The following is a 109,077-nucleotide window of genomic DNA, read 5'->3' on the forward strand; positions in this document are numbered from 1 at the left end:
AACAGTTTCCTACTCAGGAACACAACTGGCTTCTCCTCTCCCGCAGTCTCTTGGGCTAGTACCACTCCAATTCCCTTCTCTGAAGCGTCCACTTGCACCAGGAACTGCTGATCGAAGTTGGGGCTTCGTAGGACTGGGCCGGAGCACATCCTCTCTTTTAGGGTGTTGAACGCTTCCTCACAGGCACCAGTCCATGCCACCGGGTTCTTCCCAGTTTTGATTAGTAAGTCTGTCAGTGGTGTTGCAATGTTAGCAAAGTCTGGGATGAATCTGCGGTACCAGCCCACTAGGCCCAGGAAGAATCTCACCTCCTTTTTTGTCCTAGGTCGGGGACTGCGCTGAATTGCTTCCACCTTGCATACCTGGGCAGTTTGCCGTTGCCCAGATGGTATCCCAGGTAGCTGGTCTCTTGCCTAGCCCACTCGCACTTTGCTACATTCAAGGACAGGCCCACTGCTTGGATCTTCTCCAGAGTCTGTCGTAGTTGTTCCAGGTGGTCTGCCCATGTATTGCTGTAGATTACAACATCGTCCAGGTATGCAGCAGACCACCCTTCGCAGCCCTGGAGAACTTGATCCATGAGTTGTTGGAAGGTCGCAGGTGCCCCGTGCAGCCCAAAGGGTAGGACTATAAACTGGAACAGTCCCACTGGCGTCCTGAATGCAGTGTATGGTTTGGAGTTCGGATCAAGGGGCACCTGCCAGTACCCCTTACACAGATCCAAGGTAGTGATGTACCGGGACTGTCCTATCCGCTCCAGCAAGTCATCAATTCTAGGCATCGGGTAGGCATCAAACCTTGACTGGGCATTAACCTGTTAACGTTTACCAGAGCGACCGCGCACTGAAGCGTTTTTCCCCCCACTAGTTTAATGTTTATGAATGAATTTAAAGTGAAAGAATATCGTTAATCTTGACAAACTATATATCATTCTGAAGGTCTAAGCCTCAAGCATAGACGACAGATCGTTGTTTTCCGATGGAAAGCTTATAAGGAATGTATTTGCTACATTTGTGTAAGCAGTACACATCAAAACAGGCAGAATAAAAAAGCCGTACGTACCTTTATCATTGTAATAACGAGTCACAAACGCGTCCACTGCTGAAATCCCAGTTTAGTTAGAGAGGTAAGGGTCCACAGAACAACATCCCAGCGAGCACTTTTAGTCCAGCGAAACAATAACGTTGTAATAAGGATGAATATTCCTTTGTTTACATTTCATTTCTTCAGAGAGTTATTGTTCACGTCCGTTATGGAATAAATTACGCTCAAAAACAGCGTCTTGGTGGTAAAAAAACAACACGGTGCTGTAGCATACAGTTTTACAAACAGAATGAGACCGTCCACGGAAAAAAAAGTCTCAGAAAAGCGGAATATAGATTATTTGAATTTGGCGCTCCCTCCTGCCAGCGTGTGACGCAGGCTATGACGCTGTCATCTGAGCGGGGCGTAACTTAGCGATCTGCTTTTTACATAAAAAATACAGTTTTTTTTTTTCTTCTACATGCTTTATATGTGTGTGTGTATTGTGTGGGGAATGTGGCCGTATCTGCATGATTATAATATGTATGGACGGACATCAGCGTGTTTATTACCGACTCTATGACGGCTATCATTGTGATTCATTGATCAGCTATTATTGATTATATGTTATATTGTTGACATCTGTTTGATTATCATCTGAATGGAAGCACATCAGCGTGTGATTACTGACTCTATGACCATGTCTGCCAATATCACTTCATGTCTGGCAATCAGAATACTTCAGTATACATACTATATACAAAGCATTTTCTTCATTTTTTTTTTCATTTTTTATTACTCAAATAATTATTTTTGTATTTTTTTGTGCTCAAATAAATCTGTCTATTATTTTATAGTTGAAAAACTATGCAGGAACATAGCTTGAACATAGCTAAAATAGCTTGTATAATTCTGCAATCCATTTGGTGGTTATTTTTCCTTAAACGGGGGTGGGGGGACTATAAATAGTTTCAGAAAAAATTGTCACGGCACGGCGAAGGAAGCGCCGCGAAAAGATGAGGTCAGGGTCCAAGTGCAGGTAAGGTGCTTCTTTAATAACAAACAAAAAGGCCAACACGGCACAAAAAACAAAACAACTACCTTTCCCAAACATACATATGAAATCACAAATAACAATTAATCTAACCAGACAGAGTAGTAGGAGTGTGGTGCATAAATAGTCCATGGAAATTGGGAACAGCTGTGGGTGTAATGAGTGGGACAGGTGTGTGTGATGTGACAGGTGTATGTATTTACATGATGAGTCCGGGAGGAAGGGAGATGGTGATCTCTGGTGGCGACGGAGAAGCGCAGGGCCCGGACTCGTGACATGACCCCTCCTTCAAGGAACGGCTTCCAGACGTTCCACAGAACCCCCCAAAAGTCCAGAGGGAGGTGGAACAGGGGGAGGGATGGCGGGCCAGGCCCGTGTAGTGGAAGGGAACCTGGGCTCTGAGGCAGCGCCGGCGGGATGGAGACCCAGGGCAGAACCAGCGGCCACCACAGCGGTGTCTGTGGAGTTGCCACCCTGGAGCGGGCAATGGTGGGCTCCACCGCTTCGGGGGGCACATCAGGGTGGGGAACATCAGCGGACACCGCCGCCATCTCGGGAACTTCGTGAGCGAGCACAGCTGTCTCGGGAGCTTCGTGAGCGAGCACAGCTGTCTCGGGAGGAACGTGAGCGAGCAAAGCTGTCTCGGGAGGAACGTGAGCGAGCACAGCTGTCTCGGGAGGAAAGTGAGCGAGCACAGCTGTCTCGGGAGCTTCGTGAGCGAGCACAGCTGTCTCGGGAGGAAAGTGAGCGAGCACAGCTGTCTCGGGAGCTTCGTGAGCGAGCACCGCTCTCTCGGGGGCTTCGTGGGGGAGCACAGCTGTCTCCGGAGGAACGTGAGCGAGCACAGCTGTCTTGGGAGCTTTGTGAGCGAACACCGCTCTCTAGGGGGCTTCGTGAGCGAACACAGCTGTCTCGGGAGCCTCGTGAGCGAACACCGCTCTCTCGGGAGCCTCATGAGCGAACACCGCTCTCTCGGGGGCTTCGTGGGGGAGCACAGCTGTCACCGGAGGAACGTGAGCGAGCACAGCTGTCTCGGGAGGAACGTAAGCGAGCACAGCTGTCTCGGGAGGAACGTGAGCGAGCACAGCTGTCTCGGGAGGAACGTGAGCGGTCACCATCGCCTCGGGAGCTTCGTGAGCGAGTACAGCTGTCTTGGGAACCTCGTGAGCGAACACCGCTCTCTCGGGAGGAACGTGGGCGGGCACCATCGCCTCGGGAGCTTCGTGAGCGAGCACAGCTGTCTCGGGAGGAACGTGAGCGAGCACAGCTGTCTCGGGAGCCTCGTGAGCGAGCACCGCTCTCTGGAGGGCTTCGTGAGCGAGCACAGCTGTCTCGGGAGGAACGTGAGCGAACACCATCGCCTCAGGAGCTTCGTGAGCGAGCACAGCCGTCTCGGGAGGAACGTGAGCGAGCACAGCTGTCTCGGGAGGAACGTGAGCGAGCACAGCTGTCTCGGGAGGAACGTGAGCGAGCACAGCTGTCTCGGGAAGAACGTGAGCGAACACCGCTCTCTCTGGGGCTTCGTGAGCGAACACCGCTCTCTCGGGAGGAACGTGGGCGGGCACCGCTGTCTCGGGAGCCTCGTGAGCGAACACCGCTCTCTCGAGGGCTTCGTAAGCGAACACCATCACGTTGGGAGGAACGGGAGCGAGCACAGCTGTCTCGGGAGGAACGTGAGCGAGCACAGCTGTCTCGGGAGGAACGTGAGCGAGCACAGCTGTCTCGGGAGGAATGTGAGTGGTCACCATCGCCTCGGGAGCTTTGAGAGCGAGCACAGCTGTCTCGGGAGGAATGTGAGCAGCCAACGCCGCTCGCACCGACATCAGCGAGGGTTCCCGCACGTTGCACATCAGACCAGGATGCTCTGGAAGCGGGCGCGAGGCACTGGGCGCAGCCGCCGCCGTCCCCCGGATCGCCGCCTCGGAAGAACTGTGAACGGGCTCCGCCGCTAACCCCAACCTGAAGGCTGAGCCGCTCACCTGCAGAGCCAGGTTAATGTAGTCCTCCAGCGACTCCCCGGGGTCCCAGTATGGTACCAGGGACTTGAAGGGCTCAGCCAGGCCTCCCCAGAAGAAGACCATGAGGCAGGTCTTCTCCGTCGCCGACTGACGAGCTCCTCTAATGAAGTCCCTGGCATAATCCTCCATGCTCCGGTCTCCCTGGCGGATGTGGAGGCACCTCCCTGCTGGACCCATCTTGCTGGTTAGATTCTGTCACGGCACGGCGAAGGAAGCGCCGCGAAAAGATGAGGCCAGGGTCCAAGTGCAGGTAAGGTGCTTCTTTAATAACAAACAAAAAGGCCAACACGGCACAAAAAACAAAACAACTACCTTTCCCAAACATACACATGAAATCACAAATAACAATTAATCTAACCAGACAGAGTAGTAGGAGTGTGGTGCATAAATAGTCCATGGAAATTGGGAACAGCTGTGGGTGTAATGAGTGGGACAGGTGTGTGTGATGTGACAGGTGTATGTATTTACATGATGAGTCCGGGAGGAAGGGAGATGGTGACCTCTGGTGGCGACAGGGAGAAGCGCAGGGCCCGGACTCGTGACAAAAATATTGCAGGAATCTCATTTTTCATGGTATCTTCTTCAAATTTGAAATATGAACTCATGAGACATGTGGCTTTCGATCCATTACTTTTCTGGATTGCTCCAGGACTTATTTCATGTATTTGTATATGAAATAAAAAAACATTCAGTGTGGAAAAATATTTTTCAAGGCACATCAGTGCCTATAACTTTTTATCTTTTTGAGCATTATCAACTCTGGATGATAGATTGTAAAGCCCAGAGTGTCTTCTTTCTAAAGATACCTAATTTGTTTGTGTAAGCACACTTTGTCACGAACTGTTACCATTTTAATTTAGGTAGGTTATTTTCACCTGCGAGGCCCCAAATGGGGGCGAAGGTTAACAGGTTAAGCTTGCGGAAGTCGACACAGACACGCAAGGACCCATCCTTCTTCGGGACGATGACGACGGGGCTACTCCATTCGCTGTTGGATGGTTCGATTACATCCAACTGCTTCATCATCTCAATTTCCTCCTTCAAGGGCTTCAGTAGTCTCTCTGGTATTCGGTATGGCCGCTGTCGTGACGGGGCTGTCTCTGTAAGGTGGATGCTGTGCTGTACCAGTTCTGTCCGTCCAGGCCTCTGATGGAACAGTAATGGGAAGCGGTCCAGGAGATCTTGCATTTCAGCCCTTAAGGGATCATTCAGATGGCTCAAGTTCACCTTTGCAGGGTGTCTCTGAGGTCTCACCTCTGGAGCAGTCTCATCCTCTTCCTCATCATCCACCTTTCTTAACATCAACGACCTCTCTGGTGTCTTATTGGGTGCTTCTTTCCATTCCTTCAGCAGGTTTATGTGATACGTCTGGTGCGATTTCCTCTTGTCAGGGTGGTGAATCTCATAAGTTACTGGTCCCATCTTCCTTACCACAGTGTATGGCCCTTACCACTTTGCCAGGAGCTTGTTCGTGGAGGTGGGTAACAGTAACAGCACCTTTTGCCCCGGCTGTAGTTGACGGAATCGTGCCTGTTGATCGTACCACTTCTTGTGTGACGCTTGTGCCTGCTGTAGGTTCCCTTTAGCTTCTTCTCTGTAACGCTCGAGCCGGTTTCTCATTTCCAAGATGAACTTAATAATACTCCTCTCCTTTGTCTTATCTGCTGGCGCCACCCAGGCCTTCTTCAGCAGGTCCAGTGGGCCTTGGACCTGCCACCCATACAGGAGCTCGAAGGGGGAGAAGCCGGTTGAGGCTTGAGGTACTTCCCTGTAGGCAAACAAGACGAAGGGCAGCCACTTGTCCCAATCGCGTCCTGTGTCTGTGATGAACTTCCGCAGCATGCTCTTCAGTGTCTGATTGAATCTCTCCACCAGTCCATCAGTTTGCGGGTGGTAGGGACTGGTTCTCACCGCGGTGATACCCAGTTGCTGGTGGAGCTGCTTCATCAGGCGGGAAGTGAAGTTCGTACCTTGGTCGGTTAGAATCTCCTCTGGGATGCCTAGCCTAGAAAACAGCTGGATGAGACCGTGGATGACTTTCGGCGTAGTGATGGTGCGAAGTGGGAAGGCTTCCGGGTACCTTGTCGCGTAGTCACAAATGACTAAGATGTATCGGTGTCCCGCACTGCTCTTCTCAAGTGGTCCCACAATGTCCATGGTGATGCGTCGAAAGGGGGTAGATATGATGGGTAGCAGATGTAGTGGTGCTCTACCCCGCTGCCGCACAGTACTGGTCTTTTGGCATGTGGAACATGTAGTGCAGTATATTTGGACATCAGTGTACATGGTTGGCCAATATAATCGTGAACTAATGCATGTGTATGCTTTGTGTTCGGCCAGATGGCCCGCCCATGGAACTGTATGTGCCAGATGTACCCCTAGGGGGCGACAAGACAGGGGAACAATTAAACGTAACACATCATCCATTTGCAAATACAACACATCATTTTTCAAAACATACTGTTCATTGCCCACATTAGGATCACTTGTACAACCAACTTTTGCAAACAACGGTTTCAAGGTTTCATCTTCCTGTTGCAGTTCACTAATGTTTTCTGGGACCTGCCAGCCATTAACCTCAAGACCCTCCGTAGAAGGTTTAGGGACTGGAGTACCCATGTACTTTATGAGGCGCCGCTGGCGGCGTGTCTTTCTCGGGCCTTTAGTCCCACCCTGCAGCAGACTATTGTCAAAGTCTGGCAAGGGCTGAACACCTGCCTTAGCTTGGGCCCTTGTCACAGCAGGAAAAGATTGTTCAGTGTCATGAGTGGTCACATTAACAACAGTTTCGACATTCGGGTTAACATCATGGTCAACATTCACATCAGTAATCAGCAAATCAGTCAGCACAGGCATGTCCCTTCCCAAAATCATATCAGCAGGCAGATTGTCCACTACTGCTACATTTAGCATGTACACTTGGTCCTGCACACCAACTAACACTTCTGCCCGGGGATACCTCTTTACATCCCCATGTACACATTGTACTGTAGACAAAATATTTTTAACAGTTTTTTTAACTTACAAAACGGGCATTAGGGCCTGGGGGAGGCGGTCACTGCTGCCAGCTGCTGTCACTGCACTGCGATCACTGTATATCACACACCGAATTAAGTGCAGCGATCTAAATCAGCCAATCTAATTGTCATTTAGGCAAAACTTTGCTTCAAGAATTAGCCACACTTCTGATGTGATTATCACCAGCACACACTAAGCATATGTGAGTTAACCCATTCCTCAGACATATCGGCACAATTTTTCATATCAGGCCGATGTCGATATATACATTTAAAGCCATTATCGGCCGATTCCGATATCAGTCCGATAATATTGTGCATCCATAAATTTTATGTTTTGACCCATTTTAATTTAATTTTGCATTATGTATTTTTATTTGTGCAAGTTTGGTGCTCCATACTGAGTAGACATATTTATATAAAAATTGTACAGGAAAAACACAAGCGTGCATTAGACATGCAAACGTGGATGCAGTACATTTAACAGTAAAATGTCTGACATGTCATTAACCCAAATGTTTAACCCTTCAAATTCGATGCTTTCCATCTTATTTAAGCTATGAGTGTGGCATTGTCTTAATACTGAGTGCTATAACACAAAACACATTTACTTCTTTGTATACTTTGTTACTTAACTCTGAGGATCTCTGAGGACAACATACAGAATTACCAAATTTTGCCATAAGTTAAATATATTAAGTTTCTGCAATATATAAATATATTGTGGAAACTTAATTTCCTGTAGAGCTGCTTTGCAAAGATTTGTATTGTAAAACGCGCTATACAAATTAACTTGATTTTGATCTTGAACTTGAACTTAAACTTTGCATTTATATAAAAAAGGGCATGCAAATCATTTTTGTTTCTTTGCAGTTTGCCTTTCATTATCTGTTTTTCATGTATTCATTGCTATGAATGTAATTGTGAGCCCTGCCTTTTTATAGTTTGACTATTTTATTTTATTTTTTAAAAAGACATTTATATTCTAGTTGTCTATAAAAAATATTAATTCAGTTTTAGGACAAGATTCGTTTTCCATCAAGATACCCAACCCTAAAGCTTTATGCCACATTATCTGCTCATTTTTAATTGTTCAATAGTGAGCTTATAAAATAAAAATGTAATTTTCAGTACTTGTGTTTGCTATATTGTTGCACATTTAATAAAAAAAACATGATACTCAGAGAATGTAATTATATTAACTATAATAATAATAGTAAATAAATAAATGCATTTATTTATTTTACTTGATATTAACAATTGCATGACATGCCATGTGCATTTCCCATTTTTTAAAATATAGATTCCTATTATTGCCATAATTTAGTTATATTTAAATATAGTTATATTTTGTGTGTAAATACTAAACATCAGTTTCTGTCATTCCTAATACTCCTTTTCTCTGTTTGTTTTATGTGATATTTTGGGCACAGTGAATTTTGGAAAATGGAGGAGAAAAACAGTCTAATTGGAAAATGTTTGCAGTGTAATCCATTAAGAGTCTTTGTTTCTTTCTTCCTTTTTTAAATTTCTGTGAGCTATTAATTAAATTGCTGTAACTAAAACTAAAACTAAAGTCTTTGTTAATATAAAAATTGTACAGGAAAAACACAAGCGTGCATTAGACATGCAAACGTGGATGCAGTACATTTAACAGTAAAATGTCTGACATGTCATTAACCCAAATGTTTAACCCTTCAAATTCGATGCTTTCCATCTTATTTAAGCTATGAGTGTGGCATTGTCTTAATACTGAGTGCTATAACACAAAACACATTTACTTCTTTGTATACTTTGTTACTTAACTCTGAGGATCTCAGAGGACAACATACAGAATTACCAAATTTTGCCATAAGTTAAATATATTAAGTATATTGTGGAAACTTAATTTCCTGTAGAGCTGCTTTGCAAGGATTTGTATTGTAAAAAGCGCTATACAAATTAACTTGAACTTGATCTTGAACTTGAACTTAAACTTTGTATATATATATAAAAAAAGGGCATGCAAATCATTTTTGTTTCTTTGCAGATTGCCTTTCATTATCTGTTTTTCATGTATTCATTATGCTATGAATGTAATTGTGAGCCCTGCCTTTTTATAGTTTTACTAGTTTATTTTATTTTTTTTAAAAAACATTTATATTCTAGTTTTCTATAAAAAATATTAATTCAGTTTTAGGACAAGATTCGTTTTCCATCAAGATACCCAACCCTAAAGCTTTATGCCACATTATCTGCTCATTTTTAATTGTTCAATAGTCAGCTTGTAAAATAAAAATGTAATTTTCAGTACTTGTGTTTGCTATATTGTTGCACATTTAATAAAAAAACGTGATACTCAGAGAATGTAATTATATTAACTATAATAATAATATAGTAATAATATAATAATAGTAAATAGTAAATAACTGATGTTTAGTATTTACACACAGAATATAACTATATTTAAATATAACTAAATTATGGCAATAATAGGAATCTATATTTAAAAAAATGGGAAATGCACATGGGCATGTCATGCAATTGTTAATATCAAGTAAAATAAATAAATGTATTTATTCATTTATATTTTGTGTGTAAATCATACCAAACATCAGTTTCTGTCATTCCTAATACTCCTTTTCTCTGTTTGTTTTATGTGATATTTTGGGCACAGTGAATTTTGGAAAAAGGAGGAGAAAAACAGTCTAATTGGAAAATGTTTGCAGTGTAATCCATTAAGAGTCTTTGTTTCTTTCTTCCTTTTTTAAATTTCTGTGAGCTATTAATTAAATTGCTGTAACTAAAACTAAAACTAAAGTCTTTGTTCTGTGTTAGTGACCACTGACCTCACAGTGAGTATTTGCATACAATGCTGATTAACAAATTGCAAATTTGCATGTATATATATTTATGGAGTCTGCCTTACGACTGTATTTACTGACTTGCTTCCCACAGAAGAGATGAAGATTGCCTGGGTTGCTCTTTTCCTGTCAGCTCATTGTGAACTGACTATAACTTTGATCAGGAAACACATTTTTATCAATGATGCTAAGACTTGGAGCGATGCTCGAAAGTTTTGCAGAGAGAATCATGCCGACCTGTCCACCATAGACAGCCATGAGGAACTTATAAGGTTCAAAAGCGATTCAAATAATCAGAGCGGTGATGGCACAGATAGCTGGGTTGGACTGAGCAAACTCTCTGCTCGCGACCCATGGGTGTGGAGTGATGGAAGCAAAGAAATTTCTATGCCATGGAAGGCTGATCAACCAAACAACCCAGAGACTGCCTTTTGCTGTAAGAGTTCAGGTGGTGAATTGTATGACTACGTTTGTGATAAGCAGTACCCTTTTTTCTGCTACGAGTGGGTGCCTAAACTTATCCTGGTAATGGAGAAAAAGAGCTGGGAGGAGGCGTTAGAACACTGCAAGTCTCAACACTCTGGCTTGGCCTGTCTGCCAACCAGTTTGCATCTCTTCCAAGCCAATAACGAGATTTCAGACATGCAAACTGACGCCATGTGGACAGGTCTGCGCTTCCTGGCAGGCTCCTGGTTCTGGGTCAATGGGGAGTCTCTGGGAAATTTGGTCCAGCTGCCGGCATGCCCTGCCAGTCCCCTTTACTGTGGATCTCGAAACCTGACAGATAAACGTTGGGAGAGCAGAGACTGTGCGGAGAAACTAAACTTTGTATGTTATTAAAGAACAGGGTAAGAACCAAATCATATACATGTCAGTTGTGTCTGTTAAAACAAATGTTTTATGTTGTTGTTAATACAATAAATACAATTAAAATGTGTGTATATTACTATAAATAAAGTAAACATTAATTTAATCCAGTAGAATCCTGAAGCTGTCATAATAATGTAATATCTTATGTTTTGTTTTCCCCAGAGGAGTTGAGAAGAGCGCCAGATATAAACGAATGAAGAAATTCTAAAATGTAAAAGTAGACCTTTATTTGACTTGAAATCAGTGAATTTGCATAATGTCTATAGTTTATGTAAGAGTAGTGCTGTATTGCTTGGGTTCCCGTTCATGCATTGTATATCTCTATGTTTATAAGTTATTTAAATTAGGAAAAAGGGTCGTATATGTGAACATGCTGCTTGAAAAAATTCCTGATGATGCATCACTTTGCACTTTGAAACACAAACTATATTTTTTGTGAGAGTGTATTGATGTAATAGATTTACAGTAGTTTTAGAAGCTATATTGATATGCTTTTCATCATTTTCAGCAGTTGGAAACAATGGTTTTTATGTTGTCTGTGAGTTCAACATTTGAAACAAAGATAATTTGAAGATCATTAAACTGATTTGGAAAATATACTCAACCATAAATGGAAACATGAAAAATAAATTGTTAAAATAAAATAGTTTTCCACTTTAACACCTTGCATACACCTTATGCACAAGAAATTAAAGTTAATTTATTGGCCAAACTCTCCCAGACAGCATGGCATTTTGATCACTGCTATTAGTATCCTTCTGCAGAGTTTATATAAATACACTGATCAAAGTCATTTTAATGAAATGTTTAAAAAACCTTATGTAAGACAGCTTGTGTTTGTTTTGTCAATTGGTATTAGAGGAACTACAGTATGTGCAATAAGTGAAAATAAAATTTAAATATTATTTATTTTTATTTGTTTTTAGAATTTTTGAGTAAAATGATTAAATGAACAGAGCTTGAATAAACAATACACAATGTCTTAATGTGCAATATAATATATAAAACAGCAATCACTTAATGAATAATTTTCATTTTAGTGATTTATTGAACTGACCGAGATCAACATACTTTACAGTAGGTACTTTGCATTAGTCATTGTTATACTTCTTCTGGGAGAAATGAAAACATGAATTTATCAAATAATGTGAAAACATGAGTGTTTTCATGCTACAGTGAACATTGTATTATATGAGTATTCATGTCAGTGACTTTTTAAGAGTAACACTTCCGTTAGAGTGTCATACAGCAGTGTCACTCATGGAATGATGAGTGAGAAAAGAAGTTTTTTCAAATATTTTTTTTTTTCCTGGTCCCAGGCATTGCACAACTATTTTAAGAAATAAAAGTTTCCAGGGGAAAAAAAGCCTTTTTATAACAAACTGATTTTAGAGAATTTTCAAATGCTGAGTTCTATATTTGAAATATACTAAATTATTTTGTTAGACTTGCGCTTTTGATTGTTTTACTGCCAAATACTTGACTGATAGTGTAATTCATGCTTTATGTAATGTAACCTTGCTGTTAATTGCAAGTTTAATGTTGCTGCAAGAGTTAAAAGTAATGATTTAGTTTAAACTCTTTGTATCAATATTTCTCTAAAGATAAGCTTGAAATGAGAAGCAAGGAAAGTTGTCAGAAAATAATTAAAATTGAAAACAATCTTTCCGCTTCATTATAACTGTAAATACTGTAATAAGGGAAAATTATTATACTGTAAATAAGGGAAAATATCTCAACTATGTCAAACTATGACTCTGGCCTAACAACCACTTACATAATAACACATAATATCACATTACCATGTCACATGAAATCAATTAGTGTAAAATATTTACAATAATGATCATTTTCTGCTCATCAGACTCTAACAAATATCAGTAGTTCTATAAATAAAGAAACAATTAAATACTTCTTCTATGAACATTTTTAGGAACATTTTCTTCACAACTAAAGCAGTGTGTGGCTATTTAAGCTGTCAAAGCTTTAATTTTATGTCAAACAAAAGTACTGAAACAGGTTTTAATATTAGTGTAGAAAAGTGATAGCCTGATTCAGTTTAAATATGTACAGTACACTGGCTGGGAGGACCAGCCGTTCCCATGATGCCATGCGGTACCACTCAGGCATCTATACCTGTGCTGACAAGCAGTTCATAGGCTGGGTCATGACCTCTGCGGCAAAGGACCACACACGCACACAGCAGCCCAAGCATCTGTGCACAGAACAGGAAACAATGGTCAAAACATACAATTACACTGAGGATGATGACAGGTAAGATTATGAGAACATATTTCAAATATTCTGCATTATCTGTTAAAATCAGGAAGGTTATGTATTGTTTATATCATTTATCAACAACAGCAGGATCTCGCTTTTAATGCTGTTTAAAGTGTATAAATACCGCATATATTCTCCCTGGTTTTCGCAGTGCATTGTGGGATTTTTTTTAGGGAGCAAACATTCCAGTGCAATGGAAGCATTTTGTGATTAAGACAGTGAGCTAGGGCGCTGGTTGAGACACACCCTCTATATTCCTATACCTCCTCCTTGAAAATAATTACTGGATGGCAGCGGCTATTTGCACTAAGTGTAAATAGCATATTTTTTTAGTGACAGACGCTATTTACACTAAGTGCAAATAGCAATGGATTCTATTTACACCAAGTGAAAATAGCAGTATTTTTTAACGATATGCTATTTACACTAAGTGCAAATAGCTACTTTTATACTACTTATTGCAAATAGTGGCAATTATCTGCACCTCAGTATTGTAGTACATTATAAAACAGTAGGCAATAATAACGTACTGAGTGTAAATTATAATTTTAATTCAAATTTATTAAATGGATGCCACCTTATTGGGAAAATAAAGCCCTCCCTACACCTACCCTAACCCTACCCGATACTTTATTTTCAACTTTTTGATTATTTCCTTAATTTTTATTGAAAATAAATGCCTTTCTGATGAGATATGAGATTTGAAAAGGGAGAAAAAAATGTTTGGCAAAAGGTGGGATCGAACTCGGGTTGCTCGCGTCAAAAAGCATGTGCCTTACCATCTACGCCAATGAAACTGATGCTGAACTAGCTTCTTTTTTAATATTAACTAACCCAATCACACTTTAGTGGGCGGAGCTAGTGTAAATAGCCTTTGCCAACAAGATGGGCTATTTGCACTTAGTGTAAATAGACACTCCGTTACTGGATTGGTGTAAGGTCTGTTTTGGGTTTTGTTTCTTGTTCATGTTTTCATGTGTTTTATTTTGAAGTTTAGTCATGGTTCCTGTTTGTGTCATGCTTCCCTTGCCCTCATGTTTCATTGCTATTGGTTCCTCTGTTCTATGTGTCTTGTTCTGATTGGTTGTTCTTGTCATGTGACCTGCTTAGTTTTGTATAAGTTTGCTAGTTAGTGCAATTGTGCCTTGTCTGTGTATTATCGTTGTAACCTGCTGTTGGTGAGTTGTTTGTTCATGCCATGTCTGTCTCATGCCACGTCAAGCCTGTTTTCAAGTCAAGTCTGTTTTAAGTTAAGTCTGCATCTGTTTGGATCACGTTTGGATATTTGAAAGCCACTTTGTAAATAAACTGCACATGGGTTCATACTACACTCGCCTTCAGTGGACTCCTTCGTTACAGAATACACGACCACTACAATGAACCCAGCAGTTGCACGTCTCCTCTGCCTGCGTCAGGGCAACCGGGCTATAGAGGAGTATGTTGCCGACTTTTGTGGACTCTGCCGTTTGGTGGATTTCAATGATGTGGCTTTAAAGGGGATTTTTCGTCATGGACTTAAAGAATCTTTATATGATCTGATGCCAAACAACACATGCTCTACCACACTAGAGGACTATATCGACCATGTTCTTTTCCTGTCTGGCTCATCGTACACTGGGGATTGCAGATGAGGAACGCCACTGTCCTACCATCTCTACTAAGTCACAGCCTGATCACGTCATGTCTGCCAAGCCAGTGTCTGCTACCCCAGGGCCTACTCACGTCATGCTGGTTACTCAAGAGATACTCAATAACATGGCTGCTATTCAAGAACTCCATCGTAAGTTAGCTGCCACGCAAGAGTCTCTTGGGAAAATGGCCGCAGTTCTAGAGTCTGCTCACGTCACGCCTGCCCAGCCAGAGTCTGCTCACGTCACGCCTGCCCAGCCAGAGTCTGCTCACGTCACGCCTGCCCAGCCAGAGTCTGCTCACGTCACGCCTGCCCAGCCAGAGTCTGCTCACGTCACGCCTGCCCAGCCAGAGTCTGCTCACGCCACGCCTGCCCAGTTCATGTCAAGCCTGTTTTCAAGTCAAGTCTGCATCTGTTTGGATCACATTTGGATATTTGAAAGCCACTTTGTAAATAAACTGCACATGGATTCATACTACACTCGCCTTCAGTGGACTCCTTCGTTACAATTGGTGAGAAGGGTCATTTGCCATTTCCAAGACGCTAATGATGACAGCGCTGATTGCAGTTTTTAAAATATACATATCTGGTATCAAGAAATCACAAGGAGAGACATGTAAAAAGGAAGTGGGAACTCTGGTTAAAGAAATATATGCAATTTCTGAAAAGACAAGAATACGTATATCTAAAATGCATTATTTATTGTAATATTACATGCTATATGTATCTTTATTACACTGTATCTTTATAATTTTTATTCTTTTTTTTTTTTTTTTTTTTTTTTTTTTTTTTTAAAGAGAGCACAAACATTTTGTTTTCTTGAATTTTATGTCTGGCCTAAGAGCAGGAGAAACAACCAGTGTCAAAGACAGTTGCAATTGTTAATATTCTTGGGATAAATGTATCTTCAAAAGAATATTTAAAACTCATTTGTTGTATTTCCCCTAACCTCATTCACATTATTAAAAATGAAAAGATGTAGACCCTATAATTAGTTCTCTTCCAATTCTTATTGTTGGTGGTTTTTACATCAGGGATGAAAAAAAAATACTAATAATAAATTTTATATTAAGAGATATCATTGTCACGTTTCTCTGGAGCACGGAACGAGGAGACACAGAGACGTAGGAGATTCTTCTAAATACAGTATCTTTAATTATATAATTCACAAGGAAACCTGGAACACTGGGGTGAGACAAACAAGCTGGTTTATTTTTTTGTTAACAACGGTTTAGGTTTTATTTTGTGGAACGGTAGTACAAAAAAAGCAGCTGTACAAATTTAAAACCAACCCCTTGGTAGACTCAAAAAATAAATAAAATAAAGACATTAATATTAATAGATAAACAAATAACAATAAAATAAATTTTACAAAGATTTTAGAAAAGACACAACATTAAAAGCTGAATGCCATGAATTTACAGTTTTCACGTTAGATCCATGTATACGAGAAGTAGAAAGTTCCATCGAGATAATGTCCAACAAAAACACAGTCCAGGTTCGTCTGTCCATTGTGTGAGGAGGATTCCAATTTTTTTGCTGCTGTGAGAGCAGCTAACAGTAAAGATCTTTGTTGGACGGACAAGGTGAAGTCCCAAAAGTCATTCATGAAAAAATGGCGTGGAGTCAAACATATCTCAGTACCCAACAAACAAGCTGGTTTACTGACAATGACTGTAGAACAAGGAGAGCAGAAGGCAGGTGAGTCAATGGCAGTATGAGGTCTCTTGAATGCTTAGTTGGAAGTAAGTCTCTTTGTCTTTGTTGCAGGCATCCTGGTGGAGGTCGGGAACAAAGGAGATCGGGATCGCAGGAACACGGGAAACTCTGGAGGTAAGTAACACACGGTGAGTATACAGGTAAGTAAGGTCTGGAAACAGTTCAAGGTAGTGAACGGTAGACCGGAACGCGAGTGACAGACAGGAGCGTGCTCAAATAGGTGGCTTGATTGAAGACAGCAGGTGCGGGTGATTAGAACTCCAGGTGATGGTGATGGTGATCGTGACTGGGAACAGGTGTGAGCCGAGAAGATTCTAGGACATGGAGTCCAGAGCTGGTGACCGGTGACAGAGACTCCCTGACATTACCTCCCCCTCCCGGAAGGCCGTAACATATCCACCGGGGGAAAAGGGGGTGGGCGCCCTGGAGGCTAGTCCAAGACGGAGACACGGGAGGCCTCTAGGGCGGATCAGGGAGCTCGGGAGTCCATGGTGGGTCAGGAGACTCGGGTGGCCATGGCGGAGCAGGGAGCTCGGGAGGCCATGGCGGATCAGGAGACTCGGGTGGCCATGGTGGAGCAGGGAGCTTGGGCGGCCATGGCGAATCAGGAGACTCGGGAGACCATGGCGGATAATACTACCCCCCCCCCCCCACCACCACCAAAAAAAAATACTTGGGGGAACTAATGGGGCTGAACTCTGGGACTGGAGCCATCTCTGAGCTTAACGGGGGATCAGGAGCCCTCCTTGGGCTAAACTGGGGATCAGGAGCCATCCTTGGGCTTAACAGGGGATCAGGAGCTCTTACTTGACTCTGGTCAGGGGCTGGAGCCTGCACTGGACTCTGGTCAGGGGCTGGAGCCTGCACTGGACTCGGATCAGGGGCTGGAGTTGGCACTGGAGCGAGCTCTGGGGCTGGAGCTCTGGGGCATCCCATCATACTCCACCGGTATTCCTAGGGGCATATGAGTTAGTGCTGGGAAAACTCACATCCAACACCCGCACCATCAGCACTGGAGCTCAGCAAGGCTGCGTTCTCTCCCCACTGCTCTTCTCCCTCTACACGAACGACAGCACATCTAAAGACCCCTCTGTCAAACTCCTGAAGTTTGCAGATGACACTATAGTCATCGGTCTCATTCAGGATGGTTACAGACAAGAGGTTGATCAGCTAGCTGTCTGGTGCAGTCACAACAACCTGGAGCTCAACACGCTCAACTGTAGAGATGATAGTGGACTTCAGGAGAAACCCCCCTGCTCTCCCCCCACTCACCATCATGAACAGCACTGTGACTGCAGTGGAGTCATTCAGGTTCCTGAGTGCCACCATCTCCCAGGACCTGAAGTGAGATACTCACATCGACTCGCATCGCATCATAAAAAAGGCTCAGCAGAGATTGTACTTTCTTCGTCAGCTGAAAAAGTTCAACCTGCCACAGGCGCACATGACACAGATTTACTCTGCTGTTATTGAGTCGGTCCTGTGCTCTTCTATAACTGTATGGTTTGGGTCAGCCAACAAATCAGATATAAGAAGACTGCAGAGGACTGTTAGGTCAGCAGAAAGGATCATTGGTGTCCACCTGCCCAGCCTTCAAGACTTGTACTTCTCCTGTTTTACAAGTTTGTTACAACGGGGAAGTCATGACCATCTTAAGTCAGACTCGTTACCCAAAGGCCATGGGTTCGAGTCTCAGATCCGGCAGGGATTGTAGGTGGGGGGAGTGAATAACCAGCGCTCTCTAGACCCTCAATACCACGACTGAGGTGCCCTTGACCAAGGAACCGAACCCCCAACTGCTCTCCAGTTTCCACAGCAAAAATGGCTGCCCACTGTTATGTGTGTGCCCTTTGAATGGGATAAATACAGAGCACTAATTCCGAGTATGGGTTACCATACTTGGCCACATGTCACGTCACTATTTTCACTTTCACTTTTTTCAATAACAGTAAGGTCATAAGATCTTGTTTATTGAAGATGCACGGTATAATCAAAGTTCTTAACTAACCATATACACAAAGCAAAATACATGTTGTCTCTACCAAATGGTAGACAGTTTTCTACTGATTTAATTGTCTTTTATGGTTCTTTCATCTCTAAACAGAACAATCATAAAGCTATCTCTGCTGTTGAAAAAGGCAATTGATGTATTAGATGTATAGCTATTAGATATATTGTATATATAGATGTAAGATTTATAGATTTATATGTTTTTATGACTCTACAGTATATTCCCGTCAAAGAAAATAATAATAATAAAAATAATAAAAAAAAACGGCGCCACACACTGATATACATTGAGTAATAGCGCCATCTTGTGTTGTATATCTGTGAACGAACTAAGTAGACGAGTGGTGCTCAATACAGATCCAAATGGGCCAAAGGGGTGGACTTCTGCAGACCTAATGTCTGGAGCTTGACCTAGAAACAGGGTTATGGTCAGGGGCGGACTGGCCATCTGGACGTTCTGGAGAAGTCCATCCCTTTTTTTCTCCCTTTTCAAATTTACAATCACATCAGAAAAGCATTTATTTTTTATAAATGAGGAATTATATATAAGGAAATAATCAAAAAGTTGAAAATAAAGTATCGGGTAGGGTTAGGGTAGGTGTAGGGAGGGCTTTATTGTCCCAATGGCATCCATTTAACAATTTTAATTACAATTAAAATTTACACTCACTCAATAAGTTATTGCATACTGTTTTATAATGTATTGCAATGCTGAGGTGCAGATAATTGCCACTATTTGCAATAAGTAGTATAAATAGCAGAAAATCCTGCTATTTTAGTGTAAATAGAATCTATAGCTATTTGCACTCAGTGTAAATAGCATCTATCATTCTGCTCTTTTTATGTAGTTTTCAGGTATTTTAGTTCATACAATAATTTATTTCAATCCCATGCTGAAAAAAAAAATCAGCACATAATTTGTAACGGTTTTACTGATTTATAAGAATTGAGAATTGTATTGGTTTAATGGAAACTGTAATGGTGCCTGTTGGTCTCTACTGGTAATTGGGTCATTTAAAAAAAACAAAAAAACACTAAATCCTAATGTAATATGTCCCAAAACACACTACAGGAAACCATTATTTAATTGTTTTAATAGTTAAAAGTTGATAGTTTGTAATGTTTGTAATGGTATTTGTAGTGGAAGTCATTAGAATTTCTGTGATGGTTACTATTGTTTTTGTCAGCAGGGTCACCATGGGCTTTGTGATGTTATTTGCCATAAATGCGACAGGATTGCTGCAATATTGTGAGATATAGCGACTGTTTGTACTGTGGTTGTGTTGGGCCTATTTGGGAGAAAATCCAGAGCCGTTTTTTACTCCCAGCCCATCCCTGCTTATGGTAAGAGTTGGACCTTCAAGCTCCACCAATAACATCCAGAGAGGGGGAGCTGGATGTCAAGCTCCATCCATTGGCTCTGCAGCGAGCACTTTTTCTAATGAAATGCAATATACAATGTTCGGAAGTGGGAAATTCAAATCAAGTATTCACACCTACTTTGTCTGGAATGCAGCATGATATTTCCTAACATTCACTGTTGTCTGAGCATAGGCTCCGCTGTACATCAGACTGATCTTCTGGTACCATGAAAAGTTATTTCCGACATTTCAGATCTCTGTTATACTGTTTTCCACTTTCATGTCTCGCAAATCCCCACGTTTCTCATACAAAACCACAAGTGGCGGCATCTAGCGTTTCTGTTACCTATATGTTGCTAAGCTGATTTTTTGTATTGTAATGGACTAGTTATATCTTAGCATAAACTTTAATTTAATATCCAGGTAAGATTAGAAAATAATTTAAATTCAAATCAATCTTTCATGTCCACGTATTTCTTTTACATATTTCACGTTTTAAACGTTTTATGTGCTGTTTCCATTATTTTACACTTCCTGTATTTACTGTTAAAATCATGTAAACCACTGCTTAAATGACAAATGACCACTTCATCTGAGTGTATGACTGTGATTGACCCCCACAGCAAATTATGTTTTACCTGTATGGCAGCGAACGTTAATGCTGCCAGTATGACGTACAGCATAATGTCCTTGAGTTTCTTTACAACAAGAACTTCACAGCCCTGTAACAAGAAGTTCAGTTAGACTATCATTTAATAGTTTTGGACTGCAAGTCTGTAGAATGTGTGTGAGGCTGTTACCTCTGGGTAGAGGTCTCCTGGTCGCATTAACGTCCCAGTGCAATTACTGATGGTGGGCTTGCAGCAGCTCACTGGAACGCTGTTATTTTTGGATTCAATAAACCAGTGAGTGTTCATCCAATCAGAGTAATTATGAATGCCACAACAGTGGAGCTAAAAGTGAAAGATTGTAAGAAGAGAAGTTTAGAGAAATGGAAAAATGGTGGAAAAAGAGACAAAGGAACTGACGGTCTTACCTGTCTCTGGACATAGTCGATGGCCCTGCTGGGAGCATCTGTGTTGGTGCCTTTATATTCATTATATACTTTCTGAATAGAGTGATTCACCACAGCCTCGACCTTTTAGAGAAAAAGAAAAGACTTTTCAATGTTTTATCACTTTCAAACTATTTACATGCACATGTACATGTTATTTAATTATTTCCAACCTTGGCTCTGTAAATATAGCCTAGCACCACTACAACCACCTCTGTGGCAAACACCAGTAGCAACACTGCTGAGAACTGCAGAAAAATTAGACAAGAACAATCAGGAAAGATTCTTAATGAAAAATCATCAAAGCTATGTATGTGAAAATCAGGGGTACTAGATTCTACTTTACCGTCACCAGGCCACAGCGGCTTTCTCGAATGGTGGCACAGCATCCAATGAAACCAATGACAAAAAGAAGCGTGCCCACAGCAATTATCACCATGGCTGGGATGAAAGTGTAGATATCCTCAAAAAAATGATCATAATCATCATACGTTATGAAAACATAGGCCCCGATGTAGCACAGTATACCTGCAGCAGCCTGGGAAGGGTGTAACAGAAAAATTGTTATTTGTTGTGAAATTGTAAAAACACTTTACTCCCACTGGACGTATAACATATTTATTAATCATGATCAAATGGAATCTTTTATTAACACCTGTTATGTGTGAGTAAAACATCTCCCTTTTTTGTATTTTTTGTTTCATGATTGTAATGTTATTTAATATATTCCACCATTCCTGGCTGGTGGAATAATCTTCCCACCCCTATCCGGAATGCTGGATCCCTGTCAATCTTCAAGCAACAACTGAAAACTCATCTCTTTCGGCACTACTTGACTTCATCCTAAACTCAAAAAAAAAAAAAAAAAAAACTTAATCTTTGCCTCTATCTTTCTCTCCTTGCCTTGCTAGCTTTTACTTATTTGAACAATGACTGAGACTTGGTGTTACGAGCACTTCCTCTGTCTGATTGCCTCTTCAAGATGAATCGCTTCTTGTATTCCCCAATTGTAAGTCGCTTTGGATGAAAGTGTCTGCCAAATGACTAAATCTAAATGTAAATGTAAATATCACATCAGACATAATTTTAAGCAGTTTTATTTCTCACAAAATTAAAATGTGGAATAAGTTAGAATTTAAAATGAATTATTGACATTCTTTCCAAGTGTATCTTTAGAGTTTTATTAAAATTGTCCAAATTAAAAGCTGTGTATTATGATATTAACATAGTGTTTTAGGCCATGTATTGACAAACATTAACATTTTACTATTCATCACAAGCCACGTTACAATTATTTAGGTGTTATGGCTGTAACAATCATATTGTTCCAGTTTCATTATAGATATAAATGTAATTACCATGTTTGATGACTGCTAATATCTTAATGCTGTTGGAGGCAATAACTTTACAGTTTTCAGAATAAATGAAACAAAAAAACCCAGAACAAAATTTCAGAGCAAAAATCAAAAGTGTTAGGATCCCTAAATCCCATTGAGAAGTGTCTTGATTTTCTTTCTTTCTAATTCTTATTTTTCTTATATTCTTATCTTACAAGGATCTTATATTACATGCAGGCTAAGTCTATGCAAAGCTAAAAACAGCGTTTTCATTAGGCCTATATAATTTGTGTAGGCTATTAGCCTATGTGATTTGACTTTCGCTATTTAACCAAATAGCCTTGCTCAGGCGTAACACATGGGGACAAAACAAAATAGACAAAACCAATGTGCAATGCTGCGCTTGTATTTATTAAGTGATGCATTCAGTCAAAATCATATTAGATTTTTGTCTATTAAAAGCTTATCGATCATAGCCTACGTGTAAACAACTGCTAATTCGCTGTAGCTCGTGCATCCCTGCAGAGCTATAATGCCGCTATCCGCTGCATCCATCCCAGCTATTATATATACTGTAGACAACTTACCCAAAAAATCAAATTTAGGAAGACTAAGACCGTCTTCGAAGAAATAACACCACACTGTCCCATGATCACGCCGATGCTAGGCTATATATTTTAATCCAAGGAGAGGAATTCACGTTAATAGCAGATGCATATCGTGCGATTGTCAGGCTCCGCAAGTCAACAGAGCATCCAACTGGACAGCGTCAGTCACGTGTCCCACTGACCTCAATATCACGAACTGAGCTGTTTGCTTTCTGAACTACAGCTCAGTGAGTATTTTAGACATCGTCGTCTACTGGTCTTAAGGAACTGCACCAGTCTGTGTTCCTTCAAATCTGATCCACTTTGAAAATAATTAGAAATGCATGAAATCATGAACAGTGCTTCTAAAGACCCAGGAAAATATAGAGGCAGACTTTGCAAATCCATCTTAACATTTTCTCACCTCTTATGCAAAATAAATAGTTGTGGTGCAGGTAGATGAAAGTGATGGTCATTAAAACGGCTGATAATTTTTAGTCATATAAATAAAATCTGGTTTCATTGGTATAAACGGAAAGCATAAGAGAAGGACAAAACTTCTTATTATGAATAAATAAATAACCCAGGCTTCTTGCACTCAAACATAACCTCTCTTCGGTTGAAAGGTAAAAGAGAACTTGTTCAAAATGAATTGTTGTTATTTATATAGGTTATATAAAGGAAAGACAAGAATGTAGTGTTGTGTTGACTAAATGGAGAACAAGGCCAGGTCAAAGACAGTTGTTGTCGCTTGTATTGTCTAAGCTAATGAAATGAATTTAGTCTAGGCTATATACAGCACCGGTATTTTGTATTTGATATTTAGGTAGGCTACTCTTTGCACAATATGTTTGAACAAGAATTACCGTATATTCATTTCTTAGGGCAAGACAAAAATATGCTAAAAAACAATGTATGATTTTTTACCTTGAGTTATACAAAGTTTTTGTGTCATTTATTTTAGTTCTTGGAAATTTGCGTTTTCATGGTTTGCCATTGTAACTGTTGCAAAAGGTCCAGATTTGTTTGAAATGAATGACACTTTTAACATTGTAGTTGCATGCAGAGCAACTGACTTCACTAATTTGCTCTTTATTTAATACAAATTATTGGAAAAAAAAAATACAATCCTGGACATCTTCTAAAAATAAATATACAAGTATAACTTGTTGCATTTCTTGTGACATGGAGGTGGTTAATAGGTTTAGTTAAGAAACAAATTACAGCTGATGAAAAAGCAATTACAAATTCCATGTGAATTAAACACTTCGAAGATCTCAGCAGCTGGCAGTCATCAGTTTTTATTGTCTTGGATGTAGCTGTCTAATATCTTCATTAATATTGCAGTCTCCTAGAACAAACCAAAAACAGTTCTCATAAATCAATTGTCCATTATATTCAATCACTGATTATGTTATATTGATTACGTATGTTAGATTACCCTATATGGTTGATAAAAATGCAGAATTGCGCTAATTACATTTTAAGCCAAACAAACAAATGAATTCAAAACACATTTCAAATCACAAATTACAACAGAAGAATATACTCTCTCGTATTATTTTCAGACCAGAATAGAAAAGAACAGAAAATGCAGACTCGGTTCTTACCGGAACTTTAGGGCGGATCTCCGGAGAGTCGAGGTGTGTTTGAAGCGCGATCCTCAGCATCTCCTGGTAGAGGTCCTCGGGCTCGACCTGCTGGGGATTCAGTGCAGCCTCGATGGCTTTCATCGTGGAGTCATCCTCGGTTGGCAACTGTTCGCTGTCCACAACACTTTTCTTCCCCATAAAATGACCTTAAGTGCCAAATCACATTTCTGTTGTAGGTACAAGTCACGTTATATGCAGCACAATAATAAGTCGTGTATGCATCTCACCTGTTGCCCATAAATTTCCTCTCGGTTTTACTTTGATCTTTGCAACTTTGTTTCTTAGTTCAGTCAAGTCAAGGCTCACTGAGGACGCTATTGAAATGTAAAAAGAGAACAGCACAAGGTATGTGAGGAATCCACAGTGACAAAAACTGGCTACACTTAAACTGGACATTTCTAAACGCTGTTGGTGGCTCTCTCTCTCAAGGCGCGTACATCTATTATGACTGGAGGAGTCAGATGTTGGCTTTATATGGCGCGGATGGGAGGGCTGGATGGGTGTCGTGTAGTAATGACTTCCAGCGAGCAGTAACAGTCATGTGCGACGTTGTCGATCACTGCAAATGAGGCGCGTGTTGGGAATATTAGGGAACCTATGAAAAAGTAATTATCACTTGCCAAATTTCCCTGAACTGCAGCACTAAGTTCAGCACCATGGACAACACTCACATCACATGTTGCTATTACGGAGGAAATGCTGTGACATTTGGCTTCCTAAAGGCTTTCACATGCTTTAACAATGTCATACTGAGTAAGAAAAAAACATGTATCCAGCCTTGTAGGTTTTTATTATTTATATTATCATTCTCAGTGTGTTTAACTTACAAAACTATGCCACAGAGAAATCATATTTTAATACAAGAATAATTAATTAGCTAATTAATTAAGTGGTTATGTTGTACATATGTTATTTTTGGTTGCGTTCATGTGATACTTTCAATAAAAATTCAACAATCTGCTTTTTGTAATCAATACAGTTGATCTGTTCTTTACGTTATGATCAGCACAGAAATAAAATGTGTAAAAAATCTTTCACTTGCTGTTTTCCAAGAAACAGTAAGAATATAACAGGAAATTTTAAAAGTGCCTCTTATATGTACTTAGGCTACAATAGTAATAAGAACTTAAGTAAGAACTTTAAAAAAAATAATTGTTTACAGTGCATTGATATGTTTGCTAAATGCAAAAAGGTCAGGTTCAAAAGTCATGTTTATGAGTCAAATCACACAATATGGTAAACTGCCAGCACTTGCCAGATATGATATTATGAAATTGATTGTAATGCCTTCTAAACACCCTAATGCTTTTAATCATATTATGCTTTGTATTCTTAATTTTTCATGCTTTGCATTCATTTTACGGTCATGTTCATTTAGAATCAATGGCATCATGCCTCACTCTCAGAATATTTCTTGCTTAAACATTATACAACTAAATCAACTTTGAGAACAGAAAGATTTGTATCAGCTTGTCCTCATCTTGTTTTTCTCCTCTCTGGAAATCAATGGGTTTCCCTTTGGGGGGTGTTTCCTCCACAGTTTCCAGGTGGGGCAGGAGGGGGTGAGGACGTGGAGTGAACTTATGAAGGGCTGAAGGTGAAAATGCAATCCATTACCACTAGTGACACCTCTTTTCCCTGTGGCCCGATATCCTGAGGCCCTAATGGTGTGACTGCAGTGAACAAGCCTTCGACTCGGCTCTGCAGTCTGAAACAAATGGGCCAGTGACTCACAAGGGACACGGCATGCCATAAAACTCAGATGTGTGGAAGCAGATGATGGCTGATTAATGCTGAGAATTTAAAGGTGCTAACCTTCCCCTGCTTGACAACTTTCTTTATGAAAACCCACATAAGAACTAAGCTGTAGTAAGTAAAGTGCAGTGAGAGTGTAAACCTCAACCTGTCCTGACTCTCACCCCTGTCATTTACACACCTTTTAAAGTGTGAAAACAGATTGCAGAACGATTCATGTTTTGTGATGCTGAATGTGATAAACACAATCTAATTATCACCTTGCATTAGGGTTTGAACTTTTTTTAATAAGATGCCAAGGACAGAATATGTATCTTGTGTTTTGACAGGATAAATTGAAGCAACAGAGGCAGATCAAATCATTTTCAGAGAAATGCTTTTAGACAGCTAAATGGTGAAAATAACTATTGAGAAAAATGTAGAGACTATTAACATGATCAACAAAGAAGAAAGACATCACACAATACACTTGTCACTTCAGAAAGCTGCATCAATTTAATGTAATTGATAACTCAACCTTTTAAAAGAGAAGCTACTTTTATCACATCATTCATCTTGTATTAGTTCAGTACACTGGAATAATAGCTATTAATGTGTGGCATGGTGGCTCAGTGGGTAGCGCTGTTACCTCACAGCAAGAAGGTCCACGGTTGAGTCCTGGATGATCCAGGAGGTCTTTCTGTGTACCTGCATGTTTTTTTGTGTTTTTTGCCATCACAGTACACATATTTTATACATTTAAAATAAATGAATAATGATGTTGAATTAAATAATGGGCTAAGCTTTTGACAATATACTTACCAGCATGATAAATTATTGTTTCTACAGGCAAGTCTTATTTTTTATGTGGTGACCATTTAGAAACTTGTCTTGTGCTATCATTGACTTTAAAAAGTGTGTCTTCTGCTTTATGATTTAATTGTCACTAGGTGGGCCTTTCAACCCATTCAGCCATAGATAACATGAAATATAAGCAAAACAGCTTCTACACTGGATTGCCGTTTGTGAGATTTATGATTTATATAGATAATGACATTCACCAGTGAACAAGGAGGTGTACTTCACACTTTATTTTTTAATAGATTCTTAATAGTGCTGACATTTTCTCACCTTTTATTGTGAGAATGTAAGTTTAAACTTTGGATTTGAATTGTGTTAGAGACAGGGACAAAAATAGAAATTTATTTAATGATTTTGTATAAATGCAAAAATGTATTGCTATGATTTCAGAAGTAATCAGTGTTGATTTATATATATATATTTTGTGTGTGTGTGTGTGTGTGTGTGTGTGTGATGAATCCTTTTACAGTTAATCATGGCTGCATAAATGCTGACCGTGTTTTTTAATGTTTCACATTCTAGTGTTGTCCATGAAAGTACCAAAATGTGAGGGTTAGTAATTGATGTCGCTTTAAATTAGAATCTGCTTATACCATGTAAATCCTATACCACCTATGAAATCATAACATAACTCTTCCATTTAATATGTGATAAAAAAAATTAAGCCTCATTTCAAAAGCAACTGAGACACAACCATTTCTCTTTTTTTTTTTATTCAGAAAAAGTCCCATTTTTAGGTATTTAGATGCATACATAGTAGTGTTGCTACTTACACTCAATGCAGCAAGAGAACTGTTGTAAAGGGCTTTTGTGTAATAATAAAGACAACAGTCATCATGTTTGTTTGAATTTTCGAATGAGGAAAATTAAAACAATAATTAATCAAAGTATTTCCATCTTTATCAGTTTGTGTTCAGCCCGACAATCCTGAGTAAATATTGCCATTATCAAAATATTTCTCTTTATTATCATGAAATTCTGTTCCAATTTCCTGTAGGGATGTTGTACTATGAAGGAAATTATTATGATTGTCAAGCACAAACAATTAGGTGAGAGTGACTCAGTAAATTATTAGTAGGTAATTAGTCTTAGTTAGTAGTGTGAGTAATCTCTGGAACAACAGGTCCTGGCCATTTTTTTTTTTTAACATCTGTCATTGTTTACTGGTGATTGAAAGTTATTGGTTGCTTTATTGTCTTTATAAAGATACTGTCGTCAGTTTCAGTTTCACAACAACATCAACTGATCTAATAAGAACACTACATAGTGTAGGTTTGCTCTAAAGAAACACCTTGATGGATGTTTGACAAATATTTATCACTTTAATTTATTGGCTGGTTCCCATGACAATATGGGTACATCTTAGAGGCCCGCTAATCTTATCAAAATAATATTTGACACTCCATATGTTATGCTAATAGATAACAGCCAAGTAGGAACATGAGGGTTCACACAATAGTCAGTGTATATTGGTTAACTAGCAGTAATTGCTAGTCCCAAAAGAGGATCAACTTTTGAGAAAAACAAGAAAACATAACACACTTTGCTTCAGTTTCTATCCTTCCTGAGTTCTGACAGCACAAAAGAGTTTTAATACCCCCTTCTGAATCAGCTAGACTTCAAAGAAATATGACGACATGCTGCCTGTTCCTGAGGACTGAATCATGACAGAGGTTTGCCTCATGCAAGCAGAACTTTATGTTTCTTTTGTTCTAATATGAAGACTTGGTGAAGCATAGCAGTCTTTCAATTGTTTATGTCCATCTGACTGCAGAATATGCAGCTACAACCCGAATTATGGAAATGTTGGGACGTTTTTTAAATTGGAATAAAATGAAAACAATTTTTTGAGACCTGTAGCAGGCATCAAATTGGAAATAAGCTCATTTATTGGATAAAAGTTTAGAATTTCTCAATTTATACATTTGTTATGTTCTCTATGTTCTATTGTGAATAAAATATTGGCTCATGTGATTTGAAAGTCTTTTAGTTTTCATTTAATTCATATTTAAATAACGTCCCAACAGGTCTGTAATTCCGGTTGTAGATCTATTACTCACACCCAAATGAGTCTTAGTAGGAGTTTCCACCTCACACCATGGAGAATGTACACCTCTATTGCACTGTTTGCATCTTTTGCCACATCATTAAACCCTTTGGCAACACACACCCGCTCTGGGGCATTGTGACTCATATTCAGCCAGACAGAAGACAACTTTGACTGAGTCATTCGCTGATTGTGTCATTCTCTGAATGTCAGTTGATGGGATCTTGCTGGTCAGTTATTAATGGCAAGGAAGCACATTATAGCTTAACCACCATGTTTTGATTTTCTGGCTAATAAACAAACACAGTGACTATATTTATTTACAACCACTGTAAAGAAGTCACACAATAATGCTCAAATTACAAATCGTTTATATCTATATGATTTAAAAAAATTAACAGAATCAAATGTGATGACCCTCATTTTATTTCTTTACATTTTAAATTACCCCCTCACACAAATGAACATTTGGCATGTTAAATTCATGAGATCAAATATGCATTTCACTCTCAGGAAAAATGAGTTTCCTCTGTGTGAATGTAGCCTGCGGATGTGTGATATGTTAAAATGTATTGACAGCAGATGGTAGAAATACAACAACGGAGGCTGATTTGAGAAGTGCATGTTGGTTGTATTGATTGTGTATTGATTATGTAAGTGATGATGTACAACCAGCAGGGCTTTATCGCAAAATAAACATTGAATACTCACCCTGAGTGGGGTTTTTTACGATAATGACCTCCTGACTGTACATTATCCTGCTTATTACATGGCTACATGAAATATTGAAATTATTGCTATCATTAGTTGATTTATAATTTTTCCTGTATATTATGTAAGAAAAGTCCATATAAACAAGTAACTAGACGAACACTGCAGCAATATTACAGTAGCCTAATAATAAAGCTTTCTGAACTGCTCTGATGTCCTTTTCTCTATAATTGAGATATGAGATGGTGCCAGTTGTGTTTGTATACGAAATGAAAGTAGGTCCTATAGTGCCAGATATAAAGCTGCCATTTGGATTGCTGGTGTTGCTATTTGTATTTTGTATCGCTAATTGAGAATATACAGTAGGCTACAATTAACTACCTCAGTCCTGCATAATGTTCTAAATTATTAAACAAAGAACCGTTGATCTAACCTGTAATGTTTCAAAAAGCATTATCATATAATTAGCCAGTCGTGATATCATTCAAGAATGTTTAGCCTTTTCTCTTGTTGAGATGCACAACGTGAAGGCTGTGAGATTGCTATCTGAATGTCAGAGCAACACACAGTACACACACGGTCTGCAGTGCCAGATTATAGCCTAGCAGTGACAGTTACCACAGTGACGGCATAGACACACTGGCTGCCTCCAACTTTTTGTGGAAAAGAGATAAAAGTTGTTAAAATGCCAGCGCTATTTTGACATTTCAGAAGCTTCAGGTGCTTCTAATACAATTCCCTATTTAGTGCAAAAATTACATCCCGCGAGTCATCATGATTATCACCATGAAAACGATGACAGTATAATAGACTAGCATTTGGGTTTTCCTTGAATATTTCAACCTGACATTTTAATAATATTATATGGTTGAAGGTGTACTTTTCTCAGTTGTTTTAAAAGCACATTGTTTACATATTCAAACAGAACCACAGAACACATCTTTCTCACTCTGCGTTTGAATTTTAATTAATGAGTTTGCCCATTTATACTCAAGTCTGGATCCATTCTGAACTAACCCTCCACTTTGTAGCTTATCCCATTAATGTACTTCATCATGATGTGAGCTGGCAATTATACATAAGTACATGCTAGGGTGCTATACTTAGGCTCCCTTACAGGCATCTGCAGAACCTCAGGCTAGAATATATATTCATTCATTTGACTAATTTATCACAATCAAAGGATATGGCAATGTCTTATCACCAATATGTGAGACTATGTTAATGTATTCATTACTCTGCACACTCTTTTCAGATCCTGTCTAGGTTTTGGAATGTTTCATTTTGTATTTTAGAATGTTTTCTTCCTATGCGTTAGTGTTAGTCCACAGAGACACTTAAAAGATAGATTGATAATATTTATCTCTGTCTCATATGTATAGGTATTTTGAGGGGATTTTTACTGCATTTTACTAAAAACATCATCTAAATTATGGACCATTTCTATATAAAATGTAAAAATAAATAAATAAATAAACAAACATATTCTATCCTATTCTTCAATTAATGAAGCAAAAGTACTTAAAATCCACTGAATGCCAACTGGTGGGAAAGAAATATTTAAATAATGAATAATTAGTATAATATTTATAATTTATAATATATATATATATATATTTCGTATAATATAGTGTATATGTTTCGCATCATTCCGTTTAAGTAAAAATAAATAAATAAATAAAAAAATTAAACCAATTTTCTCTGTCTCAAATGACTGAACAACACCAGAGGGTTAAGGCCATTGAAGTCAGTTCTGGAGCCCATTGTGATGTGCGTCATGACTGTCATGGTGAGCTACGATAATAATGTGGTAAAAAAAAAAAAGCTTTACTATAGCTGTAAACAAATAAACAAGGTAAAATTAATTCAATTAAACCGGTGTGATTATTTAATTGTCTTAATTACATTCTGTGACCTAAAGTCAAAATGCACTAGTGTTCATTCATGAGACATATGACATTAAATTAGCACATTTTCTTTTTAAGTAAGACTTAGTATGTACTCTTTGGGTGGCTTCCTTTTCCTTTTCATCTAAACCAAAGGCAAATTTATAGATTGATCACCTGCATGTTAGTTCATCCAGTAATGCAATGTGAGATATCTGAGATAAGATTGGAAGACACAACAGATGTAATTAAAATTTCAAATGTCAACTCAACATTTAAATCATGTCATTATTTAGATACTGTTATCATCAGTTTCTGTGTTTCCATTATGCCTCTCGAAACAAGCTCAGGTCAGCCATGAATAGTCTCTCATTTTTCTCCCCCTCTTGTTGAGCAACACCCATATAAATGTCTTCTGAGGAACACACAATTTGAGAATATGTAACATTTTAATGGACAGGGTTCAATAGCTTGCAGTGTTTCTGAAAAATTTAATATTATAACTTTAAATTAAATTTTCCAGATATGCTTTATGCATGTTAATCCACAACCAAATGGAAATAATATGCTCTCACACAATAATACTCGTTTATAATTACTATTTACAAACAGCTAATCATCCAACAGCACCATACGTCCTTTAGAAATAAACGAAGAGGTAATATAAAGTAGTGCTACAGCTCCACTTGACATTATCACACATATTTTTACAATGCCCTTTCAAAAACCTCTAAGGATTACAGAACGAATTCTGTAAAGAGCACTGCAACAGAAGATTAGGTAATGATTCTGGATTTACATATTTCATTTAAAATGTTGCATTTATCAAAAGAATGTTGTTTTTACTTACATTCGTGTTGTAAGTGCAGCTGCATGCAGATCAGTGATTGACGTTCCGATTCAATAACAGACAGGCCTCTCTTTTTCCTTTAGTTTTCCCTATGTATATGGCCTACTTTATTTTGAGTTAGGTGAATGTCTATGGGTTCAGTTTGCGGGATACTTTGGGGCTCTTTGTGGCCTTGCGTGGGATCTGGGGACTGGAGGAGCTGGGTGCTGTTTTTCGTTGTAGTAGCGGGCTGCTTGAGCCCTTGGGTCTGGTGTAAGTCTGAAGTGTTTCTGGGGCTTTGAGAGGTTTGAGGTTTAAGAGACCACAGAAGTAATTACATTGATGCTGAATCTGAAACTGCTCGAAAACCTTCGGATTAGCCTCACAAGGAAACCCCTGATACCTGCATTAGAAAAAAAAACATCATGAATGCATCATGAATTTACATATTAATATTGCATCAATTACATTTTTTTTATTTTTTATGTTTAAATCAATTAATTAACATTCAATACCATTCAGTTCAGGTTTGGCCTCTTATGAAAAAAGTATATTTATGGTCACCAAGGCAAGATTACCATAAAATCAGCAATACTGTGAAATAATATTAACATTTTAAATATATTTTAAAATGTCATTTATTCCTGTGATGGCAAAGCTGAATTTTCAGCAGTCATTACTCCAGACTTCAGTGTCATGTGATCCTTCAGTAATCATTATAATGAGCTGACTGTGTTTAAGAAACATTTCATATTATTATTACAGTTGAAAATGCGTTGCTTAATATATTTATGGAAACTGTGATACATACATTTTTCAGCATTCTTTAATAAATAGAACATTCAAAAGAACAGCATTTATGTTAAATGTCATTTTTCTTTAAAAAAAATCATACTGACCCCAAACTTTTAAAAAGCAGTGTATTTCCCATGTGTAAGTAGATGCAATAGAATGAATATCACCATCAAAAAGCCTGAATTGTTTTAAAGTACTAACTAGTACCCACCCCTTTGACCTGACTGCTATTCCGATATTTGTCAGTATTGTATCAACTCCTGCAACATCAAAGAAAAACAATAGAATCAGAGTCATCATTTGAATATTTCATTTGGATATATTTATTTTTAATTTACCATCAAGTCTAGAGAACAGCACATTTCCATTGGTCCACTGGTAGATCCAGTGCTGGAGACAAGAACACTTTTGTGCCACTTCTAACTTCTCATTAAATACCAGTGACCCTGTGCGATCCAGTCCACAATACCGCAAATAGACACCCTTAAGCTCTGCCTCCACTGTTGCATAAGGAATACTGCTCGCTGGCAAGTACATGAAGTAAAGCAGATTTACCCTGAAAATATACACAGTCACAGTGACCACACATGTGGAATCAGCTAGGATTCTGCTAGGATATGCTCTTTGACCTTATAATTAAACTACAATAAAATCTTGTGCTTTGCATTGAGCTTAGTAGGAGAAAAAAATCTCACTTACTCCAGTGCTGCACCAAAGCTCTCTATCACTCTTGTCTCTGTAGCGAAGATCTTGAAGTACTCTCTAGCCATGTTCTGAATTCTACAGTCCTATGAAATTGTGAGGGATAAACGATAAAACTTATCTTTGAGAAATGTTAAATTTATCTGGACATTTAAAGAACTTAAAACATCTGTCACCTGTTTTGTGATTTGAATATTCCTTTCAGCCAAGACAGTCTCCTCTCTGCTCTCATATGCAATAGGGCTTCGCACTTTCATAAAGCATGAGCTGCCAGACTCAAACACAGGATCTAATCCGTAGATCACTTTCAACCGTCTGGTTTTGTGCTCACAACCCAGTCCGACCTGAGCTTCTTCTGTTGTGACCCGGCCGTAGAACTTTGTGCCCCAGCAGCCTGCATCAGCAAGACCTTTACTGAAGATGAGAGGAGTCATCTCAATCTCCTCCCCAACTATTGTAAAAGACACAGAGATTTACATGTAGGTACTGAGGGGTAAAAAAAAAGACTGAAAGAACTATATAGCTGCTATTTTTTTTTACCCTCCTGGAGCTCCTCACGCAGGAACATATTGGACAGAACTGTCAACAAATGCAACAGACAACACAAAATGCTGTCATAACAAATTCTCTAGAACAAATTGTTTGAGAATTCTAACATATGGGCAATTCACACAAACGAACATATTAGAAAGACAACATGGAAAACAGGGGGAGTGGGGGGGGGGGGGGGGGGGGATTTACACTCTGCGCTAAGAAGATACTCTGTGGAATCTTTGCCATATTCATTGGTAATGGTGCATCTGTAAACACCACAGTCTCTTTTGGACATCTGTATAATAGCCAAGCACACTTGAGTCTCATCTCCTGCACTGGAAAAGACAACAAAACAAAATACCATCAGCAGGTATGCTCAGCTCATAACAATACACAAAATAGATCTAATATCGCATGCTTGTCATATGAACAACCAGTCGTCATAAACCATCAGTCAGTAATGATACTTTAAAGTTTCATGAATCTTAAAAAGAAAACTTACTTCATTTCGAGACTGCATTTGACACTGAATGCAATGTTATGATGCAGTTCAGTATGTGAGTCATATTGATTGAACTGAAGGATTTAGTGATTTATTCAGCAAGGGATTGGTCAGATCCAAAGTAGTTACGTTATACTATGGGTGCCTCGTTTTCTTTTCTGGTAACACTTTAGAATACTGTTCCATTGTTTATTAATAACTGCACAGGAACAAATGACTAATGCACTATTAACATTGTAGTAACTATTACCTAACAAGAAACTATGATTATTGATTTAGTAAGTAATAGCGCTCAGCTGAAACTGGCAGTTCACTACTAGCTAATCAATATACTATTTTTTCATATATCCTGGAGAACTCCTAAGAACTACTGTATACAGGTTCATAATTAATGTGAATTATGCATAATGAATAATTAATTCTAAAATGAAGATCACGGTAACCCACTAGTAATGACTCAAGTATTGTCAAATCCTTCTAAAGGAACTACTAACTTGGATCAGTTTTCTAAAATGAAAAGCATCATAACTTCCTAATATTGACTGACGTCATTGTAAGCTTTTGAGATATATGGAATGTTTTGTATGGTAATGATTACTAAATCCTTCTGAAGAAACTACTAATTATTTGGATCAGTATTCTAAAGTGAAGATCATGGTAACCCACTAGTAATGATTTAAGAGTTACCAAATCTAGCAAAATGAATTACTAACCAGGACCTTACAAAAACCTCAAAAGTTTACAATCACTTCAGTCATTATTAGGAAGTTATCATGATCTTCACTTTATGATTAATTATACATTATGTATTATTCGTATTAATTATGAACCTATATACAGTAGGTCTTAGTAATTCTTATGGAGGTATAAAAAAAATAGCAGTTATTAGCTAATAGTGAACTACCACATTGGACTAAGCACTATTACTTACTAATTCATAAATCAGAATTTCTTGTTAGATACTAGTAGTTACTAGAGTGCTAATATTGCGTTACTCATATGCTCTTTGTGTTCATTAATGATGGAACAGTATTCTAAAGTGTTACCTCTTTTCTTATTACATCTTAATAAAGAGGAGACGCGAGGATGCACAAATAAAAATACATGCTTTTCCCTTCTGAACAATTAATTTAAAGAGCAGAGTCTTAAGGCCATTTGCTCATGAACTGGACTGCGAATGTTGCACTGTATGTGTTTGATTTAAAACAAAGAGCAAAGCTCGTAATACAGAGCTCGTAAGAGTAATTAGTTGGTGTAAATCAGACTGTATCTCTGTATGTTTTTGATTCACAGAGTCGTGTTTGCGAATCACAACAGACGCGCTGTTGTTGTGTTCTAAGTCGTGTTTTTGTATTATTTCACGGTATAATATATATTGGGCACTGATTACCACTTAGAGGTCAGTAAAACTTAAAGGAGTGTGTACCTTCTCTTTATCTCAGCAATTTCCACTTCATCCTTGTACCATTTTATTGTTGAGTCACTTACTATGTTGAAAAACTGACACCAGAGTTTCAGATGTCCAGAGGCATCAAACACCTCTGGTCGGATTTTACGGATAACCTGTGGGACTGCAGAGAGTTGAAAGGGAGGGAGAGAGAAAAGAAGATCATGGGGGAAACAAAGAGTCATAATGGTGAGATACACAGTGGGAACAGAGGGTACTAGCAACACCAAAGGCTAAAAGTGTCATTCCTAGGGAATGCATAAAATGCAATAGCTTTGCTGGAAAAGCAGCTGTTCTGTCAGTTGTGAACCACTTGTCTATACACTATTAATTAAAAATACTGTAACTGCTGGAATTGTGTGTTCAGTGTCCATTCCTTGCCATCTTTACCTTTAAATAGCTTTTCTTTGTCTTTCTCTGCTGATTTGGGCTGAACATTCTCATTTCCTGCTGGTTTGGGGAGGTCAGCCTGGACAATCCTCCGGGTGAGACGAGGGGAGTGTGTTTCCAATGATGTCTTCGATGGTGAGTTACTGACTGATTGTAATGGAGATGCAGGTTGTGTCTTCAAAGATAATTTGTTCCCCTGATATGAATCTCTGTTTGCTTCTTCAAGACATACGGTGATTCCTGTTTCACTCTTCTCTGTTTTAGTCTTGGGTAATGTAGTCTTTTGATCGGTCTTGGTGGCAAGCTCACTGTGGGCAGCAGTAGAGTTGAAGACCTGATGTGTAGTCTTCGATGGAATTGTTACCTTACAGGTAGTGAGCTCTGTCACTGCAGAACTTACTTCCTCACCACATTTAACATTGTCTTCCGCATTTATTTGTGGTGCAGCATTTATCTTGGCTGTAGTACTTAGATTTGAACTCTCAAGGTCTAATGCAGCCAACTTCAATTGTTTTATGAAGGAGTCCAAATCAGTTTTCAGATTAAGATTTGTTTCTGTAAAATGACTCATTTCAGCTAAGTTAGCTTCATTGGTCTTTATGCTTTTGTCATCAGAGTGATGTTGCATAGTGACATATTTCAATCTAATTAAGTCTGATGCAACAAAGTCAGTGACACAATGACTTGATTCAGGTCCTTGAATCAGTTTTTCTTGAGTTTGTGGCTGTTGATCAGTCTTGTTGACTTCAGAGAGTTGTGAATGCAGGGAAAGATCAAGCTTTTTATCTTGCAGACCGTCAGATTCCAAAACAGCTGTGGTTTTGTTCGAGGTGTCTGTGCATTCAGATATATTACTTACTTGCATTTTCGTGTTGCTATTTGTCATGTTAGAGGTTACTGTATTCATCTCAGCTCTGATGTCAACAGCATCTACAGTGTGTTCTGTTTCTGTATTATTTTGAGATATGCTGTCCACATCTGTTATGTATATTGTAGGAATGGTAAATTCTGTGGGTAAAAGCTTTGAATGTTGAGAGAGGAATGCAGAGGGGCCAGAATGATCATTGCCTTTTTTTGCAGAGTAACTCTGCATCTGGAGATGAGTTGATTTGGTTAGTTCAGATGTGGTTAAATAAGACTGTGCCTGTATGTCCATTTTGGCAACATAGTCTGTAGCTTCAAGAGAAGTGCTCTGACACTCTTGGGCCTTATTATCTTTCATTTGAACATTAGAGATTGATGAGTCATTCATGGTCTGTGGTTGCACCACATCTGAGTTAGTCGTGCGAAATTGTACAAATTCTGTGACGATGACTTGATTTGTGGAATGGTTTGATGAGTTTGCCATTGACTTTTCTTTAGAAACAGATGCAAGTTTTGTTTCACCTTTTAGTTTATCAGGCTCTTTGATGAGTTGGCTTTCAGCTTTGCTATCCTTCTCACACATGTTAGTTAATGTGTCATCTCCTAATGAGGAACTCATAGCTGTAGTGACTTGGCCGTCTTGAAGCATGTGTGAAATATGACCTGAGGGGATTTTCTCACTGTTTTGAGGCTCAGTGACAAGTGTACTGCTCTTTGTTGATGCGACAGATTGATCACCTGTGCTCGGCTTCTTTCCCTGTGATGCAAGTTGGCAGGAACTGAGTGTTTCCGTAACACTCGCAGTGACCTCATGCATCAATGAGGGTTGCTGCTTTAAATCCATGTGCACTTCCTTCTGAAAAGGAGGAACGTCTCCACAAATTGGTGGCTCTGCGGGTTGAGTGTGAGTTTTACCTGCAGACTGAAATCATAGAATTTTCAGAAGCTTTAGGGATAGTTCAACCAAATTTGTTCCAAACCCAAAACACAAAAGAAGATATTTTGAAGAATGCTTCTATTTTTCCATGTAATGAAAGTCATTGGTTCCAAAGCAACATTGGATCCCACTGACTGTCATTGTACAGTGTTCAAAATACAGTATAAACAGCAATATTGTGAAATATTTTTACAGTTTAAAACTGCTTTTAAACTATATATATATATATATAATATTAACTGTTAACAGGTCAGTTAGTGATATATATTAAAGAGATAATTCACCAAAATGATGAAAATTCTGTTCTTATATATATATATATATATATATATAGATGTACTTATAAACACATTTAAAACACATATACTGGTTCAGCTCAGCTGCACTGTACTAATGCCAGATCCTTAACCACTGTAAATCTGCAGGGATATTCTGCCAATTAGCACTTCAGTCATTAATATAAAATCAACAGATTAGCTGAACTTCTGTAATATTATCACTTGATTATCTCTCATTTAGCTAAGATAAGAGAAAAACGAGAGAAAATAAGTGGATTCAACATTACTTTATTTGACAGACCCCACATTAGAGAATGTGAATTCCCTAATTACATGATTATAAGTTAGAATGAGAAACCACCTGTTTCCAGTTGACTATGTCTATCTTTGTTTCTTATTTAGCATCTATTGCCTTGGGAAAGCTGTTGCACTGAGTATTTTAAGGCTTTATGAGATCAGAGGGGAATGTGAGATATTAAAAGGAGAGCAGCTGGTCTGTCCACAGCACTTACAGCTTGCATAGTAAAGTTGTATTTTTGTATCTACTTTTGAACGTCATGAAGCAACAGGTGATTAGGGACAGCAAGCATATTTGATGGATCTCAGGATCTCTATACTTCAATGTGCCCTGGAGCCACAATGTGCGTAATGGGAATATTATCATTATCTGTTTCCCTACTTGTGTGTCATATAAGATGGGTCTTGTCACATCATCAAAGTCATGCTTGCGGCTCTATTTATAGTTTATGATTGTGACTAAGGGGGGGTTACTGCTCTCACTACCACTGGGAACATTACACTCGCATGAGGTCACGGACAGAGCATGAGGAAACACTCACCAAACTCCTAAGAGAGCATGCAAACACATTCCTCTCCCCTGTGTCCACATTGACGTCATTCTCACCACAGGAATGAGGAAAGATCCTCACACATGTACCTACTGGAGTTTTATTCCTGTGGTCATCAAAATCCATGAGCTTGTTTTCTATACCTCTTGGATTACAGTTCTGGATAGTATCTAGAGCTTGAGGTTGGAGGTTTGATGTCCCTTTGTCAAGTGATTTAGTTAGCTTAGTGTTCTCAACCACCTTGTTCATCTGGGTTGTCATGGAAAACTTCAGTGGCAGTTGTTTCTGGGTTGTAACAGGCTTTTGAGCTCTTTTTGATTCTGAAGAACTTTCCTTTGCTTTCTCTGACTGTTTATCATTCTTTTTTGTGTCTGTTATGTCCACTTTGATTTTTGACTCAGTCACTAAAGTGATCTTAGCACATTGAGCTCTCTTTGATTCCTCTGAGATACTTTTGTGCACTTTCTCTGACTGCTTTTCAGTTGTTTTTGTGTTTGTTATATCCACTTTGTTACTTGATTCAGTCACTGAAGCGATCTGAACACCCTGAGCTCTCTTTGATTCTTCCAAGACACTTTTATTGACTTTCTCTGACTGATTTTCATTCATTTTTGTGTCTATTATGTCCATTTTGTTTCTAGATTCAGTCGCTGAGGCATAGTGAGCTCCCTTCGATTCTTCTGAGGCACTTTTGTTTACTTTTACTGGCTGTTTTTCATTTGTTTTTGTGACTGTTATGCCGATTTTGTTTCTTGATTCAGTTGCTGCGGAAATATGAGCACGCTGAGCTCTCTTTGATTCTTCTGAAGGACTTTTGTTTGCTTTCACTGACAATTTTTTATTCTTATTTGTGGTTATGTCCATTTTAATTCTTGATTCAGTCACTGAGGTGATCTGAACACCCTGAGCTCCCTTTAGTTTTTCTGTGACCATTTTGTTTACTCTCTCTGACTTTTCAGTTGATTTTGTGTCTGTTATGTCCATTTTGTTTTTAGATTCTGTTGCTGATGTGGTCTGAGCACCCTGAGCTCTTTTTGATTCTTCTGAGACACTTTTGTTTGTGTGTGCTGAAGTTTTTTCATTTTTTCTTGTGTCTGTTATGTCCATTTTGTTTCTAGATTCAGACACTGAGCCAATCTGAGCACCCTGAGCTCTGTTTGATTCTTTTGAGGCACTTTTGTTCACTTTCACTGATTGTCTTTCACTTATTTGTCTGTCTGTTATGTCCAGTTTGTTTTCATATTCAGTCACGGAGGTGATCTGATCGACCGTGTTCTGTACCTCCATCTTCTCAGTGGAAGCCCCACTCTCACTCATTATCTCTTCCTTTCTTCCAGTCTGTCTGTTTTCCTTAATTCCCTCTGTTGCTTCTGTTGAGATTTTGATCTTATTCTTGACGTAATGCTCATTAGTCTGTTTGCTGGAGGCATTATTCACGGTATCATGGATATATGTTAGCCCCTGATCATCTTTGTCTCTGTTTGTGATCATTTCACAGTTTGAGATCTCATGAACAGATGCTGCTGCTGACTCTTGCACTGGAGGTGTTGGACTGAGAGCATCCATCTCCATGTCTTTCTCCTCTGAAGGGTTGCCAGCCGCTCTGGTCTCCATGAGGGACCTTCGTTTCCTTTGGGCTCTTTCAGGACTGCTCACCCTGACATTCTCAAGGGCTGCTGGGTCATTCTCTTTGCCTGCATTGTGGGGCTCCTCTAGCTCACGACGTCGGTTTTCGTTTCGCAGTTTAAGCTTTGCAAAGTAATTTTGATGAATCTTGTACTCACTCATTGTTCCCACCTCCAACACCCCTGAGCATGACACGATGCCTCGACTGTTCTGTGCCGATGCTTGGTAAATTGCAGCATCCTCCAGAGTACAGCTAAGATAGAAATACACACAGTTAAATGTTCACAACAATATTCAAAACAAGAAAAATGTTTCTCAGAAAACAGCATACTTGTATATTTGGAGTGTGTGTGTCTTGTCATCACTTGAAATTTCATATTTAGGAAGGCCGCAGTATCTGTCCAGCTGTACATCATCTTTGTACCATGTCATCTTAGGGACTGGGTGGCCTGCAAATGTGACGTTTAAAATTAAAGACTGGGGAACAGGAAGTTTGGACAACTTGTTCCACAATGGATTCACTTGCTTTAATGGGATACCTGAGACAACACAGCTGAACTTGACGTTAGCATCTTCAGACACAGCTTTGGATTTTAATGCGGTCTCAAATGTTGGCTGTATCTCCTCAGTTAATTGAGCCATGACACTGCAGAGAGTGCTCCTAAAAATGGAGGTAAATGTTGTAATCAATCTGAGGTTAAATTTGTATTACTAATTTGCCTTATCATCAGAAGAGCACTGACATCACTGTCAGCATTCATGCAAAGTAAGATTTACAATGTTTATATTGGCTAGATCAGACAAAATATTAAAATAAACGGAAGATTCTAAAGATTAAAAGTGTAAATCAAACTCTTTGCTGGATGTATAAATTAGCTGAGTAGGTATAATTGTAGGTAATTCAGATGTTACTGCATCATTAACATCCTTAAGCATTTTCTTTCCTAATAACCTTACAATAAGTTTACAAATTGGGTGTTTCTTCAACTTTGTCCCCTATGTCCCTTTCGTTGCCATTTCTGTGTCCCCTATGTATGTCCCTTTCATTTTTGTTATATGAAGCCATACATTTAATATTTTTTATCAGTCATTCATTTTGAAATGGCTGATAAATTGTATACATATTTTTATAGGTTTTATAGATTTTATTCTAGACAGACATGTCTGCAGTGTTGGGCTAGTTACTCAAAGAATGTAATATGTGACCCTGGACCACAAAACCAGTCATAAGTGTCAATTTTTCGAAATTTAGATTTCTACAACATCTGAAAGCTGAATAAATAAGCTTTCCATTGATGTATGGTTTGTTAGGATCGAACAATATTTGGCTGAGATACAACTATTTGAAAATCTGGAATCTGAGGGTGCAAAAAAGTCAAAATACTGAGAAAATCACCTTTAAATTTGTCCAAATGAAGTTCTTAGCAATGCATATTACTAATCAAAATTAAGTTTTGATATATTTACGGTAGGAAATTCACTAAATATCATCATGGAACATGATCTTTATTTAATATCCTAATGATTTTTGGCATAAAAGAAAAATGGATAATTTTGACCCATACAGTGTATTTTTGGATATTACTACAAATATACCCCAGCGACTTAAGACTGGTTTTGTGGTCCAGGGCCACATATATTACTCATTACTAGTTACTCCTTTCAAAAGTAATATTGTTACTTTACTTATTACTTTCTGGCAACAGTAATTAGTTACACTACTAGTTACGTTACTTTTTCTTCATGCCCCACAGAAGTTGTAACTGTGTACCTTCCACATCAAATTATTCTTGAATGTTACTAAAAATATATTTCTGCCTCATCATTTGACCAAAATCCACATTGGATCGCTGTCAGAAGTTATTACAGACACTCAGTGGTGATTGATGGTGACATTCAAGTAGAAGTGTTGTATTAATCTCATTAATTGTCATGTGTAGCTTGAAGCTGATTGTAATTTCTCCGTTACCCATATACAATTATATTTCATTATGTATTTTATCAAATCACATAAGTTTGTGAGAAACCATTTAATTTTCCAAAAGGATTTTTAATTATAGTAATATAATGTATCACATGCTGATCAGAGGGATATAATGCCAGAGTAAAGTAAATCCACAACTTACACAACAGTGTTCAGAGCATCTTTTTTCCTGACAAAATCAATATAATGCAATATTTCTATCTGCTGAATGTAAGCTGCACTGGGGACATCACATGCATGTGCCAGTCGTGAAAATTATGAAAATAAATCTAGGAATTATTTTTTGATTGTGGGATTTTAAATCAGCGGGGTTGAGGCATCAAAAGTAACTAAGCTGTTTTATGGATGGTAACTGTAATATTATTACTGAAATCTTAGTAGTAATTAGTTACACTACTAGTTACTGCAAAAAGTAATATTATTACAGTAACTAAGTGACTAGTAACTAGTTACTGCCCAACACTGCATGTCTGTATGAAATTAAATTGAAATTAAACATGATATGTAAATAAAAGTTTACAATCAACATTATGTTGACATTACAAACACTGTCAGGTCAAAAAAAAATTAAATATCATCTAGCGTTTTAGGTTTTGAAGTACACATCTGTTTCTGCTACTGTATAACTTTACTACAAGGCAGTAAGTATGTCAACCTGTTAGGTTAGTTAGTCCTGGTTAACAGTTGTCTTTTTACCTGGATGGCTTGAACTGAGAGAATCTATGACCAGCATAACTAAGCAGAGATGAAGCAAGCACAAGAGTCCATCAGCCATGCGCACAAGTTTGCTTTAGTGATGACCGAAATCACACAGAAACTACAGGACTCAGGTCTGTTTGTATTTAAGTACATTAAGTTCTTTATATTTGGGAATTCTTTAATTTCAAAAATGTAACAAAGAAGTAAACAAGTGAATTATCCATAGTAACTTATATAATGCATGTTAGAAATACACCCCTACTATATATACCCCTGCTGCTGTGGTAAGTTGTGTATTGGTAAACACTAAAAGTCATTTATTGAGGCCGGCACTGCAGACTTATTTATAACATTATGACCTTCACACAAGCCTTTCAAGAGTTCGACTGACCATTGGCAGTAAAGTAAGAAAATGACTTCTCTCAGTGAGGAAACAGAATCCCTGAATCACTCTGTATTTTAGGCAAACACATTCTTTTTCTTTTTTTTCCGTTTATTGTTTGCTCAGAATTAAATGTCATGTAAGGTTGAACTCATTCATTGTCTGAGGAAGCTTATGGCTTTTAGTATGCATTATTCATGTACCGTTTATGTAGGCCTGTCTATTTAGATTGTTGTTTAAGCACCATTGCATTATTTATAACATTCACTCACTATAAACATGTATATTTAGAAAGTAGTCATTTAACAAATGCTTTTATCCACATATTATAGTGACAGCCCAGGATTATAGGGTTAAGTGCTTCATACAAGGGCACAACAGTGAGGGCTCATGACTCACTCACAGGGATCAAACTAGCAAACCTCTAGTTACTAACCCTTAAATTTAATATGTATCTATATGCTTTGTAAGTATAGAAGTCATAATGTTTAAGCATTTAATGGTACTTTCAGTTATGCATTTAATGTATTTTACATCAGGAATCAGAAAGCTCTACCTGCTTTCAGATCGAACACTGCTCAGGTAGCTCCTACAGCCAGACCTTCTATTCTGAGAGCTGATATCACTGCCACCGTAGGAAGACCTTCCATCACTCGAGAGCGAACGGTTCATCAGCCTTCTGGAACTCATCTTCTTAGTCTACAAGTGTCCACTCAAAGTCAGCAGCTTATATCCAGCATATATTCTTAAAGCCTGTCCACAATAAACCGCAAAAGAAAGTTAAGGAGACCAGTAAGACACTTCTGTCATCACAACCAGCATCCCAGCAGTAGATTCCCCATATGTTTTTGTCTTTACTTGGACACTCAGGGGTGTGCTCTAAGCTCAGTGTTTTCTTTCTGTGCTGCTGGACTCCTGGGGTGGTGCACCGGGGCATAAGACTCTACTGTTTCCAATCAGTCTCCAGCTTGCGTGGCCATGAAGGCTAATTATAGCAAGGCCACAAATAGGCACACAAGCACATCGCATTTTCCAAAACCGACTCACTAGCTTTTTTTGTTTGTTTGTTAGTTTTTTTGTTGTTTTTTTTGCTGTCAACTAAAACATCCCCCTCTTACTGAAATCCATGATGGAAGTCCTTTTTTTTTTCAAGTTCAGTACAGGGCCAGTAGCACTAACGTAAGTCCTGTAGTAGCCCAGCATAACCCTTAAATGGACTGCCTATTCAAGTAAACCTGCTTGTCTGCCTGATGGCATTTCTCTGAGCTCCATTAATGCAGACTATAAAGTGAGGCATCTGAGGACATGGGGTTCCTTTCCAAGCACCATGAAGCTGTAGTTACATGGACATTTCATGATGGGGTCCTGCTAGTTTTCATCTAGAGTGCATTAGTGGAAGTATGAAAAGCTTGTGAAGGATTGGACCTGTGGTGCCACATGCAGTTGAACATCACGTCACACCAGGATCCCCTGAATCCTTTTTATGACATGGGCTCAGTCTGTATATAGACACCACCATTCACAAGTTGGGGGCAGTAAGATTTATAATAGTTTTGAAAGAAGTCTCTTATTCTCACCAAGGCTGCATTTATTTGAATGTGAATGTAAAGTGACATACTGCCAAGTATAGTGACCCATACTCGGAATTCGCTCTGCATTTAACCCATCCAACGTGCACACACAGCAGTGAACACACACACACACCGTGAACACACACCCGGAGCAGTGGGCAGCCATTTATGCTGCGGCGCCCGGGGAGCAGTTGGGGGTTCGGTGCCTTGCTCAAGGGCACCTCAGTCGTGGTATTGAGGGTGGAGAGAGCGCTGGACATTCACTCCCCCCACCTACAATTCCTGCCGGCCTGAGACTCGAACCCGCAACCTTTGGATTACGAGTCCAACTCTCTAACCATTAGGCCACGACATTATTACAGTTTAAATAAAACAGTTGTCTATTTTAATTGATTTTGATATCTAATTTATTCCTGTGATGGCAAAGCTGAAAGCAGCCATTACTCCAGTCTTCAGTGTTACATGATCCTTCAGAAATCAGAAATACAGTTTTTCAGCATTCTTTGATAAATAGAAAGTTAAAAAACTAAATTAATTTAAAATAATCATTATAATCTATTTGTAAAGATAGGTCAATTCCATCATCATTATCAAATTGTGAATAAAATACCTGGTGTATTTTTGTATTTATGCACTCTACAATGAAAGAAAATGTCAGCTTAAACCCAAAGCCTAAATAAAATAAGCATGTATATTTTCCATTATTAAAGCCCGGATAATAACATATAATTCAGTTGTTTTGCAGCACTGACAGTTAATTTGCACCGATGTTGCTCTGAGCTGTAAGCAAAGGGAGTTATGTTTGAAACAAGGCTGGATAATTTTGGGTTGACAGTGTTGTGTTCAGTCTACTCCTTTTTTTTATTCTTCCCCTCACCTCTACTTTTCAACTTTTATTTTATTGTATTGTCTGTTTAATGTCTAATCTCTTCTCTGAAAAAAGTTTCCTGTTCCAATTTGAGGATTTACACATATAATATGGCATCGTTGACATATTTTGTAAAATATTTTGATATGGATTTATTTAAATATGCTCACCCCTCTGTAACTCATATTTTCTTTCAATGTGTATACTCAAGATTATTTTGGGTAGATGTTTCTAACTTCATTTCTAGGACGTTTGGAACATTAATACAAATAGAATTATATGATGTCATATTTGTTTTTGTATAAGATACCATTGATTCTAAAAGTACAATTTCTTTTAATTATTTTACTTGAAAAATATCATATTCATGTAAAGAAATGGGCTGCAGCTAAGCCAAATTGTGAACATTTTATCAAATAAATTAAACAATATGGTACTACTTTGCACAATATTAGAAACAGAAAAGCTAAAAAGACCTATAAAGCACTATGTCACTTTAATTTGGTTAATTAAATTTTTTTATTTTTTTCCTGTGTATTTTTTATTTTAAATTATTTATATATATATATATATTTTTTTTTTGTTCATTTTTTATTTGTTCATTTTTTATTTTCTTTCTCTGTATACCCTTTTTAATTTTTTTCTACTACTGTTGTGACATGTATATGTTTGTATTAATATATACATATTTGCATAAAAAAAGAACATGAGAAATATGTGAAAATCGGTTGGGAGATTTCTTTTTAAAGGAGTGTTTCTGCCGACTTGTGGCAATGGCTCAACACTGCAACGATTTCTCCACTCTACTACGATCACTCTACTATTCTGTAGACTCCGAATGATTATTCAAATCCAATAAGGTATTAGTTAAGGTCATTTCCCATGCACTTTCACATCAGTTGGTTACACTTATTTATAGAAAATAAGACCATTTGGAGTAGTTTCTGGTTTTACGATGTCTCAGAGGATCTCAGCAAGGTTACCGAAAATTATTTTTAGATTTGATTATTCCAAAATAGTTCAATGTCAATGTTGACATTTACATTCAAGGCAGTTTGTTAAATACTAAAATTAGAACCAATATCACCTACTGCAGACCTTGGCATTTCTCATTTGTTTTTTAATGGGCTTGCCAGTAAAACTACAGAAAACTCATTTAAATTTGGTTTGGAGAAGGTTTATTTATTTTTTAGAAAAACATAAAAATAAACTGCTTTAATGTATTCTTGGTACAACACAGGGTAAACCATTTATGGTATGAAACAATTCAAATAAAAGTGATGTAATTTACAGAAAATAATAATCTGATGCTTTACAGTGAGCAGGAAGATCACTGGGCTCAGGCACAGCCGAGTCATTGTATAACAGTGTGATTCATTATCCATTCAGATTGTCTTCTGAGCTACAACATTTATTCATTTCAGTCTGCTATTGCTTGGAATAAACTTACAATCTTAAATGGCTGAAACAGCGTCCATCACCATCAGTAACAGATCTGAAGAATTAGTCGGTCACAGTATATGGGAGCTGATTTATAGTACGACCTGCAGCTTGCAACCGGCACAGCGCCAGGCAAGCAATCAGCTAATTCTGAGGTTACTGAATTTGTAATGCAGTTTTGAACCATCACATTGCTCTAGGTTAAAAAAAAAAAAAAAACTTTTCTGCTGACTTATCAGTGTCATTTGTATTGCTTCATTTCTTTCACATGATAATTACCACCACAGAGACTATTATTGTTGCATACTTTTTCCAATTGTACTAGTCTACTCTATGAAGCTATACACAAGTGACACACACAGTAGATAAAAGATTTACACAGCACTCTGTTCCTTTCTAAGCTTTTTAACCCCTAAGTATGATTCAAAGGACATTTGCATTTGCTGCAGGCCTTACATTTCGAGAGTACCAATAAGTTCCAGTAACATTTTATTTGATTTATTATTTATTTTTACCAAAGATATTTAAATGTGCATAGCTGTGATTATGTCCACAGACCTTTGTGTCTTATATTTACCATCAGGTTGTCATTGAAATTAAATTACTGTGCCACTAGTCTTACGGCCTTAGCAATACAACTCTTTAATATTGAATGTGTCTCATGAAGGCAACAGAAAATTAATAGAAATGTAACATATTTTGGTTTAAGCTGAAAAATTCCATGCCTTTAGATAAGATAATTTCATAACCACACAACTGGTTAACCAACAAATTTATCATCACCTACAGAAATATTTGTCACATTTTAATTTTGATCATTAAGGTTGTGCAAGTGGATGAATGAGGTCTCTAAAATTATACATGAATTATGCATAATATTGCATGGAAAAATAATTGAACAAATTATAGATTATTCCTTTCAGAAATAGTTTAAACTTTCAAACATTTCACATTACTTTGTCTTTCTGGAGCACTTTCTTTACCCTCTTCAGAACATTTGAATCTCAAGGCCACCATCTACCACTAAATATCAGTGTTTATTTGAATAGGATAGCAGTAGGAAGTATAGGTTTTTGTCCCCTCTGTGTTAATAGTTAAATGTTATGTGGGAAATTTGTGATGACCCATACCTTAGTGCTAACATTTATACAAATGTACCTTCTGTAATACTTTATTTAATATATACTTTTAATGAGGTTGAACTCATTAATCCATTAGGCATCATGAACTAAAAATTAGCAACGATTTCCACTGCATTTACTAATGTAAGTTAATTCATGTATTATCTATTATTCATTGTCAATTTATGTTTGTTCATTAATCTTAATTTACTCATACTGTATATACTTTGAAATGTTAGAGATGTTAAATTAACATTAGCCAAGATGAATGAATGATTATTCATTGTTAGTTTATCATACCTAATGTTAACCAATTAAACCTTATTATAAAGTGTTAATAAATTCTCACCAAAACATTACCGAAGCTCATTAAAAGAGAGAACCCTGTCAGTGGCTTTGATCCATACTATCGACAAACAGTCTTGTTTTAGTATGGTATGGATCAAATATACACCCTATACCAACATTTTACACTTACAAAATATCATCCAAAAAAACTCATGCACAAGCTTACATCCGACATTAGAGGGATAGTTCACCCAAAAAGGTCAAGGTCATTTAAGACAATTCTGTCATCATTTACTCAACCTCATATTGTTTAAAATCTATAAGACGTTGGTTACTCTTCAAAACACAAATTAAGGTATGTTTAAGGCCTTTAAATCCTGTTTGGATCTTTTAAGTTTTGGTTACCTGGATATACAGTGGAGGGACAGAAACCTCTCAGGTTTTATTTAAAAATGTGTTTTACAGATTAACTAAAGTATTTTGGGGGAGTGTAAAAGATGATAGAATTTTCATTTTTGGGTGAACTATCCCTTTATTGGCTGTCCCAGCCCCTGTCTATTTTCTGACCAATAAAGGCATCTTTGTCTTTGATTGCAGTATGAGGTCTTGCTCGTCACAGTCTGGGTGAACATTCTTTGAGTGTAGATATTATATTTAAATGGTAGATAAATTACAATTGGGTGACGGCAGCATTTAAAGAGCTATACATACCTTTTTTTACCCGACTATAATGTAGTGCTGCAGAGAACAATTTCACAATAACTAGAGCTGAAACATACACAGTTTTCTCGTCTTGGCATGGTATTAGGAAGTCCAAGGCTTTGGCTATGTAGATAATAGTAATTTCATTTTGATTTCATGGTACCATGATATTAATGCTCAGAATGTCCCACTCTTAGACTACAGACTACTCTCTGAGGAGACAGAAAGGGTGATTACACACTCATTTATTAACGAGATGCCCACCCATCCAGCGCAACTTGCAGGCCAGCCAGCGCTTCAGGGGGCAAAAGTATTCATAGTGGAACTGCTGGAATTCAGGTGTCCTCCGGATGTCCCTAAGAAAGGCCAAGTCCAGCTCAGACTCTGTTAGCACAATAAGAAGTAGAAGGAGGGCAAAGAGCAGAGCCAGGGTCACTAAGAAAAGACGTGCCAAACTACTGATGAACTGATTCACCCCTTCCTCTGGGCCATGTTGGGTTGGCCTGGTATTCTCCAGTTGAGAACGTTTCCCTTTGGGTTTAAAGCCCTGTGGCCTTGCCTGTTTTTGAGTACACAGTTCTGTTCCTCCTTCCTCTTGATTGCTGCGGGGGCCGTTTGTGTGGCGAACCTGAGCCGGGTCTGAGGGGTCATTGGACACCGGTGTGGGAAGCACGCTGTCAGAGGGACTGTAAGAGTCCTCGGAGAATTCAGCTGTTCCGTGTCCTCCCTCGGCTCCATTTCCACGGGAGCGAAGGAATGAGTTCCCATTGGAGACCGATCGGACTGGCGTGGAATGGCCACTGTCGCGCAAGGACTCCAGACCTGAAATACATTGAGGATGTTCAGTGATTGTGTTTCATGTTGATGTGCTTTCAGGTGTCTGTGCCATTCATAATTTGAACTGAATACCAAACAGGATGTAGAATTGCAGTTATACATTTGACGTAAGAAACTGCAATAATTGTCATTTTTAGATAGACAAGGGGTTTGACAAGAATGAAGTTAAAAGCCTAAAAGTTTAAAGAGTTGAGAATTTGAATGGTCTTACGACCCGATTTCAATAAACGCTGTTCTTTTGAACTTTCTATTCTTCAGTAAATCCTGAAAATATATCACAGTTTCAATAAAAATGTAAAACTTTTCATTTATTTATTTATTTATTTAATTATTACTTCTTTCTCTTTTTTGAGCAACAAATCAGAATACAGTATTACAATGATTTCTAAAGAATCATGTGACACTGAAGACTGAGTATTTCCCTCTCAGGAATACATTACATTTTAAATTACACTAAAACAAAAAACAGTTATTTTGAATAATAATAATTTTTCAGAATATTACTGGATTTTTGATCAAATAAATGCAGCCTTGGTTAGCAATACTGACCAGGATGAAGCAACACTTAATTTCCCAGAATGCTATAACCGGTTACATTTCTCTGAACTGTAATTCAGAATACTACACTTCCTTTAAATACCAATTCAACTTCCTGTGGTCTGGCCAGTTCTTTTCAAATCCCAACTAATGATCTAAAAGGGAGCCAATTAATACATTCAGAATTTTACCCAACTCTAATGTATTATACTGATTTCATAAATGTACTGCAACACTGGCCTATAATGCTCAAAAGTATTAAAATAGATCATTAACAGTTTTACATTTGCAAATGTGTGGAAAATCTACTACTTCAGCACATTAGTATCCAAGCTTTCTCCATATAATTGATATGCCCAACTTGCAGAAAGTTTCAGAAAGCTTGCTGAGCTAGACGCAAGAAAAGTACTTAATATTATGTCCCAACCAAATATAGCTGAAAAATAATCAAATACCAGCTTGCAAATTCTAACAAATTGGTTAAACATTGCTGCAACAAGTTCTCATGTGTTTAATAACAGCAAACCTTGTGACGTCACTGATACATTGCATATTAATATTTATTCACCACACAAGAAATAAAGAAAGAAAATGTTATTGGGAAAGGAGAAATACAATTTTTAATATATACTGATAAATTGCACTATGATGTAAATAAAAAATGTTTATATATAGATCTAAATAACCACAAGACAACATATGAAAATATAGCTCCACCCAAAATCCATAAAAGCTACACACAATCCATGCTAACAATGGTCACACTCTAATCCGCTATATATGTGCACATTCAAATGCAGTCACACTAAAATAAGTTGAATGTCCAGCTGTTCCAAACGACCAGGAACTTTACCTCCAGTGCTGGTGGGTTGAACACCAAGTCTAGATGAAGCTCCAGTGGAAGTGGAGGAGCTGGGCAAGGATGGGAACAGAGGCAGAGCCCCTAGAGCTTTCCCTAATAGCCTAGGTCCCATCGTCAACACCCGTACCTTCACATCCCGGTAACAGTGGTTGATCATCCGCAGGTGAACGTTCACCTTTGTCTTAATCCGTATGAGACACTTCACCATGGTTTCAGAATGTAGCCGCTAACGTGTGTGATGTTCTCAGCCCTGAGTAAGTGTATCACCACTAGACCCCTTGCCAAAATCTATCCTCCTGAACAAAAATACATAACACAATGTTGTGTGTGTGCACTTGTAAAACTGAGTGTGAGAAAGCGAGAACACCCTAAAGCCCTAAAGCTCCGTAAGTCCCAGTATGCCCAAAAGCCCAGCTCCCCAGCATGCTCCAACCCCCCTCAAACCCATTATGGCCTGTAACAAAGGAACACATACACTACACACACTCATTCTGACACACACCATATGACATACATGGACAGGCTCTCTATTTATAGACTGTGTAATAATAGCACTGTTGATTCTTATAGTTGGACAAGTTTGTCAGTCCTCATTGTCTCTGTATTTTCTTGTGTATGACACAAACTGCCAGCCCACATGTAAGGCATATGAAGCCTTGTATTTTCTGTTAGCATTTACTTTGTACTTTAATATAGTAAATTATTTTAAATATACTGGTACTACTTTTTGCAAGCACATTGTGTCTGTTATACTTTAGAACTAGACTTTCTGTGCAGAGCATGTACTAGAATAAAACTAATCTCAAACTCAAAATATAAAACACACTTATACAGTACCCTCACACACAAACACAACCATGATGGCAGTTGGCAGTGTCAGTAAAGTGACTGGAACAGGTGAACGTCTGGTCACATTGTGCACAATGAGAGCAGCTCTCGTGTTACACAGAGTAATAAAGATAGCTGGAGTGTAGTGTATTCCTATTCCTGTCAAGAGCACTCTTTTGTTTTTGCTATTTATAATAATAAGAACATTTCTTGAGACGCAAATCAGCATATTAGAATTATTTCTAAAAGATCATGTGACACTAAATACTGGAGCAATGGGTGCTGAAAATCAGCTTTGTTATCACAGGAATAAATTGCATTTCAATTTCAATATTAAAAAGAAAAGAGTTATTTTAAATTGTAAGAAAATGTCACAATATTATAATCTTTACTTTTTTTTATCAAATAAATAAGAGCATAAAAGATTTCTTTCAAGAACATTAAGAAATCTAACCCAAACTTCTGAACAGTAGTCTATGTGTTTTTACCTAATTGTGTGTGGGGAATGATATATATATAAAAAAAAAAAACACTTCACCCTGAATTGTATTTTCACAACTGCAATTGTGAATTGTAATAAAAAAATAAATAAAAAAATCTATTATTAAAATATTGGCAGTAAGGGTCAGGCATTAAAATATTCTGTTATATTCCAGTAAGGGTAGAGTAAGGCACGTTATATTCCAGTAAGGACACAATAAAGATTCCAAGTGGAGAGATAAAACAAACCAAAAATCCATGGAGTGTTTTTATTATATTATAGTCACCCCATGAGAGGGGAAACAAAAACGTTATACCACAAGATGGCAGCATTTCAGTGCCTATGGACTAACATTTTTTGCCTTGAGTTGCATTGAATTCCGAAGACACAGAATGCACTAATATTGTTTTTCTAGTCACAAATCTGCTTACTACCTCCATTCGAATTCAATTCAGTTGTTGTTCTTATATGCTAAAGTTGGTGTGTTTGTGTGTGCACAGGTTTGACTATACTTGTGAGGTCCAACAGTCCTCAAAATCAAAAATGTCCTCACTAATATAGTGAAACCAGTTGAACACTGACTACTGAGCCAGACCTTAAGGTGTATAAATCAGCCAAATCAAGTTTATATTTAAAACTGTTGTTTAGAGCACGTTTCTGAGAGGGATATGTTTATGGTTAGCGGTCGAGTTAGAGAATAGAAAATACTATTCTCTGATATAAAACGTAGGCAGTAGGCACATAGGCTTACCCTCCATGATGGAAATATGGACTGCTCTTCTTCGTGTTCGGGGAACGCTACTCTGTCGTGGGCCATGAGTGATGGAAGGACAACTCCTACTGGGGACCATCCCAGCCCTGAACACACAAAAAGATGTGATATAGCAATAGGCATACTGTCAAGTATATTAAACCTTTCAATGAAACATTGGGGGGAACTCACCTGTGGATCTCTGGAGGTTGTCGTCGGATTTTGGCACTCTGTTCCATCACTTCCTTGGCCACTTTACCACTTTAAGATAAATTATGTAACCAAAATATGTGCGACGCTTACAGCTAATCCATTAATTAGCATAATACTTAATAACCACCATAGCAGATAATACTCACCTATATCTAAAGCGGCTGCCTTTGAAGAAAAGATTACTACTAGATACAGTGCGAACTTGACTTGATTTCTCAAACCTGTAAGAAATAAAGAAAACAAGAGAGATAGATAAATAAATAAATCAGTTTAAATTATTATTTAAATTATTATTCTGTGATTCTAGAATATTTAAGATTCACAATATGATTGCATCTTGATTTGTGTGTGTGTGTGTGTGTGAGTGAGTGTGTTTTGAGCATTTGAATTTAAATGAAGTTAAATGTTTTTATTATGTACTGAACTTTATGTAATACCGTATACCCTTCGAAGTTTGCTGAGGACAGTTACAAAAGTCAGTTTCACACACACACACATAAAGTTGGTCGAATTTGAAAAAGTAAGACTGATTACCACTTGGTTAATTGATAGTTGGCCAAACTAGTTCTTAAGACACAGTCTCAACAGTGGCTTTGTTTATGCAACTGCTTGAGAACCACTGGTGTTAACTAATAAGCATAGGTAAGAAGTTTATGTCAATGTTTGATCTTAATTTTAATCTGATATGTCAAATCATGTGAACATACTGGTAGAAAGCTTGGTTTTCCACCCCACACTTCCATAGATGCTTGCAAGCCTCAGGTGTTGGAGCAAAGTATGTCAAGATGATCTTCTGATCCTTAGTAAATGTCACAGGAGGTCAGAAAGTGTTATTATTTACTTTTGACTCTTTGTTCTTCTGCATTATCTGGGGCTGCGTTGATTTCACTCACCTCTTGATGAGTTGCATATATATGAAATGTCTTTGCTTCAAACTTCAGTTTGGTCAATTCATTCCTGTACAATAAGATAAAACGCTGTCATAGTTATTCATAAACACACAGTCATTTGATCTTGACTGCTAAGCAAATGAAAATGATATGAGAGATTAATTTCCCCTCTCTCACCATTTGAGGAAATGAATCCTCCTGTTCCCCTGTAGTACCACAAAGCCAAATGGGGTAAATGCGAGAAATGCAGTATTACCAGACACATCCTGTGATCAAAAAATAAATAAATTACTTTCTTTATGAATGTAAAATTTAACAGACTATTTTCAGTTAGGATACTTCTGTTGTACTTTGAAACGATTTCCTGGAAATGGGCAGCTGATAAGTTTTGCTCCTGACCTTGCATGGGTGTGGATCTACTCCATATGTTTCAAGAGTCTGAGCTTTCTTTAAGAAGTTCAGCTCAGCTGTCTCAGGACTCTGGCCTCTGTAGGAAATGAGCAGACTAGTTAATTGGCTGCATTTGTTCTAGCAGGTAAATTTCATAAATTACATTTAATCTCTCCATTACAAAGCTAATGTCCCTTTAAAAAGAGTGACATACTGCATGTGTCAGGCTAATTGAATGTAAGCTTACGTCAGCTCGGATTTGTGGATCTCAGCAATACGGCGCTCCAGGCGCTCAGAATGCTTGGGAAAAAACTGAAATTTAGAGCTGTAACCTTCCGGATGCTTCCCCGGGTCATAATCTCCAATCTCAGCTAAAAAAAATATGAGAGAGAATGAAACTAAACCAGTGTCATCTTGAGTCTTGTCTTACAGTAATGTCAATCATATATAACAAAGCTCTTGAGATGCCATAATATAATACTGAAAAAATGGCTGCTGAGAGACTGTGATTTGCTGTTACCCTGCAGAATAAATGCAGCCAATGTAGCAGCATCTGAACTTTTGCACAGGAGTCGGCCATGATACAAATCTCTTTTAATCTGTAGGAAGACCAGGTATCTGAAAACAATGCAGAGGACGTATTAAACTGTCACTGCGCTCCTCATAAATACTTCAGAGTATTGTATAAGTTTCTAAAACTTGTATTGTACAATATTCCATATTCCAATTCCATATAGTTCTTTCTGATTATGTATTGCTAAATATATACATACTAAACTAAATATACACATTTTGAACAAAAATAGACTACATATTAATGAGCTGTACCTAGTGATCTCTTCTTTAAGAGTTGCAGGGTCCGGAGGATAGAATTTAACACGCAAACACATAGTGTAGGGTGGCTGGGCTAGGACATAAAACATTCATGTAGATATAATTAAGCAGTCAGTATAATCTTTTGGCATTTACGAGGGATATCAATGAGGGATATGAATGCAATTATCGTTCTTTTCACAACATGTATAAAATGGATGTAGCTGGGATTTTCCACATACAATATGACTTACATCTCATTTGTTTGGTAATTGCCTTGCTGAACTCCAGCCAATGCTGAAACAACAAAATCAAAAAGAAATGATGTCTATAATGCAGATAGTGATTCCAGTTTAACACATTGTTATGACCAGTATTGTCAACTGATGACTGTCCTCCACTTTACATATCTATTGCATCACACCTTGCAGCTCTTCATCTGAATAAGCATCAAGTGATCATTGGGTGTCCTGCTTCACGCTCATGCACACACAATAACATTGATACATTCATCAGGCATGGTTAATTACAGCTCTGAGCTTTATGTATTAGTATTAAAGGGATAGTTCACCCAAAAATTCTGTCATCATTTACTCACCCTCAAGTAGTTCCAAACCTGGATGAGTTTCTTTGTTATGCTGAACACAAAGGAAGATATTTTGAAGAAGGTTTGTAACCAAAAAAATAATACTATGGAAGTCAATGGTGCCCCAGAACTGCTCTGTTTCCCACATTCTTCAGAATATCTTCCTTTGTTTTCAGCAGAACAAAGACATTCATACAGGTTTGGAGCTACTTGAGGGTGAGTATATTATGACAGAATTTTCATTTTTTGGGTGAACTATCCCTTTAACCTTATTAGGGTAGATACAAATATTAAATGGATGTGACGGAGAGCAGGCTGTGATGAGTCTGATCATTTGATTGTATTTTCTGAAAGTCTTCTTACATAGTTTTGTTAATATTTTCAATGCTACATTGGCTGAATAATCCACAAGTGTTGTAGACTACTAACAACTCATATTTATACTATAGGAACTCACCCGTTGCTTGTCTGGGTCCACAAATCTGATGCCAAAGTAGTCTTTCTCAAGCAGGTTTAGATGCTGACAGACCTGCTCAAACAGCCATTGCCCTTTTGCATCCCTCTGGAACAGAGAAACACAGGAATCAATGAGACAATGCTGGGACACAGTCCTTGGGATCATATTGGATCATTTCTTTTCACAATGCCTCATCACTCTACTTTCTTTGCTGCCATCCCATGAAGTGCAAGTTTAGCTCTACATTGCACTATTTCTAAACTGTGTAATGTTTGGAGGAATTTTAGCTCTTGAACAAAAATCCATTACTCTTTTACATGGGATGGCTTTAATGTTACCCAAATTCATTCTGTTGATGTCTAATCTCTTATATTTTATATTGTAGGCATAAAGCAGGGTAAACAGCAGATATACAGCACTGAATCTGACAACACAGCATAAAAACGAGTTACCGAAATCATATTCTCCCCCATTTCACACTAACCTCATGTATTTCCTAGAAAGCATTTTTGCCTGATGTAAACAGCTTCAGATACACAGCAGAGTCACGAAATCTGACAACACAGTATTAGAGGTTACTGAAATCAATTACCAGATAATGGCTTTTAATGTTACCCAGATTCTTTCTGGTGATGTCTAACCTCCTGTATATTATTTCATTTACCAAATAGATATAGCCTACAGTACATACAGATAACACAAGTTACTGAAGTCTGTACCCCCCCTTATTTCATACACAATGGTTATAATGTTTTCTAACCATTCCCCCCCCCCCCCCCCCCCCCCCTTATTTTACACTAAATGGCTTTAATGTTACCAATATTCTGTTTTACAAAGCAATTCTGCCTGACGTGAACAGCATCAGGTAGCAGGGTCACTGAATTCGACAACATAGCGTTACAAGTTACCAATATCAGTTACCCCCCCCCCCCCCCTTATTTCACACAGATTGGTTTAAATTAAACGTTACCCAAATTCTTGCTAGTGATGTAAAACCTCCTGTATTTTATATCAGATTTTGGCCTGTTGTGAGCACAGCTTTATTGTAGGATCACCGAATCCAACACAGCATTAGAGGTTACCGCACCGGTCAGGTACCTATGTCTTATGAGCCACACCTGGCTCTTTGTAAGAAATCATGTGGCTCGCCAGGTCTCTCATCTTTACCAAGATAAAAAAAAAAATTAGACAAATTAATAGAGTTCAGGATTCTAAATAAAAACAGTAAATTAATTTTTTTTTTTGCTCTACAGACTTAGTTAATGAAAAGTTTGGAATAATAATATATTTACAGTTGTCAGTGCGTGTTCAGTGCTGTTCGCAGGTGTCACGACAGCAATCAACTCCAGACCACTTAAGTTTATACTGTAAGCTGCTGTACTCAGATTCAAGTAGCTACGTAGCTTGTTTTCAGTAATTATGAAAAGAAAGTCAGGTCTGCTGCTTCAATTGTGCCGCGACGCAGCATCCGGTTACTGGCACGAACTGTCACCCGGTTTACTCGTGCACACCCTGGGGTGAGGCGCTGGCGCACTCTTAGACAGGGTGTAAGGCTGGCACTGAGGACCCCCAGCAAACGCTTGAAGTTCACAATGTACAGAATTGGGTGGGGGGAAGAAAGCATTTTGTTTTCAAGGGGGCCACACATTTTATATCTGAGAAACAGACATTCACCAATAACAACAAACAATGACAACCCTTATTATAACTGAAATATTTTAGACCAAGTTCTATATTAAAACAGATCACCAATACAAGATCGTTAAACCTAGAACAATTTAGATAAATTAACTCCACAAAAACCCATTTGCACTATACCTACACACTTTGTAAAGCAGGCCCGGTGTTCTGTCGATTTGTGCTGCCCTGTCAGATTTTGCTACCTCCCATTAAATCAGGTAGTACAATTTGCCAACAAAAAATGCTACCTATCAGATTATGGTTTATTAATGTCTACACCTACCTCAACCCTAAACCTACCCCTACAGTAATGCAAATGCAGTAAATATGTGTTGTTCACCGTGAGAAAAATGATGCAATATTGATGTCCAAATCTATTCATTATAACAAACAAAGCATAGACTTAATGTAAATGATAGAATCATGTGACAGAAATATAACAGTATGCCCGCCTTGGTGAGTAGTCACATAAACACAGTCAATGTAAGCACTGTTTGTTAGCACTGTGCATTGCTCTTCACTTACTCACTCAAATACACATACACACACCTCTGAAGAGGATGCTCCTCAGATGGTAACATATAAAAGCCCTCTCCACAATTAATTTCATATTGCAAATTGTTTGCATATTGCAAATCTGTTACCCCTCTCTATTTCATACACAGGATAATATAAACTGTCTAACCTGCCTAACAGAAACCTAAGGGGGGCAGACTTCGAAATAGCACCGATGTTCTCCAGTCACTGGGGTTAGTGGCAATCCATGAAGTATTTATCAGTGAGGCTGATATATCAATATTGATTAACTCAAAAGAGTGCATGTTTGATTTTTATAATTTTTGCTTTTGGTTATGTGACCATGCACAGATGATACCGACCTGACATCTATTCACCTATCTGAAGATGAACTCCATCCTCCACTCCTTCATTACTGCAAATTTATATATGACCCTGTATATATTCATATATTCAAGACCCATTTATAAAAAAAAAAGAATGTTAGAAATGTGTAAAATGTACCTTATAAACACTGTATCTTTTTTAGTGTGCTGTAACATGCAAACCTGAAGAGAAAAATAAAATATAATAAAGAAACGGTGTTGATTATATATTTTCATTTTCATTTTTTTTTTTTTTTTCTAATTTCCTAAGTAATCCTAATTTGCATATTTATGTACTATTTGCCACATTTTTCTTGGCACACTTTGGGCCCCTTAATACCAGTTGGGCATATTTATATTTAAACATAAACTTTTTATATTTTTAAATATAATTTTTATATTCAGGTTAATTTGCCTCCTCTTATGGATCACCACTTGTGATCGCAATCTTGCAGTTAGTGGAATTGCTAAATGAGGTATTTTGTTACAGTGGTGAACAGTCTGATACATCAAGCCCAGGTGGTGGCAATAATTACAGTGGCAGTCAGAGTAAAATTAAAGAGAGAGGGTGTGAGCATGTGGTCTGACTTCTGTTTAAGTTCCAGCATTATGTCTCTTGCTCCAGAGAGAGCTTAATATTTCAGAATCTCTCTGGAGACATCAGAGCTCAATCAAATATTAACATTCACACAGCACTTTAAAGGCATCTTAGAAAGCTTTAGAGCTGTGTGATAGAGGAAAGTCAGATTTAAAATAATTATTATCTGCAAAAAGCAGTTCAGGAATCATGACAGCAGGATCAGGGTCATGACAGCAGCTTTCAGGATTCTAAACAGACAGATGTGAACCAGCAGACTGGCTTATCAGATATCATAAGCACTAATGTGGAGTATTTGTCCAGTGGTGTGAAAAACAGCTGGAGATTTTATACACAGCAACAGAAAAATCAGTCAATCAAGTATTTTGTTTATTTTTTATAAATGATTGGAAGGGAGGCAGAGTTCATGTCAGAAAATGCAAGCAATGTCTGACACTAGTCATCCCAGTTTGTTCTCAGATTTCTATTCACTCTTTTTAAATATTCAAATCAGCTCCATATCTGCATCACAAACAATATTAATAAATTATGCCTTTCAAGTCATGAGAAGGGAAACCTAGTGAGATGTAAAGGTGTGATTTGTGTGTCTGTTTACATGTGTGTGCGTGTATGTTTGTGTGTGTGTGTGTGTGTGAGAGAGAGAGAGAGAGAGAGAGAGAGGGATATAAATGGTTTATATGGTTCTCTTGGTAAAAAGCAGTGTCTGGTTATTGCTTGCTTGCCTCTGCATGACAACCAAATAGTGTAAGGAGATGATTATGTTCTTAATGAAATCTTTCCAACGCTCTACACTCTTTAAATACTTTATATGCAAAACCCCAAATTTTCCACATCATTTAGACAGCTGCACTGGAGCATGCATCAAAATCTTGCAATTATGCCATATGGCCAAGATTTACTCAGAAACATATTCCCCTAATTTCCGAGGCAGGTTTGTATCAAACAAGAGATCAGTTTCAATTCTCCCACATACTAAACAGAAGTCTGTTTAGTCCTAAAATGTAAGTGTTGCTACAGGTTTTATTCCTTGCTGTGCATTTTTATACGAATATGATATAGGCCTAGTCCAGCATTTTTGGAGTTTAAAGGGTTAGTCCACCCAAAATTTAAATTCTGCTATCATTTACTCACAGGTTGTATGAGAATCATATTTTGTGTTCAGCAGAAAAAAGCTATTCACACAGATTTGAAGCAACTTGAGTAAATAATGACAGAATTTTCCATTTTGGGTGAACTATTAGTTTAATAACCTGTTGACACTATATGCATTTATTTTATAAAAGAAAGTAACATCGACATCTCTTTTTGTCCACAACAGAAAGAAAGCCAAATGGGGAATGATATAAGGGTAAATAAATAATGGTAAATTTAAAATGTTTACCTTTAGTCAGTCATATCAGTAGTTTGAATAAAATATTTTATGTTACAGGAAGCAGAACACCTCAGGTGGGCCCAATGTCTCTACAGTACATTGGTAACAGTCCAATGCAACTGTCATGTTGGCCAGTGCAACACGAACAAGAACTCGCCTCTTTAAATACAAACAAATATTAAATTATTCATACAAACAAATATTCCATTGCTTTGAAGTAAAATCCCATGAAAATTATTTGGTTAGGCTGTAATCAACTTCTATATAAAGCATGTTTTCACAGAATGACTTGTCCTGTTGTATTTAATCAAATTTTCCATCAAAGTGTAAATTCACCCTGACCTGGTTTATCAAATCATCTTATCTGTTAGTTGCATAGCCTGAAGATCATTTTACAGGCAGCATCTGAGCAGGAGCAAAATAGTGCCAACTAAAGTAAACCAGTAAAGTCTTTATATATATAAAACAAGTGAGATATAAAGTCATCCTTTCACATTTCAATGTACTGGCAAGCACACTAAATTGTGGGGGACAAGAAGCCCAGATTATCTAATTCTTGGTTTGTTGTTTGTCTTGTTAGATTAGCTCAAGACAGAAACAAAGTCAGAAAGACATGCACTGTCACTGCTGCAGGGAGTGTAAGAAGAGGACTTGGAAAATGAAAGTAGGCATGCAAACAATACCTTTACATTGTCTGACAGTCAAAGAGATTTAAATATGCATAACTTCATGCTGACGTGTCTTTGTATCGTTACCATGCAAGATAATAAGTATCTGAATTTAATCTACATTTGTGTATTTGGCCTATTTTAGGTAACATTTTATTAGTTCATGTATGTCTTGAGAACTGAACCCATGACCTTGGTGTTGCTAGCACCATCTCTGATGTTTGAGCAATGGGAATTTGCATTGAATACATTTAGATAAACCATAATTGTGTGTGTGTGTGTGGGGGGGGGGGGGGGGGGGGGGGGTATATTCTGCACATTATGTTATCCAGCCACTATGACACTAATTTTATGCATTTTATCACGAACAGAATGAAATCTGTCACAATTTTTGTCTCTCATTTTCTCTGTTGTTTTGACTGACTGAGGAGTTTGATTCAACGAGGCAGAGGAACTAGCCATACCCCACGGTCATTTTACAAATTACACAGTAGGTTGAGTTTGTAATAGCCTTCCGTTTCAATTATTACTCTTCAGGACAATATAACTACTGGATACTGTGGAAAAAAATAACTACTGAAGTACTGTGAGGGAAAAAAACTTTCTAAGCAATGAAATCTTTGTTTTTATAATTAAATTAATTAATTAATTTATTTAAATATCCAAGTTCTAAGAGGAGTTATGTGCACTTCATTGATAACTATCTGCTTTTGTGTTGTGAATGAGAATGAGAGTCTGCTGATATCTGGCTTGTCCTTGATAGGCAAGAGTTGAGGATTCTTTTCAATTCAAAGGTGTGCGATAAATAATGATACAAGGCCTACAATAAATAACCCTTCCTCCAATCACTCATAAATGCACAGATTGTATACAGCACAATCTTTGTGTGGCACAAGCCTCATTACATCTCATCTTTTCTCTTTTTCCCCCATGAAAAACAACACCATCATGGGAGAAAAAGTAGAGAAAAATATAATACCATTGCTTTCATTCTAAAAAGGACTTGGTTAAAGTTATTGATAATATGTGTTGACAGAAAAAAGAAGCTACCCCCATGAGAACAACTGAAAATCATCATGCATGCAGCTGTGAGACATGAAGGAAAAGGAAGCAATTAGACACTCCAAACCATGTAAGATGTGCCTTCCTCAAGGACATGCCCTCAACAACTACTTTCTTATGAAGTTCATTAAGATTCTGAAATGTTAATTAGAACAATGCAGCCCAGATAGGACAAGTCAACAATGTTACAGTGGACAAACTGACGAGAGTTATATAACATTTTATTATCTAAATAGTTGGCATCTTGCATTTGACAGGCATGTATTATGTGTGGCCCAACAATGAGCAGTGAAATCTACCTGAGAGGCAATCGCTGACCTACACAAAGGTGAGCTCTGTAATGAAGGTATATGTGTGAGTGTCTCAGATATCTGGTCTCTAGATGTGTGACTGCCAGGAGCCAAACACTGTCAGCAGTCTCTTAAAACAGAGAGGCCATATTTCACTAATAAGCATTTCATCACTAAACAAACTCCACTGTCCTGATCAATCAATTACAGAGGACGATCCCAAGTGGGACACAGGAAGGAAAGGACAGGAGAAGACTCTATATGCAATATACAACCGCCATGTTTGAATGAATCCTGTGTTAGAGATGGGTATGTGCGTGTGCACATGTGTGCTCATATCCTGTCTGACGAGAGCAGGAGCAGCTGGGAACTGATGATGGAATCGGCCTGTTGCTATGGAGACCACAGCATCACACAGAATTCCAAGGACAATGGAATGTCACAATCTAAGATTGATATTCCCAGACACAAGACAGACATGACCTCACACAACTAGTGTCATCAGTGAAGACCATCACCAATGCACTCTTCCAAGAGTTAATGTTTCATGTTGTGAAACCCCATGTGAAAATAACTTACACAGAACGCTTACGAAATTTCAAATCAGTGAACTTCTTGTCTTAGAATAAGATTTTATATATTGTTCCAGTTGTCAAGAATTCTGCCTCAACTAAACCTTGAATATCCTCACAAAATCCAGTAACTCGCTGATGTAGCCATGATAAACTGTCACACCAAAATATTCAGATACATGATCCTATAGATATTTCCCTATATTATATATATTTAATGCACTGTTCAGTCTATTAAAAAAATACAGCCCAATCTACTGTGTTAATATGAAAGAATTTTCTGAATTGGTTTTTCACATGTTTTTCTTGTAGTTTAAATTGTGCATTAACACATTGTGTTGTGGTTTTGGGTTAAAGAAAATGTCCATAAATTAGCGGAGAGTGTCCTAAAATTACCAGTACCTTTTTTTTTTTTTTTTTTTGCGAACATGGTACACAAACACTCAAATATTATCTGCTACAGTCTACATTTGTATTTTATGTTGTAGAGATGCAAGGAAGTTGTGAAAGGCTGATCCTGATAATTGTAAGTGATAAGCAACTTCTTTTTTCAATATTTAGCCCAAAATGCATGTCAGTTGTGTCTCGTTTAAAATGAACTTCAAAATATACACATTAACTGAAGATTTGATAGATCTGAAGTTTTTTAGCCAGAACAGGTACTGCTTTAACACCACAGTACATTGCACACAGGCTCCTGCAACTATATTGTTGATCCTGAACATCTGTGAATATTTGGCCCAAGAGGGAACTCATTGATAAAAACATGCCTGACACTGATATAGGACCTGAGACATTTTCATTGCTCTTGCTGTTCAAGCTCCACTATGTGGATGAAAAACAGAACCACTGTTCATCAGCCAATGGTTTTGCTGCATGTCCCAAACCTTCCTTTTAACTGTTCAGTTAATATCAGGAAATAGTAATGCATTCATGCAACTCAATACAAGTCATTTATGAATTTCTAATCAACAATTTTGCAAATCAATTAATCTTTCATCCAGACTTTTAGGCTGCTTTAGGCAAACGGTAGAAACAAAGCATCTCTGAATGCCTAAAGAAACAGTCTGGCTTTTGAATTGCATAATAATGTGGCTTGTATCTGTGGCCAAATAAGAAGCACAACAGCTATATCCCCATTACAGTATTGCACGTAGGCTACTACAATCTTTCAGCAGTTGTTATCGAGGATAGTTCGCCCCAAGAGGCAATTTATGAAACCTTTCCAGTTTCTAATAGTGTCTCTTGCCGCTGAATGTGACTCAGGTCTCTCGGGCTGGCGGCAGGCACTACGTGACAGGTGACCCGCTGCTCTCTAAAGGCAACAGACGGGTCACCGAAACTAGCGCTGATTCACTCATCGCGTGAGGCAAAGGAAATTTCCTAACACGTTAATTAGCCATTACGCATTGCAGCCCTTGTGCAGTGTCCAGATGCTCGCGGATATTCCCGCTTGAATGCGCAGCATCAGCAGCGCGAGCATTGAGACACGTGTGTCGGTGACGGGGATCACCCGCTCGTGATGATGAAAACATGTTAATACTAACCTGAACCGTACAAGTGTATTCCGAGTCGTCCAGCAGTCGCACCGTACAGTTGAATTCCCTGGCAAGACTCCGGTCGCTGCCACTCATCAGTCGGCTCAACATATTGGCCAGTCAGTACAGACGCATGAGCGTTTAGGACGAGCGCAACATGTCACTCACTGCAGACATGCCAGACAGACCCTTCTCTGTGATCAGAAGCCCTTTTGAGTCATCGCTCCCCATTGTTATCCTTTGGACTGGACGATGTGGTCTCCTCTGCCGTTGGTGGTTTTATGCCAACGTTGGAGGTAGTCCAATGCACTGAATAGACTCAGGCACAACAGCCCATCCATATTCATGCATTATTTCTGGGGAGGGCTGAGGCGGAATGTATTCATAAACGGGAAGCCAGAGAAAGTCGATGATCATAACTGTTTAGATGAAGATAGATTTGTCTTCTGGAGAATCATTAACACTTATTAAAAAAATCAGAGAAAGACAGCACACCACGTTTATGAGAAGAGTTTCTCTTTATATTACATTATTGTTATCAACAGTTTTAAAGGTCTTACTTGTGCAAAACATTTATTAAAATGGCATCTCAAAAAATTTATCAAAATCACTGTTTTTCTCCCTCAAAATTATATATATATATATATATATATATATATACGTGTGTGTGTGTGTGTGTGTGTGTGTGTGTGTGACCCTGGACCACAAAACCAGTCATAAGTAGCACGGGTATATTTGTAGCAATAGCCAAACATGCATTGTATGGGTCAAAATTATACATTTTTCTTTAATACAAAAAACCTTAGGATATTAAGTAAAGATCATGCTCAATGAAGATATTTTGTAAATTTCCTACCATACATATATCAAAACTTAATTTTGATTAGTAATATGCATTGCTAAGAACTTCATTTGGACAACTTTAAAGGCGACTTTCTCAATATTTTGATTTTTTTACACCCTCAGATTCCAGAATTTCAAATAACTGTATCTCGGCCAAATATTCTCCTATCCTAACAAACCATACATCAATGGAAAGCTTATTTATTCAGATGATGTATAAATCTCAATTTCCAAAAATTGACCCTTATGACTGGTTTTGTGGTCCAGGGTCCCATATAGTTTCCCCTGTTGGTGAAAGCTGGCATCTTCTAATCCATCCCTTCGATATGTCTGTCATTATCTGAAATTATGATGACTCATAATCAATTCAAAACTTTGTTTTTAATTAGTCAATTAACACAAGGCACAGATATAAACAACACAATTGATGGTATTAATTTAATAATAAATCAATAAATGTCACTAATAGATTTAACATCCAGGGCTGAGGTATACAAAATGAGAATTGTTTGTAACAAATATCCGAAAAATATGTAATACGTTTATAAAATAGCTTTTGAATTGCACATTAAGATGATGTTTCAGTTACAGTCCAAAAAAAAAGTGCAAGCCCTTGTTCCATATCCCCAAAGTAACTTAGAGTTGGGGAAAAATCAGCAGTTGTGTGTGCGGTTGGCACTTACAATTATAATTAAGGAGTTAGAAATAATGAATTTTAACAAGCATTTCATATTTTTCCAGATTTACATATATAAATTATTCACCATGGATTTTTCCCTTTTGAATGTGAGATAAACAAAAAAGGGCTTTGCTAAAGAGAAAACTGGAGGTTCAACAGTCATTCATTATCATATTGTCATTATTACCAAAACACAAACCACCAAAACTATTCTTTCTTTTCTATATAAAGTATATGTTAAGACATATGCATTTAAAGTTGACAAGTGCACACACTTGTCAACAAAGTAGAAATTTCACAAAATACCACTGGTACAAACAAAAAACATTAAGATGTGGCAGAATAATGGTGCAACAGGGCAATTTCCATTACTGCTAGTGATTAATGCACATACAGGCCAATTTGAATACACTACACAAGATAATGAACTCCTACTTAACTTATAGTACATTATTCCATATTTAAGGCATTTTGTTTGACACAGATGCAATTTTTGGTGGGTTGTAGGCATCAGTCATGGTTGTTTTAAGGGGATCAGATTGATTAACCTACTGATTAACAGAGAGAAAGCGGCAGACTAGAAAACTAGGTCTATGTGCTGGTAGAAACATTGGCTTTCTTCTCACTGAAGAAACTCTTAAGCATAAGCACCTGGCCAATACAGACCACAAACAGGATGACGGTCTCTCCAATGGACCAAAAGTGCAGACGTTCATTCAGGTCTTCAGCCCTGATTCGGTCCTGAGCCTCCCGAAGACGGTACCAAGTCTGAGAATCTGAAACCACTTTCAGGATCTCATGAATAGACAGGCAGGCTGACTCCATCTGCATGATTTATTCAGAGGTTCATATCAAATGCATATATGCACAATGCATGCTATGTATGAGTGTTTGTATTTCTCACCTGTGTGAGAGCTTTCGCTTTGTTCATGTCAGGCATTAAGCTGTCATCCTCTCCGGTTCTGAAGTCCAGGTAAACAGTTTTATGAGAGAAGGTTGAAAACTCGTTGCTAAAGCAGACCTTGTACACTCCCTTCATGGTTGTTGTATGGGAAAAGCTGTCATATTGCTTTTTTCGTTCCTGATACAGAACATTATTCAATGGATCTGTAACAAAACAGTCAACATCATAGTTTCCTCCAGCAATAACCTGTATGGAAAGAAAAGCATTGATATTAAGAATATTTTAAGTTGTTTAACAATGTTTTTCAACTTGGAAAACAAAACATATATAATAAACAATGCAAAAAAAACAAAAAACACTTTTGTTAAAAGCAGCTGTCGGCACAATTACCTGAAAGTCTATATCAAACTTTGCTCCTTGCTCTAGGTCCTCGTAAAAGCATTGTTTCTCGTTATCGGGCAATTCAAAAGTTAATTCGGTGGCATTTGCAATGGCTATATACACAGCCAAAATTAAAAGTAAAGGGTACCTCATAATGTTTACGTGGAAGAAAACTTAAATTATTCTTTAAAATTCACAGAAAGCCTCCTTCATTGAGTTGCAGCTGAATTGCTGAACTTTCTCAGGCACTTGACAGCTTGAAGCACCACTGACGTGGCAGGAGGACAGGTTACTTCCGGGTTATATGCCCCCCCTTTACTCTTCAAAATAAAGATTATTTCCGAAATTATAAATCAAGGATTTTCCCAGGTGGAACAGACAGGTTTTTTAATTAGAAATTAAAGAAAAAATATGTTCTGAAAATACGAAATAACAACAAAAATAGCATCTTGTGGTATTTTGAACGTGTTACAAATATTGCATTAAAGTTAATTCTATTAAAGTCCGAGGTGTCCGTGCACTGCAGACAGTTACCAGTAGGTGGCAGCAGAGTAATATAGTTCTTATCTCATGGTGTTATATCCTAATACTTAGGCAAAACGAGTACGTAAACTAGGTGGTCTACTTTACTATTGAACGTTTTCATAATCTGATAAATGTATGGAGTGTAGAGTCAAAAACGGATGTAGAAACACATAAGATATAAACAGACACAAAAATAAGCGATTTAGCAAAAACTATATCCTTAACATAGCCTAGATTACTTTACAAGTCGAAGTCTTAATCATTGTATTTATATTGTGTTTCACCTTTTCGCTGTAATTTCTAAAATATTATTTGTTTAATGTTGTGTAACCAAACAACAACTAATTTACATGGCACTGCTTTGTGATTATTATTTCTAAATATTTGATTTTCCACACCGCCTTTAAAATGTTGACCTTCTGTAATTGTTATTTTTTCAATAACTGGGAGGAAAAATAGGTAGGTTATATACACAAACGTTTCGTAGAAAGTCTCATGAAATACACTGTTATAACAATTATAATGGCCTTATGAAGACAGTTGGCAGGTGTATTCAAACATTTTATGCCAAGGATCCGCAAATAGGATGCAAGTCAGACTGAGCCAATGTATTATGAAATTATTGATGATTGTTGTTTCTGTTTATGCTAATGTCGCATTTAAAGCCACCAATCAGACTCTTATTTTAAAATTGGAGACTGGAGCATGTGAGTCCACTGTGTTTACTCCTTACTCCGAGGTGAGTAACCTGCACCTTTTCTGTGTAGTTTGGGCGGTGTCACTGCTGAAGGAGCTGGACTGTCACAACTACACAGTTGAAGGAGAATCTAGCAGGTGTAATAATGCAGGACTACACCAAAGCAGTGAAGGAGTTTGTGGAAGAACACCCTGCAGGGGTCACAGCTGTCCTGGTGACGGGTAGGCTAAACTTAAATCATTAGTTTGTATATTTAAAGCTGTGTTGTGCATTCCCATGACAACGAAAAATAAGTAAACATGTGGCACTTTAAAACTGAGATTTACAAGCATTAAACATGACTTTAATAAAATCTGAATAAGGAACGAAAATGTCATTTATTATTATAGTGATTCTGATTAGAAATAGTTTTTGTCAGTACAAACATTTTCCAGTAAACTTGAACGGCATGTAAAATGTAAAAGAGGAAGGTCATGGGACTTCATTAAGATGCGAGAGATGTGGGGACCATGTTATAATAATAAATATTGATATAACGTTAACCTCTTGCGTCATGGATGACCTTAGCCTATACTTATGAAAGCTACCGGAGGGGTGGTTGACTGCTTAGGCTTGATTGTGTTTATGGGGTGCAGTCTAAAAAAAACCGCATTATTTTTCATATAATTTACTTTTATTCTACAGCTCTTTTATGAGCGCTCTGATGATTTCCTGGATCCCTCTCAAGCTTCACTGGGCATCGTTGAGCTTCTCCGCTACTCCTTTCCTGGAGGCTCATGCCAGTCATTGGAGTAGGAGTTTATATGAATGTATCTCTGAAGGGAACTGGTTGTCTTTACAGAATTTAACGTGGTATTTTATTTTCATCTCGCCCCTGAACTATGCAATAGTGTTTATAAGCGCAGCTCTGCTTTTTTTTACAGTTCTTTTGTGGTGTTATAACGTAGTAGTAAAGAAGTTGAAGGGATGATTGCGTCCGACTCAAGCTAAGCGCTTTGATATGAGACCCTTTTTCTGTTAGTAAACATTGTGACGTTTTTCTGTGGGCGGAGCTTAGCTGGAGGCAGATATACTCCACTGACCGCTTCACTAACGCTAGCTATGAAGTCTGTTAGCTTGTTTTTTAACAATAACTGGAGAAATTCCGAGTTTACCTGCATATGTAAGGTATAGCTGCACTGTCCAGGACCGCGATTGTTATTTGAAAAGGTTAACTTTAACGGACGAAACCAGATCGACACGCTTTCAAAGGATGGACGATCTGACAGGATTTCCTCAGGTTGAGTGACTCACATCTAACATGTGTTATAGTTAAGACAAACTCACCGTGTCTATCTAGTCAAGAAGATGTATATATATTTCAATTTCAGCAGGCAACTATTTTTACAGCTACATTATTATTCCAAGGCACAATTAATCCCAACAATGTATATACAATTACATATGATTAAGCCAGTGGCGTAACTTTGCTTTGAAAAGTGGTGGGGACACCGCACAAAACGTTTTGCTATTTGTTTATTTAATAACCGAATTTACTTGGGGACTGAGTTCAGAGTTGGAAATGCACTTAATTTCCACACATGCATCACATTCACAAATATGTCTATAAAAATCCAAATAAGAAAAACGTAACATTCACAATGTGGAACAACTTGCTAAAAGGACAACTTGCTAAAAGTAGGTGATCAATGCACGCGCTGAACGAAGAATCAACATTACCTCAAGAGTCAAGACAAGCCCACAACATGTTTCCTCATCCAATCAAATAATTTAACCAATCCTGAACTACGCAAAACCTTGTGTAAAACATGAATGAGAGTTAATTTGTGTTTGAAATAGTTAAACTACCTTTATTAATTAAATAAATGAAATTGTTTTGACGAATCTTTTTTTTATGACGTTTTTATAAAAGCTCTATTTTTTCCTCCCCCACCCCACATGTAAAGGCTAGTTAACGGTAAATGTTGCTACCTATAGCATAAATGTTAAAACATTAACAAAATGTCCAAAAGAAAGCGTGGAAGTGATACAAGAAGCTTTTTAGTGAAGCAGCCACGCACAGTAAAGGCCATTGCACACTGAGTCCGAATTTTTCGTCCGAAATTTTCGCACGTTGAAAAATAAATACGACCTCACGTTGTCAATCACGTTTGCACACTGCCTCCGAAATTGTCGTCCGTCAAAAAAAATCGGATCGGGTTCGATTTTTTTGCGTTTCTCGCATCCGTATAAAGCATTTTGAGATGCTTTGAGAAGGTGTTTTGACCATTCAGAGCCACCGTACAAGCGAAAGCCAAAATCCAAAATGGTGTCAGACAAATTAATACACTTCGTCTTGCAGCACAGAGCACTTTATGACAAACAAATTGCGGAATACAAAGATACAGAATATAAAGAACTGCTGTTGCCTATTTTTTATGCCTGGCGCGCACCTTTCCGATGCCGCAGTTCGGGGTGTGTGTGTGTCTGTGTGTGTGTCTGTGTCTGTGTCTGTGTGTGTGTCCATACCTCAGACAGTCTCTGTTCAGGATAAATTGGTTCACGGAAATTGGTGGTCTTCTTTTTAATATGTGGATTCAGTATCGCTAGCAAAGTATCAAACTGAGGCACTGACATCCTGAAATAAACTTTGAATCTCTCGGGATAATCCCGCTGCTCTTTGATAAGGAGGTGGAACTCTCCTTCCTCTCTGCCCAATCTAAGGATTGGATGGACCCAATATTTCCTTTTTCTTTTTTTAAAAAGAGAGAGGCCAACAAAATCATCCTCACTGCTTGAAGACATTTTGTATAGTTTTGCGAATTCTTTCGCAACGGATTAATTAAAACGCATTGGACTCAGTGACAATACTTGACGTACTTGACAATACGTCACGATTTACTTACAGTGTGCAAGGTCTCTGTGCGTGACGAAAAAACGCATGCGAAAATTTCGGACTCAGTGTGCAGAGACCTTAAGACTAAAATACAGTATTAACATTGTAGACTACAAATAAATTTTAAAAGAGGTACAGGATCTGTAGACTAATTAATTATAGGGAAAGGAAACTACATATCCCATGACGCATATCGCGTATCTCGCGATAGTTTCACAACGAGACTTAATATTCATCTTTGAGGATGTTGAAAAACTTCTGACCGGCGGAAAAATTTGTTAAATGAATGAATTAGATTATGAAGAGTGCCGATTTGTAGATGGTGCTTTTCCTTTAATACATACCTTACGCAATCTATTTTTCAGTTACTTTTTAAAAGTGGTGGGGACAATATCGAGCCTGGTAAAAAGTGGTGGGGACATGTCCCACCCGTCCCACCCGTAAATTACGCCTATGGATTAAGCATATAAATCGTCAGTTTGTTGATTTACACACATGCACACAGACATTAATTCATACACGACATAGTGAGATGCATAAGAAATCTTTAGTCGCGCCCATAACAACAAAAGACAATACTTTATTGAACCTTTTCTGATAAGAAATGTGCCTGCAAACAAGAGCATTTTTGGGATTGTTTCTGTCCAGTCTGCTCGTTTTATCTCGTTTCACCACAGCTGTCGTCGGGGTTTTTTGTCTGGCAGAGGCAGCAGCGGTATGCGTTAAAATTTCATATTGAAGCCTTTATTACATAGATTCTGGCACCCATCACAAGATGATATTTTAAGCTCCTTATGTAGCCGAATCTGCGCTGGTTTGAATGGGCCGCCTCCAGTTCTCCCTTTCTTTCTTTTTTATTGAATACTTGAAAAAGAACAATAACAATTGTCAACATTGTTAACTCACAATAACATAACAATCCAGGGTCTCTGAGTCCAAAGGAAGCGCCAAGTCCCTCAGCAAAGCCACCGTTCTCATTGCTTTTGCATTCTTAGAGAACTCACTTGAATCAAAATACATTTTCAGTTCAATTTTGAATCTTAAAAAAAGAGGTTTGCTTTTAGAAAATTTACATTCATGAATATGATATTTAGTTAACAGGAAAATAAGATTTATAAAATAAGCATCATTTCTTTTTTTCACATTCATGAAAGCCAAAAATAACATTGCTATAAGTAAACTCAAAATTAGGATTCACGTAACATTTGATAAAGTCAAGAATGTCACACCAAAATGATGATGTGTAAGAGCAATTCCAGAATAAATATAAAGAAGTTTCATTGTTTTCTAAACAGAAAGAACAGTTGGTATTAATATCATTATATAGAAATAGACCCCATCTGAAACAAAACTCTGATTTTTTTATTGTTTTTTGACTTGGATGACGAAAGGCACTGTTTTCCAACAAATGTTTTACAAAGATCCACTGAGTGACATGAGATTGGAAGAGAAAGACCTCTAAAAAGCATGAGAACCCCATGTGGCACTGCATCAGCAACAATCGCAAACTCTTTCGGACTAACAGGAGTTCCATGCTTAGCTAAAAACTCAGAGTAATTACAGATTGAACCATTTTGATTGAAAAGTTGATACAAATAGTTGATAAAATAATACAATATTTCAACCAATTTTCAAAAAAAAGAGATTTGTGTTTATACAGTAGATTCTTGTTATTCCAGATTAGATACGAGTGAGGTGTAAAATTGTGTTTAAAAATGAGGGACCAAGCTAATAACATTTGCCTATGAAAAAGAGATCATTTGACAGGGATTGCCATGATGTTATAGCTACAGATTAATACGAAATTTAAACCACCTTGTTTGGAAAAAAACAACATTAGGGATCAGATTCCATATAGATGAGGGCTTATTGATACAGTTTTTTATCCAATTTATTTTAAAGGTGTTGTTTAAAGTGGTGAAATCAAGAAAGTTTTAAACCCCCTTTCTCAATGGTGTTCATAAATACAGATTTTCTAATAAAATGAGTTTTATTCTTCCAAACAAAGTTGAGAAGCATTGTATCAATATTTTTAAGAATGGCAGTATCAACATTCAAAGAGAGCAGCATATGTTAACCTTGACAAACCTTCAGCTTTGGCTACTAAGATTCTTCCCTTCAATGAGAGATCCCGTTTGAGCCACATATTCAGTTTTTTCTGAGTACTCTCAATTAATGGATTAAAATTTAAGGAGCATCTTTCTAATTCATTTTTTGTTATAATAACACCTAAATAAGTTATTTGATCTTTGAGTTGAATATTACAAATTTCTGACAAATTACATTCTTTGATGGACATCAGTTCACACTTTGAGAGGTTCAAGAACAGGCCTGATGCTTTGAAGAATTGCTGGATATACTTTAATGCTAAAGGAACTTGATTAGCATCTTGCAAAAAGAGCTGTATCATCAGCAGCTGACTGATGAGTATCTGTTTGTCAGCAATAGAGATACCATGAAGACCACTATTAGAAATATAAGAAGCGAATATCTGGGAAACTAGTAAAAATAAATAAGGGGATAATGGACACCCTTGTCTAATACCACATAACAAGCAAAATTACCATATTTAAATTTAATTGTGCTACTACAGTTGTAATATAGAGTTCTTACTGCCTTACAAAAATATTCACCAAAACCAAATTTTTCCACTGATTTAAATATAAATTTGTTCAACTGAAAGAATCCAGGAAAAGAATAAAACTATTATGTTCCAGCAAATAACTATAATCCAATAAATCTAAAACTAATCTAATATTATTCATTATATGTCGGTCCCTCATAAATCCAGACTGAGTCTCATCTATAACAGTATCCAAACAATCTTTAAGTCTTTTAGCAAATATTATGGCGAAACTTTTATAGTCATTGTTAAGGAGTGTGATGGGTCGCCAGTTGTCTAAATTGGTAAGATCTTTCTTAGGTTTAGGAATTAAAGTTATGATACCTTGCATCAATGTAGGGGGTAAAGCCTCTTTTTCAATACTTTCTCTAAAAACCTGAGTTAAAAAGGGAGTAAGTTCATCAGCAAATAATTTGTACAGCTCAGCTGTAAGTCCATCACACCCTGGGGACTTGTTGTTTTTCAAACTCTTAATTGCTCTTTGTACTTCCTCAGGAGTAACAATGCTATCACAGAAACATCTATCACTTTCAGATATAACCTTAACATAATTAACCGAGCCTAGAAATGAGGACATTGTCTGCTCTGAATACCTTGATCTATAAAGATTCTTATAAAAATTGGCACTGTAGTTTGCTATTTCCTTTGGATCTTTAACAATTTTGCCATCAACACAAAGTTGTTCAATTGTTGAGAGGGTAAAATTACGCTTTTCTAGCTAAAAAAAATATGCAGAATTGAGTTCTCCCTCTTCGAGCCATTTTTTCCTGGATCTTATATAAGCACCCTAGCCTTTGATAAGTACAATTCATCCAATTTCATTTGCAAATCTGCAATTTCAGATTTTTCCTCTAGAGACATGCAATCAAAATTATTAGACCGAGATAATTTCATGATTAGGTTGTCTTCAAGAACCCTTCTTTTTTGGCTAAAAGTGTTCCAACTTTTCTTAAGTAAACACCTGTCTCAAACTTAAAAAGCCCCCAATTGGTACCAAAAGAATTTTGAATTGTGGCTGCTTTCCAATAGCTAGCAATTAATTCTTTAATTTTATCCTTTACATCTGGTAATTCTAACAGTGAACTGTTAAGTTTCCACAAACAAGCTCTGCATTGGCCTGTTACATAATCTGCCATTAAAGGGGTATTAATAAAGATAGTTTTGTGGTCGGTCAACGGGGTACATTGAATGCCGACATTCAGATCAAAATTTGACATACATTTTGATATGAGCCAATAATCAATACGAGATTGTCTTGAACCACATTTATTGGCCCTAGTAAACTCTAAATTGTTAGGGAATCTCTCTGTCCAAATGTCCACCAATTCAAACTTGTCTATTAGGTCTAATAGTGCAGGACTAGATCAAGCTGTCCTTTTTGGAGGATATCTGTCCAAAGAATTATTAAATGACGCATTAAAGTCTCCTCCTAGAATGAAAAATGCATTAGGAAATTTATTAGACCAATATGTATGCTTCTCATCTAATTTGTTTAAAAAAATTCCATTATCCAAAGAATTATTGTACCCATATATATTTCCGAGAATTACAGTTTGTTGGTTAAGTGAAATTACTAATAAATGAAAATGACCAAAGCTATCCGATTCTGACCCTAATATATTCCCACCAAATTTGTTTCTCAAAATGCTTACACCAGCTGAGTGTTCGGTGCCATGCGAACTCCAAATATCGTTACCCCACTGAGATTTCCACCATTTGTAATCATCGATAGTCGAATGACATTCCTGAAGAAAACAGAAATCAGATTTGTGTTTTTTAGCAAACAGAAAAAGAGCTTTTCGTTTGACACTATCCCTGAGGCCCCTGGCATTAAAGGATATTAAAGACAATGACATGAACCACAAACAATATAGAAAAGAAACAAGAAAAGAAAAGAACAAAAGTTTGAGTGAACCAAAAGAATACACTCGTTCAATCACTATCCTCCAAAGAGAGCAACAACCACAACAACAGCTCAACCGGGAATAAGGTGTTCAGATTTAAGTTCAGAGAATAACAAAGACTACGCTTAAAATTCAGCTTGAGTAAAGATTTAAGAGCCCAAAGTAAAGTAAATAAATAACAATAAAATATATATATATAAGTATAAAAATAAATAAAGAAATATAAATTATAAAATAAATAAATAGATAAAAAACAACTCATAAGTAAAAGTATAAGTATTAAAAATAAAATAAAAAAACGTACACTTATCAAGCGAATATCTGGGAAACTAGTAAAAATAAATAAGGGGATAATGGACACCCTTGCCTAATACCACATAACAAGCAAAATTACCATATTTAAATTTAATTGTGCTACTACAGTTGTAATATAGAGTTCTTACTGCCTTACAAAAATATTCACCAAAACCAAATTTTTCCACTGATTTAAATATAAATTTGTTCAACTGAAAGAATCCAGGAAAAGAATAAAACTATTATGTTCCAGCAAATAACTATAATCCAATAAATCTAAAACTAATCTAATATTATTCATTATATGTCGGTCCCTCATAAATCCAGACTGAGTCTCATCTATAACAGTATCCAAACAATCTTTAAGTCTTTTAGCAAATATTATGGCGAAACTTTTATAGTCATTGTTAAGGAGTGTGATGGGTCGCCAGTTGTCTAAATTGGTAAGATCTTTCTTAGGTTTAGGAATTAAAGTTATGATACCTTGCATCAATGTAGGAGGTAAAGCCTATTTTACAATACTTTACTTTGAGTTAAAAAGGGAGTAAGTTCATCAGCAAATAATTTGTACAGCTCAGCTGTCAGTCCATCACACCCTGGGGACTTGTTGTTTTTCAAACTCTTAATTGCTCTTTGTACTTCCTCAGGAGTAACAATGCTATCACAGAAACATCTATCACTTTCAGATATAACCTTAACATAATTAACCGACATAATTAAAGACATTGACATGAACCAACAATATAGAAAAGAAACAAGAAAAGAAAAGAACAAAGTTTGAGTGAACCAAAAGAATACACTCGTTCAATCACTATCCTCCAAAGAGAGCAACAACCACAACAACAGCTCAACCGGGAATAAGGTGTTCAGATTTAAGTTCAGAGAATAACAAAGACTACGCTTAAAATTCAGCTTGAGTAAAGATTTAAGAGCCCAAATTAAAGTAAATAAATAACAATAAAAAAAATATATATATAAGTATAAAAATAAATAAATATAAATTATAAAATAAATAAATAGATAAAAACAACTCATAAGTAAAAGTATAAGTATAAAAAAAATATATATAAAAAAACTTACACCTATCAAGCTAATCATTTAGAAGAAATTCTTACACTTATTCAAGCTACTCATTTAGCAGAAACAGTTGCTTGTTGAATAAGCATTGCCAACATGTTAAGTGTTGGCTACATCTTTAGCGGTCACTCTTTTACCCTCAATCTCTTTCCTTCCCGTCTCGCCTTCTCTACCGTCGGCCACAGGAGAGATCTTGCATCCTTGTGTTTCTGTGAAAGATCCTCGAAGATTTTGATCTTCTTTTCCCTGAGAAGGACAGACGTTTTGGCATCTCTCCAAACTTTATCCCGCTGGGACCGCGATGAAAATAAGACAATTATGCGACGAGAGGATCTTTCCGCAGCAGAACGAGGTCCCAGCCTATGAGCGATGTCAACTCCACGGGGTAGATCTGCAGCGATGCTTGGGGAAACTTCGTTGAAGAGGTCGATGATCACCTGCTTTACGTTCTCTCCTGCTTTCTCCGGAATACCAGCGATGCGAAGATTCCATCTTCTCTTGTACGCATCCAGACCATTATACTTATCACGAAGTTCGACGTTGTCTTTCTCCAATCTTACGATTTTCTTATCATTCAAATGCTTCACCTGTTCACCGTGGAATTCGAGGGAGCTGATTATCTGTTTGATAGAGTTTGAGTTTTCAAGTACCCTTTTTTCAACTCCTTGAATTCGGTGCAAAGTTTCTTCGTGCATGGCCTCCATTCTCTGCATGAATCTCATTAGCATGGCATCACTCACTGAAGGACTGTTGGAGCTCGGTTTACTTTTTTTCGCAGGGTTCGGTTCATGTGTATTGGGTAAAAGCGTGAACTCAGCCTGTCCAACAACTGCATCCAATCCAGCGTTTAGAGTTCTCCTTGCATAGCTGTGCATAGCAAGGAGAGTTTCTTCTTTATCCTCCATATTTGCAAATTAGCACAGCAATTTATAGCAAAAGCACGTGGGTTATTATTAGCGACTAGCTGACAAAAGCATCTTCAGTAAAGCTCGAATAGCAAAAAAATGCAACGGGAAAAAAGATAATTAAAGGAGGCTACTTAACTCATAATATAAACTGTATCTTCCAGTTAGTTCTGAACATGAACTGTTTTAAACAACCCGGGATCTGAGCAAAGTTTTTAAGAACTCCAGCAAACCTGTCTTGCTACGACGCCATCTTGTCCGTTTTGTCCCACCCTGTAACACCATAGTTGCCTCTCATTTCAAATGGAAAGAGCACAAACAAAGCCTTAGTTTGTCTATATGAAGAGATTTATTTTATTTGTGTAATTTGCTTATTTGATTTGGGGTTTGTTTTAAAATTAGAATTTAGTTGTTATATTTAAGTTTCACAAACAAATGTACAGCAATAGCCTAATAAAAGTACACCTTCTCATTTACTGTATAATGTCTACAAACTCATTGTGTAAAAAAAACAAATTGTGAGAAAATGTAATCGTGAAATCAAAATCATGAATCGAATCGTGAGTTGAATGAATTGTTACATCCCTAGTTTAAATGCAATGCACGTGCCAATTGCATCAGAATCTTCTCCTTCACCTGCTTGTTTTACTTCTGAAGAATGGCTTCATTTTGTAAGACCTGCGCGGAACCCATTGAACCGCCAAATCAGCTTGGCCCATGCTGAGGCAGCGTTAGAGGAGTCCGACTGTGGGCACTGCATGGACCTGCCTTCCCGCGTGCTTCGGACTCACTGCAACGTGGCTCGTGGCTTGTTTGGGGTGAGGCCTACTGCCGCCAGACTTTGTCTTCTAAGCCATGCAGGACCACTACCCACCTTGCTAACATGGCATATGCACCGGATGGTGTGGCAACTTCAGCGCTTCATGACATGGCAGTGCTGCAGTTGTTCCAGGCGAAGCTTATGCAGAAGGCAGAGGACTGAGCCCTCACTCTGGAGGCCATTAATTATCTGTGTGTGGTGACTGACTTCGCTCTGATAGCCACGAAGCGCACCGCTCAGGCGACCGGCAAGGCTTCTTCGGCGCCAGGCTCACCGCCTGTGAGTGGTGCAGAGCCACCGCCCACACAGGATATAGTCACGGAGCACTCACAGGTGACCAAGCTGCTAAAGCTGGGAACTATTCCGGGAATCTCACGCTGGTTACTTGGATTTAAAGGATGAGTACTTTCACATTCAGATAGCACCGCATTACAGACATTTTCTGAGGTTTGCTTTCAAGGGAACAGTGTACCAGTACTATGTTCTCCCGTCCGGGCTAGCTTTGGCCCTGTGCACTTTCTCGAAATCCATGGATGCAGCTCTCGCCCCCCTCAGAGCGAGCAGGTTAAGCATTCTCAATTATTTGGATGACTGGCTGATTTTAGCTCAGTCCCGGGACATGCTAGCCCGCCATGTAGACAAACCAGCCAATTAATGGCCATTGCGATAAATTTTTTCCTCCGATTAAATTCTGGCAGTGTCAGAAGATTTCAGACACTTTCCTGCAGTGTGACATCTCCTACGACGACCGTCGAACCAATAGGAGCACTGAACTTGATGACGCAATTAGCGCGACAACTTCAAACTTCAACTTTGTTATTTGTAAAAACAATATATGTACAAAGTAAAGTTTACTTAAAGTTTATTTATTAAGGGGCAGGATGTTTAAACTCGAATAACAAAATTACCTCAAGTTCGCTCTGTAGAACTGGAAGTCCATAAAGTCCTCTTTTGCCCAGCCATGACTTGCTCTTGCTTTTTTGTTTTTGTTTTTTTAACATCAAGGCATGTAATTAATAAAACTAACGCTACACGTTGCTGTTGTTTGCTAGCTACCATTATAGCGAGAGAACGCGGGTCACGTATTGATGACGTAAAACTCCGGACAAGTCTTCTTGAGTACGTCCGTTTTTGTTGCGTCTTGACTGTCATACAGTCTGACATTAAGACAACTGAGATCCTACAGTCTGACATGGGGATCATGTTCGTACAGTGTGACAAGCAACAATCGCAAAAGACTATTAAAAATCGCACAGTGTGAGCCCGGCTTAAAGCAGCGCAACATGGCCTTGCCTCCTTTGTTGCATGTTCCCAGGGGTGGGGTTTATGTGAATTTCACCAACCCAGGAAGTAGCTCGCTGTAGTCCCTACGATCCATAATTGTAGGAATTAAACTGTCATAATTTTATATAATAATGCCATAATCTCCATTTGCATTGAACTTTCAGCTTTGTAACTTTGCAGATATTGTTTATGCTCAGATAGCAACATTACACACTAATTAAAGTAAAAAAAGTGAACTCACAATTAAGGGTGACCCCGAATAGTCGACTATTCGATGCTTCGGTAGGAGGAGCCTGATTCAACTCCCAATCTCACAGTTGAATATACACGGGGTGTTATGATCATGCCATTTTGGAAATAAGGGGGTGCTCAAATCTTTGATTTGCAATAAGTTAATATACTGCCTATTAAAATAATGCTGTAAATAAGAATCTGAAAAGAAAGAAGTATAAGAAAGAATATTTTAACATGCTTTAATATTTTAACAAGACTCAAATTGACACAGGCAGAGTGAAAGACTGGATTTTTTCGACCAGGTAGGGTACTATTTACCGATTTAAAAAAATTTCAGCCTGTTTATATATCAAGTATATATTATTTATCTCGTATATGATGCATTTGGTTGAGTTGCCCTGCAGTAAAGCGCTTCATTGAGGTGATTATCTGTAATTATCTCTTCAGCGCGTGCAGCACGATCAGGACAAACAACAATGAATGTAGAATATTAATAACTATGACTGAGACCGTCATATACATAACATTAGAATGAGAACACTATCATAATAAAATGCTGTGAAGTTTTAGAGTTTAGCTGCTGTGTTTCTGCACGTGGCAGGTCCGTTCATGCATTCGGGGTATTTCGTGCAGATAGCCTATAAGTCATAATATTAACATTATGTTGTATAAATAACCAAGCGTATTCTGTAGGCTATGAGATAAATGATGAGTTAAATCCCATTGATTAAAAACCTGCTATCAAATACTTCATTCTACTGGTCATCTTCAGCATGCGCAGCTTAAAACAGAAATGCAGAACATTAATAACTACTGTCATATACATAACTCTATAATCAGAGCACTATTGTAAAAAAAAAATTTAATTCTTAGGGTTTCGCTGACGTTTCATGTTATCTTTTAATCAAAACATAAAACATTATTTACCCCGTTTGTATCCATTACACATTTTCCCTGTGTGTTAACGTCAGTATTTATGACCGTGTCTGACTTGACTCTTGGTAATGTACTAATTTTGCCCCGCCCCCAAAACATATGATTCGACTATCAGTCGAATATCGGCAAGATTCGAAAAATTTGATTCGACTATGAAACTCCTTAGTCAGGGACACCCCTAATCACAATCAACCACACCTTTAAGAGAGTAGGTTAGAGGTGATGTAATTATGCTGGAGTAATGTCGCATCTGTACCGATAGGTGTCGGGCTCTTTGCCCTGCGGAGATGGCTGGCTGGGGGCGTCTGCCGCAGCAAAGCTCGCTTGGATGGCAAAACTGTTCTGATAACGGGAGCCAACACTGGTATCGGCAAAGAGACAGCAGTGGACATGGCCAAGAGAGGTAAGTTCATTTCAATGGAGCTCTAAAGATGTGATTTTAAAGTATCAGTTGAAGTAGCTTCATATAAGGAGTTTACATACAGTAATATTTTAAAATTGATTTGCATTTTAATGAGTGAAATAAGCATTCGATCCCCTGTCAATCAGCAAGATTTCCCAGGTGCTATATATAGTTGGGAACTATTGTATAGTAACTGTTGTTCCCAAAGACTTAAGTTATAGTAGCTGAGAATTATTGATAGTGAAACGGATGTATTGTTGTAGATTAATTGTGGATCCCTGCAAACAAGCCTTCGGTAGCCCTTTACGGGCCCACTTAGGGCCAGACTAAGGGCTCCCAGTGGGCTGCCAGCGCAGGGCCTCTGAGACTTTGCTCATTGGTAAAACGTTGGCCCTTTAAGGTAAAGGTAAAGTCGTGACGTATTGTCAAGTATGGTGACCCATACTCGAAATTGGTGCTCTGCGTTTAACCCATCCAAGTGCACACACACAGCAGTGAGTAGTGAACAAATGCACACACACACACCGTGAACACACACCCGGAGCAGTGGGCAGCCATGCTGCGGCGCCCGGGGAGCAGTTGGGGGTTCGGTGCCTTGCTCAAGGGCACCTCAGTCGTGGTATTGAGGGTGGAGAGAGCGCTGGACATTCACTCCCCCCACCTACAATCCCTGCCGGCCGGGGACTCGAACCCGCAACCTTTCGATTACGAGTCCGACTCTCTAACCATTAGGCCACGACTTCCCTTCCCTGCACAGGCAGCCCTCACTTCGCCCCCAGGAAGCCCTCACTAGGCCCACACAATTAATCTACAACAGTACATCTGTTTCACTAAAGATAAGTCTTTGGGAACAACAGTTATTATATATCTGAAATGGATGCAGTCACCACATAAATAATGTCTGTATTGTCAAAAATGTACAGTAGTCAAAGAGATTTCAAATCAATGGATTTATTAAATATAGAATTCAATTCAGATTCATACAGCTAATTTAACACTCATAAAGGAACTACACATTATCTATACAAATATAAAAATACTACAAATTAACAAAAATTAAAAAATACCAAATTCTTACTTTGACCTCTGCTGAAAATGTTTTGATGTGCTAAAGTATTCATTGGTGAAGCTCACTCTTCCCCTGAGGTCTCTCAACTAGTCAGCAGACGGTGGTAGCGATCCTTTCGTCCACCTGCTCTGCACTGAAAAAAATTATTCATTGAATTTAATCATTTTTTTTAAGGTAAGTGGTTGCAATCAATTTATTTTAGCTACATTTAAATAAACTTATTTAGTTGACTAACTTGCAACATTTTTTTTTTTTAAATGTAGCTAAAATATTTTTTTTGCAACCACTTAGGCTACCTTAAAAAAAAGTGTGTCTCTTTTTTCAGTGTGTTTCTTGAATTCCTCAACCAGACCTTTATCTCACTCTCAACTTCAGAATCAGGAGGACTTGGCTGAAAGGGGCATTTTCAAACAGCCTCTGAAAAACAAGAGTTTAGCTCCAACTTTGATTAAACTCAAATTAATTTTCTAATGATCCTGAAGACACTGATTAGCATGCTCAGGTGTGTTGGATTAGGGTTAGAGCTAAACTCTACAGGAAAGTGGATCTTGTGAGACAGATTTGAGGATCCCTGGCTTATATGAAACAACAAGTTATGAAAAGGTGTCTTTTTTTTTTTTTTTTTTTTAGCCAATCCAGTTCAATTGAGTGGCTAAAGAATGGCCAGTCAATGTTAGTATTCTCCTAGTTGCATTACAGGGCTGCCTACACAAAACCTGCATGGGGCCCCAAAGGATAAAAAGTTGCTCTGGGCCCAAACGGACTGGGCCATCATGGAATTAATGTGGGCAGTCCTATAATGTGGGCTGCTGACATAGAGCCTGCGGTGAGCCCAAAGCTGTGGGCCTCACCTGGGCAAGCCTGCACTGGGCCTGTTTAGGTTTGGTGTGGGCTGACCCTAGTCAGTGCTAAGTAGAATACAAATAGATATATTTATGTACTTAATAAAAATATCCTGCAATTGTACTTATCTTATACTAAACTGGTATACTTAAAGTCTACTAATTTGAAACCATTAATTTTGTGCTTAATTCACATTAATGGTGCGGAAATAGTGCTGAGGTCCAACTAAAGATATACAGGGTGGGCCATTTATATGGATACACCGTAATAACATGGGAATGGTTGGTGATATTAAAGTCCTGTTTGTGGCACATTAGTATATGTGAGGGGGCAAACTCCTCAAGATGGGTGGTGACCATGGTGGCCATTTAGAAGTCGGCCATCTTGGATACAACTTTTGTTTTTTCAATAGGAAGAGGGCCATGTGACACATCAAACTTATTGGTAATGTCACAAGAAAAACAATGGTGTGCTTGGTTTCAACGTAACTTTATTCGTTCATGAGTTATTTACAAGTTTCTGACCACTTATAAAATGTGTTCAATGTGCTGCCCATTGTGTTGGATTGTCAATGCAACCCTCTTCTCCCACTCTTCACACACTGATAGCAACACCGCAGGAGAAATGCCAGCACAGGCATCCAGTATCCGTAGTTTCAGGTGCTGCACATCTCGTATCTTCACACCATAGACAATTGCCTTCAGATGACCCCAAAGATAAAAGTGTAAGGGGGTCAGATCGGGAGACCTTGGGGGCCATTCAACTGGCCCACGACGACCAATCCACTTTCCAGGAAACTGTTCATCTAGGAATGCTCGGACCTGGCACCCATAATGTGGTGGTGCACCATCTTGCTGGAAAAACTCAGGGAACGTGCCAGCTTCAGTGCATAAAGAGGGAAACACATCATCATGTAGCAATTTCAAATATCCAGTGGCCTTGAGGTTTCCATTGATGGTGCACCACCACATTATGGGTGCCAGGTCCAAGCATTCCGAGCATTCCATAAGTGGTCAGAAACTTGTAAATAACTCATGGACGAATAAAGTTACGTTGAAACCAAGCACACCATTGTTTTTCTTGTGACATTACCAATAAGTTTGATGTGTCACATGGCCCTCTTCCTATTGAAAAAACAAAAGTTGTATCCAAGATGGCCGACTTCTAAATGGCCACCATGGTCACCACCCATCTTGAGGAGTTTGCCCCCTCACATATACTAATGTGCCACAAACAGGACTTTAATATCACCAACCATTCCCATGTTATTACGGTGTATCCATATAAATGGCCCACCCTGTACTTTAACACAAGTCATGTCACTCGGCGGCCATCTTTGAAACGCCTCTCGGGCATCCAAGTGCAGCTCCTATCACTTTGTATGGGGAAACATCAAATTCTCCAAAACTGTTCACTAAGCTTACGATTAAATTTCATATTTGAAATCACCAATGAAATCAGACAACAACGTTTTCATAAATGTTATTTCTTTTGCTCAAAAAAGTTATAAAAAGCTTATTTCTCAGGCTAGATCAGCCAGTGCACATGCAGTCCTGAGCGTGCGTTTCTATAGCAACCGGGACTTCTAACGGCAGCTGCAGTGATGCGCTGACTTTATCGATTAGCGATTGGCTCTTTCATTCAGAAGGCGGGGCTTCCTGCGTTTGAGCGGTCATATTTAGTGTTGCCAACTTAGGGACTTTGTCGCTATATTTAGCGAGTATTCAGACCCCTCTAGTGACACATTTTCAAAAAAGCGACTAGCGACAAATCTAGTGGCTTTTTCTGGTGTTACTGGAGACTTTTGGAGACTCTGATGTGTCTGTACCGTACTGTTCTTACTCTTCTCAACTTGCAGCGAGTGCTGCTTCCGCTGGTCCCTCCCCAGTCCCAAAGCACTCACAGGCGGCCCAGTCCGCACGCAGCAGTCCCTCCCAGCTGCAGTCAGAGCAGGAGATGTTCACCCCTCCGCGTCCCAACTGCAAATGAATCGCGCGTGCATGAAGCCGCCGCTGGCTGATCCCGCCCTGGCTTGTAACCAGTGTTAGGCGGGATGTAAATGTAAAAGGTTCTGTTCTGATGCATGGCATAATAATAAAATAAAATAAAAAAATTAAATGTTCTTTGTCTAAAATAAATTGCTTCACAAAAATAAATCACTGCATTTGACTCAAACAGCCTCAGTCACTTACTCACCTCGTCCACTGTGTGTACCTCTCTGTGACATAAGCTAAACATCTAGCTGGCTAGTTCATCATGTCTCAGTCCAAACTGTATACTCAGAAATACAGAAAGGAGTGGGAATCAAACCCTAAATTCAAAGGCTGATTGAAGCCGTTTATTGGAGATGATACACGGGCATACTGCCTGTATTGTAAGGTTGATTTCTATGCCAAACTTAGTGATGTAAAAAAAACACATGGCAACTCAAAAACATACTCAAAAGGCAAAGCCTTACAATAGTTCCAACCAAAACAAACTACCATTTATGGTTAAAAAAAATTGACTCTGCAAAAAAAGCTGAAGCCACCATGGCATTAGCCATTGCTGAACACTGTTATATGCTGGCATGTGATCACATTGGAAAAGCATGTAGAGCTGCTTTCTCAGACTCCACTGCTGCTACCCACTTCAAAATGCACAGGACAAAGTGCACAGAAATGATTAATGGTGTCTTAGCTTTCTGAAAAAGTTGGTCGCAGATGTGGGTGACCAGCGTATCAGCCTCCTCCTCGATGAGTCCACGGATATAAGCGTTTCTAAGTACCTGGGGGTTGTGATAAGGTACTTTAGTGACTCCAAGCAGACAAATGTATCAACATTTCTAGGGCTTGTTGAGTTGGACAGAGGAGATGCCAAATGCCCATGCTGTTGTGGCTTTCCTCGAGAAGTGTTGTCTTAAAAAAGATAAACTCCTGGGGATAGGGACTGACAATGCCTCTGTTATGACAGGGATTAACAATGAGGTCCATAAAGTGCTGAAGGAGGACTATGGCCTCAAAGATCTGGTTCTTATTCTGTGTGTGTGCCACTCTCTGCAGCTTGCTGTAAGTCATGCTTCCAATGACACCATCCCCCGTAGTGTGGAGTACTTGGAACGAGAGATTTATAACTGGTTTTCAGTGTCTCCAAAGCGCAGGGAGGCCTACAAGGCCATATATGAGACCATCAACTGTGGGGAGAAACCTTTACAGATAACAAAGGTGTGTGCCACACGTTGGCTGTCCATTGAACCAGCGGTTTCACGCATTTTGGACCAGTGGGAGGAGCTTAGGCTGCATTTCGCAGTCACCAAGTCCAGTGAACACTGCTACATGGCTGAGATTTTATACTCCATGTACAGTGATCCTCAAAATATATTGTATCTTACTTTTTTGAAGTCAGTGCTGGGTGAGGTACAGTTGGCCATCAAGGCTTTTGAGAGAGAGCAAGTAGATCCTCTTAAGCTACCTGACAGCTTGGTTAGCCTGATCAAGTCTGTGAGCAGCAGAGTGCTGAATCCACTGGCAAATGTTGATGTACTCAAAGGGCCCATAGATGGATTCATCAGTCCCAAACCGTACCTTGGTTACCTTTTTGAGTCAAAGGCAGCTGAGCTTCACCTTGCGCCTGAGGATGAAATCAATCTCCGAAAGCGGCATATGCAGCAGGGCTTGATTGTTTTTAATACAAGAAGTTCTAATTATAGCAAATGTAAAAGCCCTTTCACACCAAAAAGTGTAATGAATAAACCTCAGGCTGAAGGAAAACTAAGTTCATGTCTGTAAAGTAGAACGCAGGAGAAGAGGGTTCAACACTCTTCAGCAATTAAAAAACAATGGAGCACAATTGTTAGTTTATCTAAAGTCATTTTTGTTTATTAGTATGGTTGAACTGGATCATATTCTGATCCATATTCTTTTTGCGTCATATTCTGAGTTTGCATTTCACTGTTTTAATTCATCTTGATGAATACTAAATCTGTTTTTTGCGAGTGGGATGAATTAATGCACATTCACATTTAGTCTAGAACTACTTAAAACAGCATGTAAACACAGTCCACTGTCAGTCAATAAATGGGAAAAAAGTAACTCAGATATTTTCTTGTAAATTCAAAAGTAATGCGTTACTTTACTAGTTACTTGAAAAAAGTAATATTATTACGTAACTCGCGTTACTTGTAATGCGTTACCCCCAACACTGATCCAGACACAAAATGAGCATCACATTAATGTCCATAATAGTTGTGCAAAAGGAAATTCTGTTCTAGAATTTCACAAACAGGCTGATTATATCATTTATGGAGGTTCGAACTTATTAACTTAATTGATATTTATACAGACTGATGTTCGGTACCCTCCTTATGCATTGTGTTTTGAAAAGGATGTTAAATCCACATTGGGGAAGATAAAACTGGTTTAATTATGCAATCCATCTCTTATCAAACCACACTAACATGCCCCAGATTTTAATTCTTAGGCTAATGATACACCTTCATGGTTAGAAACATCGATCATCACCAAGAGAGTGCATAAGAGCCTTGTAGCATTGTTGTATTTGTTGAAGGATTGATGGTTGGTTGGTCACAGTGGCGGACTGGCCATCTGGAGCACCTGGAGTTTTCCCAGTGGGCCGCTGTACAATGTAGGCCGACCCTTTGCGTAAATATAAATAACAAAATGTACGTCCATTGGCCCAGACGAATGACCCGCGCGGCCCTCTTGATTAAAGAAAATTCTAATTAATATAGCATGCTCTGGCTCAGTGCATCAGCTCAAAAGCGCTCGTCAATGAGCGCTCGTCAAAAATGTTTGAAATAGCCAATCAAAGTGTAGAAGGTGGGATTTACCGTTCACAGACGCTGAGCTGCGTGACTTGAATGCAAGCTGAGGTAAGATGTAAGCAGCTAAACTTGACGAGACAATTCAGCAATATTTGTCAACCGTTTACAATAAAAAAAAAATAAACGTTAAGCGAGAGACATTAATTTTCAGGAATGCAAACTACTACTGGCCTTTTCAAATTTCTCAGATTTTAATGCCGTTACGTTATTCGTCACAATATTGGCTAGCCTACACAACATAGCAGTTTTCAGCAGACATGAGATATGCATGAGATAAGAGTTCATGTCTCTGTATAGGCTATCTTCCATGATTTCACGTGTCTAAGAAAATGTTTAAAAATCATTCTCAATCTTACTTTAGATTCGAATATCGTAAATCTGAAGACTTTTGCTCTCGAGTGCTGTGCATAGGAAAGTGATTTATATTATAGGCCTAATAAAAATAAAATGTGCTTGTTAATTCACATGCATTATTTTATACACACACTGGTGGTTAAAAGTTTTAAATAATTAAGGCTTTTATTTATTTGAAAGATTGAATTTATTTGATCAAAAATGCAGTAAAAACAAAATTATGAAATATTACACTTAAAATTGTTTTCTATTTAGGATATTTTAAAATGTAATTTATTTCTGTGATCAAAGCTAAATTTTCAGTATCATTACTCCATTCTTCAGTGTCCCTTCAGAAATCATTTTAATGCTGCTTAATTATTATCAGTTATTATTTGTGATCAATTATTAATAATGGTTTTTATTATTGGCATAATGGTTCTCAGTTAAAGTACATAATTTATTTGAAATATAAGTTCTTCGTAATAAGTGTAAATAGCTTTAGTGCCACTTAAATCAATTTAATGCAACCTTGTTGATGTCACGGTGCACACACGAGGGAGGAACCAGGAACACGCAGACGAGGATATAAACTCAAATAACACATTTTACTGACATCAAGGCAAGACAAGGCAAGACAAGGCAGGGCAGGGTAAGACACAGACATCCAACACTGAACAGACAGGACTAATATACACAGGTAAATCATAGATAACGAGACAAACACGGCTAGACAAGAATTAACTAATGATTACGCTTAACAAGGACAGGAAACAAACCAAATATGGGCACAAGAGGCAGACACATGACACACACACACAACAGTTCCCTTACATAACTCCCCCCTCCCGAAAGGCTCGTCCCGAGCCTTAACGGTTCCATCAGGGAGGGGGGGGTGGGCGTTCTGGAGGCCCCTCAGGACAGACATCCACAGAAACACAGGACGGGGACCTCCAGAGCAGAACAGACGGAGGCCCCGGCGGAGCTGGGAGCTCAGGAAGCCATGGTGGGTGGTCTTCGTGGCCGTGGCCTCCTACGGCCCGCCCACTCCACCCAGAGCTCTACTACCCCCCCCCAAAAAATTTCCATGGGGAATCCAGGGGGTATCAGGAGCCCTCCGGGGCTAGACAGACAAAACAGTACAAGACACGACAGAAACCCTCCAGGGTCAGACAAACAGGACAGGACATCCCACAGGAACCAGAAGCCCTCCTGGGCTGGCTAGGAAGCTGAGTCTTCCTCTGGGCTTGACGAGGAGTCAGGGGCCCTCACAGGGTCCCTCAGCAACCTCCTCCACTTCTGCGACAGGGGGGGCAAGCGGCTGCGACTGGCCTCCATGGCCACAACTCAAGGAGCCGCCTGCCCCAGACGAGTCTCCATGGACAAGACAAGGTTCTTTAAAATGTTCCTGTGGGCACAACAAACACAAACACGGCACTCCTGGCCGTGACGTGTGGACTTGATCCACTTGAATAGGTCTAGAGGCGGCGGCCGGCAGGCTTGAGTCAGCGGCAATCCGGTGGGCTTGAGTCAGCGGCAATCCGGCGGGCATGGAGTCAGAGGCGGACCGGCGGGCATTGAGTCAGAGGCGGTGGGTGGGCTTTCCCCACGGACGGCGACGTGATCTCCCGCGAACGGCGGGCTCGGTGTGCCGCGGGTAGCGGCGTGAATAGGGGGAGCCGCCTACGGTGGGTTGGCTTTCCCCACGGACGGCAGCGTTGATCTCCCGCGAACGGCAGGCTCGGTGAAGCCGCCGACGGTGGGTTGGCTTTCCCCACGGACGGCGGACTTGGTCTCCCGGGAACGGCGGGCTCGGTGTGAGCGGCGAGGTTGGGAGCCGCGGACGGCAGCGGATATCTCCACGATCGGCGGGTTGGATGAGCCGCGGACAACGGCGAACTTCTCCCGCGATCGGCAGACTGGAGGGCTCGCGGCCAACGGACTCGCGGCACTCGCGGCAATCCTGCCGAACTCCCACGCCCACTTGACGCGGGCTAAGTCAGGAGGACGAGTGGCGACTTCCATGCCGCGAGGGACAAACAGAACAGGAACAAACAAAACTTTTCAAAAAACAGAAAACAAAACAAGGTGAAGGGGCGCCGCTTACTGTAAGGGTCTGGTCTTCTGTCACGGTGCACACACGAGGGAGGAACCAGGAACACGCAGACGAGGATATAAACTCAAATAACACATTTTACTGACATCAAGGCAAGACAAGGCAAGGCAAGGCAGGGCAGGGTAAGACACAGACATCCAACACCGGGGATAACGAGTAGACCAGACCAAGTTTAACTGAACAGACAGGACTAATATACACAGGTAAATCATAGATAACGAGACAAACACGGCTAGACAAGAATTAACTAATGATTACGCTTAACAAGGACAGGAAACAAACCAAATATGGGCACAAGAGGCAGGAACACATGACACACACACAACAGTTCCCTTACAGTTGAAGAAAAATATAAATTTATATTTTTTAATCTTACCCAAGACTGAATGGTATCACATTTTCCACAAAAATATGAAGCAGCACGACAGTTTTCAACATTCATAATAATCAGAAATGTTTCTTGAGCAGCAAATTATATTAGAATGATTTCTGAAGGATCATGTGACACTGAAGACTGCAGTAATGATGCTGAAAATTCAGCTTTGATCTCAGAAATAAAATACATTTTACTATATATTCACATAGAGGACAGCTATTTTAAATTGTAACATTATATATTTCACAGTACTGTGTACTGTATTTTTCATCATCAAAATAATTAGTATACTCTTTTCCACAATTGGAGCTCTATTCCTTAAAATGATAGATGTCAAGCTCCTGCTAAAGGACAAATTGGCCTACTGTATATGACCAATAGAAAGGCACCATAAAAACAGTCCACATTCTGCACTATTCAAGTCTTCTAGATGATACCAGAGCATTGTGTCGTATGGACTGATAAGATAGGAATTTAACTTTAGTGATATTAAACTGTCCCTCGTAAAAATTATTTTAAAACTATTTACTATTTGCCATATAGGCCGACACCAGGAAAGACAAATTATAATGTAAAGAAGCGTGCCAGTCATTTATGGTGTGGTGCGGTGTGTTGCAGACCGGGTTTGGTGGGCCACTCTATGCCAAAAAGTCCAGGGCCAATTTTTGGCCCCAGTCCGCCCCTGGTTGGTCATAATAACAACCATTTATAAACCTCAATTGTTCAGGTGCAAGGGTGATCCTGGCTTGCCGAGACATGGGCAGAGCCACCAAAGCAGCAGATGAGGTCAGAAAGAGGAGTGGAAATGGCAACGTGGTTGTGAAGATGCTGGATCTGGCCTCTTTGCAGTCCGTCCGAGCTTTGGCCAAAGATGTACAGCAGACTGAAGAGAGACTGGACATTCTCATTAATAATGCTGGTAAGTAATGTCAGTCAGATTGTAATGCATCTGCATGAATACATGGTTTATACAAATTATATATTTATTAATACAATTATATATTTATTCATATTCATGTATTTATTTATTATTTTTTCTGACAACAGGGATAATGATGTGCCCACAGTGGAAGACAGAAGAAGGCTTTGAGATGCAGTTTGGTGTGAACCATCTGGGTCATTTCCTGCTTACCAACTTACTTCTGGACTTGTTGAAGAAATCAACACCCAGCCGTGTTGTCAATGTTTCCAGCCTGGCCCACGAGAGAGGTGTGGAAACCTATATATCTTTATGTGCTAAACTGAATCACTCATAACCAAACTTATTTTTTCATCATTTTGTAGTCTCTAAATTATTGCAAGTGGTGATTGTACTCCTTATCCAGTTCTCTGACAAGATGCTCTGTTTTGAAAAAATGTTACTGTTCTTGGGTTTTACCATTGTAGGGCATAAACTTAAATACTGTATACATAAAAACATAATTCTGATTGAAATGTATTACATGTATAATTTACAACGTAAACACATTTAAAATCTTTATGCAGCACAGATTCTTTATAATATTCCAAATTATTTTCTTTTGGACAGGCAAAATTCATTTTGATGATATAAACTTGGAGAAAAACTATGATCCATTAGCAGGCTATCAACAGAGCAAGCTGGCCAATGTTCTGTTTACCCGGGAACTAGCTGTCAGACTGAAAGGTAAACTATAGACCTGAATCAGGTTAGAGGCTATATTGAATTTAACACGGATGAAAACGAGGCTGTAAAAGATTTACAATCTTTATAATATCACCCTGTGTAAAGGTCCTAGATCATATCATTTTCACAACTCACAACTTTCAAAACAGTTTTATAAAAAAAAAAATTGTATAGAAAGTTTTTTTGTTTTTTTTCTGAAAGAAGTTTCATCAGCTGAACATTTGGCATTCTGTTAAATTACAGTCCAATCTACTAAATGCGCTGTACTTCTATCCCTCACAGCCTTGTTTTCATTTCTGTCAATAATTAAACGTGACGCTACCCTGACTAAGGTCTATAATGAAAACCTGTCTCACTAACAGTATTAAAATATCATAATGTCGCATCTACATACACACACACACTCAAATCCGCTGCTTGCAAACTCTCTCCCTGTCTATCATTCAGGCACAGGAGTAACAACTTACGCTCTTCATCCTGGGGTGATCCATACAGAGCTGGGCCGACACTTTTTCTCCTCTCTGTCTTTATGGAAGAGGCTTTTGTTCATACCCCTATATTTCTTTGTTAAAACACCTTGGCAGGGTGCGCAGACCACCATCTACTGTGCAGTGGATGAGAGTCTGCAGAACACCAGCGGCCTTTACTACAGGTCAGTAGCTGCTTCTATCACGTGTGTTAAATGCAGTCTAGTAAGATTTTGCTCATCAAGGCCTGTGAGAGGTGTACACACACTTTCTAGATTTAACGTGTCACCTCTCCCATCATATCATATACTGGCACCAAATTGTAACAAGTTGATGACAAACTCGAGACAGCGATCTTTGTTTCACAATGGATGTGATTGTCATTTAATAAGTTCACAATGGAAAACAACAAACTGTTTTCAGCTCTTTTTTTTTTAAAGCTTTTGTTGGTTTTCTGACCATTGCTGTTTAATTATGGTCATTTCCGGCTGTGGTTAATTTCTCTCTATTGCTGGTTTTACAGTGATTGTGCCCCCAAAGAGGCAGCTCCTCAGGGTCGGGATGATGCTGCAGCTCGCAGACTGTGGGATCTCAGTGCTTCCACGGTGGGGTTGGCTTGAGACAATACCTTGCCCAGTGAAAATCACTCTCTTCATTTAAAAAGCAGTTTGTCACTTTCCTGTGTAGATTGTACATTCCTAATTTGCAGACTAGTAAATCCGCTTACTTTATATAAAGTACAGAGAGACCGTACTGTTTCAGTGTCTGTAATGACTGCAATGTGTAGCTGCAATATGAAGTGTGAATTTAAGCATTAAATAATTAGTAAGTTATATACCGTAATGCTATTAGCCATATTGTATGTAGCTATACAAATGAGACATTTGATCTATTTAAACAAAATTTTCAGTGCTTGTGGAATTGGATACCATGTATCATAATAGAATTCTGTGTGTAATATAAATGTAGGTTAACATTTTTATGAAGCCTATTTTTGAATGTTGAAAATAATGGATTAAATGAATCGTTAACCTATAAGAAAAGAAAACCCGAATGAGTTATGGTAAAGAGCATTTTATAAAAGCAGTAGCACAACATGAACAACGTTTTGGAATAAAATTGGAATTTTTAAAAATATTTCCCTGTACATAAAGAGTTTATTTAAAAGTTTGTTAAATAAACAAATTTAAACTTTGATGTTGTTTTCATTAAGCCATAAACATTATTGTCATCAAACAATAATGAAGTCTGCATTAGGAAACACTTTACAAATTTGTTAAGTTTATGAATCTAAAATCTACTTTTAACATATAGAGATGATTGTGATTGAGAAATGTTCTATACATACACCAGAGACATACATACACACATATATATATAAAGGCAGTTATATTTTAGAAAGGCAGTTTTTCATGTATAAATGTCTATTTATTCACTCTGAAAACACAGTATATATGGAAATATTTACTTTAAGTTGACACTAAATCTTTTTTCCTACTTAACAGTTTATATGATATAATATCCTCGAAGTAATGTAGGGGCACCTCTGTAAATTTTTTAACACGTTTTATTATTCTCCAGTAGTACGTCAGACCATTCATTATTTAAAATGTACTGTGATACTATTGATGAATGTTGTTTCTGCGTATTCTGCAGCTGCATTTGATTTTTTACAAGCAATAATCTGACTTATTTTGCAATGTCGAGACTGGAGCGACACTGTGTTTACTCCGAGGTAAGTACACTTTTCCTGTGTAGTGTAGGGTGGTGGTCCGTCTGCATAACACTTTCGCTGCTGAAGGAGCTGGACTGTCACAACTACACAGTTGAAGGAGAATCTAGCAGGTGTAATAATGCAGGACTACACCAAAGCAGTGAAGGAGTTTGTGGAAGAACACCCTACAGGGGTCACAGCTGTCCTGGTGACGGGTAGGCTAAACTTAAATCATTAGTTTGTATTGTAGCGGGCTGAAGAATCACACGACAGGTAAGAGTGCAATAAATGCCCCGGAGGGTGTGTTTATTGTACAAAGGTGAAGGAGTGTGGGTGCTAACGGGTCCGGTGCTCTCAAGCCGTGCAGAGTGTTCCGTGTCGTGGTCCGTCAGTGCTGGTTGTGGGGTGACGTGGTGCTCCAGGTGGCGGGCGGATCGGTCACTAGCTGCTGTCTGGTTGGGCACAAGAAGGACACAAGCGTTAGACACCATTCGTTGGGAGACGATACTCCCAAGCCTGTGTTTCAGAGAGGCTTTTGTAGCCCTCTGTTAATGAGTGTCAGCTGTGACCGATCAGCCCATGATGATTGTAGGCAGGTGTTCCTCCTCCGTTTCCAGGGCGACGCTGATAGGTGCTCGGGACACTCCTCACACTCCCCCCCCCTAAGCGACGTCCTGGTCCTGCGAGAAGGGGGAGAGACGGGGAACGAGGGAGGGGTTACCCTTGACAGACCTACGAAAGCTGTCCACAGCCGCGAGAGTCCATCAGCGTTGGCATTGGCGGTCCCAGCCCGATGACGCACGTCAAAGTGGAAGTCCTGGAGCGCCAGGAACCAGCGAGTCACTCGGGCGTTGGTCTCCTTGGCCCGGGCCATCCACTGTAAAGGGGCATGGTCAGTAAAAAGAGTGAATTTTCTGCCGAGGACTGCCCACTTGACGGCCAACGCTTCTTTCTCCACCGTGGCATAGCGTTGTTCGGTCGGGGACAGCTTTCGGCTGATGTACAACACCGGGTGTTCCTCACCGTCCGCAACCTGGGAAAGGACCGCTCCCAACCCGGTGTTGGAGGCGTCCGTCTGTAGCAAGAAGGGGCGGTTAAAGTCCGGTGCGCGCAACACTGGCTCCGAAGTGAGCGCTGCCTTCAGCCGATGGAAAGCTTCTTCCTCCGTGGGACCCCAGGAAACCTTCTCCGGCCGCCCCTTCTTGGTTAGGTCTGTCAGGGGAGCTGCTAAGGAGGAGAAGTTAGGAATAAAGCAGCGGTAGTAGCCCGCCAAACCCAAAAAAGCTCGTACCTTTGTTTTTGAGGTGGGCCGTGGGGCCGAGAGAATCGCTGCCACTTTCTTCTCCTGAGGTCTAATCAGTCCACGGCCCACCTGGAAGCCGAGGTATTTGGCTTCAGGGAGAGCCAGGTGACATTTTTTTGGGTTGGCGGTAAGTCCAGCCCGACGCAGCTCTAAAAGCACCCTCCGTAGCCGCTCCAGATGGTCTTCCCAGGTCTCCGAGTGAACCACGACGTCATCCAGGTAGGCAGCCGCATATTCCTGGTGGGGCCTCAGCAGGATATCCATCATCCTCTGGAACGTCGCGGGTGCCCCGTGAAGCCCGAAGGGGAGAACCCGGTACTGCCAGTGCCCAGATGGAGTGGAAAAGGCTGTCTTTGGCTTGGCTTGCTGCGTCAGTGGGACCTGCCAATATCCCTTTGTGAGGTCCAGAGTGGAGATAAACCGGGCTCTCCCCAGACGATCCAGGAGCTCGTCGACTCGTGGCATGGGGTAGCCATCAAACTCGGAGACCTCGTTGAGCCGGCGGAAGTCGTTACAAAAACGGAGGGTGCCATCTGGTTTCGGAACCATTACGATGGGGCTGGACCAAGGGCTGCGGGATGGCTCGATTACTCCTAACCTCAACATCTCCTGTACCTCCTCCTCGATGGCGTGTCGCCGAGCCTCAGGAATCCGGTAGGGACGCTGCCTGACGACGGTCCCAGGTGGTGTGCGCACGTCGTGCTCGAGGACGTTAGTCCGCCCGGGGAGTGGGGAGAACACATCCGAGAACTGACCGACCAGATGTTGAAGCTCCGTCTTCTGGGCGGCCGAGAGGTGGGAGCTGATATCCACAACCACGGGATTTGTGGCCACCAACGCTGAGAGCTGGGTCCTAGTCCCGACCCAACGTTTCAGGAGATTGATGTGATACAGTTGGTCTTCTTTCCTCCTTCCTGGTTGGCGCACGCGGTAGGTAACCGGCCCCACTTTCTCGGTTACCGTATACGGACCCTGCCACTGGGCGAGGAATTTGCAGGCGGCGGTCGGGACTAGAACAAGCACGTGGTCTCCCGGCTGGAACTCCCGTGGTTGGGCCGCCCGATCGTAGCGACGTTTTTGAGCTTCTTGGGCCTTGGCGAGGTGCTCTTTGACGAGGGGCATCACTCGGTCGATCTTCTCCCTCATGTCCCGGACGTGCTCAATGGTGGACCGATGGGCTGCGGGCTGCTGCTCCCAGGCCTCCTTGGCAACGTCGAGCAGGCCCCGGGGTCGACGGCCGAACAGGAGCTCAAAGGGAGTGAAACCGGTGGAGGCCTGGGGAACCTCCCGTATGCCGAAAAGGACATACGGAAGCATCCGGTCCCAATCTCGGCGATCATCAGCAGCCACGCGACGGAGCATCTGCTTCAACGTCTGGTTGAATCTTTCGACCAGCCCATCGGTCTGCGGATGGTACACTGTTGTGTGCAGATGTTTCACTTTGAGGAGGCGGCAAAGGTCGGCCATCAACCGGGACATGAAGGGGGTGCCCTGGTCGGTCAGGATCTCCTTGGGGATGCCGACCCGGCTACAACGTAGGAAGAGTTCCTGAGCAATCGCTTTCGAGGTGGCTTTTCGAAGGGGGATGGCTTCAGGGTAGCGGGTCGCGTAATCCACGATGACGAGGATGTGTTCGTGGCCCCGGGCAGACTTAGGCAGCGGTCCCACCAGATCCATCCCTATTCGCTCGAAGGGCACCTCGATTATGGGCAGCGGAATCAACGGCGAGGGGGGAGGGGTCCGTGGTGCCGTCCGCTGACACACCGGGCACGCCTGGCAGAACCGTTTCACCTCCGTATCCAGCCCGGGCCAGTGGAAACGGTCCCTTATCCTTTGGATGGTGTTCTGCGCCCCCAGGTGACCAGCCATCGGATGGGCGTGGGCCAGCTCCATTATGGTCTCTGTTTTAGAACGTGGCACCACCAAGAGTCGTACTTCCTCCCCCCTTCGCTGGGCAACGCAGTACAGCAGGCCATTCTGGACCACAAAGTGAGGGGTCGGGTGCGGTGGTGGCTGAGTTTCCTTCCCTTCAACCACTCTCACTTGGGCCCAGCAGTGTTTTAGCCGATCATCCCCGAGTTGCTCCTTTGCGAACGTTCCCCCTCCCCTGGCCTGTTGAAACACATCATAGAAGAGGTTAGCGGACTGGGAGGGGGACTCACCGTCTCTGGCGCTATCGGTCGTCATCAGGGCAGGCTGCTGTCGTCGGGGACGTCGGCTTGGCTTCCCTCGTCGGCGGTTCCCGGCTGGGCTGGCAGGCTGCGTAACGGTGGTGAGCAGTTGGTCGAACCCCGGAAAGTCACGGCCGAGGAGGACGGGCACGGCCAGATCCTTAATAACCCCCACCTCTATGGGCCAAGTGCCTGGGCTACCCGTGATGGAGACTTGTCGAGCTGGAACATGGCGGGTATCTCCGTGTACGCAGGTGATGGGAATCCGGGCCTTGGTGCCTGTCCTCGGTGGGACCACTGTTGGCTGGACTAAACTCACGGCACTCCCGGAGTCCAGCAAGGCCTGGTATGTTTGCCCGTTGATCTTTACCCTCGCCTGCGGGGCTCCCGGCGGCAGCTCCTGGTGAACTACGCAACCTGCCAGCCAGGTACGATCAACCGAACGAGGAGGATCGGTGGGCATTGGTTCATCCTGAATGCCGGGAACCGCGGGCCTGCTGACTGAGCGTTGGGTGCCCTCCGGCGCGCGTCGCTCCTGGAACACCCTCCGGGGAAAAGGCGGCGCTCGCTCCCCAGCCTCCCGTCGCTGCGTTGCTTCTGCCAGCTCAATCGCCTCCACTAGGTCCCCGGTGGTTTGCGGGTTCCGCATGCCGGCCGCCTGCCGAAGAGAGCGGGGAAGGGCCCGGAGAAAACGGTCCACCACCACCCGCTCGGCCACTTGAGCGGCGCTAGGATCTCCAGACAACAACCAGTGTTGGGAGAGGCGAGATAGTTCAGCCGCCTGGGCGCGGGCTGGCAACCGGCTGTTATATTCCCAGGCGTGGAACAGTTGGGCTGCTGCAATGGGGGACAGTCCCACACGGGCCAGGATCTCTTTACGCAGCTCGTCATATGACTCCATTGCGTTGGTTGGCAGGGAGAAGTAAGCCTGCTGCGATTCGCCGGTCAATAGCGGCGCCAGGACCCGCGCCCACTCCTCTCGCGGCCAGTCCTCCCGCGTCGCGATGGCCTCAAACATCTGGAGGTAATGCTCAACATCATCGTGGGCCGTCATCTTCGGCAGGAGCTGGGTGGCTTGAACTCGGGGGTCGGGCAGCGGAACCCGCTGGGCAGCAGAAACGCGCAGAGCGGCAATCTCACGCTCCGCCTCTCCCTGTCGAGCGGCCATGTGTTCAACGATCTGCTGTTGACGTATACTCACTTCAGTGAGGTGTTTTAACAACTCTTCCATGGCTGGGGAGTAGCTGCCGCCTGTGAGTGACTGGGTGAAACACAAGGAAAAGAGAAAAAATTTAGTTGGGGATGTCGTGACAGTCGGTGATTCTTCAGCAATCTGCCCGCATTCTCCACCAGTGTAGCGGGCTGAAGAATCACACGACAGGTAAGAGTGCAATAAATGCCCCGGAGGGTGTGTTTATTGTACAAAGGTGAAGGAGTGTGGGTGCTAACGGGTCCGGTGCTCTCAAGCCGTGCAGAGTGTTCCGTGTCGTGGTCCGTCAGTGCTGGTTGTGGGGTGACGTGGTGCTCCAGGTGGCGGGCGGATCGGTCACTAGCTGCTGTCTGGTTGGGCACAAGAAGGACACAAGCGTTAGACACCATTCGTTGGGAGACGATACTCCCAAGCCTGTGTTTCAGAGAGGCTTTTGTAGCCCTCTGTTAATGAGTGTCAGCTGTGACCGATCAGCCCATGATGATTGTAGGCAGGTGTTCCTCCTCCGTTTCCAGGGCGACGCTGATAGGTGCTCGGGACACTCCTCACAGTATATTTAAAACTACTGGCGTCTTCCCACGACAACAAGAAATATGTAAATATGGGGCACTTTAAGCCTGAGATTTAAAAGCGTGGAAAATGACATTTCTGAGGTTAAGAGAGTAGTGGTGATGTAAAGAGTTGAGGTGAGGTAATGATGCTGGAGTAATGTCGCACCTGTACCGGTAGGTGTCAGGCTCTTTGCCCTGCGGAGTTGGCTGGCTGGTATGGAGTCATTTTTGTGTCTTTATTATTCAATCAAAGATTCTGTTTGAGAGTAAAACTAATTATTTTGTAATTAAAAAATAAAAGATTGCAAAAAAAAAGAAGTCTTCTTCCCTCCCTTCACCTACCCTAACCCTACCCGATACTTTATTTTCAACTTTTCAATCATTTCCTTCATTTTTATTAAAAATAAATGCCTTTCTGATGTGATATGAGATTTGAAAGGGGAGAAAAAAAAGTTTGGTAAAAGGCAGATTCGAACCCGGATCGATCGTGTCAGAAACAACTTCAGTAGGCACTTTACCATCTACGCCACTTCAGCTGTTAATAGACATGTGTCTTTTGTAATGTTGCCTAACCCAATCACAAGTTGGTGGGCGGAGTTAGTGTAAATAGCCTCTTTTAACAAGGTGGGCTATTTGTACTTAGTGTAAATAGACACTCCTTAATGGATATTTAGTTTGTTGTTGCCATAGTAACCAAGGCATCTCTGAAGGCCCTCTTCTGGAACGGGGGCGGGCAGCTCATTTGCATTTAAAGATAACTATTATTTTTATCTATTTATTTAGTCATTTAGCAGACGCTTTTATCCAAAGCGACTTTTAAATGAGGACATAAGAAGCAATCAAAACCAACAAAAGAGCAACAACGTGCAAGTGCTATTACAAGTCTTGGTTAGCCTAACGCAGATAATTATTATTATTATTATTTTTTTTTTGTTTTTAAATAAAAAGACATATAGATTAGAATAGAGAGTGCTAGAGTTAAGCCAGGCTCACACTACAGGAGTTTTAAAATCCTAACCGATTATTAAATCTGGCTGCAGCACACACATAAGGAGAATCTTCACAGATTTTCTTCCCTCAAATCTTAAACATGCACACACTACAAGATTTGAATATCGTGGCGCATCACACACTACAAGATATTATTAAGATTGTCATGCCAGAAGGAGCGCCTCACGTGATCTCACGCAGCAGCTCGTCAGCAATGTTTACATATGTTAGCTAGCGTGCTAGCAGCTTTACGGTAACGTTACGTTAAAAAATGAAACGTTTTCACCCCAGCGCTTCTCTTTCTCCTACAGTTGTGATATGTTTTCGACACATTATACAGACAGTGTTATTACTAAATTTCAAGAAGCCGTCTCCACTATCCAACGGACCTGTGCAGCAGCTGTTTTGCGGTCGTGCTTTGGCTATTGTGAAAGTACATGACGTAATCAGCCGTCATCATCCCGATTTAAATCCTAAATATCAAACATGTTTGATATGATCGCGGCGGCCTTGATTTGTGTGCAAGCAGATTGGGAGGTGCAAGGTTCGATGTGAATGCCTCACATTACCAGATAAGCCGCGCTGAACATCGGGACCGATCGAGGTGCTCGACAAGATTTTTCCTCCGATTCTCGGGAGGGGGAAATCGGGGCTAAATCGGACTAAAAATCCTGTAGTGTGAGTCAGGCTTAAGAGGGTCAAGTAAAGATGGAACAGATGAGTTTTTAGCCATTTCTTGAAGATGGGTAAGGATTAGGCTACTCGGATTGTGTTGGGCAGGTCATTCCACCAGATGGGAACAGTTAATGAAAAAGTCTGTGAAAGTGTTTTTGTGTGTCTTTGGGATGGCACAATAATGCGTCGTTCACTTGAAGAACGCAAGCTTCTAGAGGGCACATAAGTCTGAAGTAATGAATTTAGGTAAAGGGGTGCAGAGCCAGTGGTGGTTCTGTAGGCAAACATCAATGCCTTGAATTTTATGCGAGTAGCTATTGGTAGCCAGTGCAAACTGATGAACAGAGGCGTGACGTGAGTTCTTTTCAGCTCATTAAAGATTAATCTTGCAGCGGCATTTTGGATTAATTGTCGAGGTTTAATAGAATTGGCTGGAAGACCTGCCAAGAGAGCATTGCAATAGTCAAGTCTGGACAGAACAAGAGCCTGAACAAGGAGTTGTGTTGCATGTTCCGAGAGAAAGGGCCTGATCTTCTTAATATTTTGTTCATACCCCTTTATTTCTTTGTCAAAACACCTTGGCAGGGTGCGCAGACCACCATCTACTGTGCAGTGGATGAGAGTCTGCAGAATGCCAGGGGCCTTTACTACAGGTCAGTAGCTTCTTCTATCATGCGTATTAAATGCAGTCTAGTAAGATTTTGCTCATCAAGGCCAGTGAGAGGTGTACACAAACTTTCTAATGTTAGTATTACAACTGCCAGCAAGATTTAACGTGTCACCTCTCCCATCAGATCATATACTGCCACCTCATTAATAATGCTGGTAAGACTTGAGACAGCGATCTTTGTTTCACAATGGATGTCATCATCATTTGATTAGTTCAAAATGGAAAACAACACACAGTTTTCACCACAACAACGTTTTTTTTTTTTTTTTTTTTTTTTTTATGCAGTGTTTTGTGACCATTGCTGTTCAATTATGATCATTTCCGGCTGTGGTTAATTTTTCTTTTACAGTTTTTGTTGGTTTTACAGTGATTGTGCCCCCAATGAGGCAGCTCCCCAGGGTCGGGATGATGCTGCAGCTCGCAGACTGTGGGATCTCAGTGCTTCCACGGTGAGACAATACCTTGCCCAGTGAAAATCACTCTCTTCATTTAAAAAGCAGTTTGTCACATTTTCCTGAGTAGACTGTACATTGCAAATTTGCAGACTATTAAATCTGCTTACTTTATATTAAGTACAGAGAGGCAGTTTCAGTAAGAATGTAGGAAAGTAGTGTTTCATTGTCTGTAAAGTAATAAGATGAACTGCAATATGAAGTATAATTAGTGAGATTTTATATATCGTAATGCTATTAGGCATATTGTGTGTGGCTATACAAATTAGATATTTGATCTTTCTTTTTTATTGCCAGTGTTTGTGGAAATGGATACCATGTATCATAATAGAATTCAGAGTGTAATATGAATGTACCTTAACATTTTTACAACACCTATTTCTGAATGAGGAAATGAAGACATTAAATGAATCATTACCCTCTATAAAATGAAAGTCCTAGTGAGTTTATGGTAAAGGTAACTAACATTTTATAAAAACTGTAGCACAACTTGTACAGCATTTCAGAATAAATTTTGAATTTTTAACATTCTTTACATAAACAGAGTTTATTTAAAATTTTGTTATAAACAAATTTAAAACAAATCTTTGATATTGTTTTCACATGATAAGCAAGTCTACATTAAGAAAAGTAACAAATGCTTTACCAATTTGCAAAGTTTATTAATCTAAAAACTACTAACTTGTAGAGATAAATGTAATTGAGAAATGTTCTGGTAAACTGGGAAAACCAAATACAAAATAGATTAAAGTACAAGGTCATCAACTCATGTACAGCCTGTAAGTTTACACAGAGACATAAATACACCTATATACATACAGTCATGGCCAAAAATATCTACACCCTTACAATGCTGTCAGAAAATGCAACACTTCTCTCAGAAAATTGCTCCAATTGCAAATGTTTTGGTATTTGTGTTCTTATTGTTTTTGATTGCACTGCAACAACACAAAAAAACAGAGAAGAAAAGTCAAACTTGATAAAATTTTACACAGAACTCAAAAATGGACTGGACAAAATTATTGGCACCTAGTCAAAATTAAAAGAAATAATTGCTTTTCAAGCATGTGATGCTCCTGTAATTTGTATTTAGACACACCTGTGGCAAGTAACAGGTGTGGGCAATATAGTAATCACACTTGCAACCAGTTAAAATGGAGAAAAGTTGCCTCAACCTTTGTGTTGTGGTGTCACACTGAGCATGGAGAAAAGAAAGAAGTGTAAAGAGTTGTCTGTGGATTTGAGAGAAAAAATTGTGGAAAAACATGAACAATCTCAAGGCTACAAGTCCATCTGCAGAGATCTTAATGTTCCTGTGTCCACTGTGTGCAATATCATCAAGAGGTTTACAGCCCATGGCACTGTAGCTAACCTCCCTGGACTTGGATGGGAGAGCAAAATTAATTAAAAATTACAACGAAGGATTGTTCGAATGGTGGATAAAGAACCCTGATTAACTTCCAAACAAATTCAAGCTGATCTGCAGACACAGGGTACAACAGTGTCAGCTCGCACTATCCGTCGCCATCTGAATGAAAAGGGACACTATGGTATAAGACCCAGGAGGACACCACTGCTGACACAAAGGCATAAAAAAGCAAGACTGGAGTTTGCCAAAACTTATGTGACAAAACCACAATACTTCTGGGAGAACATACTGTGGACAGATGAGACAAAAGTAGAGCTTTTTTGGTAAAGGACATCATGGCACTGTAAAAAAATAAAACAGTCCCTACAGTCAAACATGGTGGAGGTTCAAAGATGTTTTGGGGTTGCTTTGCTTCTTCTGGCACGGGATGCCTTGACTGTGTGAACGGTATCATGAAATCTGATGATTACCAAAGAATTTTGAAGTGCAACGTAATGGCCAGTGACAGAAAGCTGCGTCTCCACCAGAGGTCATGGGTCTTCCAGCAGGACAATGACCCAAAACACATTTAAAAAAGCACTCAGAAATGGTTACAAACAAAGAGCTGGAGAGTTCTGAAATGGCCAGTAATGAGTCCAGATCTGAACACCTGTGGAGAGATCTGAAAACAGCAGTTGGGAGAAGGCATCCTTCAAATCTGAATGACCTGGAGCAGTTTGCAAAAGAAGAGTGGTCCAAAATTCCAGGAGAGAGGTGTAAGAAACTCATTCATGGTTACAGGAAGCGATTGATTTCAGTTATTTTTTCCAAATATTAAGTTAAGGGTGCCAATAATTTTGTCCAGTGCATTTTTTGGGGTTGTTTGTGGAATTGTATCAGATTTGACTTTTCTTCTCAGTTTTTTTTGTGTTGTTCCAATGCAAACAAAAAAAAATAAACGTGAGAATCAAAACATTTGCAACTGCAACAATTTTCTGAGAGAAGGGTTGCATTTTCTGACAGAATTGCAAGGTGTGCCGATATTTTTGGCCATGACTGTATGTATGTATGTGTATATATACAGGTGCTGGTCATAAAATTAGAATACCATGAAAAAGTTGATTTATTTCAGTAATACCATTCAAAAAGTGAAACTTGTATATTAGATTCATTCATTACACACAGACTGATATATTTCAAATGTTTATTTCCTTTAATTTTGATGATTATAACTGACAACTAATGAAAGTCCCAAATTCAGTATCTCAGAAAATTAGAATATCAATTAAGACCAATGCAAAAAAAATGATTTTTAGAAATGTTGGCCAACTGAAAAGTATGAACATGAAAAGTATAAGCATGTACAGCACTCAATATTTAGTTGGGGCTCCTTTGGCCTGGATTACTGCAGCAATGCGGCGTGGCATGGAGTCGATCAGTCTGTGGCACTGCTCAGGTGTTATGAGAGCCCATGTTGCTCTGATAGTGGCCTTCAGCTCTTCTGAATTGTTGGGTCTGGCGTATTGCATCTTCCTCTTCACAATACCCCATAGGTTTTCTATGGGGTTAAGGTCAGGCGAGTTTGCTGGCCAATCAAGAAAAGGGATACCATGGTCCTTAAACCAGGTACTGGTAGCTTTGGCAGTGTGTGCAGGTGCCAAGTCCCAAGTGGATGTCCCAATTGAAACTAAACTTAGCAACGAATCCTGACCATCTACAAATGAAACCAGACCACCTGGATTGATAGATTTGGAAACTTCTGAGCCAAACATGAGCTTAAGCATCATATTAGGTACAGCGATTGAACTAATAGATAGATGCGTCATTTGTGGGAAGAAACACATAAACGTTGTGCTGGATTCTGTTCTCTACAACAAACTCGATGTTTACTCTCCTTTGAACATGCACTGACAGAGACTGATTATGTGATCATTTGCAACGCTCCGTTGTCTCTGATAATGCTTTACAATAAACTTCCTTTAGTTAACGTTTGTTAATGCATTAACTAACATTAACAACGAGCTATACATTTGTTACAAAGTTTATTAATCTTTGTTAACATTAGTTAATAAAATACAACTGTTCATTGTTATTTGTGTTAACTCAGGTACAAAGTTTACAGAAAAACTTG

At 39.2% G+C, this 109,077-nt stretch overlaps 5 protein-coding genes across 5 annotated transcripts; 1 reads left to right on the forward strand and 4 right to left on the reverse strand.

The window, feature by feature from the left end:
• Positions 1-11,863: 11,863 nt before the first annotated feature.
• LOC306874767 (tetraspanin-3-like) lies at positions 11,864-22,977 on the reverse strand. Its single transcript, XM_079425007.1, has 7 exons — positions 22,804-22,977; positions 21,226-21,417; positions 21,053-21,127; positions 20,862-20,963; positions 20,626-20,778; positions 20,464-20,547; positions 11,864-13,040 (listed from the first exon to the last, which is right to left on the reverse strand). Exons 1-7 carry the CDS (start codon positions 22,864-22,866, stop codon positions 12,948-12,950), a joined length of 762 nt encoding a protein of 253 aa, XP_079281133.1. The 5' UTR covers positions 22,867-22,977; the 3' UTR covers positions 11,864-12,947.
• Positions 22,978-32,126: 9,149 nt separating this feature from the next.
• Positions 32,127-45,475, reverse strand: alpk3b (alpha-kinase 3b). The gene is made up of 14 exons (XM_079422123.1): positions 45,068-45,475; positions 44,127-44,165; positions 41,986-42,107; positions 41,778-41,895; positions 39,812-41,699; positions 36,894-38,679; positions 36,483-36,627; positions 34,762-34,889; positions 34,561-34,599; positions 34,197-34,471; positions 34,018-34,106; positions 33,657-33,874; positions 33,530-33,578; positions 32,127-32,926 (listed from the first exon to the last, which is right to left on the reverse strand). The coding sequence occupies exons 1-14, from the start codon at positions 45,199-45,201 to the stop codon at positions 32,674-32,676; spliced, it is 5,283 nt and encodes a 1,760-aa protein (XP_079278249.1). The 5' UTR covers positions 45,202-45,475; the 3' UTR covers positions 32,127-32,673.
• Positions 45,476-48,119: 2,644 nt separating this feature from the next.
• Positions 48,120-66,918, reverse strand: LOC306869046 (FERM domain-containing protein 5-like; the record flags this gene model as incomplete). Its single annotated transcript, XM_079415619.1, has 14 exons — positions 48,120-51,323; positions 54,798-54,904; positions 54,990-55,058; positions 55,157-55,231; positions 55,718-55,809; positions 55,904-55,967; positions 56,078-56,166; positions 56,300-56,387; positions 56,538-56,661; positions 56,811-56,908; positions 57,119-57,197; positions 57,358-57,400; positions 58,147-58,251; positions 66,817-66,918. The coding sequence occupies 14 exons, from the start codon at positions 66,916-66,918 to the stop codon at positions 50,743-50,745; spliced, it is 1,716 nt and encodes a 571-aa protein (XP_079271745.1). The 3' UTR covers positions 48,120-50,742.
• A 1,094-nt stretch (positions 66,919-68,012) lies between these two features.
• On the reverse strand, positions 68,013-69,916 carry LOC306882225 (transmembrane emp24 domain-containing protein 3-like). The gene is made up of 3 exons (XM_079436723.1): positions 69,624-69,916; positions 69,234-69,479; positions 68,013-69,154 (listed from the first exon to the last, which is right to left on the reverse strand). Exons 1-3 carry the CDS (start codon positions 69,765-69,767, stop codon positions 68,921-68,923), a joined length of 624 nt encoding a protein of 207 aa, XP_079292849.1. The 5' UTR covers positions 69,768-69,916; the 3' UTR covers positions 68,013-68,920.
• Positions 69,917-70,826: 910 nt separating this feature from the next.
• On the forward strand, positions 70,827-97,057 carry LOC306871130 (retinol dehydrogenase 11-like). The gene is made up of 7 exons (XM_079418843.1): positions 70,827-71,057; positions 84,051-84,191; positions 94,478-94,669; positions 94,798-94,959; positions 95,279-95,395; positions 95,843-96,047; positions 96,386-97,057. Exons 1-7 carry the CDS (start codon positions 70,982-70,984, stop codon positions 96,480-96,482), a joined length of 990 nt encoding a protein of 329 aa, XP_079274969.1. The 5' UTR covers positions 70,827-70,981; the 3' UTR covers positions 96,483-97,057.
• Positions 97,058-109,077: the final 12,020 nt, after the last annotated feature.

Source organism: Barbus barbus (genome assembly GCF_936440315.1).
Source record: "Barbus barbus genome assembly, chromosome: 1".
NCBI lineage: Eukaryota > Metazoa > Chordata > Actinopteri > Cypriniformes > Cyprinidae > Barbus > Barbus barbus.

What these genes read in the sequence shown, in the direction of transcription:
- alpk3b (XM_079422123.1), bottom strand. Translation starts at nt 45,201, where the DNA reads ATGAGTTCCAGAAGGCTGATGAACCGTTCGCTCTCGAGTGATGGAAGG. An exon ending in AGCTTTGGTGCAGCACTGGA is followed by an intron (nt 33,875 to 34,017) that starts GTAAGTGAGATT and finishes GTATATTTTCAG; the next exon opens with GGTAAATCTGCTTTACTTCA. An exon ending in ATAGCAGTCAGGTCAAAGGG is followed by an intron (nt 32,927 to 33,529) that starts GTGGGTACTAGT and finishes TTTCTAATGCAG; the next exon opens with GTATCAGGGGTTTCCTTGTG.
- LOC306882225 (XM_079436723.1), bottom strand. Translation starts at nt 69,767, where the DNA reads ATGAGGTACCCTTTACTTTTAATTTTGGCTGTGTATATAGCCATTGCA. An exon ending in AGTTTGATATAGACTTTCAG is followed by an intron (nt 69,480 to 69,623) that starts GTAATTGTGCCG and finishes CTTTCCATACAG; the next exon opens with GTTATTGCTGGAGGAAACTA. An exon ending in AAGCGAAAGCTCTCACACAG is followed by an intron (nt 69,155 to 69,233) that starts GTGAGAAATACA and finishes TAAATCATGCAG; the next exon opens with ATGGAGTCAGCCTGCCTGTC.
- LOC306871130 (XM_079418843.1), top strand. Translation starts at nt 70,982, where the DNA reads ATGCAGGACTACACCAAAGCAGTGAAGGAGTTTGTGGAAGAACACCCT. An exon ending in AGTGGACATGGCCAAGAGAG is followed by an intron (nt 84,192 to 94,477) that starts GTAAGTTCATTT and finishes TCAATTGTTCAG; the next exon opens with GTGCAAGGGTGATCCTGGCT. An exon ending in CAGCCTGGCCCACGAGAGAG is followed by an intron (nt 94,960 to 95,278) that starts GTGTGGAAACCT and finishes TCTTTTGGACAG; the next exon opens with GCAAAATTCATTTTGATGAT.
- LOC306874767 (XM_079425007.1), bottom strand. Translation starts at nt 22,866, where the DNA reads ATGGGACAGTGTGGTGTTATTTCTTCGAAGACGGTCTTAGTCTTCCTA. An exon ending in GCCGCTGTGGCCTGGTGACG is followed by an intron (nt 21,128 to 21,225) that starts GTAAAGTAGAAT and finishes ATTTTTCTGCAG; the next exon opens with TTCTCAGCAGTGTTGCTACT. An exon ending in TCGACTATGTCCAGAGACAG is followed by an intron (nt 20,779 to 20,861) that starts GTAAGACCGTCA and finishes TTTCACTTTTAG; the next exon opens with CTCCACTGTTGTGGCATTCA.